We start from the raw sequence: 118,942 nt of genomic DNA, 5'->3' as shown, positions 1-118,942 counted from the left end.
TTTTTCACTCCTCCCCTCACTGCAGCCGCATACTCTCGCATACATTACAGGTGACTGAGGCAAGGAGCATCTCAAACAAGCCTTATGTCACCATTTATAAATATGATGGTTAAATTGGTAAAGCAAGCCCCCAACCAAAAAAAAAAAAAAAACATTGTAAAAGGTTACGAGTTCAGTTGATTATCATACACAATACAGACAAAGAACAGAACGTTTTGATACATTGTGTCCAAAGTTACATTGTGTCCAAAGTTTGTCAGAATGTTAGACCTAGAAGAGGAAGTAAGATTGTTATATTGTTAAGGGGAAGTCGGGGAAGAGTTTGTCATAATGTGATCTAAAGGGTTAATAGGATTTGAATAACAATTTAAATGGGACGGTTTTGTGCATAAATTCTGAGACTGTAAGCAACATTTACATTCATCTGTGATGGGACTTTTATTTTGTTGTAATGGGACTTATATTTTGTAGTAATGAGACTTTACAGTTTCTTACTTCACACGTATACTTTTGCTGGCGGCGTCACTGAGAGTTCCGGAATCTCAGGAATTTGGGCTGTTCGACTCCTCAATCCCCTGCAGTACCAAATTCAAGATTTTCCGCGCCTGAAAGGTATATCTAATTATTTTATTCACTTTATTTCTGTGTCTCAGATCACAGGTCAGGTTTTATCCGATTCGCGACTTTTGCTTTGAAGATTATCGTGTCACTCACTCGTAACCTCTGTGAATGAGCTCCGTTATCAGAGGTGTGTCATCATCACTAACGTTAGTGCGCGAGAAAGAAATCAAACCACCACAATCCTACATCATCCCAGGACAACAAAACGCACTTTGTTATGTACTACACATTCACACGTTATGTTTGCCTTGCCAAAGTAGTTTTCTGCTTGCTTACTGGTGGTAAGTTACTTGTAAAGCTACATTAAACATGTAAGTTAACAGTTTCTAAAAGCTGTAACTTTACTGTACGAATAAGACACATTGATTGCATCATATCAGTTCTAACCATTTAATGTTTTTATAATGTAGTACGTCTGCGTATTATTATAAAAAATAGTACAGTGTTCAGAGTACAGAACAAACCGTTTTATAGTCTAAATCGTATCATCAATATCTAACGTTATGCCTGGAGCATTTCATCATGTTTGAGTCCCAAACGTTTCTAAAAACCTATTGTTTCACTTCTACAAGGATATGTATGTCTAAATCAGTAATGCTCAGCCTTTTTGTCCCCAAGGCCCTCCAATGTCCACCACAATAATATTCAAAGGCCCATAACTTTATCAAAGACCCCATGAGTTTTTTTCTTTTTTTCAGTACATTCAACAAAAATACAATATACTTTCTTTATTATTTAAATTAAAATGAGTAAACAAGTCTTTGGTTTTAGTGCTCTTACTGGTTCATGTAAAATGGCTGGTGCAGGTTTGTGGTGAGACTGATGCTCGCAGACAGGAACTGACTTCCTTTTCCTGTAGAGCTGTGAAATTTTTCACTTTATCGACTGCTTTCTCGTACATGTAGGTTCAACTCGTTCTGTGACATAAAGCTGGGCAAATTTTTTAACATTTAAATTTGTTCTCTCATATAAGGTGGTTACATCCATATTGTAAATAAGTCTGGTTTCAAAAGATTTTATTTTTGCAGGTTTGGTTCGAGCTCAGAATGTCTCAAGCTGAAAAACTGAAGGTAAGGAAATGAGAGCTGACGGGTGGTTTTTTGTTTTATGTGGAGTTGATGTGCAAAGAAATGGTTTTGAGAGAGATTTGAGAGAATCGAGTTTTTTAGAGAGCCGTGTAGTAAGACGTGTCTTCATCGATTGTTCTGTTCTCTTGTGATCAGCAGGGACAGTTTACAAACCCAGAGACTCCTGGGTATGTGGGGTTCGCGAATTTGCCAAACCAGGTACACCGGAAATCAGTGAAAAAGGGCTTTGAGTTCACTCTCATGGTGGTGGGTAAGTAGCATTGATGTGATGATTTGAATTTGTCTGATAAACTTGGAAATATTACCAATATATTGGTAATTCTCTAGACTAAATATTAAGAATTATTTTTGTTATGTCCACCATAATACAGTGACTCATGTTAAGAACAAATTCACTTGTTGTGAATTTAAGTAGATTTTTTTTCCCCTGATCTTCCACTGCGTAAAAATATGAATCTCTCTCTAAAAAAAAATTAGCCTAGTCCATACACTTTTGCTCATGCTATTTGTATTTTGGACTCTGTAGGCTATACAGCATTTTTATCTTCATGTGATTTATATCCTAACCATGAGAAACCTAGTATTTATTTATTAGGGCCCAAGCCCTGAAAGGGCGCAGAGCCCTATTGTTCTTCTAAGGGTTTTTTGTTTTTCTTCTTCTTCTTCTTCTTCTTCTTCTTCTTCTTTATAATAAATTTTTTTTCAAGGTTTTTGCCACTTTTGGGGGCCTTAACGTGCTCAAAAACTCTTGAAACTTTGCACACTGGTCAGAACCCGCGGCCATTAGAGCCGGACTGAAGCTGGTACCCGGGCGTGGCAGGGGGGCTCGACAGCGCCCCCTGGAACGGGGTCCGAAAACTTGGTCCATAAATCAAACACGCTTGCATGAAATAATATAATACTCGGTACACTTATAGATCTCATCGGTTCATATATCCTTCATGCTCTGACTTTTTACCCCAGCCCAACAGGAAGTCGGCTATTTGGCGTAGTTTAAAAAACACATGCAATGGAATTTAAAATACTCCTCCTAGACGATTCAAACAATCACCACGAAACTCGGTCAGCATGAAGTCAAGACATTGAGAATGAAAAGTTGCGAGGGGATTTTTGATATCTCGAACGGTTTGGCCGTGGTGAGGAAACGAATTTATGGCGAATATTGGAAACAGGAAGTGTGTTATAACATCCTCATACATTAATTGATCTTGATGAAACTTCAGCAGTGTGTTCGCTGTAAGAGGCCGATCACATGGATGTGACTATTGTGAGTCAAAGTTATAGCGCCACCAACTGGCAGCAGGAAGTGTGTCACTTTCGAAATGCTTTGAAATCACCCTCTTATTTTTACCTGATTTGCATCAAACTTCATCTGTATAATGTAAACACACGACAGATGTAGACCTGTGAAAGGATTATTGATATCTTTAATACTGTCACCATGGCAACGCTTTAAACTTTTATATTCTTTTTGGATGCATTTGAGGCTCTTAACATGCTTCAAATTGCATGAAACTCAACATGCATTTGACTGACATTTATTGTGTTATAGACATGTGCGAAGTTTCAGAAACGGGCGTGGTAAGGGGCTCAGTAGCGCCACCTTTAGTCAAAAATGGGGTATTAGTTTTACCTACAGTAACCAAACTCGGTACGTATATTCTTCTCTTCGATCCGGACAACTTTCTAATTTACAGTCATTAGCTCCGACCAACAGGAAGTCAGATATTTTGGTTTGAATGTGTACTGTTTGGAGCATTTTCCCTCTGCCCCCTCTGTGTGTGTGTGTGTGTGTGTGTGTGTGAGGAGGGGGGCTAGTTTAGTTTAACCATTTCTCTGCTGTGTGCAAAATCTCTGGCACTTTTGAGGGCCTTAACATGCTCGAAAACTCTTGAAATTTTGCATACAGTTCAGAACCCGCGGCCAACAGGGCCAGGCTGAAGCTGGTACCCGGGCGTGGCAGGGGGGCTCGACAGCGCCCCCTGGAATGGGATTCGAACACTTGTCCGTATATCAAACAGGCTTGCATGAATTAATATGAAACTCGGTACACATATAGATTTAATCGGGCCGAACAACTTTCCCTGGGTCAAGTTTTACGCCAGCCCAACAGGAAGTCGGCTATTACGGGTTGATTGGAGAACGCTTGCTCTCGCATTTGAAACACTTCTCCTAGAGAATTCATCCGATGACCACGAAACTCGGTCAGCATGAAGTCAAGACATGGAAGATGATAAATTGCCAGGGGATTTTTGATATCTCGAACGGTTTGGCCGTGGCGAGGAAACAAATTTATGATTAAAAAAGGATGCATAAAGTGTGTTATAACTTATTTATAGTTTTACCTACAGTAACCAAACTCGGTACGTATATTCTTCTCTTCGATCCAGACAACTTTCTAATTTACAGTCATTAGCTCCAACCAACAGGAAGTCAGATATTTGAATGTGTATTTTCTCTCTCTCTGTCTCTCTGCCATTCTGTGTGTGTGTGTGTGTCTGTCTGTGTGGGGAGGGGAGGGGAGGGGGGATGTGTGTGTGTGTGTGTGATTTTGGTTGGGTGACAGTTGTAGGTTACAGTTTGACAAGAGTTTATAGTTTAACAAAAGCACAATGTTGTGTTTCATTGCGAGTGTACACAAATATAAGGAAACACTTTGCATTTTGAAAGATGGTCTGTATGAACAAAATGACGGAGTATGTTTTTATGTCTCCATTGTTCGATCGAGCCTCACACACACACACACACACACACACACACACACACACACACACACACACACACACACACACACACACAGCATTCCAGCATTGCAATCTTGACATCGCAGAATGTTCATTATAGCCTTAATAAAATATAATAATAAAATAGTCAACCTTACATATAAAAATTACACTGCTCTGTTTAAATAGTCATTTGTACAGTTTGTGCCGTTCACAGTAAGCACCGCTCCACTGTGATGTTTCCAAGCACATTTTTGCGCATTTGAAGAGGATAATTTTTCTATATTGGAACGTGAGTGTACAAAGTACAAAGCCTATAAAAAGAATAGTTTAGCATCCAAAAATGTTAATAATATATATATTATTATTATATATATAATAATATATATGTTAAAAATAGGGGGGAAAAAGAATTTACATAATATATATATATATATATATATATATTTTTTTTTTTAATATATATATATATATATAATTAAAGCTGCAAGCAGCGATGGAGGGCCCAAGCCGGTGGCACGGCCACCCGGTGCCTTTAGTTCCACTAAAGGCACCAGGGTGGCGGTGCCACCGGCTTGGACCCGCAATCGCTGCTTGCAGCTTTAATTTGATTTGATTTTTATTGGCAATAATAATGTAAAACCTACAGCTTATACTGCTTTCACATGCTATCAGAATTATCGTAAAATCAAGATTACTATTTGAAAAAATGGACGTAAAGACCCTCTCAACTCATATTTAATACTGGGAAATTCTGAGATAATCTGAGTTGGGCAAGCCATAAACTTTAAACATGGCAGAGGGGAGAACCATTGCTGCTGTGACTGGTATGCTTTATTAGTTTTTTCCACAACAGCTACAGCAGCTTGTCTTTTCATTAAAGTAGTGCATATTTACTTGAATAACAATTTGAAGCATATTGTATACCAGGGCTCAACAATAAGGGCTGCCCGATGGCCCGGGGTCAGCGTGAAAGATGCTTGACGGAATTGCCACTTGCCCGATTGGGCCAGTGCTGAATAGTAACGAAAGTCAATAATTTATGTGTGTTTTTTTTTTTAAGTGAATGGAGTTCTTATTGCGTCTTCTTGCGCTTGCATGGAAAAATACACATATCAAAAGTGTTTACACATTTCTGGTCATACAGAAAATAATACTAAATTATTCGCAACTACTTTTATTTGTGTAAACTCACAATAACAATAAACGTTGTGCTTTTGTAAAATAAAATAAAACAACCAGGCGCGCTTTCATGATCTCCGTGAACTGGAGCGCGAGAACTGAAACAAAATATAGCCTATGTAGGCTAAAGCTTGAAATGTCCACTTTAAAACCAACAAATTCGAATCGAAAGCTAATACCTTCTGATTATGTAATGCGTATGAAAGGTGCATTTCTCTCTAAAGGCACGTCCGCTAAACAGCGGAGATGGAGATATGTTTTTAGCCGACACTGATTTAGAAAACAATAGTTTATTAATAAACAATTCAAATGCCTCATTATTTTTTTCAGACACATTTATTATTATTAGCCTATAACTCACCTATAAATCACCTTTCTGTAGGCTGTGGTTCCAGAGACATATATGGCTCTTATCATTCAGCACTGCGGGAAAAATATCATTTCCAGGTTCTAATTTTGTCTTAGAAAAATAGTAAAATCAACAACAAAAAAATCCATATTAATTTGTGAATATTTTAAATGTTTAATAAAGGGACAAAAAGTCACAAACAAAAATTTGTCGAGCCTACAGTTCAAATAAATTGTTGGTGTTCAACTTTGCGTTTTAAAAATACAACAACCGTTTTCTTTTGCAATTACGGGTTAAAAATATTTTTGTTCTCTCTGTTTTGTCATTTAGTAAACTTTATAGATTTCAACCATATTGCTTCTTGAGTCTCTTTAACAAGAACTTAGATTAATGTATGAATTGAATAGTGATTGTGTGACCTATGATGAGGGAACAACCAGTGATACCTTTGGTAGTACCATCAAATGATAGCAAATTATGTTATTTTTGTTCTTCTGTTACCGGAGTAAACAGAATTCAGAGATTGTGTCAAAATGGGGAATCCAGACCATTTGTCTTCCCCAAAAAGGGGCGTTACCCTTCGATGACGCAAAAGTAGCGTTGGTCTATAGCGATGTCATCAGGATACACATACACCGGTAGGCAGTGGCCCACCTTACAGGGTGACCACGTCATGGTCCACCAGAATTTATACTTTACCCACCTCTTTTTTTACCACTACACCTCTGCACGTGAAGGCAGCATTAATACAACAGTATGTGAACATATGGGGAAATGTCTCGTTCTAGAAACATCAGTGAGAGCAGCTTCCATGTTTGGAAGGAAAACGTTATATGTTAGTGTATTTCATGATTGAATTGTTATTGTGTAGTGAAAGTGACTGTGGGAACAAAAGTCTTTGGCAGCAGCACAGCGCTGATGAATCGTTGTTTTTGTTTAAGATGATCGGACTCTCCCCTCAGCCCTGTGAGTGTGTATGTGTACAGCTGTTGACGCACACATGCGATCTGCTGTGGGGGGAGGGTGGCCGGGAGCCCGCTCAGCAGAGCCCATTGTACAGTCATCCCATCGTCTTAAAATAAATCACAGAGGAATGCAGAACCTCAGCCGCGAGCCCTTTCACTGCTGCACAGCTTCAGCAAACGATGAAAGACAGCTTGACTGAGACGTAGAGAACAAAAACACTGACTAGAGTGTTATCTATTTATAAAACTGTGCGTAGGATCCTTATTAAAAGTGTACGTGCGCCCGAAAGCCAAAAATATTAGTTAAAGTTAAAAAGGTAAAGTAGTTGTTTTATGTGAACATGCACTGTATTTATGATGGTTTTTCTTCATCTGCCGTCAGTCCCTCAGCTCACTATCGGTTTCGCCAAACTGCTCCGTCTCCAAAATGTTCGTAAGCATGGGTCAGAGTTTTGTGTGCAAATTTTCCAGTCAAGTTTGTTTTTATAAATCACAATTTATGCGTCGGAAGTGGCGCATGCCTCTTTCATGGCCTGTTTTGTGCGGTTATAGATAAGGCCCCTGATGATTGCATATAACACTTTGACGTTATGCTGTTTGTTAGTTGCATAGGGAAACACAATCTGCCTGTCAAAGTGTTTTTGTAGTTGATATGATGATTTAATGTTTCTTCATTAATACTTCTGCTGTTTTCAGGCGAGTCTGGTTTGGGGAAGTCCACGCTTATCAACAGCTTGTTCCTCACTGATCTCTACCCAGAGAGGGTCATTCCTGGTGCTGCAGGTGAGAGTTTCAACACTGAAATTACATCAAATGTAAATGTTACAGAATGTTGTTCAGCTTTTTAAACGTTATAATGGGGAAGGGTAAAAGTAGTGGCCTGATATTTCTGAGGCAGTTTTGCACAGAAGTTTGGACCTCAGCCTTGTTTTTTGAGCCTTGCCTGATGTATCTTTTACATGTGCTCTTGTTGTACAGAGAAAATTGAGCGCACGGTGCAGATCGAGGCCTCAACGGTGGAGATCGAGGAGCGCGGAGTGAAGCTACGTCTCACTGTGGTCGACACGCCTGGATACGGTGACGCCATCAACAGCCAGGACTGGTGAGATTCGCTTTCATGGTCAATAAAAATACGCTCTGCTCAAATACAGTCATCATACATATTGTGTATGTTGTGTTTTTGGCTCGATTTCCCATTTAATGCTCTTTTTATTTTTTTTGAAAAGGGACAATTCACCCAAAAAATTTAAATTCTCTCACCTCTGTGAGTCCATGCAATGCAAGAGAATGGTTTATATTTTTCTTACACGCACCTAGTGTTTTGCTTCAGAAGACGGTGATGCATTCACTGAGCTTGTAATGATTAGTCACGATGGCTGTATGTGCTTTATGGTGTCCATTTACTCGCATTTATATGTACGCTAACATTCAAAAGTTTGGGGTCGGTAAGATTTTAGTTTTTTAGTTTTGTAATAAAAAATATTTTTATTACAACATAAAAATATTCCTGTGATGGTAAAGCTGAATTTTAGGCATCATTACTCCAGTCTTCAGTGTCACATGATCCTTCAGAAATCATTATTATATGCTGATTTGCTGCTCAAGAAACATTTATTATTAATGTTGAAAATGACTGTGCTGCTTAATATTTTTGTAAAAACCTGATAAAAATGGTTAAAGTTTAAAAGAACAACATTTATTTGAAATGGAAATCTTTTGTAAAATTATAAATGTCCTTACTGTCACTTTTAATTAATGCATCCTTGCTAAATAAAATTATAAATGACTTAAAAAACAAATCTTATTGAAACAAATCTTTTGAACAGTAGTGTATTCACAGAGATGGATTGTTGGAGTGTTTTATTTAAATCCTCTTTTATGTTTTAAACATCTGGAATGGTGTGAGGTTGAATAGATTAGAGATTTATTTTGGGTGAACTTTCTCTTTGAGAGAACTTTGATTGACAAGAGACACTTGATAGTGTAATTGGAGACGGTCTTTGTTAGGAGACACGAAGACTACAGAGAGGAATGGAGGAAGAGGTGTTTTTTTTTTTTTAGCTCTGGGAATGCTGTTCTGCTAGTGTGGAAGTGGTGAGACAGGAAACATGTGTGACCTCTTCCTGACTGCTCCCTGACCCACTTGAGCGCAAAAACAGCAAAGAGAAGATATTCAAGTGCTCATGTCTGAAAAAGGAAATGTATGCCCTCACATAACTATTATACAAGAGAAAATTTACATTTTAATGCCCTGGTTTTGTACCAGACCAGAGTCATAGAATATATCTCTACAATGCATGTTAAAATCGCTTTAGCCTTTTTTTCTTAAAGGCCTGGTGCATTTTTAATGTTCATTGTTTTTACATATATGTTATAGAGTGCAACAGTGCCCAAAGCACTCTTTCCAGAGGCCTTGGTTCCGAAAGTGTGTTTTCCATTCATTTTTCCCATAGGGATTTTAAAAAAGTCTTTATACACACTTGTAAAACTTTTATTTGAACTGTTGTTTAAATCATAGTTGTTATGTTAATTTTACTGTTTATATAGTTAGCAGCAAGTCCATTCTTTGTATTTTTAGAACTGATAAATAGCATTGGGAAAGAACTACAATCTCTTGACGCATTGCAATGACAATCAAAATTAAATACTATATAAACATTTAAAATATATATAAAACTAGGCTTATTCATTTATTGTTGATTTATATAATTACGTAGTTTTGAATTTTGAATAAGATGGTTTACTTTCGGATTCTGACTGTTGCACTCTTGTACTTTTCAGTTTGAGACTCTTTTAATATCTTTTAAGGGGTTATATCATGAAGAATCAAATTTGCGTTTAACTTTTGAGATGAGCGATGAAAAAAACGATGTGAAATTCAGAACTCAAAACTTCCCCCTCGGTAAAGGGCATTTATGTACAACAAGCTGCACATTTACTGATACCTATTGGGTGATGAGAAATGGCCCACCCAATCACGACGTGGTAATAAGGAGAAAGCAGGATGGATGCTATAATTTCTAAACAAGAGAGAAAATAATGATGAGTAAAATGCGGGGGAAATGATCAAACCATGTGCTGTTCCTGGCTGCATGTGGCCCTCGCTGCTCTGCATGTCCTTCAGAAGATCCCAACATTAAAGACAAGTGGTTAAAGTTGAAGATCCCTGATCATTCATATAGTTTTTTTTTTTTTTTTTGGATGGAGCTTTTTAAATCTATATTTGACAAACTCCTTAAATGTTTCTGTTGCTTATAAATCACTGTCTCTGTAAGTGTTTGAAGAGATGCTCTTTCTTTTCCTGGGAAGTTTTAACACCATTATCGCATACATCGATGACCAGTTTGAACGCTACCTACATGACGAGAGCGGACTCAACCGCAGGCACATTGTGGACAACCGTGTGCACTGCTGCTTTTACTTCATTTCCCCTCTGGGTCACGGGTAAGATCCTATATTTAACTCCACTGAGACGCTTTTTGTGACACCTTCTACTGTCATAGTTTAAGTGTTCGCATAGTTCTTGTCTGGATTTAAAGGGCCGATTTCCTTGTCTCATGTTCCAATTTTGTAGACTGAAGCCTCTAGATGTCCAATTCATGAAGGCCATTCACAACAAAGTGAATGTTGTTCCTGTTATTGCTAAAGCAGATACGCTGACGCTGAGGGAGAGAGAGAGACTCAAGCGCAGAGTAAGCATTCAGATTTCCATCAAACATGGATTGATCACAAGTTTGGCTTGTTGGCTATATGCATTTCTTTATGTGCTCTAGATTCTGGATGAAATCGATGAGCACGGCATTAAGATCTATCACCTCCCTGATGCTGAGTCCGATGAGGATGAAGATTTCAAAGAGCAGACCAGGATTCTCAAGGTATGTAGGTCTTCTTTTTCTCATTTAATTTAAAGAGACTGTTCACCCAAACTTTAAAATTGGAACAAAATGAAGGTGAGAATATGTTGACTAAGTTGAGTATTTTTCATATAGAACACAAAAGCATAGATGTAGTAAAAGCACCATGAATATACTTTTGAATTATTTAACAAATACACATTAAATCAATCAAAAGTGACTGTAAGACAACAGTGTTACAAAATATTTCTATTACAAAAAAATGCTGTTCTTCTGAACTTTCTATTCATCAAAGAATAAAAGAAAATGAACAGATTTCACAAAATATTATGCAAATATTATGCAGCACACCTGTTTTCAAGATTGATAATCATACATTTTTCTTGAGCAGCAAATCACCATATTAGAATGATTTCTGAAGAAACATGTGACACTGAAGACTCAAGAAAAATATGCTGCAAAATCAGCTTTACCATCACAGGAATACATTTGTTTTAAATTCTATTAAAATAGAAAAGTTTTTTAAAATGTAATAATATTTCACAATATAATGTTTTAAATTGTATTATTGTAATAAATGCAGCCTTGGTGAGCATAAGACTTTTAAATAAATAACTTGCTGCCCCAAAACAATGAATGATAGCATGTCATAAAAGTGGTCCATATGATTTGTTTACTATAGTCCAAGTCTTATTGTAGATTTTATCTGACATTCCATATACCCCAAATCGGAGTTTGCGATCTTCACAATCCAACTTACTGGTGGTTCCACATACGCGCCTACGATCAATGGGTGACAGGGCTTTTTCCTCATGCTCCTGTCCTTTGGAATTCTCTGCCTCTTGATCTTAGGGTTCTGTGCTTAACTATGAGTTTTTCAAAGGTAGACTTAAAGGTAGGGTAGGTCAGAATTGTCTAAAAATAAATTTTATTCAAATTTGTTTAAACTGTCTTTATATACCAATGCATAATTAAAATGCAAGTACTCTGAAATAGAGAGTATAAAAAACCGAGTCGCTCTAGTGTATATAATCTTCAATAAACACAGCTCATTAATTCCATTCACTCCCACCTAAAAACGGGTGCGCGACTGCGCGCACGTGGGCAGAGCCAGTAATAGCGGCGGTAGTCATGGCGATGGAGAGTGACAGTCGCGCAAGCCAATCCTGTGATTCGTCCCGAATGGAAATAATGAGCTGTGTTTAATGAAGATTAAACGGTCTAGAGTCACTCGATTTTTATACTCTTTTTATCAGAGTACTTACATTTTAATTATGCATTGATATATATAGAAAGTTTAATCAAATTTGGTAAAAAGTTTTTATATAAATCCTACCTACCCTACCTTTAAGACATATTTTTTTTAATTAGCATTTGATCATTGATGTTCTTTTATTATTTTATGTACTGTTTATCTTCTGTACAGCGCTTTGAGAAGTTGCTTTTAAAGGCGCTTTATAAAGTAAAGTTTATTATTATTATTATGTGAGGAACAGACTAACAGAGTTATGTTTTATAATCATTTTTTTTACTCTTCTCCTGAAGAGTAGAAAACCGAACTAAGCATCCAAACAAGGCCACATTCTGTCATAAGTTTCCTTTGGTCTTTCTGTTGTAGGCCAGTATACCGTTTGCCGTGGTGGGATCCAACCAGCAGATTGAGGCTAAAGGGAAGAAAGTGAGAGGACGTTTGTATCCATGGGGCGTGGTGGAGGTGGAAAACCCAGAACACAACGACTTCCTTAAACTTCGCACCATGCTAATGTGAGTAACTTTAAGTTATCCTCGGTTTAATGTTCTACAATTCTTGATTTTGCACAAATGAAAATGAGGTTGTGAGGAAGCTTGGAGTCAATCACTCAGTCAGCAAAACATACTGCTAAAGAAAGAAAAAGTTGTACCTTTAAACAGTTAAAACATTAAATGGACTGTACTTCTGTCCCTCTCAGCCTCATATTCATTCTAAGATCATGTACTTTATCCTCAGTCACTGTCATTATTATTGTCTAATGATGGTTATTGCCATCTGTGCAGCACCCACATGCAGGACCTGCAGGAAGTCACTCAGGACCTTCACTATGAGAACTTCCGCTCGGAACGCCTCAAACGAGGCGGCAGGTTGTCCTCCCATGGTTACATTCTGCCTCTGTCGCCTGCGTACGTACTGCTCTGCCTGTCTTTCCCCACCTCCTCCCTCAACCTCAATAAAAAAAGCAGAGCTTTGAGTGTAGTCAGATTATTTGAATATCACAACACTGGCAGGACTAAGCAGATGTATTGAAATAGCACAACTTTACATACCGGTAGTCACTTCTCGTTTCTGCTAAAGACACACATAAGCAGTCATTTGATAGCAAAAATAAACGGAGAAGAGCCACTTTGGTTTAAGCTGAATAAACGGTCTTCCATGGACTCTTGAGAGATGAAAGCTTGAGTTTTAATGTGTGCTGTGTTGACTTAGTCTCGTGGATCTGCAGCAAGCTGTGGGATCTGTGTTCATCAGAGGATAGGAGGGGGAGGTACTGCTGGGAGCTCAGTCACAGCTCCACCTGTCCTTCAGCCTGACGCTAGCACTGCTAAAACAGACTGTTTCAATCTCGCTCACACAAATACTCACAAAGTAACTTTCTGCTCAGCTTGTTACACGCTTGCACTACTAACTTGGGTTTGTCTTTTCCTTCTTACCTAAACTCTGCATCGCAAAACACTCTGCTGGTGGTTTACTAATTCAGTGTTTTGTTCAATCACAATGTAAATCTGCTGGATAATTTCAATGGTTGTCAATTAAAATATTTTTATTTTATTTATTTTTTTACAAAATTAGCAAAAATAAACAATTACCGCCCCTTATTTTCCTATTATCAGAGCACTTAAATTTTAAATGCCAGACTTTTTGTGAGATAAGAGATGTATTACATTTTTGTCAGGCATATAAAATTTTATTATTACTATAATATTATATATTTTTAATTCTTACTTGAATTGCAAAATTAACAAGCATTCCCATATTTTCATATCGGCTTTTCCATGCATATTTTTGTGTATATAGTGATAATGTGATGGTTTTTTTATGTCTGTTATTCTATCATTTCCCTGTCATCAGAACAGTTTATATATAATAATAATAATCATATATAATATAATTGTATATAATATATAATAAAAATATATATTTTGTGTATATTTATATATTATATATATATGTATATATGATATGCCTGCTACAATGTAATATCTTAAGTTAAGTATAATTATCTAAGTTTATTTTATATTTAACGATATTCTGAACAATTGATTTAAGCTACATGGCATTTATTTCAATTATAATTTTTCAACATTTGACAGGCCTAGTTATTTTGTTTTGCCAACAGAATAAAGTAATTTTGAGATCTGTGTCATAAATTATCATTTCAATAAATGATTCACTGCTCAGTACAGCTGTGTCTCTTTACACCTGCTTTGTGTTTAGCAGGAAGGGTCCGGAGCCAGAGGAAATGGACAAGGATATAATCTTGCAGGAGAAGGAGGCTGAGGTACAGTCTCTCAAACCAAACACAAGCTGAACGCTAATAAACCACTGCTTGAGTGTGAAGGTCAGTGTGTGATTGTGTTTGTGTGTCTCGCTCAGCTGAGGCGGATGCAGGAGATGATCACTAAGATGCAGGCGCAGATGCAGAAGCAGGGAGATGAATGAGACCGCCCACACCTGTGAGAAACGTGGTAAGAGCACATTACAAACACAGACATTAAAGCAAGCCATGCCAACAAAAAAACAGATCAACATAACCAAATCTGTGGTCACATGACTGACACTATGTATAAGCAGTTCTGCGATCTGAGCTGCTCTTCAACATTTGATGTTATATTTGATATTATTTTACTTTGTAAAAATGTTTTAGAGAAAATTGCCAATTTATTTTTGGTATTAAATATGCAATTAGGGAGATTGTTTTTGTTTGTATTTCTTATAGATGCAGACTTGTGATTCAAGCTTGACCCATTCAGACACAGAACGAGAAGAGGAAGTGTTGCTAAATGTGGAGAAAGAGGAGAGACTGAACCTTAGCTCATCTTGCTTGCCATTTTCTTAGTTTCTTTCAATCTTGTATGAGGGTTTTCCCCCAAAATTTTTAAGCAGTGTTAACGTTTTTTTTTTATTTTTTTTTTATCAAATACTGTTGCTAAGATTCATTCTTTTTGTTTCCTGTTCCAGTAACCGAAAATGAAGAACAACCATCAGTAATTAAGAAAAAAAAGTATATTTTTCTTCTGTTACAAGAGCCAAATTCTACTGTAGAGCAGCTTTAGTAGTAGTGTAGCTCCAGAACACTTTATCCTGTCTAGCTAAACAACACTGTGAAAATACAAGCAGCTGTTGAATTTGAGTGTCACAGTGGCATTTGTTGCACCATGTTTTTTTGGATAAATCATTTTATACTGTTTGTAAGTATTGCCAGAGAGATTGCTGTTTTTTCTCTCTTCCCTGCATGAAGTCTTGAAATATATTTGCTGTTCAGTTGAATGGTCCCCTAACAGATGCAAAACATTATACTGTGACCCATGATTCAGTCCCTATGCCATCTAATGAAGGATAATACGTTTTTCTCTGATGTTAATGCTCATTTTGCTTATTTCTATTTGTACCTGAGTGAATACTGTCATGTATTTACTGTCAGACATTGTTCTGGTATGAGTGCAATGTAAAATGTCCTTGGTGGAGTGACATTTGGATACATTGAAATATGCTGTTGTGCTCTTTGACTGATGCATGCCAAGTTTTTACCTTCTTTTGGGATCTGTGGCTAAAACTTTTATCTTATTCCTATGGTTAAAGCAAATTTCTATATCATAAATAATTTCTTATTCAAATGTTACAATGAAATAATATCTGAAATGTGGGTTTATATCTGTTACACAAAAGCAAACATAAACAGTTGAGCTTTAACTTTCCATATTTGGCCATGAAAACGGCAGTTGCCCACATTCCAGTTTTAATGTTTCACTTGAAAACTTTCTATTAAACCATTATTGTCTATCCTCTTGTAATAAAATTTTGTATTAAACCGTTTTTGGGGTTTGATTTTTGTTGTTCAGATATCAATTTGCTGGTGATTATAGCAGGAAGGTCATAAAGGACTTGTTAAAATGGTGGGCTAATTATAAAACAGTAACTCTCGATTGCCACCAGAGGTCGTGAAAAAGAAATCATTGTACCAATTAAGTAATATCGTTCTTTCCGCATCAAATTAGGTTATGTAATATTGAAAATGTGTAAATGTGAGAGGCCTGACCTATTGACAGTACATGGATTAATGGGCTCGAGCGCAGATGAGGACAGTATCATGATACAGATTGAGAAACAGAACACAGATGCTACAAGCTCCAGAACCATTATAATATAATTTAAGCCTATATATTTGCATTTCTTAAAAATAAAGGATATCTGAGCATAATTAAAATACAATCTTTGAGCATTTTCATGCTCAACAGTCTGACTACAGGAACTATTTAATAGTAATGTTATTGTTTTATGCATCCTTTTTGCACAATGGTAACATTAATATACCACAACAATACATAGTTTTGTATAAGTTTTGGTTATAAATAAATATAAGACCATAGACTCCCCTACATGTATTTATTAATATAACTGTATATGCCCCTAGTCACCTGAGAACCTTACTTTATGATGCACATTGTATCATTTTCTTCATTTTAACTTGACAAATGTGTAATTACCACAATTCACACCAATTACCACACAAACAAAATGTTTCCATAAACACTTTATAATAGGATTTTGATCTAACAGGTAAACACAGTTCGCTCCATGACATGGCTTTTTCTCTTAAATACTTTCCATTCTATAAAGAAAACTGTAAAAATATTTAATCATAACTAATTAAAAGTTCTCTGGGAGTAAGAGAGGGTGGAGGATGGGCAGTTGTATTGTGGTCCTGATGGGGCTCTGATGATTTTGGGCGGAAGGAGGGAGCAGCAGCGGCGGGGCTTCACCGTGATGATGGTTTGGTGTTTCCATTCAGAGCAAACCTGATACAAAAGAAGAGTTTTTCACAGCAGAATATGACATTTACACTCATAAGAGCTTTTAACATTTGAACAAATTAACCCTGGGTCCTTGTATACCCCGGGTAAAAGGAATCCTGGGTTATCTTGCTTCACGTTTCACATTGTTTCTAATTTACCCGGGATTAACAATTAATGGGTATTCATGGACTTTTCAGACTAGAATGTAATAATGAAATTGTCTCTTCTTTACTCCAATTGTCACTTTCAGTCACTATTTGACATTTCCCCCTCAAACACTGAGACAGTTTCTGTGACTGTCCAAAGCATGTGAATATGAAGCACGTGATTGGTTGTTGGTTGCTAAGCATCTAGTCGTAACCAGACATGTTCACAAGTTCCGCAAGTCTTTGAGTCCAATTTAAGTCAAGTCTCAAGTCTTTAAATCCAAGTTAAGTCTCAAGTCTCTTTGTTAGATGGGACGGTTGATACCGGGGCTCCGATGCTCTAACGCAGTTTTCAAAGCACTATTGTATCACACCACTCTACCGATGCTTTTATTGAAATGACAATACTACGTGATTGATGACGTTTTGAAGCTTCGACCGTCACATAATATCAGAAAGTTTGAAAAAATAGCTGTATCGTGACCCCACCTGATGCATAAAAAGGAAGTGATTATCCCGTCACTTCGAGGGCCGTCGGACACAAACAGCTGTGTGTGTGTGTGTGTACACTTATTTGGGATTCAGTAGAACAGTTGAGTCAAATGTAACAACACCAGACAGAATCTGAATGACGTCACACCTCTACTGCATTTAATCACGTTTTATAGCTGGGGTGTACAGAACATAAGGGTTAAACAGCTCAATCTAAATATTTTTTTCAACTACTCGTGTCAAATATTAATTATACTTGTATATTTTATATTATTGATCAATAAGTGAATCCGTTGACCAGGCTACACATGACATGAGTTGTGGGCTTATTGGCACAAATTAATTTAGATCAGATTAGAACTGTATTGATCCAAGATTGATTCCACTCTTGTATATCACTGACTTCCAAAGCTTTGTTTGGTCAGGTGCTTTTTTTCAAACCGTATATCCTCTGCTCCGCAATGATTTGTTAGATGTGGCCGCGAAAACAAGTCTGACCACCAGATGTTGCTAATGCGTACTGTGTTAAAAGCTTCGCGTTTCGAATTTGATGAAAGCTCAGAAAGCCTCGGTTTCCCATCACTTGTTTTTGTAAGTAACAGTGTTTTGAACTATCAAAACTTCTACTTCAAAAATGTCTAATAAAACACACAAAGTATCATTTCAATAAATAATTTATTTAATTTCTAACTATTACTTTCAAACCATATATCCTTTTACCATTTGGAAAAGCAGGGCCAGTCACCACGAGAGAAAAAAATGTGCTGTATATTTTGAGCTGCTGTAGTTCTCAAGCAGTGATGGGTAATGTAGTCTTCCAGTGTACACCGGCGGTAACAAAACCCATGTACAAACAAGTGTTACAGTAAACTACACAAAGAACAACATTCCCATCTGTGTGTTGTTTGTGATAAGGCGATATAATAACGCACCCAGACTCAACAAACTGATTTGTGGAAATGAGTTGGACAGGGTCATAAAATGCGAATGAAAGTGTCCGTCCAGTCCATATGAAAGTTAACTTGGTAAATTTGGATATTATATGCATATGGTAGCAAATGATTGGGGAAAAAACATGAAAAGGGCATGGAAACATGTGTACTTGAATATGGACAGCAAGCAAGCCCCTTGACAGATGTGCAACACCGCAGCTCCCCTTTGGATTAATTGCTTTTGAAATTAAACGACACGAACACGCAGATTATCACAAGTTAAGACTTGAAAATATTGTTACTGTTTGTTGTTCATTTATATAACAGCCCTTTTCCAATGGGTGAGTAATATGGGTGCCTTCAGATGCGTCACACGCGTATATAATAACGCTGGCTTGGTGTGTTTGCTGCAGCACATATTGATAGGAAATTAATGAATTAAGAATGAATATTAAAATGTTGTTTCATGCTGTCATATGGGGTAGTAAAGAGAGAACGTAATCGGGAATTCTGTACCAAAATGACTTGTTTTTCACGAGTCTCTGTCTTCAACTCCAAATCAAGTCTCGAGTCACTTCCACGAATCAACTTAAATAAAATTTCTGTCATTAAATACTCACCCTCATGTCGTTCCAAACACGTAAGACCTTTGTTCATCTTCAGAACACAAATTAAGATATTTTTTGATGAAATCCAAGAGCTGTCTGACCTCCCTATAGACAGTATAGGCCTATAGGCAGTCTGCCGTTCTCTACTTTGAGGAAAGATTAAGCATGGAGCAAGATTTCTTTTACCAACATTTATGTTAACTTACATCAGTTATTTACGCTAGAGCTTGGCTAATGCACTGCTATTGATACAGTTTCCAGATGTTCACCGCAATAAATTAGAAAAATAATCAGTTTGTTGATGGTTGAATAACTAGTTCTTCCAGTGTTTCATCATCAATGGGCGTTTTTGTTTTCGACACGCGCACTGTACTGTACGCGGTAAACCAATCACAACAGACTGAGCCGTCTGGCCAATCAGAGCAGAGTAGCTCGCGGAAAGGAGGGATTTAGAGATTGATTCATCTGACGAGTCGTTTGAGAATCATTGAAAATGTGGTGATGTTTTTTTTATCTTTGATGCATGTGAACCTGTTGTAGGAGAATCCAAAACAACATTAGGAAACTTTAAAATAGAATAATAGGGGCACTTTAAAAGTCTTTAATGCTGATCAATAATGCTGGTATATCAAATCATCTGGCACTGCTGTCTCACAACTAAACTCCACCTCTGTTCATGATCACTCCTCTAGCCTGAGCTGGCCGGCTTTGGACCAAGGAAACTATGGCCGTTGGCCCCGGCCCCCTATCAAGCCCCGGAAGTGACAGTGGAAACGCTACTGGCCCTGGCACGCACTAGCACGCCGCTTTGGGCCCCAAAGTGGAAACGCGGCCATGGACTATTTTAACAATGTCTTTACTCCCTTACTGGGCCTTGAAAGTGGTAGTGGCGTTGTTGTCTATAGGGAGGTCAGAAAGCTCTCGGACTTCATCAAAAATATCTTAATTTGTGTTCCGAAGATGAACAAAGGTCTTACAGGTTTGGAATGTCATGAGGGCGAGTAAATAATGACAAATTTCATTATTGGATTACCTAACAATTTAAGTCCCTAGTCGCAGTCTCGGGTTTCTATCTCTGGTCGTAACATTTTAACACTGCATCGTTTCACACTGTACAACTTTGGCACCACAATGGAGGGTTAACACTGCAAAGCAGGGTTTCATAACACCGGGTAAAAAGCGGTGCTGAACAGTTTCCGCTACATTCATTCTGCCGTGGTGGGCCGCCACACCAAAAATCCTCCCGCCACGGCTGCAGCTTCTCAGTGAGGTCCGTCCGATATTGTGCATACTATTGTGTTATTGTTAAGCCCCACTAAAGGCATAAAAAACATTGTAAAGCACAATAAAGTTTTCGTGCACTATATTCCAAGACTTCTAAAGTCATTCGATAGCATAATGTGAGGTAAAAAATAATATTGAAGTCGTTAAGTTAAAGTTAATGAAAACTCATCTCTCCTCAGTCATTCTCCATTCAGAACTCAAACATCGCGTCACCTTCGGTTACGAGTAACACGATGACACTCTCCAAGATCAATGTTCACATTATTATACTTTATTTGTAGATAAAGGTCTATGGTTTGCATAAAATTACTTTATCTTACTGTTACTGGAGTTTATTGCGTTAGTTCTGTTAGATTACAGCACTGGAGTAGAGAGCACTCTGAATTCGAATTGTTCTTCATGCGCACTGTAACTGAAATGTAAAACTGTTAAAAGAAAAGGCTAAATAAACTGTTGCATAGATATAATACAGTAAGCATGAAATATCTCTTCGCTTTGTGCTTTTAAATAAAGTGTGCCAGTCAGAGAGACTGGTAGTTGTGAAACAGTATTTCGTGTGTTGTCTGTGTACTCTGCTAACACTTTTCAATGCGACGCGCTGCCTTATATACTGTCTATGCGCGCTGCACGCTGTGACTTCGAGTTGCTTCAAGTGCATCATTCGGCGCACGGGATGCGCATAATCGCATTGCCGCTGTAAATTGGAACCTTTCATATTATAACTAGAAAAACAATTTTTCGATTAATCGTTTTTTAAATTGTGGTTAATTCAATATCGATTCTCAAAGGCTATGAATCTATTTTTTCCCCCCATATTTATTTATATGTATCACCCAAAAGCCAGTATTAGTTTTCCTGCACTTCATAGGCTTGCAGCCTCATGTTATTCTAATGCAGTGAGATTTTATGTTTGTTTTATCTTAAACATAAAATAACCTGATCCTGTTTGATCAAGGCATGAGACTGTTCTGACTTTTTCAATAATACATTTTTCATCTTGCATCAAAATCCTGTCTATTCATTGTATGCATTTGATATATGCTGTTTTAATGTACCCAAGCGTACCTAAAATAATAAGAGTTTAATATACTGGCTCTTTATTTCTTTTTATTAATTAACCACTCGTTAACTTATGTTCACTGTTCTTTTTTATAAATATAGGTTTTGTGTTAAATCTACAGTATATTCATTGAGTGGAATCGAGAATCGAAATTGAATCGAATTGAGAGCTTGCGAATTGAAATCGAATCGGAACATCTGAATCGATACCCATCCCTAATTATAATACTTAGGGGACGTTTAAACACCTGGGGCAAGGGGGCGTGGCCCATGGGAATATCACGCATGGGCGACGCCCCCTCCCCCTGGGGAAATGGGCCTGCCACCACAGCTGGAAAAAATCCTAGAGGAAACACTGACCCGCTTCTATTACAAGTGTGAAACATTCCTTTATGTGGGGTTAAAAGTAGTGGTTAGAACGGTGATAACCCAGGGAGAATATACCACTGGTATAGAATATTTCTATACCACTGTTCTTTTTCTTTGTACAGATCTGCTCACCTGCACACTCTCTCCATCATATGTGTGACCAGGAGGTCAGAGATGCCAGGGCAGGACTCTTCTGCCAGGTTGAAGGCATTCTCCAGCTCCTCTATGGCAACCATTCCTCCTCCACATGCCCTTCTCTTCTCCTTCAGCTGGAGAACAAATTGACTTACATTTAACTCTATAACATATAGAGCTTATCACTGTTTATTCCTTTACTGCTCCATTATCTGCTGCCACCGTGATAAAAAGCATAAAGCTTACAGAGAGAACTCCAGTCAGGATGTATAAGAGGTGAGAGTTTGATATTGTGCATTTTTACCTCTCTGAAGATGGGAGAGACCAGCGCCGACAAACATTGTGACTTGGGCTGCCTCTTTACCGTCTCAGCTGCCTGTAAAACAAATTCAAACCATAACATTATCTTTCATGTAGAGATGTCAAAAGTACCAGTACTTCAGTACAAGGTTAATGCTGAAAATAAAATGGTATAAAACAGGTACACCGAAGTGTTATTTCAGTATTATTGATATACTATTATAGTTTTTGTTAATATTTTTTAATTTGATTTTATTTTCATTTCAACTTCAGTGTACGTTTTAGTAATTTAGTTGTTTTTGTCATTATTTTTTATTGTTTTCTTTATTTGTCTAGTTGTTTTTATACAGTTTTAGATATTTTATTTTTTAAACTAAATGAAAATGAGAAATGTTGCCTTGGCAGCTAGCTGAAATAAAAAGGTATGTTTTTTTTATATTTTAGTTAAGGGTATTTCACCCAAAAATAAAAATTAGAACAAACCCATGAAATCTCAAATCATGCATTTCCGATGCTTTCTCATCATTAAACATGCAGCACATTCCACTGCCAAACAGGCTAACTGCAATTTTAAATACCGGTACTCAAGACATGTTTTATTCAATGTATACACATTTATTGAAATTATAGTGTGATTAAAGGGGTGGTATAATGCCCTTTTCACAATATGTAAAATAAGTATTTGATGTCCCCAGAGTGTGTATGTGACGTTTTAGCTCAAAATACCCCACAGATATTCTTATATAGCATGTTTGAGCAAAACTTGCTTTGAACTGAGCGTTGTAACTTTGTTGTTTATGCTCAAACAGCAACATTACACACTAACTTAAGTTAGAAAAGTGAAATCAAAGCAATTGCATGGTGGCATAAAGGCATGTTATTCATCGACAGCAAACTGCTCTGAAACCACGACCCTGTAAAAATGTGCAACAGTTACGCAAATATGCTCACCAAATTTGACGCAAATGTGAAAATATTTATTTAAATTATATCATTTTGAAGTTTAATAAAACATATTAGGCCATGTATACATGTCATCAAATGTGAGACCCCACAAAATGATGATTACCGGTAAGAATTTTTTTTATTCCATTTTTAGACTTTTATTAAGACATTTATTAATATTTAATTTGAACTTCTTAACTTTTTTTTACTTTTGATGTGATATCAAAATTGGTATCATGAATAGTGAAATTTGACAACTAAAATGTTGGTATTGTGAACTTCCTTAAAAAAAAAAAAAAAGTATCTACAATGACAGGACAAGGCAAACTGATCTATTTCTAAAACAAAGATGAAATGTTGGAATCCTCACCTCTGAGTCTGTGTTTGTGTAGCCCTTCTGGAGTTTGTTCATGGAGCTTGGTCGGACTGTGGGGAACGTCCAAATGGGACACTGGTCTCTATCATCACTATCGCCATCCCTGATCAAGTACGAGGAGAAACAGAGGCTATAACTCAAGAGGATCAATTCACCAGAGATCTAATTAAAAGGACAGGGCTCAAGTAATAAGAAATGAATAATACATCATGATGAATTAGAGGGCCGTTATTGATTGTAGAGTATGTGCATTATGATGGACAGATGGATGACATACATGTCAGAATCATCAGAGCTCGACTCGTCTCCGTGGCCTTCAGACTTCCAGCGGCGGTATCGGTCAATCAGCTCCGTCAGATAGGAGGTTTTCTTGGTGTAGCGTGTGATGAATTTGTGCTTCAGTAACTCCTTGGCAGTGGGCCGCTGCACATAACCAGAATAGTGATGCCTTGCTCAATGTTTTTACCACCTCCTCATGTCAAAAATCTTGAGATGTCTGTCTACAATTAGAGCTTGATTATTTATTTTAACAAGTTGTGTGCTATATTACAGCTACATTACCAATCAAAAGTAATAATTAGTTTCTTTATAATAATTAAGTCTCTAATGCTCACGAATGCTGCATATTTATTTGATGAAATAGTTTAAAAATGTATATATATATATTTAAAAAAAGAACGAGCTGTTTCTATTTTCATATATTTTAAAATGCAATTAATTCCTGTAATGGCAAAGCTGAATTTTCAGCATCATTACTCCAGTCTTCAGTGTCACATGATCCTTCAGAGACATTTCTTCACTGTTGAAAACAGTTTTTGCTGCTTAACACTTTTCTGGAAACAGTGATAGACTACAATTCAAAAGTTTGGGTTAAAGAAATGAATACAAAAATACTCACAAAGCGAGGGTCTTTATTGAGGCACGCCTCCACAAACTCTTTGAAGGGTTTGCTGTAGGAGCCCTCCAGCGTCGGGGGAGTGTTCTTGGGAATGAGAAACAGCACTCGCATCGGATGCAGTTCGGAGTTTGGGGGTTCCCCCTTCGCTAGTTCAATAGCTGTAATTCCCAAGGACCAAATATCTGCCTGCAGCCAAAAGAGCAAACCAAATAGCCTTCATTGATCTCAACTAGATATTATACAAATATGATTAGCTGCTACTACGCTAAAATGTAAGCTCTGTTAGTGACTGGTTTCCATGCCTACCACTTAAAAAAGAAAGAAAGCTGAATGCTTGGGAACAGTTTTACCACTCCAGCCTTTCTGCCAGAGTGCTGAACGTGTGTTTTCACAGCTCTGCAGACACATTTGGACATTAATATTCATGTTGTTCTTTTGCACGCTGAGAAAAGACCATTTATCTGGATCTACGCACCTTAAAATCATACGCAGACTGTTTGATGACCTCTGGAGCCATCCAGAAAGGAGTTCCCACAAAAGTGTTTCTCTTGATCTGGGTGTCTGTGAGTTGTCCCGCCACCCCGAAGTCTGCCAGCTTCACATCCCCCTGCTCAGACAGCAGCACGTTGGCAGCTGCCACAAGACACAACATGAATCATCAGCACAAGAGTTCAGATTTCACACAAAGCAAATTATTAAATCTGAAGCCATTCCTAGCCGGCCTGATTCGAGTAGGCAGACGTGCATGTTATCACACCTTTGATATCACGGTGAATCTTCCTTTCCGAATGCAAGTATTCTAGTCCCTTCAAAATCTCCCTCAGTATAGTGGCGATGTACGTCTCCTCTAGCGGCCCTGGTTTCAACTGAGACGTGTGGAGGAAAGTAGAAGACAAATTATATTTCTAAGTCGAAAGCTGAAGTCTCTTATGATACACGCATGAAAACGTTCCCATTACTGAAGAGCCACTGTTGTTCTACTTACAAGATCTAAAGCAGAGCCGCCTCCTAAATACTCCATGATGATCCACAGCTTAGTTCCCTATAGATAAGGGCAAAAATAACAAGCACAATTTCTTCAAGTGTCACATTTGTTGACATTAGTTGTATTTAGTGTTCATATTTCAATATGACTCCAGTAGGTATTTTATCATGTGGCTTAAAATAAAGGTTCTTTATTGGCATAGGTTGTTCCTTCAAGAAACTTTAACATCCATGGAACCAGTTTCATTGCACAGCAGAAAATGTGATTCAGAGTCAGAAAAGAAAGAAAACTTTAACTCTTGAGTAAAGTGTTTTTTGGGGTGCCCAAAATTGTTGTGAAAACGTTTTAAGATTGAAGCTGCAGAAGAATTTGTCTGAAATCATGACAGATCTGGTACTTTGCATCTATGTCAACATAAAGGAGATTTATAAAAAATAAAGAAAAAAGTAATTCCAATTGAAAATATAGGGCGGGGTTTATCTTATCCATAAGAAATTGATTTGACAGTGGACATTACTAACTAAAGGCCATTGCACACTGAGTCCGAAATTTTCATATGCGTTTTTTCGCATTCGTGATTCGGTGGCTCTAAATTGTCAAAGCACCATTCAAACTGCTTGTTACGGATGCGAAAAACGCAGAAAATCGAACCTGTTTCGATTTTTTTTAATGACAGACGAAAGTTTCGGAGGCAGTGTGCAAGCGTGATTGACATAACGTGAGGTCGTATTTATTTTTTAACGTGCGAAAATTTCGGATGCGAATTTCGGACTCAGTGTGCAATGGCCTTAAAAGTGAGAAGCAGTTATTACACCATTGAGCAGCAAGGAGCATATTTTAGCTTTTGACAGTCATTCAAATTGATATTGGAGATTTTTTTCAAGCAACACTGAATCCAAAATATTTCAGGATATTTTAGCAGATTGTGCGTGTATGGGATGCAAACAGCAAATCAGCATTGTCATGACATCATTAGTAACATGACATTTCGGTTAAGGTGATGGCTAAAAAAACAACCTGGCAGCATAACAGAGTATCCAGGAGTAAATATAGCACATTTGAAAATTGCCTATACTAGACAAGTGCAATTGAGATGAATGGGGAATGCTAACAGATATCTCTATCCAGGTATTACACAGATCTCCTTGCAGTTTGTAGAAACCTAGGAATTTGGCCATTGGTTAACATAACTCTCACATGAGGTGGTGACAGCAAAGGAGGAAAGTTATTTCAGAAGAAGAACTAGGTTTTACATTTTGTAAAAAGGTATAATTTTTTTTCTTTGGAATAATGCATTGATAAATCATGTCAACATGCATTAAGAAAGTGATTTCTTGTTGATATTAAAAGATGCTGTAATGACATACAAAAAAAACTCTTACTATTGTTTGTCTGTACACGCCAGAGATCCCAAACAATGGGAGAGTGTACCTTCAGATATGAGCCATAGTATTTGGTGACATAGGGGCTGTCACACTGGCTGAGCACCGTGATCTCCTGCTGAATGTCCTCGATCTCATCTTCCGCCTCCTCCAGGTCGATGATCTTGATGGCCACCACCTCTTTAGTGCGATTGTTGATGCCCTTGTAGACCTCACCAAAAGACCCCTTGCCAATGCGCTCTTGCTTTGTGAAATATTCCTCCGGGTCGAGCCGGGAATTCTGTGTGAGAGAGACAGTAGATTTGTGATATATGAGATTCAATGAAAAGTGTAAATCAGTGAGCATTTACTATGGACCCTTGTAGACTATATTACATCCTTTAGGATGCTCTACTATGAGCAACATATGAAGCATTTACATATATATAATAATATATACAATTTAAATGAAATTAAACCGATATTACTTGAAATGTAACAACAACCAAAAAAACATACTTTTCTGTTTGAAGGATCTTCATTAAAATAGTTACCCAGACACAATAACGTCAAGACAGCCCTCAATTTAGTCAATTACTCTAAATCGAGAAATGTCATGACATGACAGGCTCAGTAAACATCACTGTGGTTTTACTGATTATGAGATTAGTCCTGATGATGAACAGACTCGGCTGGGCAAAGGATTTACCTGGTTCTGCATATCGCGGAGGTGCGCCATCCTAACAGCAGGTTGGTGTGGATGAGAGCAGATGTAGCCCTTTCTGCCAAAGGAGGGGTGCTGTAAAACTCTTCCAAGGCTTTGCTGTTCCTCCTCCAATCCCCTGCTTAGCTAGCTAGCTTTTACATAGAAAAACACCTCTGCATGTCCTGTTCGTCTGCCGTGTTTTCGGCCTCCAAACCCCTGAAGGCGGACCCCGCAGCCTGGCGAGAATGACAGTTAGGTGTCGTGTGACTCCATGTATGAAAGCATCTGCGTACGAGAAAAACGCTTTCCGCTTGTAATTGTTTTGTATTGATCAACGTACGTTCCGGCGACTCTTCATTTATTGCTTGAGGGAGAACAAAATAATAGGAGCCACAGCGCATGCGCAGCTTCTGATTCAAGGAACAGGGGATTGTGGGAGTTGTAGTTATACTGGCAGCAGGGACAGAATTGTATTTTTGAAAATTACCTTTCATGTAGTGTGTAACATAGTTCTAAGTGAATGAAAACATGCCTTTTTTTTATCTGAAAGTGCACCGCATATAAAGTAATGTTTACAAAAGTAAGAGCCGACGAGTAAATTAAATGAATCGTTTTTCAAATCAGTCATAAGCCGTTTCGTTGTGACGTCAAGACGAAACAAACATATTGACCGCCCACTTATTGCGCGCAGACACCAGGGAAAAATTTAACCTCAAACATAGTACAATAATGAACCTCAAACTGAGTTAGTGTATCACTGAGAAACGTCCTGCCCTAGTCGTCCTTGCGATGGAGGTTCGGGTTGAATAACTAGCATAAGATAACTAGTTCTTCCAGTGTTTCATCATCATCGGACTCGCGCTTGGATTAATATGGTAAAATCGACCTCATTGTTTGTTACAGTCTTTAGTTTACAGTGTAAGAAGCCTCAGGACAAGCAGAGCTGACGTTGTTTTGGCAATGGGCGTTTTTGTTGTCGACACACGCGTTGCACTGTACTCGGTAAACCAATCACAACATACTGAGCCGTCTGGCCAATCAGAGCAGAGTAGCTCGCGGAAAGGAGGGATTTAGAGAGATTGATTGATTGACGAGTCGTTTGAGAATCATTGAAAATTTGGTGATGTGCAAATGTATATTATGATAAAATTAGACCGTAGGAGACTCCAAAAGCGTAAAAGTCAGCAAGTAACTGAAGTTGCAATTATTCTTTCCTTCCTTGACGTATATATGAAAGGGCTTCTCAAACCAGAAAAAAAAATTATGGCAGGACTTGATTTGGTCCAATTAGAATTGATTGGTTGTGGTTTGCTATTGGTCGATGTGAGTGACAGGTTGTCCCGCCCTCGCGCCAGTAAACACATCATCAGAGAAGAGAAGAAATGTCGCTGCAAGAGGGAGGGTAAGTTCTGATAGATTTAAATTCCAACAGAGAAGAAAAGACGGAGGGAAAAGGCTTTTCAAACAAGAAAAAAATGTAGAGTGGGACTTGATTTTGTCCATCAGGAACAAACAAAATCTGTAAATTTACGACGCTCAAAGTTCAAAGAAAAGGGAGATTTTATTTTACAGAAATCCTTTTTAAGGACTACAACAAACGGTTGGTAGGGACTACAATGGGTTTAGTGACATCATTTAATATCAAATGTAGCTATATCAGTCAAAACAAGCAGTTTTGCTACCCACTGAATCCACACAAGAAGTACTTTTTTATCATCAGTCAGATTACATTATTTTAGTTGTAGTATGGCAACTATGAATAAAACATGGATGCAATGAATTATATTGGGGATATTCGATTTAATTAATCAATGAATAATATTGATTAGCATTGCCAAACATGGACGTTTTATTATTATTTTAATTTAATTCTGTGAAGCTGCTTTGATACAATCTGTATTGTGAAAATCCCTATACAAATATTCTTGACTTGACTTGACTTAAATTAGAGTGACATCTCTGTAAACTTGAGAAATGTAGTGTGGGACTTGATTTTGTCCATCGGGAATTGATTGGATTGTTGGATGGTTGTAGTTTGCTATTGCTGTGATCTCAGATATGAGTGACACTTTGTACCACCTTCGAGCCAATAAACATGAATTTTAAAACAATGATGATGTGCATTTACTTGAATACTGTATCTTGTGAAAAGGGCATTATACCACCTCTTTAAGTACACTTTGAGTATCTGTACTTCCCTTGAGTATTATTTTTTCTGGAAACTTTTTACTTTAACTTCACTACATTTGAAAGACAAATATACTTTTTACTACACTACATTTCTGTCAAGGTCCTTGAGTAGAAAGTAGTAACGTCAGTCAGGGGATGATTTTTTTTTTTTTCATCTCTAAAACGTGATTGAATTTTTGCAGGTGACAGACAGCCTATCGGTAATCACTCTTGTGGTCACGTGTCGTGAAGTTCAGCGATTTTCCATCATTTTCTTTGAACACAAATCAACTGGTGGCAAAATGGATGAAGACAGATCCTTGGCGCATGGCAAATAGGTCTTTCTGTTTTGCTGTTTGTTAAAGCAATATTGTTGTTATTGCAGTTATACAGCTATGTCTGTGTAGCTGAGTTGTAAACCAGGTTGGATTTTTATAGACCATTGATTCAAATGTGCATGAATGGATACACATACTGTAGATGTGTACTTCTTTTGTTGGGGTGGTAGGAGTGTTAAATAAATAAATAATTAAGATGATTGTGGCTGTCTTTTTTTGTCAATTCAGTTGTTTAATTTCTATAGGTTTTATAACATTCTAAAAGCTCTTAATTCCACTAGGTTGCTTCAGAGGCATAAGGTACTGTACAACAATGCAATGCAACAATAATAAAACAAGCATTGATATTTACTTTTTACTTTTGATACCGAAGTACTTTTAAAAACGAGTATTAGGCCTACTTTTACTTAAGTAAAAATAGATATTTACAACTTTTATTTGTAACGGAGTAATATTTGACCAGTATCACTCAAGTAAGGAAGTTGTGTTTGCCAACCTCTGAAAATAAGTGTTGTCAATTTTGATTCATGACTAGTTATATCCCTACCACTTAAATCTACACTAAATATAAGGCTTAAAGGGGTGGTTGATTATGATTTCACTTTTTTAACTAGCGTGTAATGTTGCTGTTTGAACATAAACTGAATCCACACAAGTACTTTTTTTTTTATCAGTCAGATTTCATTATTTTAGTTATAGTAGCCTATGGCATGTAGTGAATGAGCCAATGAATAAAACATGATGATGCAATGAATTAAAGTGACATATCTGTAAATTGAACTCTCATACATGTTAAACTGTCTTCTGGGATTACCACTGTCATGTGAAATAGCAGAAAAAGATATGCACACCCGAGGGCTATTCACGAGTAGTAGCTACACAGGAATTTAAACTGTTGTGATGGTTTGTAGTGAGAGGATTAGCTCGCTAAACATAGACAGATAATAACTACACGGTCACCACTAGAGCAAAGCATGAATGAACTTCCCACTGATCCTTAGGGAAGAATCATTAGCCTATGAAATAAGCATTTTATGGGAAGCCTTCACGCCTAGGTCTTTTTGATAAAAGTCAACTCTTTTAATGTGAGTGTGATTTTTACGAAATTAATATTAATGTTGCATGTTATTGTTGTATAATTCATTTGATAAGTCGTGAGCTAGGATTTGAAGGAGTTTATATTATTTGATATACGCTAGTAGCTACCATGGACTAAAAGCATTGTGTGCCAGGATGCCGTTTATATTTGGACTAAGCCGTTCACTTGCTTGATTAGTGGTTACCTAAGCGTTCCAGGTAGGGAGAAAAATCGCTTCCAGTGCCCGATCTATTCATCCAGGGCACAAGCAAACGGCAACCTCAGACAGGACGATGGAAATATAACTGAAAGTCCATTTCAGCATTGTAGGTTGTCGTGCGAAACATGGAAGAGACATTAGTGAAGATGAGAAAGGATAAAATCGGTAAGCGGAGCGGAAGTTGGTCGATTGATCAATTTGTTAACGAGGGAATTTAGTTTGGGCTGTTCATTTGTTTTGCCTGATTGGCTCTTGACGTTTCGGCGAACCTGTTTCATATTTAATTTGTCTGAACTTTCGTCGTATAAATGCGCTTCGTGTTGTTAGTGGAGTCTGTGGGGTGTTTATGTAGGCTACCTATCCAGGCTACCTGTCCAGTGAACACAGCTCGTGCCAAACAAACATGCGGGACATGAGCGTGTTCGAGCGATCCACCGTGACCGTGTTCGCCGCAGAGATGAAGGTGTTTGATCGGACTCACACGGAAAAAGAGCTCGTCTTTCAGTCCAAGGAACTTTGTAGAGACTTCATTCACTCCAGAATCATAAGGGAAGGATTCAGCTGGTCAAAAGTTGATCCTGATATGCCCGAGCCACACGGTGCTCTTATAGATGTATCTGTGGTGCTTCTAAAACTGGGTAAGCGAACCAGTGAGTGTGAATTGATGTTGGCTAACAGGTGTGATGATATGTCAGTATTTATCTTCTTTCTTTCTTTCTTTCTTTCTTTCTTTCTTTCTTTCTTTCTTTCTTTCTTTCTTTCTTTCTTTCTTTCTTTCTTTCTTTCTTTCTTTCTTTCTTTCTTTCTTTCTTTCTTTCTTTCTTTCTTTCTTTCTTTCTTTCTTTCTTTCTTTCTTTCTTTCTTTCTTTCTTTCTTTACAGATGTAGTTTTCTTTGTTTATTTATTTGGGGTAGGGATTAATTTGTCTTAATGTTGTAATTTTATACTGTGATGTATATCAAGAGTGTATCAAGGCTGCATTGTAAAAAAATGATATGATCAATAAATTATGACAACACATGTCCCTCTCATTGTGTATATTTAAGAAATTTTACAGGTTTTGCTTTGTTTTACAGGTGATGAACTGGAGTGTATGCGCCCATATGTGTATCGTAATATCGCAAAGCAGCTGAACATCAGTGTAGCAGTCGAGGCTGTGGTTTCAGATGCGTTTCTCTCTGTAGCAACAGAGATCCTAGCCATGGGTAAGTGAGCTTGAAGACAATATAACAGGTGTTTCATAGGCAGTGTTTGTGGGCATGACCTCGCTGGACCTGTATTAAAGAATCTTTGTTTTTTAAAAATATTTTGTGCTTTTAAAGTCGACATGAAATATTGTCCATCCAGAATTGTGCCGAGAAACATGTCATCAGAGAAGAGATGTCGTTTCAAGTTGAAGGGGAAGTTATTTTGTTTAAAGTTTATGAGGGCATGTGAATGAATAATAAAAAAGAATGATGTCATGAGTAGGCTAAATCATGTATAATAAATTCTGCAATGTTCCATAAAAACTCTTTCGATTTCATGTTGACTATAAAGTACTTTATTATTTTTTTATTATATTTTTTTTATTATTATTAATACTGTTACTATTATTAGATTCTGTACATAATTGACAATCAAGGCTGTTTTGGGACAAAAAAAAAAACCTGCAGCACTGCACATGAGGGCATCTTTACTATAAATGGAGGGAATTTGGAGATTGTGGGATTCGTTCCAAATGTAAATGAAGCGATGTTAGCCTGAGCAGAGTTTGAGCTTTAAAAAAAACAGTTCAGGACATTAATTTCATTATGTTTGTTTTTATTAAATTACAGTAAAATTGTCTTTACTGGAAGAGCAATTGACTTTAACCTATTAATGGATTTCAGTAGTGTGTTTGAGAGGGCGACTTTGATCATCAGCATCTCTTGTGGTTTAATGACAAGTTCTTCAGTGGTCTTTTTTCGGAACATGGAAAAACCCCTAAAAAGGACATACCCACATTCTTCTCTTTGTACATATTTGGTCACATATTTTATCTTGGTTCTGCTTCTTCTTGATGTACATGGTTGGTGGTGATTGAGCCCAAAACCATGGAAACATCATTCTACTCGGCCTGACAATCTTCTCCCAACCTATATTCTACAGTAAGGTATAGATCTGTGAAGACTTATCTGAAATGAATGCTGAAGATGAAGGAACGTAAACAATTGGCGTACATAGTCCCTGACTCTTGGCCCATCATTAGTGAAGCACGACGGTGTTAATGCTGAGACTTAATGGTTTTAGCCTTCCTGTTACATCATCAGCACAGCAGAGCTGCGCCTCTATGTAGTTGAATAGATTTTCAAGGAAACTAATCTAAACTGTTAGATGCTGTCTTAGATCTGGCCCTGTTTTATACTTAAAATGTTTTTCATGGTGGAAAGTCTTTGTTGTAAGTTGTAGACCGTAATTGGAGGTTGCCATTTCTAAAATAATTAACATGCTTTAAGGTAGTTTAACTATTTATTAATATACATGTCCTCTGAAGACACTCTTGATTGAAAGAGCATAAAGAAATATGATTTTTTTTGTGGAGAAAAATGGTTTGATTAGTTTTGCGATACATTGACATTTAATTTGCATTAGATATGAGCAAATCTAGAATTTGCTGATTCTTTACTGAATTCTCATTATAAACTGTTTTTAATATTATTTAGGAATTTAATTTCTAAAACACTAGTATGATTAATGCGAAAGCAAGAGAGAGTTTGAGGTGCTCATAGCTCAGTAGCCCTCTAGTTCTGCTCACAGAATTGTTTTCACTTTCAAGGGATCACATGGGGCAAAGTGGTGGCCATCTACGCTGTAGCTGCTGGGCTGGCGGTGGACTGTGTGCGTCAGGGCCATCCAGTCATGGTGCACACCATTGTGGACAGTCTGGGAGAATTTGCACGTAGGAGCCTGGTCCCGTGGCTCAAAAAGAGGGGAGGATGGGTAAGTGTTCATTCTCTGTACTGCCTTCTGCATAAACCAAGATTGATCCTGACCTCTAGAGGCCATATGAGGAAATGAAGTATTGTACCTGTAGCCATTCTGTTAAAAGTGTATCTAATTATTTTCTTTGTGCTATTGCAATTTCATACTAGCATTTCAGAGCATAGCATACTACACACTACTGTTCAAAAAGTTTGGGGTCAGTAAAAAAATAAAGAATTGTATTCAGTTATTCAACAAGAATAATGTTACAAAAGATTTCTGTTTTAAATAAATGCTGTTCTATTTATCAAAGATTCCTGAAATGAACGTATCATGGTTTCCACAAAAATATTAAACGGCACAACTGTTTTCAACATTGATAATAATAATACATGTTTCTTGAGCAGTAAAGCAGCATATTAGAATGATTTCTGAATAATCATGTGACACTGAAGACTGGAATAATGATGCTGAAAATTCAGCTTTAATTAAAATTAAAATTTAATAAAATAGAAAATATATTTTATTTTTTAATAATGTTACTGTTTTACTGCATTTTTGATCAAATAAATGCAGCCTTGATGAACATAAGAGACTTCTTTAAAATGTAATAAAATAGAAAAGATATTTTATTTTTTAATAATTTTACTGCATTTTTGATCAAATAAATGCAGCCTTGATGAACATAAGAGAATTCTTTAAAAAACATTAAAACTATCTTACTGACCCTGAACTTTTGAATGGTAGTGTATGTGATTAGCGTGTAAAATGACAATGCTTTCTTTTCCTCTTTCATTCCAGGGGGACATTTCAAAATGTGTGGTGAACATAGACTCTAGAGCTCATGCCCATTGGTTATCAACAGCTGTGGTAACATGGAGGGAATTCATAAAGACCATGTACATCTACCTGACGAAGTAGCCTTGTGTAGCAAGTCATCCTGTTGACTGAGAACTGAATCTTTCCATCCCAGGACTATTTGAATGGACCATTGTACTGTTTGTGAAGCCCTGGGGAGCAAACAGCCTCTCACAAAGGTTATTGCACGTCACCCAGGTTTAACTGCACCTTAATCATCTTTTACATTTTATTTCTATAAAATACTTTTCCTTAAAATACTAAACATAAAGTGAAAGAAATACTATGAGCAGATGTTGTGTAGAGGGGATGTTACTGCTATATTCATTGGTGGAGTCTTCCTTTAAAATGACCCTGAAATAAGGTCTGCCGGTAAAGGAGCTGCTTTCGTGCTGAAGACGCATTGCATGGATTCATTCTATTAAGATTTTATACTCAATAACTGTGGCATGAGTGAAACATTTTAAATGTTTGACAATGTTCAGATTTTTTTTCTTTCTTTTTTTACAAAACTGCTTAAGATGATGTTTGGAGTGACACTTTGCACTTTCGGTTTATACAGTTTGTGTGGTGTGTGTGTAACACTGTTATCACCAGCTGTTTACATCTTTAAATAAAGATTTTAATGTGGGCACTGAGAGAAATTCAAAGTTTTACACTGAGTTGGTTCCAGCTGTCGTGGAAAACCTGGAAATAATTTTGTCCCCAGGAACTAATAAAGTCACAAAATACAATTGATTGGTGAAATCGGATTGGTTGATTTGTTTTTGAAAGAATTCTCTTATGCTCACAAAGGCTGCATTTATTTGATCAGTTATATTGGAAACAATTATATTATTATTAAAATATAAAATAACTCTTTTCTATTTTACTAAAATTTAAAATCTAATGCATTCTTGTGATAGCAAAGCTGTATTTTCAGCATCATTACTCCAGTCTTCAATGTCACATGATCCTTCAGAAATCATTCTAATATGCTGCTTTACTGCTCAAGAAACATGTATTATTATCAATGATAAACAGTTGTGAACCTTAATATTTTTGTGGAAACTGATAAAAACATTTTTTTTCAGGATTCTTTCATGGAAATAAAGTTCAACGGAACAGCATTTGTTTAAATTCCACATATTTTGCAACATTATAAATATCTTTACTGTCCCTTTTGATGAAATAAATGTATCCCTGCTGAATGATAATATTACTTTCTTTCAAAAAATTAACAACCCCAAACATTTGAATGATATTAGAGTGGATGTTTTTATTGACCTTATCATTGTAAGTGCAATCTCTATAAACTGATTTCTTTAAATTATTCTCCATTTGTTCATTAGTAGAAATGCCATGACAATTCATCAAAAGGTAAAGAGATTTATTGAGTCTATAAGTGAATTAATGCATCCCCCTGAATTACCATTAAACAAATGAAAGAAGACCTTTAGTGTTAAGTTTTACTGGAGAGAAAATGCATGTGATATATTTTGATTATTATTCAATTTGTAAACTTAATCTTACAGAAATAGACATGTGAAAACGAACAGCATTTTCTTCAGAGACAGACTTTGCCATGAGCTACCTCTAAACAATTTAAATTTGTAAAGAGATGTTTATACTTTTAATGTGGTTGCTTTACATTATACCCCTTTATTTATTGTAACAATATTTGCAATGCTTTTTTTGTTGGTAAGACAGGTCAGATCACATCTATTACTTTAGATAACATTCTTAGTCACAAATATATTGCCATCACCTGCAGGTTGCTATATATAAACCATCAATATTTTAGGTCAGATGAGTACATTACTTCCAAGTGCTTTTCAGAAATACATCTTCCTCCCATGTGACAGATAGTTAATCAGTCCTGCGGTAAGTGATGTGCAAATGCTGCGTCAGAGGCTGTCCTTCCAGTGCCATAGAAACGGTCTGTTCCAGCCTTCCATCCGGCTTCAACTGGATGTGCCTGGAGATCTGATCAAAAATCAAAATTCTAAGTCGAACATTTGTTTTAATAAATACACTAATTCAGCACAATTCATGCCACATTTTCTGTATAAAAATATTGCTACATTAGAGTTTAGCGTTTCATTGATCTAAAAGGCACAAATCAATCAGTTTGATTTAAGAGACCTGTTGAACATGAGGCTGCTTGGCAAAAGATATTCTAGCCAGGGCAGCACTGTGTAGTGTCAGCTGCTGTCCAGTGAGTTCCCCCTCCTCAATCTCCACAAGACCTGAAAGAGGTATAAACAGATACAAATTAAAAAAGATATGCCGTAATATAGATGAACCTATCTGATAAATATTTTTATGAATCAAATACCTGAGTTCTGGGCAATGATGAAAGCCACCCTGTTGGTGCCCGGCTGAAGCCTGATGAAACCACACTCCCTGTGAAGAGGCCTCTTACTCTCAGCATGGAATGCATTAAACCTGAGGAAAAAGTTCACAACTTTCTGACTGGCACTGCATTCTGCATTCACCACACTGTTTATTTGGTTACTTACATGAAATTGACCACGGGCTGTCCTACATGCGAGAAATTAAGAGTCTCTGTGTAACGAAAAGGTGCGATGGAGGGGAAGGAGCCCTCTCCTGGCTCATCGGACTGCCAGGTTCCCAGGAGCCAGTCCAGCGGCAGCACTGCGGGGTTCAGCTCCGCTGCGGAAACACAGGCTGCGGCTTTAATCAGATCGAAGAGCGCTTATCCGTGATATAAAATTATGTTCACGGACACGGTCACATTCTCATGCACCTGCAGTTTATTTGATGCTTGATTCGTTTTAATGATAACAAATGTGACGTTTGATCTAACGTTACAGACGACAGCTCGGAAATAATAAGCCATTAGAAATAAGACAAATCAGGTGTCTATTGATTAAAATGTAATCGTCATGTTGTCCTACCAGAGTGATTGAATGGGCATGACATTCCGCTTGAATAAATTCAAATAAAATGTAAATTGTAACTGTATAATTGACACTAAATGTAGGCTATACTCGCTGCGGCTGCTGAACTACTATCTGTTTGCCATCACAGTGCGTATCTACTTCCTGATTAGACACTAAGAACTCTGGGAGATGTAGTCTGAATCAAGCTGAAGAACGAAGGCTGGAGAAAACCAAAAACATTTCCTCCACTTGTACCACTACGCATTTCATATAGCACAATGAAAATTAATGTATTTACATATTACATTGGTAATACAATTTGATACAGGCTCGTCTGCAAATAGCTGAAATTGTTATATTGAATTAATGAATGAAAAGACTTATAAAACCAATAAATAGAGCTGTCAAGATACATAACGAGATTCTTTTTTTTTATTTACTTTAAAATTGTACTTTTGATTTTAAAATGATTGTATTAGCTACTATTAGCCTACTTTTCTTTTTACTTTTAAAACACGGGGTGGTGAAAAAGCCCTAAAAGGGTTCTTCGTGGAAAAAAAAGAAAATATTTAAAGAAAAGAAAAGAAAAAAAGAAAACAAAGCTGTTGTTTATAGAAGAAAAACATCTGTAGCACCAAGCAACACAACAGTAATTTTACTATGAGGGACATTAATATATCACACTGAGAATCCAATATAACACGATTTTAAACCATTAACCCTTTCATGCATATGGCACAGTGGACAGCTATTCAAAAATCTTTTTCTTGCATTTGCATGGGTTTTGATGACATAACTGCACATCAAACTCTACAGTGGACCCTGGTGCATAATCCTGACCTGTAGGCCTACATTGCCACCAAGTGGCAAGCCGTTGTGTGTGAATTGTATTTCATAAACCAACATCTCAGGAAAACGTTATGGGGTTTCAAATCAAAATATGACTTTCTGTTACAGAACAGGGCATTGATTTGTTGTGGAAATTATCAATATTCAAAAACCTGGATGAAGGAGACAAAGTCGATTCTCAAGAGATTAAACAAAGTATTTTATTTCATGCATGAAATAAGACGTTCCCAGTTCCCACACAGACAGCGTCTGATATGAGAAGGTCCATGGCATTCTCACGCAGAGAGCATCTGACATGAGAAGGCGAAGGCTAGTCCCTTTCGCCAAGGTTATATACCCTAACACACCCTGTGTAAAAATCCTTTGTTACCTTAAATGGAGATGTCTTAGCTCATTATCTCATGTCCAACCCAAATTCTAACTGGTCTGAGCAACGTCATGTCTGCCCAAAACCCCATCTCTCAGCCCCTGCTCTTCTTCACACCTATTGCCTATCTTTAGTTCGATCAAAGCTGCGCACATATTTTTCACACTTGGAGTACAAAAAGTCACTTGCTACTTAGTTCTTCTTAGAACATACTGTATTGTTCCTGCAAGCCTATTCCAACTTATGCATGTCTGGTTACATATTTTATTATTGTGCTTTAGCTTATATGATTATATTCCTTTAAATGCTTATGAGTAAATGAAAGTTCAACGTTAATACAAGTTGTACCCATACAAAAGCAAAAGAAACACATCTAAATGTAAAATTTCCATAACAGATTTCATACATGTCCACTGTAGAGGACATCAGGACTTAAATCAATATTTATCAGGAATTTTGGGAGACACAACAAGTGAATAGGGAAAGAAATTATACATCTATATTCCTATGAAATATTAGATGCCAATTATTACTCCAATTATTACACTTATTTTTTCATTAAATGTTGCTCCAAGAACACATTATAATATGCAAACTAGATACAGACACATTACATTGAATGGGAATATTCATTTATGGCAATTTTGCATAAAGAAAAATGGTGTATCAATTCATTCCGCTATATCTTTCATTACATACTTCCAAATACTCTGCTGTATGTGTGGGCCTAATGTTCTGCCAGAGGTCCATGGACATCTTGTTCAGATACATGGCATGGATTCGATCAAATACCAACAGATACAAAATCGAAACCTGACAACCTCTGCTAGAAATCTTACAACGGGACATGTTTGGATCTTCCAACAGGACAGTGACCCAAAAATAAACATTAAAATCAAAACAAAAATGGGTCACTGAGCACAAAACCAAGCATCTGCAATGGCCATCCCAGTCCCCTGACCTGAACTCTATAGAAAATGAGTGGGCTGAACTGAAGAGAAGAAGCAACAACATGGATCTGGGAATCTGAAGGATCTGAGAGATTCTGTGTGGAGGAATGGTCTCTGATCTCTTGTCAGGTGTTCTCCAAACTCATCAGGCATTATAGGAGAAGAATGGAAAAAGGAGGTTGCAAAAACTATTTGATAAAAGGGGCCAAATAATTGTTCCTAATGTGTTTTGGAGAATTTTTATCTCTCCCACTATCAATTATTTTACTTCAATAAAAGGTTAGATTTGTGCAATTTTTAAAAATAAAATATCAAAAGGATTTATTTCATAATGTAATATGTAATATACATTTAATTTCATGTCATTTTATTGTTTAAACAACTGAGTCCTGGTGTCCGCTACAGAGGACATCATAACATATGAATAAAAATTAAATAAAATATATAACATTTTTTTTTTTACAATTTGTTTCTTATGCTCTAAACAATGTGATGACATGAAGAAGAAGAAACTAAATTAAAAAACGTTTTTTTCTGGGTCTCATGAGGATATACAATTGAAGAGATTGGTTTGTTAAATACACACAATAGTGCTGTGGTATACAGTGTTTAATACAATATCTCTTGAGTTTAAACCATAAACGCATGCTGTCCACTCAAGTGGATATCTGAAAATCTCTTTGCCCTAAGAGCAATAAAAACATATAGGGAAAAAATATAAAATATTTAATTATTTATAAATTATAAATAATTCATGCATGAAAGAGTTAAACTGTTTTTAATTTTTATATTTCTTTTTATATTTTAATGTAATATCTTAATTTTAACTTAGTTCTATCATCAGTTACATTTTAACTGAAAGTAAAACATTGTCTGCGGTATCTCTTCAATATATTATATTGCCCTCTAGTGTGTTAGGTTATCAGTCGGGTTATCAGTAATGTGAGTGAGATCAAACAAACGCTTCGAAGTCATCATGGCTACTGGTATTGGGGGATTTCTTCGACGTTTAAGACAAGGCCACGTGAAAGATGAAGAAACTAAACTCGGAGAGGCTCAGGAAGGGGAAACTGTGCGTGCTGAAGGTGCAAGAAGGTAGACAGCTGAGTTATTTAAAAAAATGTTTTTGGCTACTCATTCGCTAATGGCATAGACTGAATGCTTATTTTCCATTTGACATAGGCGGAGAGATCGTAACTCCCCCTCGACGTATTTGCAACCTGAGCCGTGCACAACTTTGTCTGACTGTGAACAGTACGGTAGGGGCAGCAGTGAAAATTACTTCGAGAGGTAAGTTATTCAATATTTTATACATATTCCCCCGGTTTCACAGACAACCCTGTCCCAGATTAAAATGCTTTTTTTTTTTTTTAAAGGGGACCCTTTGCCCTTATGCCCCTTTTTACAATATGTAAGTCTCAGGTCAGGTGTCAAAACCCAGAATTTGTCTGTCATTTATAAGTGGAAGGAAAAACATGCTGTTTTCATATCTTAAAATAAATGAGTTGCTGCTCCCCACCTCTTTCCAGAAGTGGGCAGAGCATACAGCTCGTGCCTCTGATAACTCTGTCAAAAGCTAACATTATCATCTCTATTATCATCTCTATCACGGTCATACTCACATGACATTGCAGTTTTCATCATCATGAAAGTTTATTATCTGCATGCGATTTAATATCAGTCTAAACTTCTTTATTTATGGTTTTCTGAGCGCACACATCCGAAGCACGCGGATGTCAGGCGGCGCATCCCATGAGTATTAAACTAGTACTCTTTTACGGGTTATTGCACTTAAATTATCAAATGCACACAAGGTTATGTCAAAAACACACAACGTTCACATAAACATATGACAAAATATGTATGTGAATGTAAACAGCAAGTTAAGAAATCGCAAGTGTATATTAGATCTGTGTATTAAAGTGGAAGCAGTGTAATATATTGCTGTTAAAATAAATCAAACAAGAGAAAAACAAATAAATATCTTTAGTAGCTTTAATAAAAAATAAATGTCTTACTTGAATGCTGCTGTTAAATGCTCTATCAAGGAGATAAACATGGAGGAGTGTGTGCAGCTCACTCAGGGACCGTCAGCGGTTGTGGGAGAAGCCTCCCACAGTGTCACATCACAAAAGCTAGGCTACAATCTGCAAACGGCTTGTTCGGAGACACTGCTCATGATTTATGGGGATTAAAAAAAGAGGAGTGGGTGGATTTTTACCATTATTGGGTGGTTGTGTACACACACTGCCGACACATTTATGTTCAAACACCATGTAAAAGTGAATTTTGCATAATGGGTCCCCTTCAACTGAAAGTAACTTGCACTGACATATCTTAAAATTTGTCACTGACATTGTTTCTAGTGCACATTTATAAAAACTACTCAAATGTCTTAATTAAACTAAGGCCAAATTCTGGCTTAATCTAAGCCTTGTCTGTGAAACCAGGCCTATAAGTTTAAGATGTATTTTATTGCATGCCATTGTAGTCTTTCATCATACAAAAAGCTGCACTATTCCTTGTCTGTCCAGGTTGCCTTCTGAGATAATCCTGAAGATTTGTTCTTTCCTGGATGCCTCCACTCTGTTCAATATCAGCTTTGTCAACAAGCGGTTTCATGATCTGGCTAACAGCAAGTGAGTTCATGATATTAAGAATTTGAATAAGGAATCATATATATTAACATAGATGTCCAGTGCTCTGTGGTCTGTTTTGTATGCTTCTCAGTTTGAGAAGAAAAAGTGGAGACCCAGAGGAGGCGTGATGACAGAAGCCGTGAGCAGCACAAGTGTGGAAGGGAAACCTGCGGGATACTGGAAGAAGCTGCTACTCAAGGAGATGGCTGGTTACACAGACACTATGTGGAAAACAGAGCTAAGACACATGAACCCGCACACGGGCATGCCAGCTCTAACAGAGCATGTTCTCAGGTAGGAAAATGAGTACTCAGTGCTTGTCTTTGAACAGGGCAGAAAAATGGTCCCAAATGGTTATGCAGGTTTCATTACCTGCATAACATATATTTGATATTACCCAGAACGAAAGTAGACCCCAAAAGTAACTGAGGACTTAAGCGACACCTAAACTGTATTAGTGCCTCAAAATATCAAACCAAGAAGTGGGAAACAAGAAGCACAAAAACACACATTTAGCAAAGCATTTATGAAACAACAAATTGTTATTAAAAATTAAGTAGAGATTGAGTAATAAAAAAAATTCCAATCGGTATTGATGTTTAAAAAACATTTTTTTTTTAATGTTTGTGTGTCCAATAACAGATATAAAAAATATGCAGAATATTTGTAATCGTTCTAATATGATTTATTACAATAATAAATAAGCATTGCTTCAAACATAAAATGTATTATTAAATATTTTAAATATTATTTGAAATAATATTTGTATATGTTCAGGAGGTAGTGGCCAAAAGTGAAGTCATTTACATAATCACGCTTTATTTAAATATTATTTGTAAAAAATGAATAAAAAGATTTTATTTATTTTACGATTTTGTAATCGTATTGCATAGTTGCGCTTGGAGTCATTTGTTTTATTTGTGATAATGCAATAAAACACACCAAGTTGTGCAGACATTATTTTTGGCTAGGCTTTTAATACAAAGAAATTATGAACACATGCAAAAACAAGAGAGAACCAATGAAATATAAATAACTGATTATGTTGTAGTCAGTGTATGCTTTTTTCTGTCAGCTTTTTTTATTCTATGTGTGTATAGTAAAATAAAACTTGTAGCTGCTTTTTTGCCTTTTTGTCTAAATGGTCAGACATTTAATTTCATTGTTTCTCTTAATTTCTTTCCTTTGGAATGCCTCATATAACATAGCAAGGCATATATTATTTAAAAATATATGTCTTGCTATGCTATATTGCTCTTGCTATGATATGAGAGACAAATAAAAGTAAATGCATTTTTAAACCTAAATAGAATAAATCTATTGAAGTAGAAAAGGGTGAATACAAGTCCAAAAAAGTATAGGTTAAAACGATTCTTAGTCTATCTATAAAGTTAAGAGCATTTGTCAAATGTAAGTGGAACGTCCATAGTAAAAACGAGGAACTACATCTTTGGTTGTTTTGTTTTACAGGAGATTACACATTCAGTGGGAGATCACACTCATAAATAAGAATGGACGTGAAAGTGTCTATGAGCATACGCACACTTTCTTTGAAGGTTCATCGGTTACGGTGTACTGGAACCGTGGTGGCTGGCCGTTCATGAGCAGTCTTACTGGCCTGCAGCTTCATGGAATAATGTGTCCAGCTCGACCAGCTTCAGGAGACAAGTAAGGAACACAGCTGAAAAATCTGAAGCATGCATACGCTCATACATTCATACCCTCATCTGACTAATGCCTCTTATGTGTAGGCCAAGATGGCGCTCTCTGATTCACACGACAAGTTTAACTAAAAGTGTACACTGGTCATTCCTTGGTGCTGACGAGCTTGTGAAGTTGCTGCGCTTTAATAATGGGATAATTGTCGGAGTCTGGCGGGTATGTTGATATATTTAGCCAAGTTCAGATAATTTCAATATATTAGGGATGCACAATTCAGTAAAGTATTTCTGTACCATTTTTTTGGAAGTTTATTGTTCGAATATAAACACTATTGTCTACAGTCGTGATCAAAATAGAGTAAATCAGTTTGTGATAGTACTTTGATGCTTCAAATAAAGAATGTACCAATTATGCAAGATTAAGATTGTATTAAGCCTTCATGAGTGAGTCATTGAATCATTCATTCAACTTATTCAAACTGATTTTTTTTTAATAATCGATAAATAAATAAAAATGTAAATAGACATCAACATTTTGTCACAACCTAGTAAATGGCAAGTTATTTTGTGTAGTTGTCCATTCAATATCATGGGAGAATTGAGTTCTCTATGTTAAATCAGAATTGTGCAGCTTTAACTTATTTAATAACACTGTTAAATATAATCCATAGAAAATCTAAAAATGTATGTCCATTATTCACATTGTACCTTTTTATGTTGTGATGCATATATTTACTTTTAGCATTAAAACTAAAAAACTCAAATAAGCCATTTAGACAAAATAGTGTAGTGTATTTGAATATGAGCCACTATCACACATAACATGAAAATAATTATCTATTGGCTGATTGGTGCATCCCTAATATATATTATTCAGATTTTCTTTTAGAAAATAAACTTTACATTGTTATTGCAAACATTATTTAACTTCACGTCTATATGGAAGTTTTATCTATGTTGTTTTTATTTTATGTTCATTGGTGGCGTTTGTAGGGCAATTGGAAAATTGCCTTTGTCATGATCAACCTTCACTTCCACAAACTGATTGAAAGAAGTCTCCTTGGGTCACCATTCTGGTACTGAACTCTTAATGGGCATTAGGGTTATTTAGTTAGCTGCTGACGTTGCTAACGTATAGTCCCTTAACATGTAAAGTTTTTTCATTCACATCAATAGTACCTACATTCCCATGGAGGACACTGCTCTGGACTCTGACCGTGGACGACATGGATACACCCTGCACATTGTGCTTCACAATCCACTTCACCGAATCATGTGTCAGCGCTTTTCCCCACTCTACATCAGCAGAGGTAAATATATCATTCGTTTTTGTAATAAAATTAATACAATTTCAAAAAAGTGTGCTAAAACTGAAAACTTCACTAATTTATTATCAACATTTTGATATTTAAATAAAATGATATAATTTTAATGTTTTATTACCATAATAAATAAATAAATAATCATAATGTTTCACAACTAAAACATAAAATGTATAATTAAATATTATTTTCAATAATGTTTTTTATATATTTCTAAATATTTTAAGTTCACGCCATTTTATGGTCACGCATTTAATTTCATTGTTTCCTTTTCTTACTTTCTTTTGTTTTGGAGTGTCTCATTTAGCCATAGCAAGGCGTATATTGACGAAACCTCATTTTTACTTTCTTTTTTAGCAGTTTGATGTGCTAGAACTCGAAACTTTACTAAACTAATTTATTTTCAACAAATTATTATCAAGGTTTTGATAAATAAATAAGATTAAATGAATGAATGAGTGTTTGCACATTTGTTTGTGTGCTTTACAGTGCCGTATCAAGGGGACTATGTGCAGTTGATCGCCATTGATTTGGCTGATGTGCTTCAGCACAGGCCTGTAGCAAAGATCAGTGTCCCATGGGAAGCAGAGGGATTTCAGGGAGATGTTGAGGTACCTATGATTGATTCCTAATTCTTACACTCAAGACTGTATTTCTCCCTGGAACTGACTGGTTAGTGCTGTCATGCTATTCTTCGGATATTGTCTATAAAGAGATGGGTAGGTATCATGCTGTGTGTTTATAGAGCAAAATGCTAAAGACTTACTGTATGCATTGTAATAGACAAGTGTGCACTGTTGATTATGATGTATTTTGTTTAGATATACTTGTCTTAAACCTTCTTTATCGAAAAGTATTAATGTTTACTTGCTCCACCCGTCTAGCGTTGCTGTATGATGACTTTGACGGTTCTGGATGAGGCTCAGCGTCCCTTCTGGTGTGTGAGTTCTCCTGTTAGGATGTCCAATAAGCTCAGAGTGTTGGACTTAGAACACGCAGGTGAGCAGTTCGGCATCGTGTACGAGGATGTGGAGGGAAAGGTCAGAATGACCTTTGTGTGGATGGAAGACCTGCAGCAGTGCTTTTTGGTGCAGTTAATTACTGCATTCCCAGCAGCAAAAGTGAAAAGGCGCTTCGGGGGAGAATCTTGAAAATGTTGCAATATCTGGTTGGTTTCAATTTAGAAAAGTTGGAATGATTCTGACAGAGTTGTAAATATATAAGATGATTTTGGAATATTTTTATTTTTCTCAACCTTATTTCTCGTTTCTTGTTCATGAAAATGTTGCCTCTGTCAGTTTGTTAATGTTTATGTCTGACATGTTTTGTTGTTGTTGAGTTTCAGAGACTCTTGTTTAGTCTGGAAATGCCAGAGTGCCATTTTTATTTTTAGCAGAAGTTTAAATTTTGTAAAAGTTGTTCATTTTTGGCATCCAATTTTTCATAGTTTCATGAAGTAGAGTAAATTCAGTTAAGACAATAAATAACACAATGGTGTGAACATGTTAGTTACTGTGCAACTAAACTCCAATGTTGAATTTTTATGAGTGATTTATTTCTCAGTAATGTTTTTATGAAGGTCATTCAAGTGCTGGAGTGATGCAGCACTTGAATGACCTTCAGTGTTTCTCAATGTTGAAAGGACATTGAGAAACACTGTTCAAAACAGCTGGTTTTGATTGATATATGGAGGCACAATTTAGAATCAGCTAAAATTCTTCTCCATTATACCAGCCGTTATGAAAACGTCATATATAATAGCTCTTCCTTTACATTAATGTGTAATATCCACACTACAAGCATCACCATAAGAAATTGCAAAAATTAAATGGTAAACAGGTTGCCTTTAGGCGTTGGTCTTTCGACACTGCTTTAAAGCGTCTTCCAGAGCTGCAAGAGCCATCGCAGCATTGGCCTTGTTGCAGTTGTATCCCATGAGTCCAATCCGCATTACCTAGAAATCAGTTCAGCGGATAATTATTCAGCATGTAGTTGAATGTGTTGTCGTGCACTTATGTCTTGTTGACTACCTTTTACTCACCATGCCAACAGAGGGCCCTAGACCTCCTGTAAACTCTATTTGGTGATGCTTCAGGATGTAAGCCAGCAATTCCTTCCAGTTATATCCCTCAGGGATGGCAATGGTGGTTACTGAAGGTAATCTCAAATCCTTTGGAAATGGGAATATAGTTGAACTGCTTTCTCTTTTTGGGTATATTATTTTTCTCAGAATTAGTAAGTGAATGCAACAACAAAAGTTACCTTGTCCTTGATGAACAGCTTCAAGCCCAGGTCTTCCAAGCCTTTCCAAAGATACTCTGCAACTTCTCTATGATGCCTCCACGAGTTCTCAAGACCCTTGAGCAGGCATTTAAGAATTATTAACCCCATGACATCACATACTACTCATCCTTTAAATGTATAAACTGAAATATTTTGTAACCGGTAAACACTACTGTTCAAAAGTTTACAGTAAGATTTTTTAATTTTTTATATCAAGTACATGTTAAACTGATCAAAAGTGACAGCAAAGACATTTATAATATTACAAAAGATTTATATTTCTATTTATCAAATAATAATGATAATAAATGTTTCTTGAGCAGCAAATCAGCATATTAGAATGATTTCTGAACTGGATCATGTGACACTGATGACGAGTAATGATGCTGAAAATTCAGCTTTGACATCACAGGAATATATATTTTTTAAATAAATAAATGATGTAATGATGCTGAAAATTATTTTAATTTGTAATAATATATCATAGTATTTCTGTTTTTACAGTATTTTTGATCAAATAAATGTAGCCTTGGTGAGCATTAGAAAACAAAAAGGAAATCTTACTGACCCAAACTTTTGAATGGCAGTGCATGTAATATCATAGATTCATAAATCTAAACACCCAGCCTCACATAGTTTAGAAAACAAGCATTTAATTAGTATGTCCAGCTAGGTGTTATGTATCTAGCCCCTACCGTTTCAGAAAGGATGGCTAGACTTTCTCTCAGGGCAAAGAACCCAGACACAGGTCCTGTGTGATGATATCTGAAACATAGTTCAGTTAGTTTTACGCAATCCTTCACTCAATCCACTATTGGGTCTTGCAAGAGAAACTGTTTGTGTTTACCATACTTACATTCTGTCTGGCTTGCCATCATTGCCCCAGTAATTGGATAAGTAGGTCATATCAAGGAGGTAGGATACTGGCTTTGTTTTCCTGTTGAACATCTTGTGGCTATATCACATTTGAAGGGAAATAAATAGCATTAGTTGATTCCACTAATTGTTAAACCGATTCTATGTGTGCAAAAACATACTCGTATATATATTCACAAGTCTCTCCTCACCATGCTCTTTCGCTAAATGAAATTGGTGCTGTGCCGGGTGGAGCATTCAAGGCCTTTTGGGATCCAGTATACAGAATATCAATATCTACAAAGAAAAAGAGGATTCATTATGTAGGACACACATGGTTGAATTTAATCCACAGGCTTTTACGTAGAGATTTTAAATGTGCACATGATCAAATGGTCTTCCACTCACTTTGATGGTCCATTAAAAGTGGTGCAGCTCCCAATGATGCCACTGAATCCACTAAGAGCAAACAGTTGTATCTGTATAAAACAAAACCACGCAAGAGCACATCAGTGGACAATACAGATATTTAACACAAAACTACTTAATCGTGTTTTTAATTAACCTTTTATTTTCCCTTTACATTATTTTAACCTTCCTCGGACCTCTTTTACTCCCAGTAGCCAGATGTTTATGTTTATGTTGTTTTACTCTCCTGACAGTTGATTTGTGAATATCTACAGTGTAGCCTACACCAATCATAAACTCTTCAGAACAGACCTCAAACACAATCATTAACGTTTTTAGAAAAATAGTACAATAGAAGTCAGACATTAAGCTAAATGATTGTTGAATAGACTTACTTGTGACACATTTCACCAACGCCATCCATTGGGTGCGCCAGACCAGCTGATGACTCTCCATGTGCGAGAAAGAAGAGAACAGGCTTATGTTTAGCCAGAGCCTGTAAAATGACAAATGTTAGTTACAGAGAAGTGATTTGCTTTGCTAGTCATACAACATACATTGGCCATAATAGAAACAATGTGCAATGGAAACTTGTCTTAAAGTGCCCCTATTGTGCTATTTTAAAGTTTCCTAATGTTGTTTTGGAGTCTCATACAACAGGTTTACAGGCATCAAAGCTTTAAAAAAAAAAGAAAAGGTTCATTTTCTCATAATATACATTTGCACATCACCACATTTTCAATGATTCTCAAACGACTCGTCAGATGAATCAATCTCTCTAAATCCCTCCTTTCCGCGAGCTACTCTGCTCTGATTGGCCAGACGGCTCAGTCTGTTGTGATTGGTTTACCGCGTACAGTGCAGTGCGCGTGTCGAAAACAAAAAAAGCCATTGCCAAAACAACTTCAGTTCTGCTTGTCCTGAGGCTTCTTACACTGTAAACTAAACTATGTAACGAACAATGACGTCGATTTTACCCTATCAATCCAAGCGCGAGTCCGATGATGATGAAACACTGGAAAAGCTAGTTATTCAACCCGAACCTCCATCTTGACCAGGGCAGGACGTTTCTCGATGATACACTAACTCAGTTTGAGGTAACTTACATTATGTTGCAACTGTAATTCCTCACCATCAGCATTAACAAGTGCATGTCCATCAACAAACTGATTATTTTACTTGTAGGCCAACTTATTTATTTACAGAGAATGGTTCTAATATATTGCGCTGAACAAGTGGAAACTGTATCAATAACTGCATGTATACACTGTATACATTAGCCGAGCTCTAGCGTGAATGACTGATGTAACGTTAACATAAACGTTGGTAAAACAAATATTGCTTCAGTCCATGCTTAATCTTTCCTCAAAGTAGAGAACGACAGACAATCTGCATTAATAGACAGGTAATAGTGGCAACAGCTGATTAGCAGAAGTATTTCAGTTAGACAGTAATAATGTAAGTTAACAGTTAGCAGGAGACCAAGACCAACACAATATAAAACTCAAAACAAGTATTTTGAACACCATTTTTCAAGAGCAAGTGGTGTGCGAATCCTGCATCGATCTCCGAGATTTGAGAAGCAGTCGTCAGTCAAATAAAGGGAACACAGCAAAAGTTTAAGATTATACTGCTGTGGTATCGTGGTAAAGATGAATTTTAACCACTGATTCTTCACATGCTCGTCCTTGGGCAGTGAAAAAAAACTGGCTTTAGCGTCACATTGTACAGCACAGCGTCTCCTCGACATGATGCTGTCCAGTATCCACAGGCATCAGCTGCAGTGTTTACTGTTTAAGGTTCAAGTTTTCCCTGGTGTCTGCGCGCAATAAGTGGGCGGGCAATATACTAATGTTTCGTCTTCTTGACGTCACAATGAAACTGCTTATGACTCATTTGAAAAACGAGAATTAATTTCATTGACTCAAGACAAGAGTCGACTCTTACGTTTGAAAGACAATAACTTTATATACGGTGCACTTTCAGATTTAAGACTTTGCAGGATGTTTTCATTCACTTAGGGCTATGTTACACATGTGACATGAAAGGTAATTTAAAAAAATCCATAAAAGGGGCACTTTAACATAATTTATGTATGAAGTAAACATTTAACCTGTTCAATTTCTGCATTTGTAAAATGTCCTCCAGGTGTTTTTACCAAGGTGTGAACCTTTGCACCTATGGAAAGAAAGATGTTTAAAGTGTGCTCTCGTCAACAGATAAAGAACCAAACAATGGGATGACATTATTATTAGATTCATACCCATCCGCTCAGCGATTTCTGCGACTCGTTCTCCCCAGATTCCATTGATTGCAACGAGAACACTTTCTCCAGGCTCCACAATGTTGAACACTGCACATTCCATCGCAGTGTGGCCAGAGCCACTCATGGCCAGAGTCATGTTGTTACTGGTCTGAAAAGCATACTGGATTCCTTTCTTGATATCATTCATAATCTATGACAAAATGTGTGCATTGACTGTTAGAATCTTCAAAACAATAGTTCCAATTCAATAGTTTCCATAAAAGGCAGCTCAGATCTATGAATCAATTATTAAAAATATATTAAAATGACTTGACTAGATTTTTGTTTTTGTTTTGAAAAATCCAAACAAAAGTAAAACATATAGGTGGTGAAGCAGTCCAAAGATTCTGCCCAGAAGTCTCGTTTAAAGGCTGATATTCTAAAAGAAATGTTGGCACAAGTTTGGCATGTTTTCTTTATGATTATTTCTTAAATGCTTCATTTCTTTTTTTTGTTTTAAAATATTATATAATTTATATAATAAAGTATTTAAAATATTTTGTTTGTAAAATATAATTTAGCCTAATATTTCAATTATATTAAGCATCACATTTTTTAAAATAAAATGACGTTTTGAATATGAATATTTTAAGATATTTTTTTTACCTTGAAAAATATGTTTTTAATACGTTTTTGAAAATAATGCTTAAGTTGTTTTTATAGTCATGAAATAATTTAAAACATAAATTATTAGTTTTAGGCTAATGGTATTAATGGTTTTTAAAAATATGAAACCAACATGATTACAAAAACTACATTTCTAAGAACTTTGAACGAGCGTTTTAAACCTAGACTTTCTTATTTGCCATCGACCCATATCAAAGTTATAAAATGTGGTGGTGCAAAAACGCAGCGTAAAAATTACCTCAAACATTTCCGAGTGCATATGACCTATTATAGGTCTCCCCCCTGCCGCTAAAACACGAGGCGGCACATTGGAGGGTCCTGGTCCAAACAGGTACCGGAATGGAGCCTCGAGCGGCCGGAGCATGCACGCCGGTGGAGGGATGGTCACGGAGGACATCCCGCGATGGACGTTGTGTTTGGTGGACGACCGCGCGCATTCTAAAGGCACCTTCTTCGCCAAACGCGCGCATCTGGATAGGACAGTCCTTGGCATCATGTTTCTTCTCTCTGTAGTTCAAAACTTTGCGTTCGTTCATTTTAAACAAACGGGTCTCTGACCCCTGGAACACAGAGCAACATGCGTCATGTTTTTGGCACAAAATCCCCCCGCCCTTCATCTTCCAAACAAGGTATAACGGTTCAGAGGAAGATATGAGGGATGTTCTGAACAGCATGACAAAATAGAACAGGGTGGTAGTAGTAGCACAATGATCGAGAAGCTGTCCTGTGTTATTATCAACCTGTGTGTTTTTTTCGTTTTTTTCGTCCTTTGATTCCATATTTTAACCTCACTGAGCAGAGCACAGGTGTTTATCTGAACTTTTTCACAAAGTTAAACTGCCCTGTACTAAGAGGATTAAAATGTTTTGGTCGACAGGGATTTAAATGCAGTATTTCACATTTTGAATGGATATCTATAGCCTATATTTATTATATTTAAATATAGTTTGATGCTGGTTTAGTTAGTTTAAAACTTCTATACCCTAGGTAAAGAGAAATATGTTGAAGTAATAATTTTGCATAAATGTTTTATCAAACAGACAAAAGTGAGTTTTTGTTTACATCCGTTACAAGGTGCTCTTGTTAACCAGCTCAGTATGTCGATTGGTTGTTGTAAACAAACACAAATGAACAACATTGATACTTACAACTCGCCTCATTTGTCTCTCACTTGGCCTGTGCACATTGCATTAGATTTTCAGAGCATGTTATGTATGGCTGGTGCACATATAATTCGAATATTTCTGTTTACAAACTTTAAGAAATTTTGTTATTTTGATTCTCAATTTTTAATGTGGTTTTATTTCAGTGTTTAAAAGAACAAATGTCTATGGTAAGTACAGTGAAGGGCAACTTGTGCGATTTAGAAAGTTCACATCAGCTGAACATTATTAAGACTTAGTATACTACTATAATTTCTATAATGTAATGTATCTAGTAACTAAAATCAAATTGTATTATTTTAATTATGTAATGATTATGTGACTTTAAGTATTTAATATTCAGCTATATTTAATTTGATCATTTTTGTATAAATGAATTAGCAAAGTGTTTACATGAATAGATTGTTCTGTTCCCATTCAGCACTAAAATGCTTACTCTGTACAAAACGACCTGATCAGAACAGTGATTCTCCACAAACACACCAGTCTTGTGTCATAGGAAGCAGAGGCTGATGTCAGAGCAGGGACTTTGACCAGAGCACTGGTCCCCATCACTTATCCTGCAGTAAATAATTAGTCTGCACAGTAAATAAGTGGAAACGCAATGTTTACCCTTGTGTGCCCTTTGCACTGTGGTGGGGCTCGACAACACCCACTTCACAAGCCAGAGAGATGCAAGCCATGCTTTTGTGAAAGACAAGACATGTATGCAATGCATATTGACTAATGGAGACTTGGTTGACCTTCAAATGCTAATTCAAAAATTGAGCATATATTTAAATTGACATCCACTTGTGTAATGTAGTGAGCAGAATGATGTTAGCTGCCCAGTAGATGGGGCTGTTCTGCTAAAACTATTTTAGTCCATTGAAGTTATTACATTTTTTATTTGACTTTACAATATATTGATCTTCAAAAAAAAGTTTTTTCTTGCTTATGCATCAGAGTAAAAAAGTTGATAATTGTGTCTCTATATTTCACAATGTTATTTTTTTATTATACTTTTTATGTTTTACATTGAATATTTAACAAGGTTTCAGAAACAGTGTACATGTCCTGGGAGAACTTTCCTTATACGCCCCACCCACTTTTCCCCAAAATAACCACCAGATAAAGTCAAGATATATATTTGTTGTTGCTATGATATGGACTAAGTTGACAAGAGTGATTTAGAAGTCATCAATGTGAAGCATACACTGAGAGAAAACGGATTTCACGTTAAGTGATATAATTTTCAGAAAGAAAATTATTGCTTGTAGTTTTGCAGAACATCAGTTATATATTATATGAGAATAGTAAGGCCTGTAGTTAGGGAGTACATAATTATTTAGGGAAAATCTGATTATATTTTTAGGATGACAATTTTTTCCTAACCTAATCTGTGGCATAAAACACCCCCAACTTGTGGGAAAACGACCCAGGGAGCATCGCTTCCCATAATCACTGTAGTTACCATGGTCTGAATATCACATCATTTGCTTTTCCGTGGTTGAATAAAAATATTTGGACTTTATATTTAAAAATTACCTCAAGGTAGCATCAGATAGCTAGTTAGCATCAGCTAACAATATTTTTCAAATAGGCTGATTTTCAGCATGCAAATATTCATATTTATCTATTGTTATTTTGGCTGCATTCTTCATGTTAAGCTAAAACTGCGTGTACTCTGATTTAGCTGTAAATGTATAAAGCAAATTGCTTTTTTCAGAATGGGACATTTTTGTGGGGCAAAACGCCCCTTGGTACAAATTAAATTTTTGTTAAAAATCTATAATAACATGAAAACTCTGGACATTTTTCACACGTGGTTTATAATGTATGCATTGTCACTGAAAACTAGGAAAACTATTCAAGACACATTTAACTTTTGTTTTTAGAGAAAAAAAATGACATGCTTAAGGAGGGTTTCCCCCCACTACCAAACACCATTGAAAATGGTTCAGTCTATATTACTTTGTACAGCTATCAAAGTAGTTTACATTTTTGACAAAAAAAAAAATGTATGTACACACTGAACCAAAACTTTTGTATATAAGATTTTTTTTGTTTTCGAGAGAAGTCAATCATTTATGACAACATATGCTTTTACATTGCTTTAACTCATCAAAATAGTTCAGCAATTTGTAACTTTTTTTTTTTTAATGTCATACAAGATTCAACTTTTTTAAAGTCAGTTTAATGTAATTTAAATTGAAATTACATACTTAAAATTTTAAGGCAGCGACTTGTTTGAAAGTTTTCACCAATTAAGGTGTTTATTTGATCAAAAATATACAATTATGTGATATTAACGATTTAACTGTAACTTGGTATAATACTTGAGCTGTTTTCAATTTTAACTTATTATAAAATATAATTTATTCCTGTGATGGCAAAGCTGAATCTTCAGCAGGCCTTACTTCAGTTTTTTCTTATTACTTCAAACATATCTTATTATTATCGATGTTGAAAATAGTTGTGCTGCTGCAGTCTTCAGTGTCACATGATCCTCCAGAAATCATTCTAATATGCTGACTTGGCATTCAAGAAACATTACTTAATATTATCAATGTTGAAAGCAGTTGTGCTGCTTAATATTTCAGGATTATTTAGTGATTGAAAGTTCAAAAAGCTTTATTTGGAATATCAATCTTTTGTTCCAAATAAATGTCTTTACCATCACTTTTGATCTATTTAACGCCATCCTTGCTGAAAAGAAAATGTATTTCTTTAAAAAAAATATTACCCCAATTTTTTACTATTATTATTATTTTAAATAATTCAGATCCCCTTTTTTTAAGTGAACCCAACTTGTTTGTCTCCTTGCATAAGCTTAGCTGGCACCCTCTACCCTTCATAATGAGTTCATTGAGAGGGATGTGCTGTGCAGGCTGAGACACAGACTCTGCTGGCTACGCTTGGAATTTAAAATGAGCTCTTTGTGCTTTTAACCCTGTGGTTTATATTCGAGGACACGGAAGCAAATCCATGACCGTGGTCTTTTTTAACAGCGTCCTGTGATGCTGTTATCACACCCTTCCTTTCTGTCTGTGGCTCTCAGCCTCCCATTCTCTCTTTCACTCCCTCCCTCCCTCTCTCTCTCTCCCTCCCTCCCTCTCTCTCCCTCCCTCCCTCTCTCTCCCTCCCTTCCTCTCTCTCCCTGTGCTGCATCAATGCCGCTAGCTCCCACACTGATGATGTCATCAGCGACTCACGGCTGATCAGCATCCTTGGCTCCACCATAAGAGCCATTTTGTGTTAGTCTGAAGAAACACTCTCTCTCAACACATCCTCACATCCATTAACCCCTCCCTCTGCTTGGCTCTTCTTGATGCACCACTGCGTACCAGGCCCTGCAAAACCAGTCTCCCTCAGTCGGATGGTCTTGCCAGGGGGGGCTCCACCTGCATTGATGTCGCTGAACTAGGGAGAGGCTGAGAGCCTATAGGAAAAAAATAAAACAACTGGGTGAGGAAGAAGACGGCAGATGGAAGCAGACTTGATGGAATAACTCGCTGCTGTCCGCAATCTCAACAGGATATTGCCATCAGGAATCAGTTAAGTGAGGTCTTGATTATTGTTTGTTAAGGCCTATTTTATAACCAGTGTGCATGTCTCTAATGAGAATAAGGAGGGTGGTGCACTATTCCACTCTTGTTTTGTCCGGAAAGCCCCACAGAGGCTGGTGGAATACAAAACAGTCAGCAAAAAAATGAAAAAGATCTGGAGATAGATGTTTATAAAAGGAAAACTATCTTCACAGAATAGATCAAATTTGATCTTGTACTATAATGATACTATTATAGCACATCAATTGTTTTATTATTATTGGATATCAAAGGACATTTTTGTCAGTCTTATTTACATGTATTGACAGCTCTGAGTTTGGCCACAGTGCTGAAGGATGCTGTTTATGTTGGAAGGGTGAGGCCATGTCATGAAATCTGGGCCTTTTTCGTCATTTAGATGTTTTCAATTTCAAAGTCCGGTCAGATTGAACTGATAATTACTGAGTGAAATGCCTTATGAATAACGATGTAGGCTGCCGTATTATTTATTGTATAGTATTATTTTGAGGTGCGTTAGTTAGGGGTATTTAAAGTAGCCTACGCACCAATATTTGTGGAGGAGGAAACGATTTACTTATTTAATATCGGACATTCGAAATTCGATATGTTTGGACTCAAGATTCTGAGAAAATAGTGCCACAGACTTTAACACCCCAAGTCTAACGTTACCTCGACGCGACACCCTCGAGCGCTCCTATTGTTGTAGCCTACAATGCAAACTATTGATGTCGATTATAATAGTGTAATATAGTTTCATTGATTATAACGTTGGGAGCGTTTTTATTTGTCGCGTCCTTAGCAGTGTATGGGGTGTTACTGCCGCATCACAGCATCTACGCAGAGGCTGCTGCTCTAAATATAAACAGATGAAATATTATAACCTTGTTTATGATATCTGCTTGTCCTCCGTGATTTGCTTAATGGCCGTTGAAACGGATTCATTGCGTTTGTTTTGCCGGGTGGACTGAAGGAAGCTGACGCAAATGCCCGTCCATCACTGATTCATGACTGTATTGGCTGACGGTCAGGGCAGCCATTTTCAGTAGACTCTGCGAGGACTGTGTGTGCGCGAATAACATTTTCTCAATGCGCCGTAATGTGTACAAACATAACTGTGATTTTCCACTCGAAGGATGGAACCCAGCCCAGTCTTTTTCTGGATATGAGAACAGTCAATGGACAAATCTTGTTCAAATTTAGACTACAGCTTGTTTTTAGTTGGCTACATTGTATTTTTTAATATTTCACTTATTTTTGACAACGGGTAGGTACAGCTATATATCCCACTTGAAGTTGTTGCCAATAAAACAAAAAAAGAATCAACTGTTTATGAACAGGATAATTTTCCGTATTAAATGTTGAAATATAGCCCACATTTGGTTCTTTATTAGTAAAGAATGAACAGTTTTTCTAATCCATCACTGATTTAAACCATGATTTGTAACCTAATATATTTTGTAGTACGAAATAATTTAAGCTACATAACTTTGACCCACTTCCTTTTCTTTTTCCCCTTTAATGGATTAAGATATACAATTGGGCAGTTATCATGATGAGTTATTATGTGAGATGTCATAGTCTCTTAAGAGTTGTTAAAATGAAATGTCACTAACCCAGGGTATGATTTACAGCATGTAGGCATTGTAACATGTGAACAACAGGTTAGTTATTTTGTAAGGCAAATGTGCCCATATGAATCCTAAACCTGTTTGTAAGCCTGTTGTGCTATAAAGCTAGTTGTAGAGGTTATGAATTCACATAGCCAGGCTATCAAGTGTACAGTAATCTGCTGAATGTGATAGTCCTGATGAGTCATGGTCTGGATCTCAGAGAGCTCGATCCATTACCTAAATTAGTTTATCAATAGCGTAACTTAGCCAGTACAATATCCTGAACAGATTCATGGGATTTTTCTTTAATTATATATTGTCTTTATTATTTCTAAGTGAATTGCTGAGGTACTAAATCTAAAGTGTAGGCTTTAACACATTTCCTGCCTCGTTTTGCATCTATACTGTAGTAGGCCTACTCTTTATTCTATAGTGAAGTAAGTTTCATATAAAGAATAGAAATGTTCATAATTCATACCCCTTTTATATATATATATATAAATATATGATTGCAACACATAGCATGTCAGTGTTTCTCTCTACAGGTGGCAGGTGGCCTCTGATTCCTGGCAGGGCTTCGTCCAATCAGATCCTGTGCAGTAGCAAAGCCCCAGCACTCAGACACCATGGCATGTGCCTCGGTGAAAGTAGCTGTGAGGGTCCGACCCTTCAATTCACGAGAGATTGGAAAAGATAGCAAGTGTATCATCCAGATGTCAGGCAACACCACCAGTGAGTGCTCTTTCTAAACATCTGTTTTCACTTGCTGTCAATGATAATTTGAACTAATTTAAGTAAGAGATGCATGCCATTGTGCTCACTATGCTGTAGTAATAATTTATGATTGTAATGAAATATTTATTCTGATGGTCTCTCATCAGCACCCCCATGAGAGAAAATATTGCATCTCTAGGCTTACGGGGTTGAAAATGTCAAAGGGGTCATGCTTTTGGTTTTGGTAAAGGTTAGCTTTAATTGATTGGGTGTGCTGTCACCACCTGATTACATTTGTTGACTATTTGTTTCATAGTAACAAAAATATATATTTTTTTGGTATTTAGTTTAGAATGTTAGCAATTTATATGTAATATTCTTGCATTAATCCATGAAAACAAAAATATGAGGGAAAACATCACATTTTCACTTAGAGATGGAGACTGGTTCATCTTATGTAGTTTGATGCGGAGAGTGGCACAATAACACTAATTATTTATCACTATGATGAAACAAAGCAAGATAATATTGCCAAAATGATTAAAAAAAATTGAAATATTTTGAATGGAAAATACTATTTCATGGACTGTAAGAAATATGGTAGAAACTTTATTTTGATGATCCCTTTTGAATGCTTCTTGACTATAGTCTATAACTAATTTTGCAACTACATATCAACTAACTCTCATTAGAGTATTAGTAGACCTACTGCTAATATTTGCTAATTCTTTATGATGATGGTCCTGCAACAGACATTCTACTGACTAAAAGTAACTTTGCAACTACATGTCAACTTATGACTCTAACACATAATGAGAGTTAGTAGACATGTAGGTGCAATGTTACTTATAGTCAACAGAATATGTTAAAGGGACCATCAAAATAAACTGAAACCAGAAATATTCATCTCTGTTTCATTTTCTTAACTCATGGAGCAAAAAGCTTTGTATCCTTGCTGTACATGTTCATAAACATTGTCCATTTCAGGCCAATATGTGGCATTTCAAGCCCCCATTTCTAGAGCAGCTCCAAAAACTGTAAAGCGTCCTTTTGTAAGCCTGAAGCGTGAGTGGGAAAACAGAGTCAGCTGATGCAGAGTGTGAGGTCAGACACACTGCACGGCTTTGTGCTAGTGAGAGGACGCAGGGAGGTTCATGACCTCATTCCCGGAACCCAAGGGATGGCATGATTCACGCTTCCTTAGACTCATCTGTCTTGAAACATGCCTATTATGCATATAGCCTGGTATATTACCAGTATGCTGTTATGATGACTACATTGAGATATTAAATGATTGTTTATATTTTTTTCATTTTTGTAAATGGCTTTTGTGTATAAATAAACAGACAGTCAGGTCTTAATTTATATAAATGGCATATTATTTGTAGTTAAATATAAATTATTTGTTTATTTGGAGTGTACTTTACTGTTCAAAAATTTGGGGTTGGTTAGTGTTTTTATATACGTTTTAATATTAAGGAAAGAAGTCTGTTATACTCACTCTCTATTTATTTGATCAAAAATACAGTAAAAATAGTAATAATGTGAAATGTTATTACAATTTAAAATAGCCTAACAGTTTTTCTATTTTATTAAAAAAATTATAATTATTCCTTTGATGTCAAAGCTGAATTTTCAGCATTATTACTCAGTGTCACATGGTCCTTCAGAAATCATTCTAATATGCTGATTTGCTGCTCAAGAAACATTTCTTAATATTTCCAATGTTGAAAACAGTTGTGCTGCGTAATATTTTTGTGGAAACAATTTTTTTTCTTTTCATGAACAATATTTTATGAATAAAGAGTTTAAAGGAACAGCATTTAACAAAAATCTTTTGAAACATAAATGTATTTTCTGTCACTTTTGATCAGCTGGATTAAAATATTATTATTATTTTTTTTAACAAATTTTGGGCAGTAGTGTATAAATATATTTACAAGAATAATGACGTTGCTCTATCCTCATTATGAGGTTTTTAGCACCGTCTTTTTGGCATAAGAGATTGCAGGTCTGATCATGAATGAAATTAAATTAAATGAAAATGGGAATATAGTTTAATGTATGGTAGTTTGTTGTTTTGTCCATTAGATTGTAGATGTATTCTTATAGATGTGTTCTTTTTGCTTTCTAGCAATTATAAATCCAAAACAGCCAAAGGAGAACAAGAGCTTCAACTTTGACTATTCCTATTGGTCGCATACGACGGTGAGTTTCTTGACACATTAACTGGTGAATCTGCCTCTTATGCAACTCACTGCTGCTATTTTTAGTTCTACTATGATCATGGTGGCTGTTCTTGAGACATTTAAGATGATTTCCCTTGGGGCTCTGTGTGTTTCTGTCTTCAACAGCCAGAAGATGTGAACTTTGCATGCCAAAGACAGGTTTATAAAGACATAGGGGAGGAAATGCTTCTGCATGCCTTTGAGGGATATAACGTCTGCATCTTTGCCTATGGGCAAACTGGGGCCGGAAAGTCATATACCATGATGGGCAAGCAAGAGAAAGACCAAGAAGGCATCATCCCATTGGTAGTATACTATAATACCATGTCTTATTGACATTATCACTGTCTTTGATATTGTAGCAAATAGCTCAGATGCTTCCAAGTTTGTGGAAAAACTTTCTCAATGCTTAATCTCTCTGTGACAGCTATGTGAGGACCTGTTTACCAAGTTCAATAACAATAATGACAACAGCATGTCATACTCAGTTGAGGTAAGAGCAACACCTTCATCATAAATTGCATTCTTAACAGAATCGGTGGAGCAAGTGAAAATTGTTCTTGGTTTTTTTCAGGTCAGTTACATGGAGATCTACTGTGAGCGTGTGCGGGACCTTCTGAACCCAAAGAACAAAGGGAATCTGCGTGTGCGAGAGCATCCTCTGATGGGGCCGTATGTGGAGGACCTATCAAAACTGGCTGTTACTTCCTACAATGACATTCAGGACCTGATGGACTCTGGAAACAAGGCCAGGTGACACAAATTTTAGTGTAGTATGGGGCATCTCTGAATTACACTACCCTTCAAAAGTTTTGCATAATTTTGAAAGTAGTCTCAAGACTGCATTTATTTGATAAAAAAATTTAGTAACAACCATGGTACATTTATGTTTTTCAGGATTGTTTGATGAATAGAAAGTTCAGCATTTATTTATTTGAAATCTTTTGTAACATTATAAACGGACACTTTTGAATTACACTATTAATTTATTTAAAAAAAATACTACTGTCCCCGAACTTTTGAATGGCAGTGTATTGCTGTACATAATATTGAGGGTATAGAGCCTAAATGTAAACAAGTTGAAAGTTGTACTTATCTAAAAAGAAGCTTAAATCCTTACTTTGTATTTGAATGACAAGAAAATGTATTTGTTAAGCACTGAAATTGAAGAAATCAATTCACCACTGCATCGCTTTTGCTCACCATGCTGTTCATTCGCAGGACTGTGGCGGCCACCAACATGAATGAGACCAGCAGCCGCTCCCATGCTGTATTCAACATCATCTTCACACAGAAACGACATGATAGTGATTCAGAAAACACGTCTGAAAAGGTACCGCATCCTCTCCTTCAGCCTTTCCCACCAGGCCTCCATGTATAGCTGTGTTTAGCATTGTTCTATATGAGAATATGTGACTGCCTGTTCAGAAATAGACTAGAATGCACAAGTAGGTGAGTGGACTCCCTGCAGTTCGAACATCACTGATGGATGTTGGCAGTTTGACAGTTGCTGAACTTGCTGGTATGTGCATTAGAGCGCGTTACTGTTCTGAGACACAACATTTTCGCTCTCGAACAGGTCAGCAAAATCAGCTTGGTCGACTTGGCAGGGAGTGAGCGGGCGGATTCTACTGGAGCTAAAGGCACTAGACTTAAGGTGAGTCACTTTAAGTTCAACAGAGTTTCATGAAATGTGTCATTTCAGATAAGTGCATCCATTAAATGCGCATGCTTTGTCCCTTTTCTAGGAAGGAGCCAATATCAACAAATCTTTAACAACACTGGGCAAAGTTATCTCTGCGTTGGCCGAGATAGTAAGAATTCTTTCAATTTAAATAGGAATGTTCTGTTGTTAAAAGAAAAGTAAAGATCTGTAAACATTTTAAAAATGTTTTATTTTGTTTTGTAGGACTCTGCACCAAACAAGGTGAGTATCGGTTGAATCTTTCTGTAATAATCGAGCATTATGGCTATAGCTTTGACAATTGACATGGCTTCTGTTCTGCCTACAGAACAAGAAGAAAAAGAAAGTTGAGAGCTTTATTCCATACAGAGATTCAGTTCTGACATGGCTGCTGAGGGAAAACCTTGGTACGAGGCTTCATACACCTTGCACACACCTTCTTAACAATAATCATTGCTCTCCATCAATTAAAACATTTCATATTGCAGTCAACATGGTCAGTTTAACTGTGGTATGGTCCAAAAACAAGAAAAACTTTCCTAAAGGTCACAATGTTTTTCATTTATCAGGAGGTAACTCTCGCACTGCCATGATAGCAGCTCTAAGCCCTGCTGATATTAACTATGATGAGACACTCAGCACGCTCAGGTAAGAACAACATGATGCCTTAAAGGCATTACTTAATATTAGACTAATAGGGTCACGAAATACTACACACTGTATACTACTACACAAAACAATGATCATTACCCTCATGTTGTTCCAAACTCATATGACTTTTGTTTGAGGAAGGAGAAGTTTAGCTGAGTGTTAATGGTGCTCTGTTGTCCATTTAATGAAAGTAAATGGCGACCAGAAGCTGCAAGCTCTGAAAATGACTAAAAAGCACCATAAACATATTTCAAACAAATAATTCCAGAAGACTTTGGATTCAGTGTGCAAGTCTTATGGCTTACTTGGTTACAGTATATGGATAATGTTGCTGTAAAGGAGTTCACGTTCACTTTCATCGTATAGAAAAAATGTGTGAACATGCTACATTTCTTCTTTTCTGTTCCATTGAATAAAAATAATAATACAGCATTTGAATAACAATTGAACAAAATGACAGAATGTATTTAGTTATTTTATTTTTCGGGCTAAAAAGCCATTCTTCCGGGCTGAGTTCAGCCTGTTCAGAGTTCAGTCTGAGTTGTGATTACTACCAGTTTATGTTGACTGACTCTAAATACTGGACTATTTAGGACATTCTGATGCTGTTTTTGGATAGTTAATAGCAATATCACTGTCACAGATATGCTGACCGAGCCAAGCAGATCCGTTGCAACGCCGTCATCAACGAAGACCCCAACAACCGCCTGGTGCGTGAGTTGAAGGAAGAGGTGGCTCGTCTGAGGGATCTGCTCTATGCTCAGGGTCTTGGAGACATCATTGAGAGTGAGTCACCTGTGATGCATTTCAAACAGAGGAGTGACAACATTTCACTCTTCTTAAAACTGAATTTAAAATGCAAATGATGCCAAGACTATGATCCTAGAAAAGCAAATATTCTCTACAATTACATTATCAGAAACCTGAGGGTCAGACAGCTCTAGGATTGTGTCTGAAGGATTTGTCTTCTCTCCCTGTTTCTCTCAGCATATCGGGCACAAGCTCCTGGGATGTCTGCTCTCAAATGTGTGTATTTTTGGCACTCTAAATGCTTCACAGCTTACAATAACCCAGGGGTCGGCAACTTTTTTTTTTTTCTTAAGTTTATTTGATTTTTTAATTTGTAATAAAGCCATATTTTTTGAGCGCAAAAATAAAGCAAGCAGTGCCAAAGATAGTCAAACATGCAGGACTGTGACCTGGACTGCGCAACTCATATGATATAGACATTTATTAAGGTTGCACACAGGTCAGTTTTCGATTCATCTGATACATCATGATTTTTCTTAAATTTTTGCTTGAGATTTTTGCATTATTTGAGATTTCACCAAAAAATGAAGATTCTGTCATTATTTGATCACCCTCATGTCATTCCAAACATGTATGGCTTAATTTCTTCTGCTGAACATAAAAGAAGATATTGTGAGAAATGTATTTTTTCCCAATGGAAGACAATGGGGTCGAATGTTGATTGGTTGCCAACATTCTTCAGAATATCTCCCTTTGTGCCCCATAGAAGGCAGAAAGTCATACAGGTTTGGAGCAACATGAGGTTGAGTAAACAATGACAGAATTATTTTTTTTTGAGTGAACCTTTAATATGAGGAATATTGCCACTTAGAGTTTTGGATATTTATGGATAAACTTTATGGAATTATGGAGGTTTAAAGGAAAGGGGCATGCCTTTAATCTGATTTGTCAGTGAGTGTATTATTTAAATATTTAAATATTATTTTGTTTTGCAATTCAGATCATACAACATTTCCTCTCCAAAGACTATTTTTACCCATATTTGCTGCTTGACGAGTGTTAATTTTGGACTTTGACTTCAACATTTTATAATAAACAACTGAATAATATTACAATCATATAACAATTATAAATCCTCTGTCTTTTTAATGCGTCTGCCAACATTGACCATTCGTAATGTTGCCGACCCCTGCGATAACCAAAGCAGGAATCTCTGGACCACCAAAGTCTATGCTGTGTGATTTTATCTAATCAGTTTAAATAAAACGTATTATTCTGACATAATTGTACATTGCTGCTCTGATGGTCCAGAGGTGCTCTAGAGGTTTGCTTGAAATGTGCCTCTATGTAAAGCACAGGCATGTAGTTCTGTGCAGTCACAGATCAGTATTACATTGAGTGTTCAGTTCATCTCCATGCTCATTGTCTCAAGCATGGTCCAATGAATTTGAGGCATGAAGGGAAAATGTTTTTGATCTTCTGATTTACTTTTTTTTTAAAAAAACACACACACACTCACACACAACAGCGTCTGAAGTCCTCAAATTGATGCCGTCTGCCCCGCGCTCTGCAGCTTTATAACCTCTTTAATTCGCTGTTGACCTTTATGTTTGACACTTTCTACTCTTCCTCCTTCCCCTTCTTTTCTGTTTCCATGGTTTTCCTTTTTCTCTTACCTCAATTTTCTCCTTGACTCTCCAACCTGTCATTCCCACTTGTTGCCCAGACTTGTCCAGTTACAAGACTAATATCAATAGCATCCAGGCTGTCAATCAAAGGGGTGATTTCTCCACAGTGACCCATGCCATGACAGGGATGAGCCCCTCCCCCTCTCTCTCTGCCCTGTCCAGCCGAGCTGGCTCCATCAGCAGCCTGCATGACCGGATCATGTTCAGCCCAGGAAGCGAGGAAGCCATTGAGAGGCTGAAGGTGAGCGAGAGGGTGGTGGGATGACTGAATAAGGGGCAGTGCTGATATTTTGAACGTTGACCTCTTTTCCAACTAGGAAACTGAGAAGATAATCGCAGAACTCAATGAAACTTGGGAAGAGAAGCTTCGCCGCACAGAGGGCATTCGAATGGAAAGGTTGGAGATCCCTGGGAGGGCTTTTATCTTGAAATGTGTATGAAATTATGTGTATGAAATTATTCAAGTTTCTTAGTTCATTTGTCAAAAAACATCTATTGTCTTTAGGGAGGCACTTTTAGCTGAAATGGGTGTGGCGATGAGGGAAGATGGAGGAACTGTTGGAGTCTTTTCACCAAAGAAGGTTAGAGGATTGTTTAGTGTATTCTAAAAGGAAGCTAGTCAAGTCATATGCTTCAACGAGCACTTCTTTATGTTTCAGACTCCACACCTGGTCAACCTCAATGAAGATCCACTGATGTCTGAGTGCTTACTATACTACATTAAAGATGGAATCACCAAGTAAGAATGTTGTTTATTTACAACCATGATTTTTACCCATGGACCTTTGTGGAGCCTCAAAGTCTCTGTGGACAGATATATTAAAAGGGCCACCTTGCCACCATATATGTATAATTTTTTTTAAACAAAACAAAAAACATTTATGATGTATTTTTACCCAAAATCTGTTGCTCCGACGATCAATGATTAATAAAAACATGTATTTTTTTCAGCAATCATACACTATGGGAGTAGTGAAAAGCACATTTGTGCCTTTAGCCCAGTTGTACCCTAAATTAAATCCAGGATAAAAATTATGGTTTAAATGTTAACCTGCTTATTTTTAAACAATATTTTTAGTTTGGTGCACAGAATTATTAGATAAAACCAGAGAATGTCTAATAAGGGGAGAACTGCCACTCTCAGTAAACTTCCGGCTTCTGACTGGTTGCAGTTCCACTCTGGTTCCATATGAGGGCGCTCACAGGACGAGTGCAGAATGAATGGAGGTCTATGGAGCTATACCCCTCAAAATCCACTTTTCTCAGGATATAATTTTTTGTCTAGTAATTTTAATGTTGTATTCGAAAGGAGATGCAAAGAAATTACACATTGCTGGGTGTTAGATTTTTTAGAGTCTCTTATTTGCTTTAAACGGTATTTTAAAATGTCAATGATACACATCGTACGACCAGAGATACTGCTTTACGGCAATCCTTCAGTCACTTTGGTGCTTTCGCGCTCTGCACTTTCTTTTCTCTCGAGGCATCGACAACACCGCGGACACAGGTAAACACACGTGCTAGAAGAGTTTTTGCTAGCAGACATTCTGGTCCCGCTTCAGATGCCACGATCCCATCAAGTGCTATCTCTGGTCGTAATCAGTCCTTCACTGACCAATCAGTGTTCATTAGCAGAATGCTAGCGTGTTATGGGCAACAACAACTCAACCTGTAAGAAATCGAAAGGACAGTTCATTCAACTTTCGACCTATAACCCATGTTGAACTTGCAAAACCTTCAATCAAATCTGAGATTTATCAACGGCAATCGGGTGAAAGAGACAAATTTAGCCGTCTAGCTCCATAGACTCCCATTCATTTTTGCACTCAGGCGATCGCCCCCAGTGGAACTCTGGAGGAACTACAACCAAAATTCGGTACAATAGGACTTAATAGGGAGTGGCCAGGCTCCTCCGTAGACTGGCTTTGATAAAACCTTGAATTTTAACTCAATCATTACTGGTGCAACTCACCATGTAATGTGTAGCAGTAAATAATGCTTCACATATGTTTAATTAGTGTTAGTTTTACAGTTTTGAGTAATTCATTGTTAAAATTGTGTAATAAAGACAATTTGACCCACTGTTCTAAAGAGAAAAGTATATCCAAATGAATTATTGATTTGTATTGCAGTCATTGAGTGATATTCAAGTTTATTCACCAGAAAAGCCAGTAATTATTGCTAAATTGCTAGTAATACATTACTACTACAGATATTTATTGTGGTCATGCTTAACTACTTCATAATGCCTAATATTCCTGTACTATATGTTCAGTTAATCATTAACTACTGGTGTGTTACCAATATTTTTTAATAAAAAAATAATAATATTTATTGATATTAAATTATCATTATAATCAATATCAGATTTGTCCAATATCTATTTTGTATTTATCTGTATTTTTTCCCCTTTATTCTGACATATGGCCTCCGTATTTTGTTCTGCAGGGTTGGCCGTGAGGATGCCAGGAGTCGGCAGGACATTGTCCTGAGTGGCCATTTCATTCAAGACGAACACTGTATCTTTACTAGTAGTACAAATGCCTCAGGAGAGGGTACGGTGGTCCTGGAGCCCTGTGAGGGAACAGAGACTTACGTTAACGGCAAGAGAGTGACAGAGCCCACTGTTCTCAGATCAGGTAGCTCTTCAGTTTCCAGGCTGAAAACAGATTCAGTCTGATGAACAACACTTTTTTTGGTGCCTGTAAGACCCAGTTGTGACTCCGTCTGTAATCTTAGGTAACCGGATCATTATGGGCAAGAGCCACGTGTTCCGTTTCAATGACCCAGAGCAAGCACGGCAAGAGAGGGAGAGGACCCCGTGTGCAGACACACCTGTGGAGCCGGTGGACTGGGCCTTTGCCCAGAGAGAGCTATTGGATAAACAAGGCATTGATATGAAACAAGAGATGGAGCAAAGGTAGCACTTTTGCCACTAGCCCTTTTGTGGTTCTAAAACAGCATGAATTTTTATCATCCATGACAATTACATCGAAAGGCACAAACAGCCCATCTAAAAACACCAGATAAACCAAATAGCAAACCAACCAAACTATGATTAATTTCAGGTACAATATCTAGTTTTTGTGGCTTTATTCTGATGCTTACATCATTTACAGGTTACAGGAGCTGGAGGACCAGTACCGCAAGGAGAGAGAAGAAGCAAGCAACCTTCTGGAACAGCAGAGACTGGTAAGCCATTTTAGACTAGGAAGAAGAACTTAATTAGTCTATAAGTGGTTAAAACCGGAAGAAGCTGGCAATTTAACCATATGTAACATACATTTTTGTTTAGGACTATGAGAGTAAGCTGGAAGCTCTTCAGAGGCAGGTCAACTCCAGATATTACCCAGAAACCACAGAGGAAGAGGAGGAACCAGAAGAAGAAGGTGGGTAAAACAGTTTGAATAACATGCTGTACATCTGATTAATATATATATCAAATACAATAATAAGTTAGCAAATTTGTAGATAACAGATAAAAAAAAAAAAAAAAGGTTTACATGTTTCCGAGACATCTAATTTGAAACGGGTTCATATTTTGATCCTGCAGTGCCGTGGACAAAGCGGGAGACAGAACTGGCTCTCTGGGCTTTCCGGAAATGGCGATTCTATCAGTTCACCTCTCTCAGAGACTTGCTCTGGGGAAATGCAATTTTCCTCAAGGAGGCTAATGCCATTAGTGTGGAGTTGAAAAAAAAGGTACATTGAAATCAATTTAGGTCAGCCTGATGATTATTGTATGAAATCATTGCATTTGTTTTTATTTTATTTTTATAAGTTACACTCCAACTTTTTTTTCTTCTCTGCAGGTTCAGTTTCAGTTTGTGCTGTTAACAGACACACTGTACTCCCCGCTGCCCTCTGACCTCCTGCCCCCCAGCATAGCCAAAGACAGGGAGAAAAGGCTGTTCCCTCGCACCATTGTAGCAGTAGAGGTCCAGGACCAGAAAAATGGTGCCACACACTACTGGACCCTGGACAAACTCAGGTGCAGTGAGATTAAATGTACATAATATGGCCACAAGAGTGAAGTCTTGCCCTGTAGTTATGGATCAGGAGTAAATTACCAATTAAAAGCAGCGACGTTGCTACTAACTACGTAGTTCACCTATTTTCAAAATGTTACGTCGCTTTTCCAGTAATGAGCTTTTTGCTTTTGCTGATGCTTTACTATTGTCCCTGCAGACAAAGACTGGATTTGATGAGAGAAATGTATGACCGAGCAGCAGAGGTACCCAGTACGGCAGTCGAGGACTGTGATCATATGATGTCCGGTGGTGACCCCTTCTATGACCGCTTTCCATGGTTCCGTCTGGTTGGTCGGTAAGTAATCAATAAGTCAAGCACAATCTGTATGCTGTGCAACTCTAAAGTGTCAAGTGGATGCTGGTTTTTCCACTGACGGGAAACTGCCTATGAATTGCATTATTCCTTCACTTTTGAGTGGAATGGCAAGCTATGTGCAGGCTTCGTTCAATGAGCAATTTTGCACGGATTTTTCAATATTCAGACAATCCAAATGCTAAACCTAAGCTTGAACACTCCTTACCAAACACACTAGATCATTAGCCGAACACAGACTCATGGCTGGGTTTATGCTGGCATACAACAATGCCTTACATGTGAGCAAGTGTGTGCACGTGTGTTGTACTAACCCAGTTCCCGTGTCTCCGGCTGCACCAGCACTCCCATTCTCAACACGTGCATGAGCGAGCGCATGAGTGACCTTACCCTCTCCCCCACCCTTTCCGACCCCGACTCTGACATAACCGAGCTTGCCGATGAGCGGCATTATGGGAAAGTCGAGGTGGAGGATGAGGAGTTGGAGGACCTGGACGATGAGATCTTTTTGGAGGACCCTGGCTCAGAGCTTGGGAGAGAGGAGGAGGATGGTGTGGGGGAGCACTGCCCAGGTGTCAGCGATGGCCAGGACCCCTTTTACGACCGCTGGCCTCTGTTCAGTTTAGTGGGAAGGTTGGTGAGGTTTCAGGAGCATGCTGTCAGAGGAAACTAGCTCTTTCACACTGAGACACAGACAACAGGGTCTGTTACAAGAATTTCCTACCAGGGCATCAAACACATGAACAGCACCGGCAAGGGTCACAATATCTGTTGCCAAGATTGATTAAATAAATAAATAGCATTATGTCAACAATATACATATCCATTTATTAATAAAAATAGTAAAAAATAATAACAATTCACTCTAGTTTACTTGATTTGAGTTTGAAAGTGTAAAACTGTTAGCCTGATCTGAAGGAAGTTATAGGCTCAATCCCAATTCACCCCTTGCCCCTACCCCTCCGTTTTGCGTGTTCACGTCTAGGGGTAGGGTGTCCTGATTCTTGTTGCGATAGAGGGGTAGGGCTACATAGGCCTCAGAACGGAGATTTTTTTAGAGGCACATTCCGAACGGAGGGCTACGAGAAAGTTCCCAGAATGCATCGCGAATCACCGGCGAGATGGCTTCACAAACGGTGAAAGAAAGTCACAATGTAAGTACGATGTACGATAACCATGGTTGTAATGCTATGGTCAAGGCCTAACGTTAGATTTGATTTTCTTCAAAACAATCATAAAAAAGAGATCGCTAATTCAGCCGCTAGCATGTTGCCTCGGTAACCAGGCAGACAGTGTTGCTTGCTTCATTACTAACGTTAATTACCTGGTAACGTTAATGAAGCTGAACTAAAGTAAAAAGCATTTGTTCTCACATGTCTTTATGAAGCGTGTGAATCAGTCCGGCATCGCGTGGTTATCGTGTAAACACAACACACTCAACTCAATTATAGCCATGTATTTTACATTGAAACATTTACTTTCGCTTTACACTACCAGCAGCCCATACGACAGATATTGCCACAGTGGAGGACGCCATATTGGTATCGTTGTCATGGAGAAATCCTGTAAAAACTTGTCGCTTCCGTAACGTCAGAGCCATCGTTGACGACTGATGACGTATCGGGTTCATGAAGGGTTGTTCCATTTCGTAGGGGAATATTTCAACCCCTTGGCCACTGTAACTCTGTTTTAAGGGCCATGGGGTACACTCAAAAACAAAGGGTAGGGGCAAGGGGTAAATTGGGATTGAGCCTTAATGCCTCTTTCTACATGTTTTCAACAACCTTTTTCCATTTTGGCATACAGTGTTGAATAGGCCATTTATATGGTACTTGAAGTGTTCAGTAACTGAATGAGAGGAAACCGAACAAAAGGAATAGCAAAGTGAAGATACTTCCTGTGAAAATCACAGTAGACTACTGACAGTAGACAGATCCCTAATGGATGTGTATCGTTACAAGGGGCAACTTTTTTGTGTTTTAAGTCATTTGAACATGGGTGACTTTACAGTACTAAATTAATATGCAAGTGTTTTAAATGCCAATCACATCAATTCTGCCCTGTTTTGAAAGATACGGAACTGAATGGCAGCATAATACATTTTTGTCTGCTCTTTTGCACCGAATTGGCATTCTCTGCAGAATTTCGTTGTTTCTGTGATCGGTATAAATCAGCAGATTGTTTTTTCTGAAGAGCTACAGCGCTCAAGATGAAAGAGCTGGTTTCGACTACAGCAGTTTCAATCAGGCATGCCAGAGCTAAAATTTTTATCAGGGTTTTGGATTGGCTCTCACACTCTCACTTCCTTGCACACATGCAACATACAAGATTTTTGACGTGTGTTGACTTTGATTTCTCATTTAAGATTAAATTCATGTATGTTAATGTCATTTCAGTTTTTTACTTTCCAGTTTGCATTTGGCCCAACAAGCCAAATTTGGAGTTTATTTTCTCACTAAACATTTTGTTTATCTGAGCATGCTGTATTTGCGCCTCACCAATCTTGTTGTAAGCTCCTCCCCTCTGGCCACGCCTCCTGCCACTCTTGACCCCTACCTGTCAAGCTTCGTCCAGCAACACATTGGGATCAAGAGGGCAGATCTGAAGTGAATTATTGAATTTGTTAGCCAATCTGTCACCAAACTTGACTGCATACAATGTCAGGGATTTCATAGACACATAATTGTGACATTGAATTGTAGTTAATCCTTCAATCAGTTACTGAAACATCAATAAAATATAGATGTGTGACAATGCAAATCTTCACCTGTGAGTATGACTTGGCAATTTAGACAATCAATCAGTCAAAAGTTATAGTGTAAAGTAGCTTGTGGTGCAGTTTTCCTCTATATGCATGTTCTTGAAACACTTCACCAACCCCCACAGAGACTAAAACCCTCGCTATCACCCGTTTCTATATCATTTTATGAGAATGGGGGCTATAATAAAGTATTCACAGATGAACCGCAGACCTACAGGGCACTTTTTAGCTTTCGCTGGAGCAGCTTCGTGTTTGGTTGCTTTTTTTATTTATCTGATGTTGTTGTCTAGTGGCAGTGTGGCTGAGTTGATCTTCACTGACATTTTTTCCCAACTTCTTTTCCCATTAATTTTAACCCTCTTTTTTTTCTTTTTTCTTTTCACCCCATCAACTGTCTCAAAAACCCCCTTCCTTCTTTGGCTCTCCTCCTTTTTCCCATCATCCTCTCCTTTTTCTCTCATAGGGCATTTGTATATCTGAGTAATCTGCTGTACCCTGTGCCATTAGTGCACCGTGTGGCCATTGTAAGTGAGAAAGGCGAGGTCAAGGGGTTCCTCCGAGTAGCAGTACAAGCCATATCAGGTAAGATCATCTTCATTATGCTTTGACAAATCTATTTTGATCAGATTGCAAGCAGAAATTAAACTGACTGGAAATAAAAATGATTAATCAATATTGTTAGAAAAAAGAAAAAAAAAGTTTTTTTTTTTTTGTAAAGTAGTACCACAAGGCTCAGTATTCAGACCGATTATGTTTTCTTATTTCATTGGTTTTATGAATAGAGGATTTTGTTTTGTTTTTTTGTTTTGTTTCTCATAATTTGTTGCCTCTGGTCCTAATTCTGTTTATATATGTTTTGTATCTCACCAGAATTATATACAAAACATAAATAAATTAAATATCAATAAATATTAAAATGTTGATAAAATATAATCATGTACAAACTCCTTGCATGGCATTGCTAAGTTTTCTGGTCCCTATATACAGATCAGCCCCCCAAAAGCTCTGGGCCCCCTGTACTTAGTCCCACTTTTCCCCCTACTAGCGAGGCCCCTGTACAGATTAAATGTTCAGCCATAATCTTTTATTTCTTGTCACAGCTGACGAAGAAGCTCCTGATTATGGCTCCGGTGTGAGACAATCAGGAACTGCTAAGATTTCATTTGAGGATCAACAATTTGAGAAGGTTGGTTCATTTTATGTAACTGTTCATTCTCACAATTATTATCTCAATATTTGAGTAGGGCTTTGGACTTTCAGGCATTCAATTGTTTTCATAGAAGGTGAGACACCGTCAAGAGTAAAAACCATCAATCTTTTCTCTCTGCCCAGTTCCAGACAGAAACATGCACCGCTGGGACAAACACATCTCAAGAGGAGCTGCGTATCGTAGAAGGAGAAGGACAAAACTCAGAGATGGGGCTCAGTGCTGATGAGGTCAACAACAACACCTGTGCAGGTAATAAGTAAAAAAAAAAAAATACTTAGAGATTGACATAAATTTTGCACAATTTATTATAATGATTTTATGCATGCCTCAACATAAAATAAAAAACCCAATAATCATGCTGTGATAATTCACTGTTAAAGTAATGGTATATGTGTAAATAGTGACTTGCACAAATAAGAGTCAGCAAGTGTTTGTATTCTAATCTGATCGGTTTTCTCATGCATTAATCCATCTAGCCTCTCCTGATGTTCCTGACAGTCCTCTGAAGGGTTTTCTGGAATGTCCTCTTGATGTGGCTCAGGAAAAATCATTCCAGCACTTAAAAATCGGCAGCAACTTCACCTTTAGGGTCACAGTGCTTCAGGCCTCCAGCATCTCTGCTGAGTATGCAGATATCTTCTGCCAGTTCAAGTGAGTAGATGTATTCCAAGTAATTTGTGTTCATTCATAGATTTATCAGGGCTTTCCATAATAAAAAACTGTGCTGCACATTGTTGTAGCTGACCGATTTTATGGTTAGAAAGGCAAACACTTTTGCAGATTATGCATGTTTCTGTCACAGTGTTTTAGACAAATGCTTTTTAAAAAACAAATAAATGAATTAACATGCTGCTTAATTTTTAAATCTATGTTTTTGTGAAAGTTGCCACTCGAAAATAACGTTCCATCTCAGTTTGAATGGGATTGACGCATCTGCAAACTCTGAGCAAAGAAACTTGCAAGACATCTAATGCAATCTTGTCTCAGCCACCCTGTCTTTTTCCAGCTTTATTCATAGGCATGACGAGGCATTTTCCACTGAGCCATTAAAGAATACCGGCCGAGGGCCTCCTCTGGGATTCTACCATGTACAAAATGTAATCGCAACCTTTTTGCCATCAAGTAATTCAGATTTCAGATTTTAGAAATAAATCAAACATAAATTATTTATGTGCGGTTTGCTACTATTGCAGATAACCGTAGAGGTCACCAAGTCTTTTGTGGAATACATCAAGAGTCAGCCAATCGTTTTTGAGGTATTTGGCCACTTCCAGAAACAGCCCTTCCCTCTTCTCTGTAAGGACTTGATTAGGTGAGGAACTTTTTTTCTTTTTTAGATTATTATTATTATTATTTCCCTAAAATGTCAACTAAAATCGTCCCTCCTTATAGTTCATTACGTCCAACAAGAAGGCAGTTCCCTAGGGTTATGCCTTTGTCAAAGCCAGGTGAGTTGATATTTTGACTCATTTCTTGACTATTTCTTGTGGTCTTTTCATGTGTAAACTCTGCCTCTGTCTCCCCCCAGTGCCTGCCACAAAACTGAGCACACTCACACGCTCCACCGCTGGCCCCTGTCACTGCAAATATGACCTTATGGCATTCTTTGAGATCTGTGAGCTGGAGGCCAACGGGGAGTGAGTATCTGATAAACTCATGACTTGTAGGATATCAGTGCCTAGTAAGTTACTCATTGAAGTCTGTATGTATGGTAGGTTATTCATATGTTATGTAACCCTTGTACCTGTTTGTGTACTTTCTTAGCTACATCCCAGCTGTTGTTGATCACAGGGGTGGAATGCCCTGCCATGGTACATTCCTGTTGCACCAGGTAAACATGAATCCATCTGTCTGTCCCTAACAACTCAATGAATGGTAATACAGATGATAACAGATGATATCTTATTTAAGTTTCAAAAGTTTGCTGTTGTTAAGATTTTAAAATAATGTTGTTGTTTTTTATATTCACCAAGGCTGCATTTATTTGATCAAAAAGGAATAAAAACAGTAATATCGTAATAGTATTACAATTTATACTGTTTTGTATTTGAATATATATAAAACATTTTATTTATTCATGTGATGTCAATGTTATTCCAGTCTTCAGTGTCACATGATCCTTCAGAAATCATTCAAATATGCCGATTTGGATAATATTTCTTATTGTCAATGTTAAAAACATTATCAATGTTAGTGCAGCTTGATATTTTTATGGAAACTTGTTTCAAGTTTCTGAATATATTTGAATTTGACTAATTTGAATTTATTTGGAATAGAAATGCATCCTTAATACTGTACATCCTTGCTGAATCCTTGTATTAGTTTCAGTCCAAAGAAAAAAATTGTACAGACCCCAAAAGTTTGAACAATAGTATAGTTTGAAATTGAAATGAGAGATTTGTGATTTTCACCTTTGACACGTTTTCCACAGGGCATCCAAAGGAGAATTACAGTCACTATAGCCCAAGAAACCGGCAATGATATTGAGTGGAAGGAGGTTAAAGAGCTCGTCATAGGTTAGAAAATGCTATTTTCTTTTTTAAATGCTTTTTTCTCTCTTAAAAAATTATTTTAATAATTAATAATTTCTGGCTACCATCGCTTTAAACGCCAGCTGGCATTGAGAACAAATGAAGATGATGTTATGGTGAATGTTCAGCAGAGTTTCAGATGACTCAGCATCACATCTGTTCATTTTTAGGGCGCATCCGTAACACACCCGAGGCAGATGAGACTATCATTGACCCCAACATCCTATCCCTCAACATCCTGTCTTCAAGCTACATACGACCATCTTATGATGACAGGTACACCACTGATATGTAAAGTGAGATCCTTCCTCCAGTACCTCTAAATAATCAAATGTTTAAAAAATGTTTTATTAAAAATGTTAGCAATACCAAAATATTTAAACAATGTATGTGAATCAATGATTTTTTTAAATTACTAATATAGTTTTAACAACAATAAAACTTCATAACTTTGATATTAATTGAAACAAAGTATTTAAATTAATTATATTCTTAATATTCTAATTTAATGATTTATATATATATATATATATATATATATATATATATATATATATATATATATATATATATATATATATGTGTGTGTGTGTGTGTATCAATTAATAAATAAATAAATTGTAATTCACTAACATGGTAATTTAATGTTTCCTGTCAGAGTGTCATTGGGAATTGACCATAGGTATGCTTTTTTACACTTCGGTATACAGTACTGTTTTTGTATTTTTTTTTATTGTAACCCATCTGAAGTCTTCAAGATTGTTCAAATAAAGAAAAAATGTAAGCACTGATATAATTCACTAAGCTGTTTCCTTCTTTTCAGGACATTTTACCGCTTTGAGGCAGCATGGGATAGCTCCATGCACAACTCCCTTCTGCTGAACCGTGTCACTCCATATGGAGAGAAAATTTACATCACCCTCTCTGCCTATCTTGAGGTGAGGAAAACTCACCTTTTTCCACAATAAAGTTCTCAAATTATGACATTTAATCAATGTGGGATATTTTGAAACTCAAAAACAATATCAACACAATCACAAGTATAGCTTTATTTTTTATATCGAATTCAAATGTATGCCTCTTAGTTGGTTATGAGATGTTCCACTAAGTTTTTGCTATAATTTTAGATGGAGAACTGCACTCAGCCCACTGTCATCACTAAGGATTTCTGCATGGTGTTCTACTCCAGAGACGCTAAACTTCCTGCGTCTCGCTCCATTCGAAACCTCTTCAGCACTGGTGCCTTTAGGCCATCTGAGAGGTGAGGAAAGTTTGCTTGCCTCTTTCTAGTAAAAAGTAAATTGATCTTAAATCAACCAATGCACCATTTCGAACCTTTAATGCTCATGACTTGATATTTGAAAACAGTTTTACACTTGAATTATCACCGCAATAGCAGAATTAAATGTTTTATTAAGTACTACGGTGGTCTTTTGTGTCTTAGTAACCGTGTGACTGGAGTGTACGAATTAAGCCTCTGCCATTTGGCTGACATTGGAAGTCCTGGTAAGTTATCATGTACAAATTCAGACAAATAACCTAATTTTTATCTCATATATTTGTAGATTTAACCCAGTCGTTTGATTCATTTTGTTGTTCCACTTTGACCATGATGGTGCAGGTATGCAAAGGAGGCGCAGACGGGTGCTGGACACCTCAGTGGCGTATGTGCGTGGAGAGGAGAACCTTGCGGGTTGGAGGCCCCGCAGTGATAGCCTCATCCTGGACCACCAGTGGGAGCTGGAAAAACTTAGCCTCCTACAAGAGGTACTATATGGTCCATCTGAATGTTTAAGGGCTTTTAATCTTGGTGCATGACTCTGAGGTGCATGTTTGTTTACAGGTGGAGAAGACCAGGCATTACCTTCTGCTGAGAGAGAAGCTAGAAGCATCTCTGCTGCTGGGTCAGGACTCTTTCTGTGGCAAAGACCTTATGGACTCACCTAAGGCCTCCAGCCCCCTGATCAGCCCGGTAGTCAGTCTGGGTCTGGACAGTCCCAACGAGAGGCAAAGGGAGCTGGCTGCCAAGGTGATCGTCTGCAGCAACATATCTACATAATGTCACGCTAATAGCCTATTCCCACCAATTCAGTTTGACTAAAACAAATAAAAGTATAACATATTTGCCAATAACGTTTTGCACAAAAACAACTCCTCAAACACTGCAAAAATAAATAATTTTCTTCCCATAAATCACATCATCCCACAAACTAGATACATTTATTTGAGAAGCATAGATGGATGGATAGATAGATATGTTTTTATTACTGTTACTGTTATATTAAATGAATATATTCTGTTATATTCTCTCTTCAGTGTGTGCGACTGCTCATGCACACCTTCAACAGGCAGTACAGCCAGGTGAGCAGCAGTCTCAGTGAGAGCAAGGTGAGCATTTACTGCCCTAGTGTCCTTACAGACCTTGCCTCATTCTCTCGCCCGTGCAGACCAGATCTCTCTCTCTCTCTCTCTCTTTCTCCCTATATCTCTCTGTCTCATTTAGCAGTCCTTTTGTCATTTATAGAGAATTTGTGTTCACTTCACTTCTCTCGTTTACTCATTTAGAGTAGAGCAGCATGATTAGTGTAATACATGCTTTAAGGGTAAGCATGGCATTTTCTGGAATATGATGTATGAGACACTTTAATGTGTTGCCCACTTTATCATTTGGTGGTGCTCCCTCTTTCTTTCTTTTTTAGCTGTCAGAGATGTCCGCATCCTTCTTAAGAGACGGTTCTTCTTCACCTCTGAGCACTCTGACACCCTCCTCCACCTGCCCATCACTGGTGGACAGTCACTATGGCAATCCAGACCTCAGGTCAGTGTATTTTCAACACAAAACCCAGTCCCCTTCTAATATGATTAGGAGCAAAACTCTAGTGCAGATGCTTATGGCAAGTATGGCTGTGCCGCTTTATACGAGCCTGCATATTTTCAGGATTCGCAAGCACTTTCAGCGACGGTATCAAAAATGGCAATGTCTATAACATCGGAAGTTTAATCATAATTAACAGCATGTTAACAGCGTGAGTTAATCCATCAGATATAAACCACCAACAAGGACTTTAAATGCTTAGTAACCGAGAGCAGAGAGTACGTTTAAGTGCATCGCAGCTCACACACAATGCAGCTCCGGTGGATCTGCGGATGAACGTAAATAATTTCTCTGTCTCCGTGAGTAAACTAAACCCATCATGATTATACAGTTAACTGTAGTTCTCCAAGTATATGACGTGTCAGAAAACTAGTCCAGTGCGGTTCTGTTCATTCAGTGCCAATTAGTTGAGAATGTGGTTGTGAGTCCTGAAAATGTGCAGGTGTCAGTTCGATAATAGAATGGGGTTATCACACTTGTAAAAAAAAATATATTTTACAAATCGCTGTATGAACGCAACTGTGTTAAGCAGCGCTGCCCGACTAGCCATAAGCATCTGCTGTAGAGTTTTGTTTTGGGTGAAACAATAAGGGGACTTGGGATGAACATAAACAGTGTGTAATCGACTTGATTACTTCGACACGTTGTTCCAGCCCTAAATACGATCACAGTGTGTCTAATACGAGTTCTCTGAGAATCAGATTACGTACTGTCTGTTCACTCTCAAAACACCTTAAATACATTATTTCTAACAGGACTTTCTTGTTGTGTGTGATTTTACAGAGGAGCTGAGGCTAACTCGGGTGCCTCTAGCCCTGATCTCGACCCCTTCAGCCCCATAGAGAGAAAACACAGGAGCTGCGCCTTCATCCCGAACATCCAGGAGATTCGTGTCAGGTAGCACCTTGACTTTTTGAGGGATCTGGCTGTGGTATCTGAGGGGGTAAAAAGCAAGGGGAAAAAAGCCATGCCTCCACTCACTCACACCAGCTCAGAGATCCACTTGCTCAACGGAAGTAAACGCTGCACAATAGAATCGCTCTTTACAACGTCGGACACATAACTGTAATTAATATGATCAGCCTTTTGCTTGACTATGTTAACAAACCGCTAATAATGTGTTGCTAACGTTACACAAACCATGTTTCTGTTGGCCATCTCAGAGACAGACAGCTGCCTTCTAATAATCAGCATCCTTAAAAACACTTTGAACAATTTAGAACGTCAAAGAAAGACATGTAGTTCATCGTAATATTAGGGTGACTAGACGTCCCGAAAAATTTGGGACAGTCCCGAAATCTAAGCTGTCGTCCCAATCCCAAATCCGGCTCTAATTGTCCGGAAAATGATATTAAAGCAAAATCTTGAGTAGTTATTGTCTGATAAAACATTAAAAACTATCTGTGAAGGTTGAGTCCATAGTACCATAGTAGGCCTTACCAACCCCGCCGTCATCCGAACACCATCCCGAGTTTCAGCCAATCCCATCTGGTCACCCTACGTAATATACATCATATACATACACCGGCTATATAGCTAAATCTATTTTCATATCAACAGAAAAAAATATCCCAGGATAACCTAGCTTCTCTTGAGACTCATCTGCTTCAGAGAATAGTTAATGATATGCTAAAGTCCGCCCCTTTCGTGACGGGATTGGTTACAAGGTAGTTTTAAGGAGAAAATACTCAGCAATGGTGTTGACTTATGAATTTGCACATGGTTTGCATTAAAGCATATTAAAAACACCACATAGACATATAAACAACGTTAACAACTTGGTTTTCACAACAGGGTGTCATCATTAAATCATTGTTATATCTGGTGTATCTACATCAGTTTCAACTATCTTTGTAAATTAATCAGATGACTTGCAAAATGACCTAAAGATCAATTAGAAAAACAAACCAGATTTGTATGCAGTTTGAACAAAGCCCGTGTAATCAATATACAATAAACAAATACTCTTTCTTTTATCTCTTTAATTGTCCCAATGGACCCTTTACACATTTCCAGGGTTCTTCGAAGCGGAAGTTGTCAAAAAATATAACTTATATGCTCCCATTTGCTCTAGTAACAAAAGAAAAATCCATGATAGTTCTAAGTTTATATGGCTTTATAAAAAAATATTTAGAGATTGATTACGTTTGTCAGAAGGGAGAAAGTTGCCGTCACTTTCTCAGCCGTTGTATGATAAACACTTGTATAGCAGTGTTAACTACTTTTCAGTAATTTAATGGCAAAGTAATATAACACAATAGTGTTATAAATGTACATTCAAATTCATAAAAATGAAAAAACATTTATTTTTCTTATGAATAAGGGTCCATATTATACACTTTCTGTTGCAAAATGAATAAAATATGTATGCAAATATTTCTACAAAGGTACTGATAACTGAAACTTTTGCTTATGTATGACAATGCATCCGCACCACTAGGCGTCAGTATAAAGTCCAAGACCACTGTTGAATTGTACACCGAAACATGTATATATGTAACTAAAATGTGTTTTAGTGCTAACTGTTCTTCTAAAGTTGCAAAATATTTACAGCAAGTAGAAAAACTCACTGACCTTAACTTTTAACATCCTAATGTATCATGTTATTGATTGCCCTGCAAATAATGTGTTATATATCTGTTATAATTGTTCCTATGACTGCAGCCCAATTGTGTCAAAGAAAGGCTATCTACACTTTCTTGAGCAACACACCAGTGGCTGGGTGAAGCGGTACATTGTGGTGCGACGGCCTTACGTCTACCTGTACCGCAGTGAGAGAGACTGCGTGGAGAGAGCCGTCATCAACCTGTCCTCTGCTCAGGTGGAGTACAGCGAAGATAAGCAGACTATGCTGAGGGTAAGAGCCATTTATTCCTCCTCCAATTACATTATACACATGATTACTGAGGAAAGTGGTCAGCTAGCTATAGCTGTCTAGCTTTTTGTCTACTGATTTTATTGTTAACCCATGTGATGTGTTGTTTCCAGGCTCCTAACACTTTTTCAGTATGCACTGAGCACCGCAGCATTCTGCTCCAAGCAGGCAATGACAAAGAGATGCATGACTGGTTGTACGCATTCAACCCACTGCTGGCAGGAACTATCAGGTATTCAAAATAAATTCAGTGATTTCATTTCCTTTAGCACAGTCACAATAACACACAAAGTCTTCATTCAACAATGGTCTCTCTTTAATTTTATTTAACACTTTAAATCTAAAGTGTTAATTTAATTTTGCTTTAGGATTTTGAAGATTTTACATTGAACATTAAGTAGTAAGTTACGCAAAACCATAACAAATTTCTTTATAAAACAAAAAATAAACAAGAAATGCCCTTATCTTTTTCCCCGCCGTTGACAGAATTATCCGTCCTTTATGAGAAAATGTTTCCCCGACATTGACGGAATTTGCACTGTTATATGGTAGAGGGCGCTGTTGCGCATCTTCTGAAAGGGTACTGAATCTCCTGATCAAAACGCATGTGAAGAAGATGCAGAAACAAGCGATATCTGTGTAATTATATGCTCATGTTAAATAACGCAATCATTGACATTAAAAAGCATATAAATCAAAACCGCCTAATGTTACCAAATGAAATGTCGACCCAGGACAAAGTATAGGACTGTGCAAGCATTAGGGGTGTTGATGTACTCGATCTACTCAATCTGTGTTTTGATCATCATTCTGAATCCGATCTGGATATAGTCTTTAACAAAAACGTGATTTTTCTCAGCTTTTTGGCTCAAAATATTATTTTTATTTTTTTAATGAAACCCTTCACCTTGCATAGTTTTTTATGTCAAAACCTGTCTGTGTTGAACACGTTTTGTTGTTATTATTAACATTATTTTTTTTCATTAATTGAAATACAGCTGAAATAAAATACAATTTTAAAATTAGTTGAATACTTAGTTGAAAACTTAAACTTTCATAAAAAATTAAAAAAATGTAAAATGTTGCATAGGCAACTCACTGAAATAAAATAAGTTTAAATACTAAAATGATTAAAAGCTATATTTTCAAAATAAACTTTTTAAAATGACAAAAGCACAAAACAAAATGACAAAAACTAAAATCAAATAAAAAATTCAAAATATGAATAAATACTATAATAGTATTTAAACTGCCCCAATTATGCTTTTTCAAATGTTACTTTCATGAAGTGTGTAATATAGCTGTTTGTGAATGTAAAAATTCTGCAAAGTTATAAAAATTAAAGTGCATGCCAAATAAAGTTATTGTCTCCTAGAAGACAGAATCGATTCTGAACTGCCGAGATGAGACGTCAGCAATTCCAGTCTCACTTCCTGTTACATAGCTACGTAACAATGTAATACATTTGCATAATGCCAGCCTAAGGTGTTTATTGGCTGCCTGCAAATAACATCTACTTTGACCCGCCCTCAAACACTGTAGTTGTAAATGAGACTGGAAGAGTTTGGTTTGTGTTTTCAACATGAAGAGAGGACGCTGTTTTCAGTGCATTGTTACTGTTTGTGTCACTATGTATTAAGCACTGAGGAAGCCTTCAGAGCTAGAATTCAGATGTGGTAATAAGAGTTTCATTTCCGCTGTAAACGGTAGACCAATCACAACAGACTGAGACATCTGGCCAATCAGAGAGTAGGCTCTCAGAAATTATGGGTTTTAGAGAGACTGAATCTTCGAACAAACCGTGTTCAGACTCTTTGAGAAATAAGGTGATGTGTTGTTCAATGTATATTATTAAAGTTTTTTTTTTTTTACCTTGGATGAATGTAAACTTATTGTCAGAGACCTCCGAAACAAAATTAGGAACCTCAAAAATAGCATAATAGGGGCACTTTAAATAATACTAAATGAACACTGCTGTGTCTGCATCTGCCTAATTCCACCAAGACAGATGAATTTGCACCAAAATGTCATAGTGACATTTAACAGTTAGTTTAGACAGACACAAGGTCTTTGATGTCAAAACAGACCTGTGACCCATTTTTGGGTTGCAACTCAGCAGTTGAGAACCACTGCTCTAAGTGGTCATTCTCCTAATCTCTCTCTCTCTCTCTCTCTCTCTCTCTCTCTCTCTCTCTCTCTCTCTACCCACAGGTCTAAGCTTTCCAGAAGAAAATCAGGACAGATGAGGATGTGAAATCATTTTTTCTTCTCTGGCTCAAACCATAAAAAGGCCCTAAGAGGCCTTAGTGATGTAATTAGGTCATGTGATCATAAGTGCCCTGTCCCCATGTCATCACAGCTGCCTCTTGCCTGCCCGTCCCAGCATTCCCCCTCAGTCTGTCCATGCCAACCATAGACTGCGGGCTTGGCTTCACAGAATGTGTGTTTATGTGTGTGTTTCAGGCCCTATTTAGTGACACATTTACAACATTGAAATATATTTAGCACTTCCCGCTAACATACAGTAGCTAAAAGCTAGAATGGCAAAACGGCATCATAGACACTGCCCTACTCTTAACAGCATTCGTTCATTTGTAAATTCGACTCGATGCTCTGTTTCTGTATGTGCTGCTTCAGAGTAATGTCAAGTGCGTTTACCTGGGCTTCAGTAGCTGCCTCTTGCTTTAGATCATTCTGCCGTGATCATTGTGCTTTTCGAAGGGATGCAGAGCTTATTTTGAAGTTGCGAATGATAGAAGATAGAATTGAGATGGACTTTAGACTCGAATAGGTAATCGTCTGTTATTTTCGACAAAAATCAACATCTCAAAAGTACAAAACGTCTACCATACAGAAGTTTAGTTTGTGTTTTACTTTCATCTGTAATGTCTTTTTTACATTACATCTTTACGTTTACTTATTTATTAAGCATTGTATGTTTTATAAACATAATTTATTATGAGGTCACTCTTTGTAGTGTGCTACAAAAAAAATTTCACCTTGCACTTTTGATAATGAGCTTTATTTACCAGGTTCGTTTTGGTTCATTTGCACTAGAGCTCTGCTGCTAAGAGAATTAGCTTCTTTAATGGTCACTTTTCATCTGCTTATTTTTACGCACAAAATTAGAGAGCGGTGCTGCAAAATTTCCTGTTACTGATACACTGAACGCAAATACATCAGTGCACATTATAACACAAATTTCGAATAATATTATGCAGGAGGTTTATGTTCAGAAACACTGTATCTTGATTGCATAGTTCCTCTTTTGTAGCTGTTTTGTTTAGGTCATCCCAGCCTTACATGTTATAATAGAATATCTGTATTCAAACCTATTACATGGTGTTTTCCTAGGGAGGTGACATCTTGTAAGAGAAGATCCAGTTTTAGTGTTACAACATAAAACAGAAAGTCTATAAACTCAGATTTTACTAAAAGTTTTGTGATCCCCAATATAGAGAACGTTTTATTTAGCTCAGCTGTAGAAATGTATCTGTTATATTGTCTTTTTTGCTCCACCCTTTGCCTTGTACGATGAAGATGTGTATACTAAGTATAGAAAAGCCGTGTTTCCTGTCATGACAACTACTGTACATCTTAAAGAGGTATTACCAGAGACCGTTGTATGCTGATGAACTCAGAAATCTCTTGTTTGGTTTGGGCTCATGCTATTGGTCAGTCAGCCATTTAGTATGTTGCTCATGAGGATTGATGTTTTGTGCAATGGGTCAGCCAACCCAAAGAGCACAAAATGTAGCAGCTGTGAATGTATCTGAGAGATTTGAGCGGTTCTGGTCTTCACCTCTCAAAACGGTTTCTTCATAAGGAGAAGTTTAAGTATAAGTATGCCTTTATAGACTTACATTACATTTACATTATGGATCTGAAGTGTAAATGAGGGACAGACGATTAAGTTTTGGACAATATGTTGACAGTCATACCTCCCAGTACCCTGACGTTTTTTTTAACCCATTCCTGTCTTTGATTATGCTATGTATATGATAGCATGCTGTACATATTTATTCCGCTTTTAAATGAAATGTATCAAATGTATTCCATTTACCTCCATTCAGTATAAGAGTAGCATTTACATAAAAATAATAGATTCAGTCGTATTATTTTACCGCTTTGAAGGATCACTGTCGACTATGAGCACTTAGTGTTCGCATTTACATGATGCCCTGAAGACGAAGCATTCAACAGGACGTTGTCAGCATACATGTATATTGCAGATAAACAAGATTTTTAGGGTTTGTAGTTGATAATGTGTCTCTGTCACTCTCAATGGAACCACATCTTTCTGAGCATCATTTTGAATAAACATCTTTCATCCAAATATTCCAAACTTAAAAAAGAGAAACTCAATATAAACTAAGTGTAGCTACTGTAATTGCTTCAATATTTGTTGATTTTCTCTGTATATAAACCCAACTGTGGTCTAGCACACGGCTGATAACCACTTTATACCATAATGAATGGGCTGTAGTGTACTCAGTGCTCAACTTCTTTGAGTGTTGGACCTGTGTCTTCTAATGTCTGTGGACACTTAACACTTTGTCTGGTGTGAAATAAATGTGAAATATGCGCAACGTTGCAAGAGTTTGGACTTCTTATTTGTCTAGATGCAGATTCAACTTTTTTTACTATAAAGGGCCAAACATCAAAAATTGATTGAAAGTACTTGTTGCTTTATCAGGCTGTGACTTTGCAGGGAGAATTTGCGCACAAAGGTACCTCACGAAACTGATTTCGGACAGGCTTAATGATCTACAACAAAATAGAGTGAGCTTTGGTGATAACTAAGTGCATATTTAATTACTTCAATGGGTATTTCTCGCTAGAAAAGACATTAAAAGCGTTTAAAAACACATTTACACTCAAACTGACCACCAACAGCAACTTTCAGACGGCTTGACAATCTTGAATTGTCAAGTTCACATAACTTTAATTTTTTCAAATACTTAAAGTTAATTTACTTAATTTTAGGGCAACTGGTTTCCTCACTTTTTTAAAGTTACTGTAAGTCAACTGATCACTTTTTTACAGTGTACTGTATTAGATTCGGACGTGCCTTGATGCCTTTCTACCTTGGAATGCATCCTTCAAATGCAGTTTTTGAAAATCAAATATCAGTTTTTGAATATTAAAGTTTTGTGTTGTGTCTATTTATTACTGAGGGATTGGTGGAGACAATATTTCTAGATTTGCTGAGTAAAATTTTTTGTATTATTTTTTATGAAAAGCTCAAATTAGGCTCTTATGGGCATGCAGCCCTCACCCAAGAACTGGCACAGAAGGCCCAGGGTGGCATGTTGTTACAAGTGTCACTCTTTTTGGTTAGGCTCCTTTATTTTACAGTACATGCACTTACAGTGTGCTTACCTAAGAAAATACTGGTAATATAAGGTAACTACATGAGTTAAGGTTAGGTTCAGGGTTAGTACCTAGTTATAACCCAGTTATTGTAATTACTATATTAAGTACATAGCATGTGAAACGGGACCGTAAAATAAATAGCTACCCTATTTTTTTATCTTATACTTATTGTAATTAATGGGGTTATTATAAATTCTATGAGTTGACGTCCATTTCAGGCATCTTTGCTTTTCATTCAATTTGAATTCAAAGTGTTGCTATCTCCAGTTAAAATATGGATGATTAAATATGTAAAATTTGTAGAGTAACTTCCAATCATTAATTTAAGTCCTGAATAACAAATTTTCAGATGAGTCTCTTTTACTGGGATTTTGCTTAGCTTTTGTTTGTCATCTAGATAGCCCCAGTGGGTAAGTACCCTGCTTTGAATAATTTTACATAAGTAAATGTTTCTATTTATTTCCCTTAATAACACACTGGATGATGCATCATCATCACCCAGCACATGCTAAACTTATTGTTCTTAAGCGGAGCATCTTCTCCCATCATCCTACTTTGTTATTGTATCTGAGAACATAAGCAGATATAAATGTTCAAATGAGGGCTCTCGTTACATTTCTGGCTCAGCGATATCCACCCCCTTCATCTCTCCCATGGACATCTGTCAGCAAGCTCGGGTATCATTTTAGAGAGGGAGCGAGAGAGATAGTTGGGTACAGCCCAAGGACCCCTGCCACTTTTGTTTCGACTTGCCGAGGTCTAGTATGGTGCTCCACAGGGCCATTCAGGCAGCTCGTGAGGGGGATGTGGAGGCTCTGAGGGCCCTGCATGTGTCCGGATGCCTCAGTCCAGCCATCACAGACACCCAGGGAGCTTCACCTGTCCACCACGCCGCCCGCTGCGGGCAACTGGGCTGCCTGGAGTTTCTGGTAAACGAAGCTTGTTTCCCCTGCCACACCTGCACGAGAAATGGAGCTACGGCCGCCCATGATGCTGCTGCCACCGGGCATGTGCGGGAGCTGCAGTGGCTGCTGAGATGGGAGAAGTGTGGGATTGAGGTGAGTGCCATGATATATTGAGGGAAAAATTACATTTGACAGCGGGATTGATGGCGTTCTTGAGGATGGGCTGCTGTGTCAGTTTCCTTTACTGTCAAATTACACAGGTCATTGATGATGGATGTACAATCCAAGCAAAGAAGCACTTCTTTTATTAATATCACTGATGGTATAATGGCGCATGAGTGTATTAAAAGGTCATTGTGATGTGCTACTTACTATGCCCATAATTCAGAACTCTTCAAACTGGGTATTGAATGCTGACGCGTGTCTTTGTTTTGGCCTACAGGACCGTGATGGCGAGGGGGCGACGAGCCTGCACCTGGCTGCCAGGTTTGGCCATGCGGAGGCAGTACAGTGGCTGTTGTTTGAGGGCGGCAGTACAGAGGCACAGACGGATTGTGGAGCTCGACCTGTCCATTACGCTGCAGCCAGCGGAGATCTCACCTCCCTCAAACTGCTCATGTCCAGCTCCCCACGGTGAGGCTCACTGACTGTTACGCCATCCCTGACTGGCTAAAAAGCATCCGCTTTAATTCACATTTCAGTACAGTATGTATACTTTGAACCTCAAGCTTGTCAGTAATTCAAAATCGTTAAACTACTGGCGGACTGCTCTTTTGAAAATGTAGTTGGGTACAAACTACCAACAAAAGGTGTTTCAACTACAGTGAAGCAATCCTGTCATCGTTTACTGACCCTCATGTCCTTCAGACTTTTCTTCTGCAGAACACAAAAGAAGATATTTTTCAAAATTTGTTTTTGTTTTATCCTCATGGAAGTCAATTGGTTACCAGCTTTCTTTAAAATATCTTCTTTTGTGTTCTGCAGATCATACAGGTTTGGAACGGCATGAGGGTGAATCATAATTATGACATAGAAAGTCATACTTACGAGATAAAAGGTAAAGATGGTGACATAACCCCCGGTTTCACAGACAAGGCTTAAGACTAAAATGCATGTTTGAGCTGTTTTAACATATCTTAAAATATTGTTTTGTGTCAAGATTCACACCAGTAAAGTTTTAAAATACATGTTTATAAAAGCTACTTAAATGTATTTGAACTAAGGCCTAATCCTGGCTTAATCTAAGCCCTGTCTGTGAAACCAGGCCTAAATCAATTATGAGTCAAAATGATGACATAAAAACAATTTTGACAAAAAGTGAAAATTAGATAAACAGTCATAAAAATGTCAAATGTTAATCTCATAATTGACTTAGTATCTCATAATTTAGACTTTTTATTTTGTATTTATTACTTAGTTTCTCGTAATTTCAACCTTTTATGTCATACTTATAGCTGTCATAATCATGATTGACCAAAGCATGATTGTTTTTCTTATGTAGTGGAAATAGAGTCACTCTGTCACTATTTAAATATATTTTAGTTCATCATACTTTTATATGCTCCACATAACTTGTGTATGTTTGCGTATGGGCAAACTATGAGTCATCATGCTTAAACAAATACACATGAAGGCAGCAGTTTAGAGTCAAGTTGCCATTTCTTGGGAGCTGTTACTCATCAGGGAGGCTGGGAAAAGGTCATCTGACACATGTCAAACCCACCATCTGGGCTCTGTCTATAATACATGAGGAGCCTCTTACCTGCCACATGACGCCACCTGTGAGCTTACTGTACATCTGCACAACCACCAACTTCTACTTAATGATGCAATAGAGCGTATACCTCTTAACAGCTACGTTTACATGCAACTAAATAATCTGTATGTGAGCTCTGAATGAAATTTCGATCGGATTGCAAGGGACCTGAAATAATCAGATCAATTAAGCATGTAAACGCTCAAATCTGACTATTTTCTCAGGTTCAAAAATATATTTCACATACTTTATGCGCATTGCGCTGTGATGCGTATATTTACATAAGTTTTTTTACGTCTTACGAAGGTGAATGGTCAGTGGAGGAGACTAAATATACTAAATATTTGCTAAAATTTGAAAAATATATTTTTCAGAAAAACAATTATACTCTTACATACATAGGCCTACATGCAATACATGTAAGTGAATATGTGAATTGGATTGTAAAGTTTAAGGTTTGTATAAACAGAATTTTCTGAATTGGACTGGATTCATTTCAATGATGAACATTAGTGTATGTGATGTAAGCATACCTGACACCTGTCCCCCTGTAGTCAATTGTATCCCTTAACTCACCTTTGATCACCAAAATTACATATAAAAAAAAACTTTAATAAATAGCTAAAAATCCTTAAAATAGCTTGAATGTAACTACACCCATGCCTCATTTAGTATAGGCCTACGCGGTTCTATAAATATGCAAAATAGCCCGCCTCCACTCACTCAGAGATCCACTCGTTGACGATCACACCTTGACCTGATTGGTTACAAGGTAGTTTGTGACGTCAGAAACACCAGCGAATTCAAAACGCATTTTTGAGACTCTCTTTGTTCACTGCAGTTTTAAGGAGAAAATCAGCAATGGTGCTGACTTATGAATTTCGAACATAGGTTGTCTTAAAGCATTTTAAAAACACCACATAGACATAAACAAAATTAAAAGCTGGATTTTCTCTATAGGGGGGCTTAATTCACTGTATGAATTAAGGTCGACTTGCACTCTCTCAGCCATTGACAGGATTTTCCGTGTTTTCACTGTTATACGTTAGGGGGCGCTATTACTCATCTTTTGATTCTGAAAAAGTACTGAATCTCCGGATTCTTCGAATCCAAACACGTACGAGGAAGATGCAGAAACAAGCGATATCATCATATGCATATGTAAAATAACGTGACATTAGACTAAACATTAATAATAAATAAATAACATTAACATACATTTAATATAATATAAATCAAAACTGCTTAATGTTAGGCTAGGCCTACTGAATGAAATGTCGACCCAGGACAAGCAAGACCAGCTTCAGGACTGAAAGCTTATGGGGTGGTGTTGATGGACAGGATCTACTCTATCTATGTTTTGATTATCATTCTGAATTCAATCCAGTCTAGTCTTTGACAAAAACGTTAATTAAAAAAAAAAAAAAAATTTAAATGCTGGTGGGTAAAGAGTTAAACAAAGACTTATATTATGCTGTTAGTCTAGGTGCAAAGTGTCTAAAAGGTCTAGGTCTAAAATGTATTTGTGCAGGTGTGTGGACTGCCAGACAGGTACTGGGGCCACTCCGCTGTATCTAGCCTGTCAGGAAGGGCATCTGCATGTGGTTGAATACCTGGTGAAGGACTGTGGTGCAAACGTCCATGTGCAAGCCAAAGATGGCATGAGTGTGTTGCATGCAGCTGCCCACATGGGACACTACGCCTTGGTGGTCTGGCTGGTGAGTTACAGCTGCTTCAGTCACTTTGGCATGATTTGGCATGAGGTTTTATTGAATAGATTTGAGAGTTGTGTAAGAGTTATCACTGACTCTGTCTCTGATATGGGTCTTTAGGCCTCCTTCACGGATCTGAATCTGTCCTGTCAGGACAAGGATGGAGCCACAGCACTGCACTTCGCCGCTAGCGAGGGTCACCATCGCATCGTGGAGCGTCTCTTACTGATGGGAGCAAAAGTCCTGAAAGACCTCTGGGGTGGGACCCCCCTGCATGATGCAGCGGAGAATGGAGAACTGGAGGTGTCTGTCAACGTTCCTTCAGTTCCAATCACAAATCCTTATCATGACAACTCTGAGGATTACACAGTTTAAGTAGTGTTTGAAGGTTTTGATTGACAGCTGTAATCTCTCATTCCCTCAGTGCTGCCGAGTGCTGCTGAACAATCACATCAGTCCACTGGAGAGAGATTCGGACGGGTTTACTGCAGTGGACCTGGCAGAATATAATGGCTATCATGATTGTGCCAACTTCCTCCGTGATGCAGATGCTCATGTAAGATAATTAGTACTTTCCTCAGCACAACTTCTTTAACGGCAAGCAAATTTTTAATTAGATGAGATGTTTTTTACATAGTTAATTCTCTCCAGTTTCTTCCGTATACACTAATGTTCAAATATTTTTGGGGTCAGTAAGATTTTATTTTATTTTATTTGAAAAAAACACCATTTTTATTCAGCAAGGACATATTAAATTGATCAAAAGTGACCGTAAATACCTTTATAATGTTCAGAACTCTATAAATCAAACAATCCTGAAAAAAATTATCACGACGTCCACAAAATTATTACCCAGCACAAGTGTTCTCAACACTGATAATAATAAGAAATCTTTCTTGAGCAGTAAATCAGCATATTATTAATGATTTCTGAAGGATCATGTGACACTGAAGACTGGAGTAATGATGCTGAAAATGTAGCTTTGCCATCACAGGAATACATTTAATTTTAAAATATACAGTATTAAAATAGACAACAGTTCTTTCAAATTGTAATAATATTTCACAATGTTACTGATCAAATCAATGTAGAATAAAACCTGAACTGTAGTTAAGGTAAATTATGGATACTGTGTCATAGTCCACACTTGGATAAAAAAGTTTTCCTCATTTCATTATAATACTTAAGTAAACCAATTAATTACATTTACTCAAGTGCTTTAGTTTACACCCATTAATATTGCAAACATCGACAGCTGATGGTCTGGGTTTTGGTAATGCTCCACTTTGTAATAGCAAACTATTACTGCCACCTACAGGCAAACACTCCACTTCTCTAGCATGAATATATTTGAGCTAATGAAATAGTAGCTCATATTGGCTGAGTCATGCTACAAAAATAGAGGACAAGGAACACATTAAAGTGCATTTATTAAACCCCACACTGCGACCAACTGATTCATTCCTGCTGAAGAAGTTCTCCATTATTTATTAGATATGGCGCAAGTTATTCTTCACAGGAACATCCTATTCAGAAGGCTGAACAGATACCTTTAATCCTTTAATAACAGAGGCATCAATAATTTGATTAGGCCTATAATTTGATCCACGTCTGCTAAGAGTAAAAGTGTTGACAAGTGTGTATTTATTCTCTTGGAGAATGTTGTCAGTGGAAAATTCAAGGAAAATGTTTCTTGTGTCATGAAATCTAATGATTGAATTGCCTACTCCCTTTTTGTGCATTCGTAGACAGGTTATTTAGAGTGTAACTGAACATTTTATGTCATCCATAACTTGAGTGATAGACAAAAGGTCAGAATCCAGTCGAGAGACCTCAACGGTAAACAAGACTTCTGATAGTACACCAATGCTCTCTACATAACTCACTTAATTATATTTCAGCTCCGCCTCCTTTGCAAAAGGGCATCAGATACGTCTTTTATTCATAAATGAATTGGAAACCATGCAAGCGTCACCCTTCCTTTTGATAGCATAACTACGATGGCATATTAAAACGTCATGGCCTGACACAAGCGGATTAGCAAGACACTCAGTACTGTCTGGTTGGCGCATGAAGGACCTATCAGCTATCACTCACGCCCCTCTCAGCATGAGCTCCAGAGCCCCAGGGGTGAGGACGATATAAGATCCTCAGTCTCAGGTGTCAGACAGAGGCTCATAAACGCAGTCAGTGGTTTTGTCAGAGGACATTTTACTCCCGTGTGTTTGGAGTCGCTCATGCTCAGTCAATCCATCACAAAGCCGATGAGAGAGAGATGTGCCGTTCTCACCAGTTTGTGTGCTGATGTTTTGTTTGTTTACGCTGGCATGGCTTCAGTGTGTGCGGGTGTCCCCAAAGGAAAGTGTGAGAAGCGCAGTGGGGTTCTTGACAATAATTATTGTTTACAGGAGGAACAATTACTGTACATAAGATTTAATTATTACAACAGAAAACTCATAGAGAAAAGGGTAGACATAATGCAAAATAGACGGGTTCTAATATAATTCAAAACATTCACTCACAATATTGGCACATGGCACTAAAAACCTTTTATTTATAATAAGCACTTTGTAAAATAATGTATTAATGACACTTTTCTCTACAGCATATAATCTCCAATAAATAAAAAAATAAAAAAAGGTATAATATAAAATAATAAAATGAATATAATAAATAATAAAATAGAGCCTGTATAAAGTACCTGCAAATGAGTAGAATTTATTCAATTCAATTCAATGCTTAAGAATTGCTTAATCTATTCATCTATTATATACAGTTGTAATCTAAATGATTCAACCCCCATTGCAAATCAGGTTTATTGGCAAAATGTACAGACTTTCAGCTGTTTGCAATGAACAAATCAAACAAAAGTAATTGAAATAGCTCGACACAACAAATGTTTCAAGTGGTTTCCGCAAATTCAACTGAACATTTTCAGAAAAATGTTCAGAAAAACCCTAGAGTTGCCTGCAAAAGACCTGCAGCAAGGCAACACTGAGGTTTCAGCTGCACAGTAAGGGGTGTACTACGCATGCCACAACTCCAAGACGTGCACCACTACTGACCCAAAAGCACAAGAAAAGTTGCCTCCAATTTTCTCAAAATCACATAAATAAGCCACAGAGGTTTTGGGATTGTGTTCTGTGGAGCGATGAAACAAAACTGGTCTGGAGGAAGAAGGAAGCATATGCTGATAAGAACACTGGTGCTCAGTGATGGTCTACGGCTGATTTGCATTCTCTGGCACTGGAAAACTGCAGCATGTGGAAGACTAGATGGATTCATTGTATAGTGTCAGGAATTTCTAGGAGAAAACTTAATGCCGTCAGTGAGGAAGCTGAAGCTTGGGCGTCATTTGACCTTCCAACAGGACAACGATCCCAAGCCTACCTCAAATTCCATTAAGACTTGGTTGCAGAAAAAGTCCTGGAAGATTCTACAGTGGCCATCACAGTCACCTGACTTGAACCCCATAGAAAATCTCTGGTGGGATTTGAAGAAGGCAGTTGCAGCATGCAAACCAAGAATATTACTGAACTGGAGGCCATTGCTCATGAGGAATGGGCTAAGATTCCTCAGAAACTCGGCCAGAAGCTGTTGTCTGGTTATCTTTTTTGCAGCAGGTCATAACAGCAAAAGGGGTTTCTACTAAGAACTAAAGGTGCTTGCCATGAAGGGGTTGAATCATTTTGAGACTGCAGAAGTTATTAAAAGTTGCATTTTCAGTTGAATTTGGGGAAACCACTTGTTGTGTGAACATTTGTTGTGTTGAGCTATTTCAATAGCTTTTGTTTGAGTTGTTCTTTGCAGTTGAAAGTCTGAAAATTTTGCCAATAAACCTGATTTGCAATGGGGGTATAATTATTCTTATTATTTATTAATTATATATACAGTATGGAATAAGTTGTCTGATAATTGAGGGAATTAAATTTAAAACTGTCCAAGTTTGAAAGTAAAATGTACATATGTTTACATAAATGTTTCCATATCTATTCCATATTTCCATATTTTCCATATCTGTTAGTATAGCAATATAATAATACAACAGAGCCTGCATGAATTGCCTGCAAATGAATAGAGTTGGTGTGATTTGATGCTTAGATAGAATTGCCTGATCTGTTCCTGCATATCTAATCGTCTGTGTAACTGATGTGTGTTGACCTCTTTGCTCGCGGTCGGTTGAGGTGCCTGTGACAGAGAGGTATTAAGTGAAGCTTGTTTAAATTTGCGTAACGGCAAATTAGTTACGGATAGATACTAAAGTGACACCACAATAGAGATCAGAACTGTCTGTTCATGTTTGTGTATCGATTCACCATCGAGACCTGTTCTTTGGTCTTTTGCCCTTTTGTGGAACTCTTACCACATTACAAGACATTCAGAACAGCAGATAGTGTTTAGTGACTGTAAAGAAAGAAAAAAAAGAATAGTGAGAAACACACACTTGTGCTTTGGTGAAGCATGGCAAGGAACGTGTGCTGAGGAACGTGTGGCAGCCTTTAGACTTTTAAACTTGTAAAGAACAACGGTTCACCTAATCCCACCCTTTAATTATTTATACTTTACTATGAAGACCTCCTGTCTGAGCTCACTGTTTATAGTGTGCTGATCCTTAAGCATTTGGCCACTGGATGGCTGGAGCACTGATGCTCTCATTACACTCCGCTGTTATACTTGTGACGACTTGAGCGGTGCAGCGGACTGTAAGTTATTTCAGATTGTATAAACTCTTTTACTCTTTTATATATTATGTGAAACCTGTTAATTAAATGTGTAGGATTTTACACATTCATAGTAATACTGCTAAGAAAATAATCTTTGAAATATCTTCGAAATAACTAACATGTATTGCTTCTTGGTTTGAGCAATCATATAAGAGGTTTTCTTGGGTGTTCTCAGTATTGCTTCTCTAAAACTGTAAAATCAATATCAGATTACAAAACAACTGCTTTTGGGAAAATATTGTGCATATCATGAATGTTATCAAGAAATACTATATTAAAGCATGACTAATAACATCCTCTCGTTATGGTGTACATAAATAATTAGGTAATAGATGAAAACATTTATGCTCAGGAAAGATTTCTTATTATTATTATCATTGTTGAAAACTGCTTAATATTTGGTCATGTTTTTCAGGATTTTTTTTGATGAACAGAATGTTCAAAAGAACAGATTTATATGGAATAAAAATCTCTTGTAACCTTAGAAATTACTTTACTGTTAATTTTGATCAATTCAGAGCATCTATCTAGCAAATATTCATTTAAAAAAATCGTATGCCAAAATGTTTTACGGTGGTGTATGAATACATGTATACAGTGCATTGAAAAGATTGTCTTTTTTTTATTTTTTTATGCTGTAATGTAACTGTATGGCACATTATGAATGTTAAAAAATAATTTAGCAAGCTTTAAAAGCAAGAAGAGAGTTCGCTAATGGCCATAAGAGAAGTCAATCACTGCAATTGCAGGTATGGGTCATTTGAACCATCCGATCAGATGACTGAACTCTATAGGCAGTTTTCCTTTGTTAACTAAGTGGGAGGTCTGCTATGCTAAACAGTTTGAGCTCCTGTTTCGCTCGCTGGGGGGCAGATCAAGATGTACATTGTGCTTCAAGACCTGTATTTTGCACCAGAATACTGTGAAAATTTTGTTTTAATTCAGAAAAACACTGTTCTTGCATTGCTTTGCTCCAGCAGTCTGCAGACATTGTTCTCATAGAGGAGGAAAGGACCTTGTTTAACACAACCAACCTCTACCAGGACATTAAGAATCAGTCCTGTGAACATAGTGGCCGGATGGAAAATAGCAAGGTGATGATTTTTAATTATAAACAAACATGACAAGACACACTTGTTCTTAATTGCTTCGGCTGTTTTGCTGTTCCTAGCAGCCGGTGAATGAAGTGCCTCCCCAACCCCGGCCCTCTCCAGCATGTCTGGATTCCTCAACCGCAATACCGGCCTCCTCACAGGCTAAGAAAGCTGGAGCTGGAGCTGGAACCATTCAACATGTGCAAGTGGCCTCTACTGGTGAGAGTGCATGACCCTGCATTTGTTTTTACAGACCTTTACAGGCCTCTAATTGACAAAAAGGTCTACAATCTAAAACAAGAAAAATATATTTCTAAAGTTAATCCATTTTCTGTCTTTTGGTGTATAGTTGTAACTTCTTTTAACACGAAGAAACACCTTGAGGAAGAGGAAGCGGTTTTATCTCATAAGTCCATGAGGTCACTGAAACAAGCAGGAATCACAGCGGTCTTCACTGGACAAACAATAAATGTATGTGCTAGCCTTAACATTGAAAAAGTCAACATGAAATCACATTTTACCCTATGTACTTTTTTATCTTTCAGGTCTTATTGTCCTCACATCATCAGTGCATATTATTCCAAAGAAAACAAGTTTCTTCATAATTTGTAATTCAAAATGTAATGACTTACTCTGCCTCTGAAACATTTTTCCTTTTCAGCTGATATAACCTATATATTTGAAAGTCTGTTTCTGCCAGAATTCCAAGGGGAAACAAAATGGAGATATAAACTTGAAATTGTGAGAAATAAATGTATATTACAAACTTGCAATTCAGTAATAAAAACCAGAATTGCGGGATGATAACTAAACATTTTGAGATATAAATATGAAATAAAGTCAGAAGTGTGAAAAACCGTAGGCTATTTTACAGTATAGGCTTGGGCTTACAGTATTGGTCGATGTAGAGTAATGCAGCCTCTTAAAAATCTTGCCAATATGTCATTTCAAGTTTCAAACCTGAACTTATGATTTGTACAGTAAAATGTGCATCAGGGCAATAATTATATGAAATAAATCAGTTTTAGCACTTGATTAGAACTTGACCTCAACTTTCTCAAAAGTGGGTGTGATCAGTGTTTCAAGAGTGGAGTGGTACATTTACATTCAGGTCTGAATGTACAAATGTAAAATAGTTTGCAAATGTCATTTTATTTTGACTTGAAGTGAATATAATCATTTGCAACTGAGGCAGTATAGTGATATCATAATATGTATGAGTTTGTATGAATCTGTTTCCAGAAAGGAGAGAATGGAATTGTTCCGCTTGCAGAGTTGGAAGCAAATCTCGCTGACATTGATTCTCTGATCCCGACCCATGATGAGAACGGGAGGCCCATTGCTGAATGGAAGAGGCAGGTTATGGTGCGCAAGCTTCAGGCTCGACTGCAGAACGAAGACAACCCCTGCAGAAAAGTAAACTGCTTAAAACCCTCCAACATAAAACTATTGCTAAAATGTCCTTCCATTACACACCGTGTCATATGACAATAACAATTGTTTCGTCTTATACAGGACAACGGTGATAAAAATATTGAGGTGGACGGTTGGAGGTATTCCCAAGTACACAATGTAATTTTGGGCCCCTTTGGAGAACTGCTTACTGAAGATGACCTGGTCTACTTGGAGGGACAGATCGAAACAATTTCCCTTCAAAAACGATGCCAGGCCTATGAACTAGAGCTTGCCCGGCTGGCGGAGGAACTTAGGGCCATCCTTCCTGCTCCTATCGTTAATATCACCGTCAACACCCAGTGCCAGCAGCTCCAAAACATGGATGAATCTCTACCTCTTCCTGTGTGGTACAATCGGATCTCAAATATAGTGAAGAGCATGTCACTGCTCCTGACAAACCTCTCAGAAAAAAACGGCGAGGATGGGATCTGTAACACGGATCTGGCATCGGTCTTCACATACCAGCCAGAGAGGCAAAGTTCAATCAGAGGACGTAGGCAGAAGGTGGAACTGGAGATCCAGCAGTCAGGAGTCTCTGTGAGAAATTTGAGGTCCAACTTTGAGGGTCAGATAGGAAACATCTACCCGTTTTCTGGCCTTTTAAACAACACATCTGACACAAGGCAGCAAGAACTGTCTACATCAACAAATCGAAATAAGCAGTCCGTGGGGACAATCCAAAGCACTGACATAAATCACCTTAATGACAGTGCCATAAAATGCCAACAGGCACCGAGCAAAGATGCAACTAAAGTGATGGAGACCACCTGCTTGCGGAAGGAGCGTATCGTTGTCCTCTTTTTGAGCCACTGGAAAAGGTCTGCGTATGCAATATCAATGCGAGCCAAGATAAAACAAGAGCTTGGCACTCTTACAGGAGAAGGAATAACAACTCCAGTATCCAAGCCAGGAACCAGATCACTGTATCATCTCTACAGGCAAAGAACCGCAATAGACAAGATGATTGGCAACTGGAAACGCGTCGCCTCAGGGGTTCCATCACGACAGATCCGGAGCCTTCAGAGGAAGCGCGTGACCTACTCGCCCGAACAGTTCCTTCCTCGAGTGGACGGCGCTCCTGTTGCTTATGACAGCCTGACCCTTGACCTGTTTATGCTCGGCTATTTTCACATTCTCGAGCAGGACCTCCCAGCTGAGGAGCGCAAGATGAGGCACCTGTTATGCTTTGAGGTGTTCGACCACATAGGGAACTTTCCCTGGGAGACAGTCCGAGACTTCCACCGGGCCGTCCTCAGGGACATTGAAGCTGGGAGACGCGAGTGGAAAGATGGTTTCGAGGACATCAAAATGCAGTACTTTGGGAAAAGAGAAAATGGGATTTTCCAGCTATCTGTAAAGGATTCTTGTGCCGAGGTTAAAGTTGCGCCGCAAGTTATCATCGATAATACCATACCAATTGATGGAGGACATCTCAGCAGAGATGGAAGCAATGATTTCTCAATTTTTAGTAATGATGAAATTTGTAAATATATTGATCGTAGTTTCACCTTCTGGAAGGAGAAAGAAGCAGAGTTGTTTGATTTTTGATATTCTTCAATGCGGTGATGGTTTATACTGTATATGAACACAATATAATTGATAATGATTTTGAATACAAAATCGTTTTGAATAATTATTTGGACTTATTTTGAGGCATTTCTAATACAGATAAACTAATGACAAGAAAGACTACTATGTGTTATTTAGTACTTTGTAATGCATTAACAGTTAAATATTGTGTACCATTACATAATGATAAGAATCTGGCCAAAAGAGTCTTACAGCCATGTGCATTTTACAAATTTTGATGTTTGACCTATCTCTTTTATAAATAAACCTTTATTTTGTTTGAAAAGTGCTATTTCATGTGATTAATCACTTCTGAGTCACTTATAACTTGCTGTTACACTTTCTTTCACAAGAAACCATTTGACCTTCAGTACATTAATATACATGTACGGCAGTGGATGAAATGTGTGTGTGCTCAGCAGGGATGTTCAGACCGCCCTGAGAGAGTGGTGAAACATGTATAAGATGGAGTGTAACGCTCATTATATAACAGCAGTGCTACACAGTATAGTCTAACCCGAAGAACACTGAGCATTCACCTAAGATAACACATCTACTGTACATGGAAGCAACAAATCACTCAATACATTTTATCAAGCAAGAGATGTATTAGAACATCACTTAAAACTGGGAAACCTTAAGGAAACTATTTTTGCTGTGGCATGCTAATTCTAATCTCCTAGTTAGTAAACACTATTCTCCTGCTTGACATCAAAGTAACCACTACTCAACTGAAGAAACCATTTACTTCATGGCAATTCAAGCTCTTTTACCTTAATAACAGTACAAAACCGATATAGAAAATTACAGATTTTAACATATACTGTCTTCTCACAATATGCTGTGATTGGCTATATATCAACATTATGTTTCAAGCACTCATTTCCTCATTCATATCAAAATATTAATGATTTGATCATTAAATTCTATTTCAAATGAGTTACATATATGCTATTTATATATATTTAATAGAACAGTATAGGCTAATTGTATACAGTACCTGGTTTGCATCCTATTTGACAATATACAGACTTCCACGCCCACCTTATGTTGTTCCATATCCAAGAGTGCATCGTTCAGTATAACATAAAACTACATCATTTTTAAAAGTCATTTTATACATTCTGAGTGATGTTTGTAAACATCCAGTAAACATATAACCTAGTTTTCTAATCTATTATTTTAGCCCCAGGGCTGTAGATTATGCTGAAAACTGCAGACAAACAGACTTGTCAGGGTATAGGCCTACATAACATGCATTGACGTTTCCAGGACACAGTAATGATCTCACCACTAATATGCAGTCTTTAATTTAATTTGGATACATTTTAAAAAACATCCTCCACTGTTGCACGAGATTTCTGTAAGGATTTTCATTTTTTTATTTATCTGCTGAAAAAAACCCCATCATCAAATAGACGAGATTTATAAATAACACAATAGGTATTTAAAAAAAGGCATGTTAGGTGATATTATTTGCATATTTTACTGCTTGCAGTTTTGTCTTAGACGTCAAAACAAAATGTATTAAATCATGTATTATGGACCTATGGCAAGTCTACACATGATACTCATTATGGATTGGGGATCCTGGTTTGAATTATCCCTCTCTCCCTTCATTTTTCAGTTTTGCTCTTATCCAACAGTCATATTCTCTTTATTTAATTGCTTGTATGCTACTATATTAGTTACGTTATTAGTTATTTTATTAGCTACTGTATACATTACAAGGTATACTGTTTTTTTATTTTCTATATCTCCTATTGAACAACTTTTACATTGTAATGTGCACAGAGACAAAGCTTACAACAGTTTGTTTGACACCCTCCATTCATAATTATTCAGTCTTCGTCGACTGTCTGCAAAAGACACACACAAAAGGCATAAAAAGTATACAATTATGCGTTGCTCTTAGATGCGGATGCAAACATTGCTGAACGGATGCACGGCCTGCGGTTTGGTGTGCGAGGAGAGTTTACGGGGACGTTTCCGTAAACACACAGTGATATCAGACGGGCGTATCGCCATCACTGCGCATGCGCAGAGGGTTGGAGAATTGACATCGCGGAGCAGTACTGCAATATCCATCGATTCGCGACCGAAGATTATCCATCTGCATTCTCGCAAGACTGGTATCACCTGTACATATTAATCCATAACAACTGTGCCATTAAAGCAATCATGTCCATTGGAAGTGACTTTGGGAACCCTTTACGGAAATTCAAACTTGTTTTTCTTGGGGAGCAAAGCGGTGAGTCTTTGGGTTTGCCACGACTGGGCTTAGACACGAACCCAGCAACCTTTCAGCACATGCATGAAGTACATTAGTGTGTAGTTGATTATTTTGTGTGTCTGCTTGTTTGTGGTGTTATTTCAAACGATGTTATCTCTATATCGATTCCCTGTCAAACAAGTCGGTTGCATACGTTTAATTTTTGATTAGTCATGAAAATGTATAGCTATGCAGCGTCATTACACTACTAAACGTCCACCTGTGAATATAACGTAATATAATCGTTATTTGAACAACTGTTAATGATTGTCACTTGCATTTTCTATTGGAGGCAGAAGGTCTGCTTATTATTGATCGCTAATATTCTAGCGCAGTCTAAATCGCTCAAAACAATGATATGAAATATTTCATTCGAACGAAATGTAAATCGCCTTATTTGTATAGATGTCCCTGTAAACATCCACTGATTGAAAATGTCATGAAACAGAAAGGCGCAGAAGCTTTGCATTTCCCGTGTGTCTACAGGAGACACACCCAGGTTGGCAGTCAGTGTCTGTGGGATTCTTCAGCAGAGCAAAGATAAAAACCTCATGCATCATTTTATGAGCAGTACGATCAGCCTATGTAATAGGCATATATATCGTGGTTTATTCTTTTGGGTGGATGATGGTCTTCTCAGTGTCACTGTCGTGTTTGTAAAGACGTAATCAGACGGGCATTTGAGATCATGTCTGTGATGACTGAACATCCAAACATTGCAAATAATAATACTGAACATTGCGTCACCGTAAAGTTCATGTGTTCTTGAGATATATATTTTTTTGTCATGAGTAGGCCTATGCATTAATTTGCCATACATTATCCTGTAATGCTTATAGCTCCTGGTTATGTCTTCATCATTCACTGTTCGTATAGAGAAAACGGACAGCCAGTCAGACATATAGCCCTATATAGGCTACTGTATGAAAGAGCATTAGGTTTTCGATAAGTGATATTTGGTTTTAATCACAATGTTTAGAGACAGCTCTCTGTATATCTATGAGAGAATCAATACATTGCAGCCTGGATATGATGATAGATATTACCACACCTGCTAGAATTGTTTTTCTCCAGGATGTTAGGCCAACTTAATGAAAAAGCTCTCATCATTTAATCACCTTTATGTTGTTAGACCTTTCTTTTTTTCTGTGGAACACAAAGGGAGATGTTAGGAAGAATGGCACTCTCAGTCACCACTCATCTTTTTCCCATATAATGAAAGTGAATAGTGACCGAAAAAAGGAAGTCATACAGGTTTGGAGCAACATGAGTGTGAGAAAATGATGACATGATTTGGGTGAACTGTCCCTTTAACGTCAGAAGACCACTTGTCTTCTGCTGTCCATGGTCCTGAATCCAACTGTTGGTCAGATTTGATTGATCTTCTTTCAAGATATAAGTAGAACAACCCTCATTCTAAAGCCACAGAAGAATAGGACTATTATTCCTCCTTGTTCTATGAGCTCCATGATAACTATTAGCATTGTGCGGTTTGATGATTTTAGTATCTCAGCTCAGCCTGACTAACAGGCCTGACCAGATTGGCCTGAAAAAAGCAGTCCTGTAGCGTATGAAATATGTACTCAGGAATTTTGCTGTCACAGTGGCTCCATGTTCTGCTGCATTTTTCAAGCTATTTTTCACGTCGTTGTTGTAACTCTAAATAATAGTGGAGTCCAAATGACTGATCTCTGTGTAATCCTTAAGAAATGCACTGTCATTTGAAGGACGGAGGTTAAGACAGTGCTTTGTTTCAGCATATGGCAGTGTAATTCAATTAGTGAAAAAAACACAGTGAATAGGGTTGTGTCAGGACAAACAAGCCATTAATTACTTCACTGTGTGTGTGATTCATCAAAATCTGAACATTATCCTGTTTTGTTGGTTTATGTTACAGTTGGGAAAACATCTCTGATAACAAGGTTCATGTATGACAGTTTTGACAACACTTATCAGGTAAACTATCTTTTTGTGTGTGTGTGCATACATTAATGTAGAAGTTAAAGAGTTTTTCAGATGTCTATGTCATTTTGTATCTTACTATGAATCTTATTGTCATTACAGGCAACGATTGGAATTGACTTTTTATCAAAAACCATGTATCTGGAGGACCGAACTGTGAGAAGCTTTGAAACTATATATATATACTGCATATATAATATATACATTAGTGCAGTTATCAAAATGTATAATTATTTCTACAAGTATGTCTTGTATCTTTTTTTGCAGGTGAGGTTACAGCTATGGGACACTGCAGGGCAGGAGCGGTTTAGGAGTCTTATCCCGAGCTACATTAGAGACTCCACAGTGGCTGTGGTGGTGTATGATATTACAAGTGAGCCACACACACGCACGCACTCATACACATTTTGAGCAATTAAAGGATATATGTAAAAGCAACTGCTTTTATGTTGCCATGTTGCAAAAGGCATTTAACAAAACAACTTGATACTCCAATTAGACTGAGATTTTTTCTTCTCTTGCTCCAGATGTCAATTCATTCCAACTAACCTCCAAATGGATTGATGATGTCAGAACAGAGAGGGGAAGTGATGTCATTATCATGCTGGTCGGCAACAAAACAGACCTAGAGGAAAAGAGGTGGAGTCATTGATGATATTAAAAACAGCAACATTACACACTAACACAAGTTAGAAAAGTGAAATCATAATCAACCACCCCTTTAATTAGGGACAAATTGACAAATTTCACGATTCGATTCAATTAAATTTAAATTCACAAGCTTGCAATTCGATTCAGTTCGATTTGATATTAATATATTAATTCAGGCCTATCAGGTACAGTACATGGCAAAATTCGTCAAGGGAAAAAATTCCTCTCAATTAATGCTGTCAAATATACAGGGAACCCGAGTTGGTATATCACTATAATATGAAAGGTTGAAATTAACTAATTTGTAGGCTAATTAAATTAAAATTACACATAAGGAAATTTTAACTCTCTAGAGTTAATATGTATAGCTGCCTAACGAGTTTTAAATGGCTTTTCTGAGGTAAATGAAAGATTACGTGACATATTGTTTACAAGCCATTTTATTGACATCTTTCCGCGGTTGAAACGCTGATTAAGCGATTAGATGTAACGATATGGATTTTGTACGATATGGATAAGTTGCACTGTATTTTTCAACATATATTCTGATGTTCATTCATGTTTATTTTGTGCTGTAACTATTAGTAAAGTGGAAAAAAGAGGTTACATTACAAGAGGAAATACATTAACGTGCACTTCGCGCTGCTGCTTCACTTGAACTGAGACGCTACAGCGATCTGTCACGCCACATTAAAAAGCCAAAACAGTATTTATTGTTTGAACTTCGTAATTGACAGAATTTCAAAGCTGAGACTTCATATCAGAAGTAACAAAGCTCAAATCTTATTATGATTTATTGGATGGGAGGCATGCTGCAAAGCTTTGTTCATCCATCAGCTGAAAACACTGCATAGACTGAAAGATCGATTCTTGGAAATGAGAATCAATTAAAATCGTGAAATCAATATTTTTAACCCAGCTGTAATATTAACATATAATATAATTTTCTTTGTGCTTGAATTCTTTATTTTTAAGTGTCACTACCGTATCCATTTTCATTTTCTTTTAAATGTATTCAATTAATTTACTCAAAATTATCAGTTTAATTTACTATAATTGTAATGCATTATGATGGCATTTGCTCTGATAGGCAAATCACTATAGAGGAGGGGGAGCAGCGGGCCAAAGAGCTGAATGTCATGTTTATCGAGACTAGTGCAAAGACTGGCAGCAATGTTAAACAGGTAAGTCTCAGAGCACTACAAAGGCAAATGGACTTGATCCAATAGAGTAATTTAATTGAGCTCATGCCCTGTAACATGACACATGGAAAGCTCAAAAAAGATTTGATTTGGCCACTGAGTTGTTGCCCAAAGGCCTTTAGCTATACCAATCGGCTCTGGAGAAAAATCTTTGTCTGATTTCATTCTCTTTCTGTTTGGTTTATCAGTTGTTTCGGCGAGTGGCTGCTGCTTTGCCCGGAATGGAGAGCTTGGATGAAAATAACAAAGAAGGAAGTATCCTTTAATGCGTGACGTTTAAAGGTGATATGTGTTGTTTTTGAGGATGTGTCCCAGAGACAAAACAAGTAAACCAAATGAATATGCCATTTTTAGGTTGATTTCCCTGGAAAGTATAAACCCTTGGCTTTGTGGTGCAATCAAAATGTTTGTTTAAGCATCCTGTCCATCCAAACACTGCAACAGTGTCCCAACCAATACTGTGAGTTTGGGGCGGGACTGTCTGTTGGTTCGACCAATGGAAGATGGAGAGAGTGTTCAGAAAACTGAAAACAATCATTATTTTTCCATTCACATTTCTGCTAGTGAAACTAAAATTACACAATTCACTCAACTCAATTCTAGTCAGTCAACATGAAATTTCCTCATCTTTTAGTGGATGATTTACTGTAGAGACACACAAAAAATATTTGTCTATGTAATCTAAAATGAAATAGATTTCTTTATCTTATATGTATATATTATATATATATATATATATATATATATATATATATATATATATACAGTTCACATCACAAGCCTTGTTTTAAAACCCCTCTCTACCAACTGCCTGGCTCTTTTTCCAATAACACCAACTTGTCATGATAAAATCAATATTCACTATACATTGTTTTCTTTTTGATTGCGTTTTCTCCTGAAATACAATAATTTATGGAAGTAAAGATAGATTTAATAAGACACATTTAATAAAAGATAACAATAATAGTTTATACTGAAATAAATTTTGTGTAGGATTTACTTTGAAACCATTTTCACTCAGAAAATTTCTCTTCACCGATTACAAAGAAATTGCAAATAACACTTTGTATTAAATGTGAAATCTTAAAGTAGAAAGAATGAAAGCTACTTAACACCATTTCCTTGTTTTCCTTGACACACACCCCCCTCCCAGTGATCGACATTAAGCTGGACAAACAGCCGGATCCTCCGGCCACTGAAAGCGGCTGCTCCTGTTAGTAGAAAGCGGTTCGGACCTTCATTAACACCACATGCTTGTTCTGTTGCTTCCTATGGGTCCACGTCCTGTTGAACTTTATGATCGGGTATAGGCTTTTTACATCTATCTGAATGGGTCTAAAATTATACTCCTCAGTTGCAAGAACAAAAAAAAAAAATCTGCACTGTCTGTTCAATTGCCAAAATAATATCATAGGTAATTCAAAGTGATTAGCTAACAGATTCATATAGGACAGGAAGTGGCATGTGTACCATCTTTGGACAAAAACATTCAGAGTGGATTATCGGTTGTTATGTTTTGTATTTTTGTACATTACAAAAAGCACTAAATGATGCCTTCACAAAAAAATGAGTTTAAGATTCAAGACGGATGGCAGAGTAACTGTCTTTCGTCCATAGCATGCATGTAAGACAACTTTTAGAATCTGTCATGTCCTTTGGTCCATTCACATCAATAATAATGAAACGAAGAAATGAATGAAAAAAAGACAAAAGAGAGAGGTCCTGTTCAAAGTCTTAGTGTGGGTCTGTGTACACATCCTACATGCTAATCCAGTACCAGCCTCCATGAGAGGTGTGCGTACTAACCTGGCTAACCTTTAAAGTGCTGTGGCACTGTTGCAAAGAACCAATGGATTTTTCTGCTAGCTTCATGCATACACTTTAGATCCGCCAGGCGGTACTGTATTGTATATAGTATTTATATTATTGTGAACATCCATCATTTAGACGTGGTTTATGTTCACCTGTACAAATGTTTTTTTCTTCTTTTTTTAATATGACAAGGGCTTCACTCTTATTTTGTCGGTCTCACCTGTAGCCATACACTGGTAGTAAACTATTATTTATAATTTGGGCATTTTGCTGTTGCCTTATACCGTTATACTCACTCATTAAGAGGATCTTTTCTGAAAGAATACAATTATTCCCGTTAAACCCCTTGATTTTTAAATCTTTTTTTGTTATTATTTCATTTTAAGCAGCCAACTAGAACTAAAAAGAATGAGATAATTGTCATATGTTCGGTTGGGGCGAGAAAGGCTATTTTGAGGTGAGCCTCAGGAAACGACAGATTTTCATTTCAAATACATGCACTTTGTTATGGGTTCTGACAAGGAAGTGTGTGGTTCACCACATCATAAGGTGATGAAACAGACAAATGATTGTCGTATCCCTCATATATCTGTGTAGTAAAGCTCTTGTAGTCTCCCGCACATGTCGAATGGATGTTGCGGTCTAACACTTTCATCTCAGAGAATCCTAAATCGTGAAGACCTTTTTAAAACCGCACTGAGAGAGAATGAACCCGCCTGTAGTCCACTCACGGCATTCTGGTTATTGCAACAGTACGTTCAAGAAATGTGAGTTGTTTACAAAACTCTGGAAACATAGTATCTTTAATATTTAATGTATTTTTTGTTTTGTTTTATATTTTGAATTGTTTACATAAATGCACTGATTAACACCACTGATTGTATAGAGATTCATTTAGGATATATTAGGTATTTATACTATATTTAATGTTAGTGCGAGTTTCTTTCTGGTGCCAATACTTCTATTAATTCAAACAAAAATGGACATGAGGAATTACTGTGACTGGGTTGTTGGTACTTGGCTTGACATTAGCTTCTCGGATAATTAAAGGGGCCGCTGATATTAACTGGGGAGGGACTGATGTTAATGATTTTTGCATTAACAGTGCACAGAGTATATCATCTTTCACATTCACATTTCTCAAGCCTCCGTTTCCTCTTGTTTGCGTTGTCATCTTTCACTTTTTGTACACTAGTTGTGCCTTCTGTTATTGTGGCATCACAATGCAAAGCTTTCATTGTATGGCTACCTGAGAACACGTACGTTATAGAAGGGAGGTCACTGTGTGTGACCAGACAACTGACGGATTTATGATGTTGATCTGTGATGAAATTGTTGTATTCACACCATCTAGCCAATTCACAGTGGTTGAGGAGAATTGCAGAATAGTCCCATGCAAGCGGAAGGTTGTATATGTAAGAACAGGAAGTTGCTGCTGATAGTGTGAGCGGATTGAATCTGTCAAAGTTGTTGCCGTAGGGTTGTGTAGAGCAGTGTAGTTGGCTCTTTATTCACTCTGTAAGGACATTTATGAGCATGACATCTGTCTGAAAAAAGAAATCAATAAAATCCATGTCTTAATACCATACTGTCTACTGCTACAATGCTGTGTGATATTGATTTTATAACAGCTGTATAAAAAAAGTGTGCACCTGTTCAATCAAGCGAAAAAAGAGGAACGTTTTAATGAATTTCTGTTTTCATAAATCTAAATTCACCTGCCTCATGAAAATGTAAGACAAATGCTATGTTATAGGGATCATTAAAACCTGAAAGCAATTATAACTTGGAGCATTACCTTGTTGGAAAAGACATTAAGAATTCCCACACAACATTACAAATGCATTAAAGGTATAGTTCACTGAAAAGTGAAATTTGTGTCATCATTTACTCACCCTCAAGTTGTTCCAAACCTGTATGAGTTTCTATCTTCTGCTGAACACAAAAGAAGATATTAAGAAGAATGTTTGTAACCAGACAGTTGACGGCACCCATTGACTTCCATAAGTCAATGGCTTCCGTCAACTGTCTAGTTACAAACATTCTTCGTAGTATCTTCTTTTGTGTTCAGCAGAAGAAAGAAGGTGAGTAAATAATGTCAGAATTTTCATTTTTGGGTGAACTATCCCTTTAAAGGCTAATCCACATCCAGTACATTTACTGTATTGAGATGCACAGAGACTGGGATTCCCCTTGGCATGGAAACTATAGTCCTCAGGAGAGACAGGTGACTAAAAGTAGAGGGCTCACATGATTGAGAAATCGTTTCTTGCCCAACTGTGGACTTTCCAAGCCATACCGCACAAATGAGCATAAATGCGAACAAATGAGGGGCAGGTATTTTTATACAACCTACAAGGTGCGAGTTGGTGTTTTAACTGTAAATAGAAATTCAATGTCACCACTTATCACAGCAGGACTAAAGGTCTTATGAATCAATGGCCCCTAGAGGCCAAGAGTACAAGAGCCATTTATCCACCAGAAATAAGGCACGTCAATCACTGACACCCATCACCAAATAAAAGGAAAGCAGCGTATTGGAGACTGCAGGTATCTCTAGTCCTCATCACCAGCATCTGTTGTAAGTACTATGTTCATTTTTAGTGTGTTCAATGTCAGGCAAAAAAATCTATATGTACCATTATTTCTAAAGGTTGAATGGTGACTGATAGTTTTAAATTATTTAGGATAGGGATCTGTGACTCTCGGGGGTCTGGAATAGTATTCACAATTACTGTTTAATCTCTTTTTTTTGTTGTTGAGAAAAATAAAAAGGTTAAACCAAAATACAACATTTATTAATTTAAGTTTACTTTAATCTTCTCTAAAACATAAAAAATGTATGGTGACACTTTATTTTACAGTGTCCCTGTTACTTACACATCTTACATGTAATTATAGTAAATTATGCATAATTACAAGTAAGTAATCCTAAACCAAACCCTAATCCTAATTATGTATTAAGTATGTTCATTAATATTACTCAGCATTTAAATGTATACTTACACTGTAACAATGACATTTTCAAATAAGATAACCAACTGTATTAAAATTAATTATTGGTCAGTTTAAATACAACACTTCAATTTATAATATGTAACAAGGGTTCCCTTCTTCATCTCTTTATCTAATAAGGGGTCCTCCCTGATTTGTTTAAGAACTATCTATGTATGTGATAAAACATAATTGAATCGATTCAAATTAATATCCAAATATTTTGTGCTCTCAGAACATCAGGACCAGAAGTTCAGTGTGAGTTTAGTTGTGGTCTATACTACAGGACACCACACGTGCAAGCATGTCTAGGGTGGAAGGTTACGGAGAGTCTGACCTGCGCTCACAGCTACGAGCATGTAGGACTGAGATCGCCATGGCAATCCACGATCCCTTCCCACTGCTGTATGGGCTGGCGGATCACGACATCATCTCTGAACAGATCCTGAGGGTGAACATTTTCATACAAAAGCACTATTTCAAGTCAACATGCATAATGTGAAAAATGTCTTTGTTTAATCGGATTTTTGTAACTAGACACATCGTAGTTAGTTCCTGAAATGCTTAAACAACAAACTAATACTCTCACCGACTTATAAGGAGACTTTAGAGCGGAAGAAAAAGGATGGGATCCACAAAGCTGTCTACTCACTGCTCACTTTGCTACTGGACCAAGACGCTACTGTCCTCCAGGCCTTCTGGAGCAATCTCTGTAAAGAGTACAATAAGGATTGTTACCCAAAACTGGAAACCCTGTTTATGAACCTCCCCAAAGGTACAGTGCACGGGCCTGGCAAACGTACAATAACTGTGTTGGAGGATAGTGACAGTTTAAGTGATGATAATCTCATTTGGCAGGGTTAAAGCAGGCGGCCAGACACACTGGGACACGCTGGGTCCGCAGCCAGTCAGGCAGAAAGAGAGGGGTGGCCGAAAAACACCTGACCCACCGGTCCCATCACCACACCAAGAAAGCCATAACCTCCAGCTCAGGTAATGGACACCGCCACACACAGGAACTTATCACTCAGGTTCAGGTCATTCCAAAATGGTGCCAGAGGGGTGTCATTCCTGGCACTTCTTCCTACAACTGTGTAATTTGATAGTCGTTTAGTTTACTGGATTAACCAAACAAAATTTCTACCTATTTTTTTTTTTATATATAAAACCTGCTTCCGGTTTTAGTGTTATGACTACTACAGGCCCAATAATGTTGAGAAGCGCGATTCACGACGTTCAAATCAATTAACCAGTCAATTTTACGCTGTCACTTACGGTGATGTTATGAACTGTAGCCTATTGAATTATGAACGTTGTCAAGACAATTGGTGTAACACATATTTATATGGATTTAAATCAGAAGCTTTGTTCACTGTAAGGGTAAACTGCACCTGATCTCTGTTATCAGAGGTTGTTTTTGTCTTGTTGGGTTATATGAGGAATTGTTTCCATTTTTACTAACAACCCGCTGTATATCAAACCAAAATGTAGAAGTAACCTCACAGTAGAAGAATAGGTGATCAGAGTTTCAGGAGAAGAAGAACAAAGCCACGAGGATCCACCTCAAAATTAAATCGTTTCTGCATAAAATCATTAACTGTAAATCTTAAACATCATTTTGTAATGAGTCTCCTTGACCTTTGGAGCAACTGCATGCCATATAACAGGTAAAAGCTTTATCCCTTACTGAGGTTACGACATCTCCCAGAAAATAGCACTGATAATCACCAGTGATAATACGTTTAAGTTATTTGTAAATAAGTTTGTTATTGCACTTACTGTCTAAAAGGTCTATATTGCATATTTTTAAAAGAGGGAAGAGAAACAACAGGTCTAGATAAAGGATCAGAAACACTGCTTTGGATTATTCTTAACAATCCAGTGGTATAGCATTGCATAAGTTATCATAACCTTTAATTGTAATTCTAACTCCATATTTGTTAGTGAAATCATTATGACACAAGAAATATCCATTATCACCTAATAAATCATGAATTAAAAGAAATGCCTTTACTATACCAATCACTTATGAACAGAGATTTTCTATTAATAACTACAGCCCTATTGTTGTGAGGAGAGAAGTTATGGGTAAATATAATTTTCCAAAAAAGCAGTACTTGTTTATGAAAATTGGATAACTTCAAAGGAATTTTACAGAGATCAAGATCACACCTTAACACAAATTCCAAGGCCACCAATATTTAAAAAAATGTGATTTGGAATATGGTACCATATTGAGTGTGTCTTTGTTAAACACAAAAGAAGAGATTCAAAATCAATGACTCTCAAGCCTCCATGTTCATACTCTTTGACCATGTGGAATGTATGTATGGAAATAATGTGTTTTATTTTTCCATATAAATTTAAATAAAATTGAATTAACCGATTTAACTATTTTTGGGGCAGTACAAATCATGGGATAGATAGATTAGTTTAGATATTCCCTCAATTTTAGTCAAGAGGATTCTACCCAATCTATAGATAAGTCTCGAGATAACCAGTGATTTAAGGACTTTTTCATACTTTCTATTTTAGAGGTAAAATTTAAAAGTTCTCTATTAACAACATTTTAGTAATCATAACCCCAGGTACTTAACCTCATTTTGCACTGGAATGCCCTATATCTTCTAAATCACAATTATGGATAGCCATTAATTCACACTTTTTTAGTCAGGTTTAAGGTCAGGCCTGATGCCTTAGAAAACATAGAAATTGTATCGATAACTAATGGAAGCACCTCTTTATTTTTAAGAAATAAAAGAGTGTCGTCTGCAAATTGGCTAGTAGTAAAGGCCTGAGAATGTCTAGCCTATGTCCACAATGTCCTCAAAATGTTTTATGAACAAAGACATTGATTCAATTGCAAAATTAAAAAGTAATGGTGAAATAGGGCCTCGTTTAATTTGGATTCTGGGTAACGAACCTAAATTAACGGAAACACTACTGAAAACATCATTATAGAACATAGAAATTACTCTACAAAATAAAAGACCAAAGCCAAAGATTTCTAAAGATTTAAACAAAAAAAGGTGTTCAAGAGCGTCAAACGCCTTGAAAAAGTCTGAGGAATTAGATAGTTATAATCAAGCACATCAAGGACTAAAGAGAAAATCAAAGCCATAAATCTAAACAAGTTGTGTTAAAAATTTGACTAGAATAATGTCCATGATTTTTTTGTGTGCTCACACAGCAAGTGCCAGAACCTTTACCAAGTTTCGTACCATTCCGATGAAAAAAAAAAAAAAAAGTAAAAGTTTTGCGCTAAAAAATGACCGAAGAGCACCAGAGGGTTAAATGTAATTTATGAAGGTGTTCTAAATCGAATTATTATCTAAATGGATTTTTGTATGGAATATTGCAGTATTTATTATAAATAATTTATCATCATTATTTTTTTATTTCATTTATTTTATTTGTATTAATCTTCCCATGTAATCTTTAATGAAAATGACTTCCCCTCATCTCTTTTCTAATGAGGTGTCTACTGGCACAAGGTGGGGACAAACTGTCACTCACATGAGATCACAGCAATATCAAACCACAACCATTCAAGCAATTCTCAATGAACAAAATCCCACCTTGCATTTTTTCTTTCCAACATGACTTTAACGCAACCAATAAATCTGACACATTCCAGTTTGAATGGGCATGATTTGATGCTTCTGGTTTCAAACACGCCAGTCCTGATAACTCAATATCTCTACTGTTCCAGGGAGCAAAGGCAAGCCAATGAGGAAGACAGATGGTGCAGCACTTGCTCAGGTCTCAGTGGGAAACGGTAAGCACTTGATGCTTGAGTAAATGTATCATTAGATGACTAAATATTATAGTAGATGAATGAGATTGTGCATGAATAAATATGACTCAAAACGCAGGGGTCCAGGCTGTATCTACCTCAGTCCAGAGGGCCGTGGCTCTATCTGCCAGTGAGCATCCCACTGGCTGCGGGACAGTAGAGGGGATTCTGATCCAGCAGGTCATTGAGTCTGGTGAGCTCAGCACACTAATACAGTATTGCCAGACTGTGATGAAAGCCTTTAGCTAATGCTAGCTCTTAGCGTGTGTTTTGATAGTGTAACCTTGCAGTGTAAACACTTTGCCGGTCCACTTTGGCAGCACAGATGTCTCATTTGCACTTTCCCGCAGGAGGTGCCAAAAAATGCATCAAGGTTGGAGGAGAATTCTACTCTTCTGGTAAACTGGATGAGACAGCTGGAGTGCACAAGGCACAGACTGCACACAACTATAGTCACCAGCAGGGAGAGCCAAGCACCAGAGTCATGGATGTAGGTGACCAAGATTCATGGAAAAGTACAGATACAAAAAAGCGTAAAAATATGAAAAAATATTATTTAGGCAAAAGTTGTCATCGTGTTAACCGGGTACTGTAGATAATTCACTAATTATCACGTTTATGATGCATATGTTCAGGTGGAGCATAATGATGACGAGTGTGCGGTGTGTAAAGATGGTGGGGAGCTCATCTGCTGTGATGGGTGTCCTCGCGCCTTCCACCTCACCTGCCTGGTGCCGCCCCTCGCCTCCATACCCAGGTACAGAGCAGTCATGTGACACACAGGCCACTGACCCTACCAAACCTAGAGCTGACCTCATCATTAGTCTTTACAAGTCTAAACAAAACAAAAATCTCAAATATGAGACTGTGTACAATAAATACGATCCAGCAGTCTAAAAGCACTAGTGAAAATGTCTAACTTGATACATTTTTTAATTAATTTACTTATTTCCTCACAAATTTACTTCTCTGATAATTGACCCAAACTACTGTAGAATCTGAAATATTTATTTTACATCATTATGTTTCTTATTTTTAAATGTCACAATTCTTAAAACTGTTTATTTCCAGGTTTAAAAATAAACATCCCACTAGTGGGCCTCAGCAAACTTCCAAAAAGAGCTAGAGGATGACTTAAATAAGCAATAAGGTACGAGAGTCTGTGCTGTATCGTGAATAAGTCACTACTTATTCACGATACAGCACTAGCCTCGAGTACCTTATTGCTTTTATAAAACGGTTACCGCACAATGCAAATATTAAAGACGAAAAATATGTATGTATGCACCATAAGTGTATACATTATTTCGCCAATAGATGGCGGCAAAGACTTTCTTTATGAGTGAGTCAGTCAGTAGAGAAGACTTTTACATTGAAAGGACTCAAACTTGATTATTTTTTTTACAGTCTATGCTTGTGATCACGGAGAAGAAAGACGCAACTGACAGATAGGCACAGGAAAACCCCTTAACTGTTAAAAAGACAAGATGTCGCAGCGGACATTCAAACGGATTTTTTAAATGATGAATATAGGACTGACCTGAAGGAAAATGCTATGTATGTCTTCTGTAAATGCTGGTACACTCGCTTATACTCGAGTCTCGATTTCTCACAACAATACTACTATTTAAGTTGCTAAAGAGCGGTTGCTAGGGGGGTGTTGTGTGTAGTGATACCGTTGGGTGAAGCGGTCATAGTCGTGTTTTATCGTGAATAAAACACAGCTATGAACAATCAGAATCAAGGATTGGAACTAACCGTTTAATAAAATATATTACATAGTGAATATATTATTATTATTGATATAATTAATGTTAATAATAAATCTGAAATATTATTAATGAATCCTTAAAATATTATGTAATTTTAAGGATGATGTAACTATTATTGAAATATATTATTATTGATACAATTAATATTAATAGTATCATATTAATAATATATTACAATAATCGAACTTAATACAAATGCTAAAATAAAACATAAAAATAAGAAATATGTTTGACCTTATAACCAATTTATCTAACACACACCTAATTTATCTTTATTAAAAAAGTTTAAAACAAGTAGCCTTATCATAATTATAGTGTAAAACCACTGAGATGTGCATCTCTCACTAGTTTTAGAAATGTGTTTGTTTTCAGTGGTACATGGCGCTGTCAGCTATGCCAAAACAACAGAGCGAAGGACAAGACATACAACCCCTTGCCGGTAAAAACATGACAAGATTCCCATTAAATTGATTGAAAGCAAAATTTCCCATTTGCAATACTAATTGAACTTGAATTACAGTTGGTCACACACATATAAAGTACGTACAATATGATGAGCAGTGGTGGGAGATTATTATTAATGGCATTGGCAGTAGTAACTTCTCTGCTGCAATTTTAGCCTACAGTTCACCCTCCAGTGACAGAGACAAGCTCCGGCTCTGCTGTGGACTTCTCCTTCTTCTCCTCTCTGTCCTCCACTTCACTCTCCACAGTCACAGCTCCAGCCATGGTAACAAACACTCCCATGAGACTCAATGAGAGATACCCAATTGTTATAATCATATATATCTCTGACGAGTGGCAGGATGATGGCAATTTCAGCTATTTTTATATTTAATCTTTGTTAGTCTTCGGATGGTCAAATGGTTGGGATCAGGATGGCTTGTGGGATTTGTCATCTCATCCAGGGAGAGCTGATCACCTGCCCTCAGTGCCTGCAGAGTTATCATGCCCTCTGCAACTTCTCAAAGTACTGATCTTATTGTATTATTTATTTATTATAGAATAACTGTGAATTCTATCATGCGTTGACGCACAGTCTCTCTCTCTCTCTTCCCCTAATTGTCTCTTCAGT

At 37.1% G+C, this 118,942-nt stretch overlaps 10 protein-coding genes and 1 long non-coding RNA gene across 37 annotated transcripts in view; 7 read left to right on the top strand and 4 right to left on the bottom strand.

The window, feature by feature from the left end:
- The first annotated feature begins 397 nt into the window (after nucleotides 1–397).
- On the top strand, nucleotides 398–15,850 carry septin2 (septin 2). Of its 10 annotated transcripts, none has more exons than XM_079614004.1 (13): nucleotides 398–612; nucleotides 1,650–1,691; nucleotides 1,845–1,959; nucleotides 7,625–7,711; nucleotides 7,907–8,030; nucleotides 10,238–10,372; nucleotides 10,503–10,620; nucleotides 10,702–10,803; nucleotides 12,401–12,546; nucleotides 12,817–12,900; nucleotides 14,255–14,315; nucleotides 14,411–14,502; nucleotides 14,754–15,850. In XM_079614004.1, the coding sequence occupies exons 2-12, from the start codon at nucleotides 1,668–1,670 to the stop codon at nucleotides 14,474–14,476; spliced, it is 1,062 nt and encodes a 353-aa protein (XP_079470130.1). In that variant the 5' UTR covers nucleotides 398–612; nucleotides 1,650–1,667; the 3' UTR covers nucleotides 14,477–14,502; nucleotides 14,754–15,850. The 10 variants fall into 10 exon arrangements, with proteins under 10 accessions (XP_079470130.1, XP_079470122.1, XP_079470126.1 ...); XM_079613996.1 differs by having other exon boundaries at nucleotides 12,817–12,939; nucleotides 14,252–14,315; XM_079614000.1 differs by having other exon boundaries at nucleotides 468–612; nucleotides 12,817–12,939.
- Nucleotides 15,851–16,096: 246 nt separating this feature from the next.
- Nucleotides 16,097–31,904, bottom strand: stk25b (serine/threonine kinase 25b). 5 transcript variants are annotated; one of them, XM_079613993.1, is made up of 12 exons: nucleotides 31,602–31,904; nucleotides 27,430–27,662; nucleotides 26,791–27,021; nucleotides 25,360–25,416; nucleotides 25,132–25,240; nucleotides 24,850–25,007; nucleotides 24,375–24,560; nucleotides 23,754–23,899; nucleotides 23,471–23,579; nucleotides 22,160–22,231; nucleotides 21,853–21,989; nucleotides 16,097–16,833 (listed from the first exon to the last, which is right to left on the bottom strand). In XM_079613993.1, exons 2-12 carry the CDS (start codon nucleotides 27,457–27,459, stop codon nucleotides 16,794–16,796), a joined length of 1,275 nt encoding a protein of 424 aa, XP_079470119.1. In that variant the 5' UTR covers nucleotides 27,460–27,662; nucleotides 31,602–31,904; the 3' UTR covers nucleotides 16,097–16,793. The 5 variants fall into 5 exon arrangements, with proteins under 5 accessions (XP_079470119.1, XP_079470121.1, XP_079470117.1 ...); XM_079613995.1 differs by having other exon boundaries at nucleotides 31,713–31,904; XM_079613991.1 differs by having other exon boundaries at nucleotides 31,589–31,867.
- Nucleotides 28,455–36,015, top strand: bokb (BCL2 family apoptosis regulator BOK b; the record flags this gene model as incomplete). Of its 2 annotated transcripts, none has more annotated exons than XM_079614007.1 (4): nucleotides 28,455–28,828; nucleotides 32,308–32,436; nucleotides 34,029–34,192; nucleotides 34,976–36,015. In XM_079614007.1, 4 exons carry the CDS (start codon nucleotides 28,558–28,560, stop codon nucleotides 35,093–35,095), a joined length of 684 nt encoding a protein of 227 aa, XP_079470133.1. In that variant the 3' UTR covers nucleotides 35,096–36,015. The 2 variants fall into 2 exon arrangements, with proteins under 2 accessions (XP_079470133.1, XP_079470134.1); XM_079614008.1 differs by lacking the exon at nucleotides 28,455–28,828 and adding an exon at nucleotides 31,635–31,869.
- Nucleotides 36,016–36,210: 195 nt separating this feature from the next.
- thap4 (THAP domain containing 4) lies at nucleotides 36,211–38,178 on the bottom strand. Of its 2 annotated transcripts, none has more exons than XM_079614010.1 (5): nucleotides 37,933–38,178; nucleotides 37,534–37,687; nucleotides 37,350–37,459; nucleotides 37,157–37,260; nucleotides 36,211–36,997 (listed from the first exon to the last, which is right to left on the bottom strand). In XM_079614010.1, the coding sequence occupies exons 1-5, from the start codon at nucleotides 37,955–37,957 to the stop codon at nucleotides 36,881–36,883; spliced, it is 510 nt and encodes a 169-aa protein (XP_079470136.1). In that variant the 5' UTR covers nucleotides 37,958–38,178; the 3' UTR covers nucleotides 36,211–36,880. The 2 variants fall into 2 exon arrangements, with proteins under 2 accessions (XP_079470136.1, XP_079470135.1); XM_079614009.1 differs by having other exon boundaries at nucleotides 37,534–37,708; nucleotides 37,933–38,089.
- Nucleotides 38,179–40,960: 2,782 nt separating this feature from the next.
- LOC306999377 (F-box only protein 15) lies at nucleotides 40,961–47,079 on the top strand. Its single transcript, XM_079613989.1, has 10 exons — nucleotides 40,961–41,178; nucleotides 41,266–41,373; nucleotides 42,618–42,722; nucleotides 42,783–43,016; nucleotides 44,193–44,390; nucleotides 44,474–44,600; nucleotides 45,377–45,459; nucleotides 45,560–45,693; nucleotides 46,195–46,316; nucleotides 46,590–47,079. Exons 1-10 carry the CDS (start codon nucleotides 41,060–41,062, stop codon nucleotides 46,854–46,856), a joined length of 1,497 nt encoding a protein of 498 aa, XP_079470115.1. The 5' UTR covers nucleotides 40,961–41,059; the 3' UTR covers nucleotides 46,857–47,079.
- Nucleotides 47,064–52,713, bottom strand: agxtb (alanine--glyoxylate and serine--pyruvate aminotransferase b). Its single transcript, XM_079613990.1, has 11 exons — nucleotides 52,422–52,713; nucleotides 51,515–51,707; nucleotides 51,365–51,429; nucleotides 49,647–49,747; nucleotides 49,252–49,322; nucleotides 49,056–49,140; nucleotides 48,845–48,943; nucleotides 48,684–48,753; nucleotides 47,968–48,063; nucleotides 47,747–47,875; nucleotides 47,064–47,659 (listed from the first exon to the last, which is right to left on the bottom strand). The coding sequence occupies exons 1-11, from the start codon at nucleotides 52,677–52,679 to the stop codon at nucleotides 47,552–47,554; spliced, it is 1,275 nt and encodes a 424-aa protein (XP_079470116.1). The 5' UTR covers nucleotides 52,680–52,713; the 3' UTR covers nucleotides 47,064–47,551.
- Nucleotides 52,714–56,515: 3,802 nt separating this feature from the next.
- Nucleotides 56,516–87,410, top strand: kif1ab (kinesin family member 1Ab). Of its 11 annotated transcripts, none has more exons than XM_079613981.1 (49): nucleotides 56,516–56,882; nucleotides 59,050–59,236; nucleotides 61,353–61,426; nucleotides 61,573–61,752; nucleotides 61,874–61,939; nucleotides 62,021–62,199; nucleotides 62,668–62,779; nucleotides 63,026–63,103; nucleotides 63,195–63,260; nucleotides 63,356–63,373; nucleotides 63,459–63,537; nucleotides 63,700–63,778; nucleotides 64,425–64,567; nucleotides 64,769–64,807; nucleotides 66,327–66,460; nucleotides 66,537–66,616; nucleotides 66,725–66,800; nucleotides 66,879–66,958; nucleotides 68,668–68,858; nucleotides 68,959–69,139; nucleotides 69,339–69,411; nucleotides 69,515–69,608; nucleotides 69,773–69,921; nucleotides 70,032–70,210; nucleotides 70,408–70,545; nucleotides 70,906–71,196; nucleotides 73,788–73,906; nucleotides 74,425–74,510; nucleotides 74,657–74,783; nucleotides 75,011–75,185; nucleotides 75,541–75,631; nucleotides 75,728–75,846; nucleotides 75,927–75,982; nucleotides 76,063–76,171; nucleotides 76,299–76,365; nucleotides 76,966–77,050; nucleotides 77,236–77,341; nucleotides 77,724–77,747; nucleotides 77,889–78,003; nucleotides 78,193–78,326; nucleotides 78,510–78,571; nucleotides 78,687–78,832; nucleotides 78,909–79,094; nucleotides 79,382–79,453; nucleotides 79,765–79,883; nucleotides 80,724–80,837; nucleotides 82,605–82,797; nucleotides 82,929–83,047; nucleotides 85,027–87,410. In XM_079613981.1, the coding sequence occupies exons 2-49, from the start codon at nucleotides 59,131–59,133 to the stop codon at nucleotides 85,067–85,069; spliced, it is 5,352 nt and encodes a 1,783-aa protein (XP_079470107.1). In that variant the 5' UTR covers nucleotides 56,516–56,882; nucleotides 59,050–59,130; the 3' UTR covers nucleotides 85,070–87,410. The 11 variants fall into 11 exon arrangements, with proteins under 11 accessions (XP_079470107.1, XP_079470103.1, XP_079470108.1 ...); XM_079613977.1 differs by having other exon boundaries at nucleotides 66,258–66,460; XM_079613982.1 differs by lacking the exon at nucleotides 64,769–64,807.
- A 1,303-nt stretch (nucleotides 87,411–88,713) lies between these two features.
- espnlb (espin like b) lies at nucleotides 88,714–101,668 on the top strand. Its single transcript, XM_079613820.1, has 10 exons — nucleotides 88,714–89,249; nucleotides 89,539–89,729; nucleotides 92,384–92,570; nucleotides 92,685–92,867; nucleotides 92,989–93,120; nucleotides 98,266–98,382; nucleotides 98,463–98,601; nucleotides 98,732–98,853; nucleotides 99,625–99,798; nucleotides 99,898–101,668. The coding sequence occupies exons 1-10, from the start codon at nucleotides 88,956–88,958 to the stop codon at nucleotides 101,383–101,385; spliced, it is 3,027 nt and encodes a 1,008-aa protein (XP_079469946.1). The 5' UTR covers nucleotides 88,714–88,955; the 3' UTR covers nucleotides 101,386–101,668.
- A 1,075-nt stretch (nucleotides 101,669–102,743) lies between these two features.
- On the top strand, nucleotides 102,744–111,086 carry rab6bb (RAB6B, member RAS oncogene family b). The gene is made up of 8 exons (XM_079612641.1): nucleotides 102,744–103,657; nucleotides 105,576–105,634; nucleotides 105,743–105,796; nucleotides 105,908–106,013; nucleotides 106,168–106,279; nucleotides 107,382–107,475; nucleotides 107,682–107,748; nucleotides 108,647–111,086. Exons 1-8 carry the CDS (start codon nucleotides 103,588–103,590, stop codon nucleotides 108,709–108,711), a joined length of 627 nt encoding a protein of 208 aa, XP_079468767.1. The 5' UTR covers nucleotides 102,744–103,587; the 3' UTR covers nucleotides 108,712–111,086.
- On the bottom strand, nucleotides 106,131–118,125 carry LOC306998494. 2 transcript variants are annotated; one of them, XR_013797569.1, is made up of 4 exons: nucleotides 118,102–118,125; nucleotides 112,952–113,009; nucleotides 112,637–112,744; nucleotides 106,131–106,265 (listed from the first exon to the last, which is right to left on the bottom strand). It is a non-coding gene; the product is annotated as an uncharacterized lncRNA (long non-coding RNA). The 2 variants fall into 2 exon arrangements; XR_013797570.1 differs by lacking the exon at nucleotides 106,131–106,265 and adding an exon at nucleotides 110,716–110,852.
- aire (autoimmune regulator) overlaps nucleotides 111,388–118,942 on the top strand; it is an 8,771-nt gene continuing 1,216 nt past the window's right edge. The window contains exons 1-11 of the mRNA XM_079612640.1: nucleotides 111,388–112,750; nucleotides 112,900–113,074; nucleotides 113,158–113,292; nucleotides 116,012–116,077; nucleotides 116,175–116,288; nucleotides 116,446–116,585; nucleotides 116,731–116,852; nucleotides 118,240–118,306; nucleotides 118,487–118,597; nucleotides 118,716–118,837; nucleotide 118,942. The exon at nucleotide 118,942 is cut by the window's right edge and continues 72 nt beyond it. Coding sequence (XP_079468766.1) covers nucleotides 112,604–112,750; nucleotides 112,900–113,074; nucleotides 113,158–113,292; nucleotides 116,012–116,077; nucleotides 116,175–116,288; nucleotides 116,446–116,585; nucleotides 116,731–116,852; nucleotides 118,240–118,306; nucleotides 118,487–118,597; nucleotides 118,716–118,837; nucleotide 118,942 — 1,200 coding nt within the window. The 5' untranslated portion in view covers nucleotides 111,388–112,603. The remainder of the gene's footprint in view (nucleotides 112,751–112,899; nucleotides 113,075–113,157; nucleotides 113,293–116,011; nucleotides 116,078–116,174; nucleotides 116,289–116,445; nucleotides 116,586–116,730; nucleotides 116,853–118,239; nucleotides 118,307–118,486; nucleotides 118,598–118,715; nucleotides 118,838–118,941) is intronic.

The sequence above is a fragment of the Phoxinus phoxinus genome (assembly GCF_949152265.1).
Source record: "Phoxinus phoxinus genome assembly, chromosome: 5".
NCBI lineage: Eukaryota > Metazoa > Chordata > Actinopteri > Cypriniformes > Leuciscidae > Phoxinus > Phoxinus phoxinus.
This window is presented reverse-complemented; position numbering and strand designations above follow the sequence as displayed.

Coding starts and splice junctions, on each gene's coding strand:
- septin2 (XM_079613996.1), top strand. CDS start 1,668: ATGTCTCAAGCTGAAAAACTGAAG. Junction 10,373..10,502: donor ATTTCCCCTCTGGGTCACGG/GTAAGATCCTAT, acceptor CCAATTTTGTAG/ACTGAAGCCTCTAGATGTCC. Junction 12,547..12,816: donor AAACTTCGCACCATGCTAAT/GTGAGTAACTTT, acceptor CCATCTGTGCAG/CACCCACATGCAGGACCTGC.
- stk25b (XM_079613993.1), bottom strand. CDS start 27,459: ATGGCGCACCTCCGCGATATGCAGAACCAG. Junction 25,417..26,790: donor ACTATGGCTCATATCTGAAG/GTACACTCTCCC, acceptor CCTTATCTATAG/GGAACTAAGCTGTGGATCAT. Junction 21,990..22,159: donor TCTCTCCCATCTTCAGAGAG/GTAAAAATGCAC, acceptor TTTGTTCTCCAG/CTGAAGGAGAAGAGAAGGGC.
- thap4 (XM_079614009.1), bottom strand. CDS start 37,957: ATGTCATGCCCATTCAATCACTCTG. Junction 37,460..37,533: donor CAGCCCGTGGTCAATTTCAT/GTAAGTAACCAA, acceptor CTTTTTCCTCAG/GTTTAATGCATTCCATGCTG. Junction 36,998..37,156: donor AGCAGCCTCATGTTCAACAG/GTCTCTTAAATC, acceptor ATTTTTGATCAG/ATCTCCAGGCACATCCAGTT.
- LOC306999377 (XM_079613989.1), top strand. CDS start 41,060: ATGGCTACTGGTATTGGGGGATTTCTTCGACGTTTAAGACAAGGCCAC. Junction 41,179..41,265: donor CGTGCTGAAGGTGCAAGAAG/GTAGACAGCTGA, acceptor CATTTGACATAG/GCGGAGAGATCGTAACTCCC. Junction 45,694..46,194: donor CCCACTCTACATCAGCAGAG/GTAAATATATCA, acceptor TGTGCTTTACAG/TGCCGTATCAAGGGGACTAT.
- agxtb (XM_079613990.1), bottom strand. CDS start 52,679: ATGATGCCAAGGACTGTCCTATCCAGATGCGCGCGTTTGGCGAAGAAG. Junction 49,748..51,364: donor CAAATGCAGAAATTGAACAG/GTTAAATGTTTA, acceptor GTCATTTTACAG/GCTCTGGCTAAACATAAGCC. Junction 48,064..48,683: donor TAGCCATCCTTTCTGAAACG/GTAGGGGCTAGA, acceptor TGCCTGCTCAAG/GGTCTTGAGAACTCGTGGAG.
- kif1ab (XM_079613977.1), top strand. CDS start 59,131: ATGGCATGTGCCTCGGTGAAAGTAGCTGTGAGGGTCCGACCCTTCAAT. Junction 64,568..64,768: donor TCTTGGAGACATCATTGAGA/GTGAGTCACCTG, acceptor TGTTTCTCTCAG/CATATCGGGCACAAGCTCCT. Junction 77,051..77,235: donor GGTTAAAGAGCTCGTCATAG/GTTAGAAAATGC, acceptor GTTCATTTTTAG/GGCGCATCCGTAACACACCC.
- espnlb (XM_079613820.1), top strand. CDS start 88,956: ATGGTGCTCCACAGGGCCATTCAGGCAGCTCGTGAGGGGGATGTGGAG. Junction 92,571..92,684: donor ACGCCTTGGTGGTCTGGCTG/GTGAGTTACAGC, acceptor ATGGGTCTTTAG/GCCTCCTTCACGGATCTGAA. Junction 99,799..99,897: donor AAGACAACCCCTGCAGAAAA/GTAAACTGCTTA, acceptor CGTCTTATACAG/GACAACGGTGATAAAAATAT.
- rab6bb (XM_079612641.1), top strand. CDS start 103,588: ATGTCCATTGGAAGTGACTTTGGGAACCCTTTACGGAAATTCAAACTT. Junction 105,797..105,907: donor TGTATCTGGAGGACCGAACT/GTGAGAAGCTTT, acceptor CTTTTTTTGCAG/GTGAGGTTACAGCTATGGGA. Junction 106,280..107,381: donor ACAGACCTAGAGGAAAAGAG/GTGGAGTCATTG, acceptor TTGCTCTGATAG/GCAAATCACTATAGAGGAGG.